Genomic DNA, 134,581 nt, shown 5'->3' with positions numbered 1-134,581 from the left:
AATTGTCCCATAATTAGCTGTGATATAGCATATAATAATATTAAATTATAAACAATAATAGCATTGTTTTTACTAAACAACACTAAATAATGACAAAATTAAGACAAAAATCAAATAATAATTATTATTATAACAATAATTAGGATTAGATTTTGAGGCACTATTAGTAAAAACATTTTTAATATTATCGATAAAATTATTGTCTGAATTTGGACGGAGATTATCACCGCTGATGGACTCTTGGCTCTGTTGACTACTACTCCTACTACTGGCCATCACTGGCCACTGGCGACCACCCGTTTCCATATCATTAACCGGTTGTTCCCTACTATTAGCAGTTTTACGGCTATTATTGGTACGCAAATCATCGCTTAATGTTTTGAATGAATTAGTGATTTTGTCCTTAAAAAAGTTTTTTTTTTGTTAATTCAACTGTTAAAACACTATATATATATATATATATTTATAATAATAATAAAATACATACAAAACTAGCATTAATATAACCAAACTGTTGATCCATAAGCTGTAATTGGCGACGATTGTCCTCCAGTGTCCTATTGTTGGCCAACAGCTGCCGTTCCCTATCTTTGATAATACTTTCGGCTCGAATCAGATCCAGTTTCAAATCGTTTAGCCTATTGTTTAGCGACCAGACATGTTCTTCGACAATAGCCTTACCGGCCAACTGTCCCTCCAAACTGTCCCTTTCGCGCACTAGGTGCACATAACTGACCGTAATAGCAACTGCATAGACAAGTAGACTAATGAAGCCGACTGTCACTACCAGTCGGTGCATTGTTAGCGATGACTGCCACGGCTGCTTAGGTCGGGTAGTTGTCCGGTAGGTTGTGTGCGAAAGGTAGTCATCATCATCTTCGACGGCGGCTGACTGTTTCAATGGGTTGTTGACGCTGTCATCCGTTGACAGATCAGCTAATGATAGATCAGTTCTGGGATTTTTAGTTGTCTTATATTTTTCAGATGCCATTACTGTTTGGTTAGACATACATATCATATGTTTAAAAAAGTTTGTTATAAAAACAAACAAAACTGTAACTGTATATAAAAATACTAAATATGGCTATTGATTGACTAAATTATTGTTTTAAAGCGCATGTTTGTGTGAATATGTTTGTGTGTAATACACTGTATATAATATATATATATATATATATATATTTAAGAAATTACAATTTAATTTTAAAAACTTTAAAAATTATTTCAACAACAAAAGATTTAACTGAAATATTTAAAATAAAATTTTAAAAAACATTTTAATCTAATAATTTTGATAATATTGATATACTGTATATAAAATTGTTTATAAAATAATTATTATATTTGAAACAAATTATTAATTTAAAAAAAAACTCAAATAATTAAAATAATATTTTTTAAAAATCTGAGAAAAAAATAATTAATTTATCAAATTATTAGTTATAACTAGCTATAGTTATAGTTATTAATAATTAGTAGATTATAGTATTTTTATTATAATTATTACTAATTAGATCCCAGTTTTCTCTTTAATCCATTGTCTATACGGAGCAACACTGATAACTATATTGGGTTGTTCGCCGCCGTCGCCGACCGTACCGCAGATCAGATCACTGGATAGTATACCGATTAATAACTGGGATTTAATTGGTTTTTTTGTTGGTTTAGATTCAAAGTTATATTGATATATCAAACTAAGGCTTTGTTTTTGTTGTTTTGGTTGTATTTGATTATCAATTATTGATACGACAACTGGTGAACCCTCATCGCCCTAATTGTTAATATATGATATAATATTTTACATAATATATGATAATTACATAATATATGATAATTACATAATATATGATAATTACATAATATATGATAATTACATAATATATGATAATTACATAATATATGATAATTACATAATATATGATAATTACATAATATATGATAATTACATAATATATGATAATTACATAATATATATACATAATATTGTATATATATAATGTATTATATAATTTACAAAAAATTAATTAATTCTCATTTTTATTTTCTCTCTCTCTCTCTCTCTCTCTCTCTCACTCACGCCCTCACTCACTCACTCACTCACTCACTCACTCACTCACTGACACCTTTATACCAACTCTTGGCACTTACCTTACAGGTTGACTGTTTTTTGTTGTCTATCAAACAAAGATGACTGCTGTCTGTGTTGTTGTTGGTGGTGGTGATGGTAGTAGTAATACCGTTAACCATTGTAGTCATCCTAGACTTACACTGTTGCCAATCAACTGTCTGTACGTATTGTGAATAACCCATTGCTAGTATTGTTTCAGATTTAGATTCAGAACCGGCTATAAGAGCCTCTATTCCATTGGCTATAACTGATTGGTTGTTGTTATCGGCCAATTCAACTATCTGTAAGTTATTATTTTTGTCCGTAATATATGGTTGGACCCGAACCAGTGCTATATTATTTAATTTAGTGACTGGCGAGTACTGGTCGTGTATAATGATTTGGTCGACACCGTATAATAACCGTTTCATTAATAACATATTTTGGATTATCGACGTTAACAAATAAACTAGAAATCGGACGACTGTTTTGGTGTTGGTGATAGGGTTGGTGTTTGTGTTGGTGTTTAGGGTTGGTGTTAGGGTTGGATAGTGTGATGGTGTGTGTGATATGGAAGAAATAGAGGAAATAATCATTAATTAAAAAGAGTAAAATAAATTTAAATATATATATATTACTTATATACACAACTGGCTGCTGTTAATATCCAATACGGACTGATTATAGCGCCGCCACAATAGTGTTCAATAAATTCATTGATCAACGACACGGGAAAACCGGTAAAATAAACCGAATAATCGGGTAAACCGAGTATCGGACGATTTACAGTATTATTATTTGGATTATTATCATTTTTAGTAGTAGTAGAAGTAGTAATATTACTATTACTACTACTAATAGCACTTATATTGGTTTTCTCGTTAATCCATTGTAGATATGGCTGAATACTGGTAACGACATCGGGTCGGCCCACGAGACCGCAGGACAAGTCGACCGATACAATACCGACTAATAGTTTATTATTATTATTATTATATCGTTTAATCGGTTGAATTTGATTATCTATTGTTACTGGACTACCTTCATCACCCTATTGTTGTTATTATTTAATAATATTATTTTAGATAAATATTTCAAATAAATAAATAAAACAAAATTATAAATTAAAATTTCTCTCTCTCTCTCTCTCTCTCTCTCTCTCTCTCTCTCTCTATAGTATAAATAGAAATTGTAATATAAAATATATATATAAATATATAAATATATATCATGTCTACTATACTATTTATTTTTTAATACTAACATTACAGACACCCTTTCCTTTAGAGGCAACCAAACAAACTTTATTTTCATTAATAATCGGTGTTTTTGTTGTCGCATTCGTGTTGGTATTGTTGTCCGTTGTTGTTGTTGTTGTCGCCGACAATGATATCATAGCCGTGCACTGTTGCAAACCGACTGTCCGGGTATTCAGTGTTCTCGCTCTGGGATTAAAATAGCTATCCGTTTGGGGCACTGGTTTCAAACTGTGTACATAGGCTAACGACCAGTTGGCAACTGGTTTATCTGACAATCCTATTATATCGTTCAATATGTGGTCACGAATATAGCCGTCAACCCTAACCAATGCTATATTGTTTTCGTGAGTTTCGGCCGAGTATTGCGGATGTATAACAATTTGGTCGACCGTTTCGTTGATCATTTTTTTCCATTATAATAATCATTTCTCATACCTATAATAAAGCTATAAACTGGACGACTATGGAAATTGATTGAACGATAGAGTGGTTTAACGGGGCGGGGGATGGTAGTGGTGGTGGGGGTAAAATAAAATAAAAACAAAATGAATTATATTATGAATATGAATATATTAATGAATAATGATTTTATTTGTTAGTTGATTTAAATATATAGATATAAATAACTTATATATGCATGGGGATGGGTAAACAAAAATACCATTAACCCTTACAACCAACAGTTTTGCAATTAAACTTTTTCCCGAAAATTTTTTTAAACCAAAAATTGTTTCTTAAAATTAAGGAAAATATGATGAAATCTAAATTTTGTTTTTAGAATTTTAACTTCAAGTTTAAACTAGTAATTGTAGCTAATTATATTATATTTTAATTTTAATAAAAATTTAATATTTTTTATATCTATTAATGAAAATTATTTTAGAAATAACCATAATTTTTTGTTGTTGGAAATATTAAGTTAATTTAATGGGGGAATTTACAAAACCATTTTTTAACCCATTTATTTTTGGTTTTTTTTTTGATGAAAATGTTTTAAAATTCAATAATACTCAATACTGCACACCAGGATTTTTAAGAATTTTATGATAAATTTTTTTCATATAATTACGTATATAACACAATAACACACAATATATATATAAATATTATAAAATTACTATAATACTTACTTATATACACAACTGGCTGCTGTTAGTATCCAATGGGGACTGATTATAGAACCGCCACATAAATGTTGGCCATCAGTTTTGGTCATCAATGATATGGAAAAACCTAAATTATGTTTTTCAAATATACGGCTACCTATTATAGATCCCCTAGTAGTAGTTGGATCAGCTGCAGTAGTAGTAGTAGTAGGGATAGGGGTAGAAGTAGTCGGATTAGTATTAGTAATAGTAGTATCATCGCAGAGATCAGCGCTAGTTTTGGTTAGCAAAATATTTACTGATAATAATACTAATAAAACAATTTGGACTAATTGGCCAAAAATTAACATTATTATTGTTTTTATTGTTTTATGATTTGTGATCAATTTTACTATATTAAAGCTATGATAATTAATTAATATATGTTTTTTTTGTATTAAAATATATTTTCCTAAACTAAAATACACGTATACTATATAAAATTATATATCAATATATATATATATATATAATTTTATATTAATATGTTTTAAATAATAGTATCTAATTTCACATGTATTCATGTAATTACGTATATTATAAGAAGTGTTTGCAATTAAAAGTAAAAATCTACAAAATAATAGGGAAATTTCTAGAAAGTTTCTATATAAGTAATTTCTGTCAATGGGATCCATATATTAAGATTGTTGTTTACAGTAAATTGGTTTTACTGTATATATAAAAAAAATATTTTATTGTATTTGATTTTATTGTACAATCTTTGAAAAATTATTTCAACAAAAAAATATTTAACTGAAATATTTAAAAAAAAATTCAAGAAAAAACAAAATTTTGATATATATATATATTTGTTTATAAAATAATTATTATATTTCAAAACAAATTATTATTTAAAAAATAAAACTCAAATAATTAAAATAATATTTTTTTTTAAATCTGAGAAAAAATAATTAATTAATAAAATTATTATATTATAGTATTTTTATTATTATAATTATTACTAATTAGATCCCAGTTTTCTCTTTAATCCATTGTCTATACGGAGCAACACTGGTAACTATATTGGGTTGTCCGCCGCCGCCATCGACCGTACCGCAGGTCAGATCACTTGATAGTATACCGATTAATAACTGGGATTTTTTTCTTTGATTTTCATTTCCTAATAATGACATCAAACCAGAGCCTATACGTTGTTGTTTTGGTTGTATTTGATTATCAATTATTGATACGACAACTGGTGAACCCTCATCGCCCTATATTATTAATATATGATATAATATTTTTTACGATATATTATAATAATATATATAACAGTATTGCTAAAGGTTTTCAGGGATTTCAGGGGGTGGGGGTATAGGGTGGGTGAATATTTTTACTGCATTTTTACATTGTAGGAGGCCTCCTAATTTTTTGTCTCTAGGCCCTGGGGGGGGGTAAAATCCAAAATTCTCGATCTATGTGGGTGGGGGTAAGAGGTCTTACTTTACCATAGCCACCCCCTTTAGCAATTCTATTATAAAATATAATGACATGTAATTGTCTATATATACAGCTATATTAATATACTACTAGATTTACATATACATTTACAATTGAATGTTAAGTTTATATTTTTGATGTTACTTTTTTAATTAATATATATCCTTGAATTTGTGTTTAACTTCATTTGCATAATAATTATTCAATTATTTTTCCTTATATGGTATAACCACTAAATAGCTATAATATTGATGAGTAATTTTTGAATATTATTTGATGTAAAAATATTATCTTATAATAATATGTTTTTTAGTTTTAAGCCATTCTGGCTTTTGTACTCAAACCTAACAGTTTATTAAAACATGTAATTAATGTATTACTAATAAATTCAATAAAGACATTCAATATAAAAACTGATTGATAATATTTTGAAAAGTAAGTGTAAATATATAATAGTTGGGGAGTACGGGCGGTCGAGTGCCGAACAGCACTGACCGTGGGTGTGGCCTGAACGGCCAGAATCGGTAAATGAAAGCGGGCCACATTTTATGTGGTGGCAGCGGTGCTGGTCAAAAAAGCCGCACGCGCTTTATTAAAATTAATTGGTAGTGATTGTCGGACCTAGCGAGGGAAAGGTAGGTGCCGATATAGTCACAGGTAACTGGGAACCGCCGTTAAAAAGGGTCGGTTTGAACCAACCGGGTTCCTGGTCGGTCTGGCCAATAGGCCGTTTCGATAATTTTTTTTCCGCTGGATTGCGGGCCTGAAAACCAAAAAGTTTTCAGTAATTTTTTTTATTAATATTGAATTCAAGAGATTAACGTAAGTGTTTATTTTCTCAGAAATGGGATCGAAAAGTCCCGAAGAGACAACATTAACAACATCTCAAGAGATGGATGCGCTGATATCCGAAGAGATTCAACTAATACTACCCGAAGAGTATAACCAATTGTTTGAAGAGTTAATTAGCGAAAAAATCGCTGAAGAAATATCCATAGAAAATGGCACATCAAGTAGTGACCTTGGAGAGTGCGACATAACTATACCTATTGAGACTATAACTATAGAAGTGCAATCCGACACAATTGCCGATAACAATATTACAGACGGTATAACAATACATGATCGCTTAAATTATGATGCGATAGTATTACCAGAAAAAACTACGGAAGACATTGATCGCAACAAACGATTAAAAGCATATAAAGATAAAGACGACGAAAATGACAGCAATAATAAAAAAAAACAAAAGACTTCACGCAAATCGAAAACCTACGTACAGGAGGTGACCGTCAGACCAAAAATTTGTGCAAAACTGAATTCGGTAGTTGTCAAACAAAAGTCGACTAACGATAATTCCGTTAACAACAAACCCGTTAACAACAGACCCGTTAACAGCAAAACCGTTAACAACAACAAGTCCATTAACAACAATAAATTCGTTGTCAACACTAACAAAAATGTCAACCACAACAATGAAGTTGTTAAGCCCAACATATTTTCAAAGCGTGAACCTGCTGATGGTTTTTTTAAATTGCCGCCGTTCGGACAAAGGAGATTTGATATAAAAAAAGTATCTCATGATATGTATCCTAAATTTTCGTTAAACCCGAGACGGTATACACTGACAGGTAACAACACTGTCACCGCATTTGTAACATCAACCGATTGTTTTTATGTGGGTTATAGTAATGGTCGCATTAGTAAATATCATTACTTCTCTGGTGTGGAGTTGACACCATGGTTTAATAATATTGTCAATGAAAAGGTTATTGATATTAAGCCAAAGACACCTAAAGATTACGTTTTTGTTATAACAAATAACTATATCACGCAATATTCAGAGGAAACGGGAGATCGTAGTTACAAACAATACTGTCGTATACCAATTGTAACAGCTATCACTGAAAGTTTCTATAAATTGGTATTTCTTCGAAATGGCAAAGTATATCAACTAAAATTACAAAATAAAAAATTCTGTGGTGGATTTCAGGTCGCTGACCTAATGTTACCTGTACATGGTGTGACCTTATTGGATCACAATGACCTATCAAGCTTTGTGCCATGTATTGTACAGTTTGAAAATAAAATTGGGGTGATTGTTTTCGAATATATTCACCGAAATTTTATTCGTATTAGTCGTCGATTTTGGATCAAAAATGATGCCATATTAGGCGGACGATTATCACTTGCAATGAGTGAAAATTATCTCTTCGTTGCTGACACTTACATAACGACAGCCGATAAAATATCCAATGTGGTGGCCGTGTATCATAACGAAGGACTTAAGCATAGTATCGGAAGAACGTTCAGTATATTGGGCAAACAAGTGATTCGATTGCAGATAAGCGACAATAAACTTGTCGTTATGTCGGAGCCGATACAGATAGAGATTTACAATACAAACACACAAATACTCGAATATCTTGTCCCGGCTTATTACCCTTTTATAAATTTTGTTGTTATGAATAACAAGGCTATTCACTTTACACAATCTGGTGTTGGTCAGATTATTGACCTCAATAATCACAGGCTAAATAAAGACGCTCGGTTTATAAGAGTTAAAGATGAACTACGGGTGGCAAAAATTAAACCAAGTGAATTGATAAACACCAGAGGTAATCAATCAATTTTTTATAACCCGTCGAATCTTATGTTAAAGAGATTTCGTGAGGTTTACGGTGTTGAGATATATGTCAACAAACCACGAATGTCTAGTAGTGGATCATTCGTTAGTTCACTTTACATACCTGATTTAGGTATTAAGTTTACAGCAAATGGTGTATCAATAAATAAAACTAATCTAAACATGTGCTATAAATTGCATAAGAGTTATTGTGACAAATTGTTAACTGTAGATCAAGTCAAAATTGTCAGATAAATAAAATTGCAATAAAACTAATATCGTGTTGTTTATTAACAGAAAATAAAACATTGGACAAACCATATATTTATAAAGATTTATTTGGAGTTTTTGAAATTTGTATAAAATGCAAACAAAACGGCTACAATTTTAAACATCATCCATATAATTGCTATCGGTGCTATATGTGTGGTAATGACGGGCATACAGAAAAAAGTTGTAAAGGTAAAATAAAACAACATCAAGGAACGGCCAGTGGTCGAAAGCCATCAATTATCAACAAGGATTTACTAACGAAATACAAATACTTGTCACTCGATTTGGAAAAATTAAAAGGACAAAACAATCAATTAATCGCAGGTTATTTAGCCATAATAGCATTTGATAAGAAGCTCAATGGTAATAGTGATAATGATCAGTTGGTATACGCGGCTAAGATACAATATAAGCGGAATGAAATCAAAAGCTATCTTAATCGTTGGTCAGGTTTACAGCCGACACTGCACGGCGAAAAAGCTGTACCATTTAAAGAAGTCAAACAAACACTTAAGGAAATTATTGTTGGAAAAATTATTGTCGGTATTGATATACTCAATGATTTCAAGTGTTTGGAATTGGACAACAGTATATCACATAACATGATAGTGGATTTAAAAGACATCTTTATTGACAATAGAGGTCAACCAATAGGACTTATGTATTTGAGTTACGCCATATTAAACAAAAAAATACATGACGTTGCGGACATTCAAACTCATAATCCAATCACAGACGCGCGATTGTGCGCAAAGATTTATTGTAAGCATTTACGTAATAAAATACCAAATATTAATGGCTATCAATGGATTAGGGAAAAGTTTAATAAAGACTTTCCAAATTTTAAACGAATAAGAAATTAAATTTTAATTTTGTTTAAGAATTTTTATTAATTGTTTACAATTTAAATAAAATTGAATATGTGGAAATTTAAACTTGTGTATTATTTGTTATTCTCAACTATTTTTGTTGAAACTAAAAGTTATCGTGTATCGAAAAGAAGTATCTTATTTGGTAAATATGAAGACGGTAAAGGACAGGTGTTCACTGAACAGTCAATAAATAATGTTACTACTACAATATTGGAAAAAGAAGTGAAAAGTTCTGAAGAGATCATTGACAACAAAAATACAACGGCAGATATTTACAACGAAACATTAACTTCTAATCTAAACAATACTAACGATGAGGAAATATTGACTACATTATCAAATAATATCAATAATAAGACAATTTTGGAAGAAAAGAGACAAAAAGAAACTTCAATAAAAATTGACGAAAATGAAATTAAAAGTTTGCCTGATAGATTTAAAGAAGTAAAATTTAAATATAATTGGAAAGATATGCCTAAAAGAAACAGAACTGGTCCTGTACCTGAAAGAAAATTCAAATATGGAGGTGGAAGATGGATGCCAACGCCTGATGAAATGATTGAACCCGAACCTGACTTTGAAGATGAAAATGATATTTCTTTAAAGTTATCTGAGTCTATTGATATGAGTTATAGTCAACCTAAGTCTGCAAGTAAATTCACAAATCCTGAATACTTAATTAATAGCTCGGTAAATGGTATTAATTTTGTCAAAACTGGGCGAGCATATGTGTTTGAAAAGTCATGGGATGCTTATATAAAAATTGAAATACAATCGCCTCCAAAAATTAATTTGGATGGTATTGTTGTAAAATGTATGAATATATTTTCATATGAATCTACACTAAAAACATAATCTAATTTCGTATCGTAAAAATATTGATATCATTAACTTTAAACTTTAATAACTTTTTTATTTTTTAACTTAAATAAACAAATTTGATATCAAATAATAGAGTAATAAATCACAATTAAATTGATATACTAGATGGTCAAAACAATGGTTTAAATAACAAAATATATCAAGGTAAAGTTATAGGTGTTAATAATTTAGGTACAAAAATTATTTTCGTGTTTTTAAAACGCGCGTGATTTCAGACACATTGTTGGGACCAATTGATTCCAATGCATTGTTATTAATTTGAATACACGTAAATAAACAGTAAATGCAGTGATTATCATAAAAATGGTTAAAATACAAGAATTTTCAGATGCAATTCGCCAACAAATGTATGATATGAGAGTCAGCACCGGAAAGTCATACGCAAAAATAGCGGAACTGTTTACAACAACTGATAATACTGTCCGATCAATTGTAAAGAAAGTCGAAAAGTACGGGACAGTTAGAAATCTCGCAAGAAGTGGTCGAAAAAGATGTACCAGTGCTAAACAGGACAGGATATTGAGTCGAATTGTGGCAAAAAATAAGAAGTTGACCACCGATGAGATTAAGGAAGAGTTGGCCGCCAGAAACATTTTGTGTCACAGAAACACTATTAGACACCGGATTCAAGAAATGGGTTATTACAGTGGTATTGCGCGAAGACGTCCAATGATAAGCCTAACAAATCAGAGAAAACGATTAGACTTTGCACGAAAGTACATCCGGATGCCTATGTCATACTGGAGGAAGGTCTTGTGGTCAGATGAGTCAAAATTTGAGATTATTAGTACTAAACGTCGCCAACGAGTGTTTAAAAAGAGAGGCGAAAGCATTAATCCTGATAATATATGTCCAACTGTGAAGCACTCGAAATCAGTTATGGTATGGGGGTGTATGACAGGCCAGGGAGTTGGCCATTTGGTCGAAATTCCATCAACTATGGACCGCTACATTTACGTTAACGATATTTTGACCCCACATTTGCTTCAGAGTGCCAGAGATCTACAAATAAGCGATGATTTTTTATTTCAAGCGGACAACGACCCAAAGCACACATCAAAATTGGCAAAGAAATGGTTGTCTGACAATCAAATTGAGACACTTGAGTGGCCGCCACAGAGCCCTGACCTCAATATTATTGAACATCTATGGGATGAATTGGACAGACGTGTGCCAAAGAGCGAAAGAAAAAGTTTTTCTGCGTTTAAAGAGTCGTTATTTAATGTCTGGAAAAATATACCTGAAGAAGTCACAGAAAAGCTGATCCAAAGTGTTCCAAGAAGATTGCAGGCTGTGATTGATGCCAACGGAGGCAATACTCGATATTAATATTGTTTTTACTAAATTAATAGCTTTATTTTGTTAATAATATTTAAAGTTTTGATTTCACGAAAATACTTTTTGTACATAACTTTTTTTACCATTTCTTACTTCTTATGCTTTTTTATAGATAATATGATAATTAATGCAATTTTATTTATTGACTTATAAACTTTGAAAAGTGTTCTTTCATTTGATATCAAATTTGTTTATTTAAGTTAAAAAATAAAAAAGTTATTAAAGTTCAAAGTTAATGATATCAATATTTTTGCGATACGAAATTAAATTATGTTTGCAGTGTATAACAGAATCGGAAGTTTTGAATAATCCAAGATTTAAAATAATAGAAAAAACCCCACAAAAAAATGTTTATAGAGATACGATAAATCAGAATATAATTGAAATATACAATAGAAATCAACTCAGTTATGTGGATGTAAGCAGATCAAATATAGTCATACAAGAAATCAACCCACAATTATTGTCTAAATATGGAGGCTCCGACGGACATATGTGTAAAGATATATATAAGTATTATGAAAAACTATATGAGGACACGATTAAGATATTGGAGGAATCTAGAAAAGAGTTTATAACTTCACACAAACGTATAAAACGTGAACCATTTACGGTAGCCTTAGTAACAGCAGCTGTCGCAGCTCTGGTTGTTGGCGGATTGTCAGGAGCGGCTGCTGGATATCTTACCACTCGTGGTTTAAGAGATAGAGTTGATAATTTGGAAAAACATATGGGATTTTTACACAATACTATTGAGACATTTGCAAATAAAACGGCACTTTTAGCAAAAAATGTTGCCGATTTTGCCGAAAATGTTAACAAGAAAATGACAATAATTCAGGAGTCAATGAATCAACAAATTGATTCGATGGCCAAATACGTGACACATAAAGCTAAAATTGACCACGTTCATCGAATACTTACCATACAAGCACTGTCTTTACAACAATTAACAACACTAGAACTCGATAGTTTACGTGAATGGGATCTTATATTTGTTGAACTTTCTCACGGAAAATTGCCACGAAAACTGATTAATTTTAACAAAATACAGGAAATACTAAAAGAAATTAAAAGTAATTTGCCGACAAATTACGAGTTGGCAATTAGAAAAACTGATTTTGGATTGTATTATAAGCTACCAATTGCTGGACACGATCTGAGAATAATGGATAATAAATGTTATCTATACATTCATATGCAAATACCAATAAAACCAAGACATTTACAAAATCAATTTACAATAATCAAACCATCGTTTTTGCCCATACCATGTGATACTAATGATTGTAAATTCGTAGCAAATAACGAAAAACAAGCTTTAATAACCTTTGATTTGGGAGAAGTTAGTTGGATGTTTAATGAGGATAGCGGTAAACTTGATTATGAAATCATGCAACAATCTTTGGACTGCCTAAGTTCAGTCGGTCAAAAAACCTGTTATACTTATTTTCCGACCACACTACAAAATCCAACACCGTGTTCTCGCGCCATATTTGATTGGAATGAAACAGCAATAGTCGAAAGCTGTGTTATAAAATACAGACAAGAACAGGAGTACGGAGTAATACCTGTATTACCTTACGTATATGCCATTCATAAACAAATGGTTTCACATTACATTGAGTTATGTCGACACGAGTCACCAAAACAAATAATAACTACTTATTGGTGTGATATTATTCAGTTAAAATCAAATTGTGACATTTTTATTAACAGTACCGGACAAACTCTTTTAGCACCATATTCTGAAGAATTGGAATCAATTCATGAAGTAAGACACGTCTCATACAAGTCTAGTTTGATTCATAAAATTTCAAAAAGATTTACTGAAGATCCATGGGATCAGATATCAGATTATCATATGGAAAATCTGGAATCAGTATTCAATAAGACGGCATTAATAAGTAAAAATGCTGTCCTATCTGATGGACAGTTGACTAAAATAGCTGGTAATGCATTAAAAATTCAAAAAGCAATTCAACAGATCGTTAAAGACATGCAAAACAATTTATATACATTCAAAACAAAGTCAATGTTTTGGTATTATATTGGGATGGTCAGAGAGTTTACCCAAATGATTATAACCTTTATTATGGTTTTTGGGTTTATAACATACACGCGTTATTTCCGATTGTTGGGTGCCGGATTTGCTATATCTATACCACGGTCAGCTAACGCAATGCCAGATATAATAAGCTATGTAAATCCCTTTGGTAATTTAAAGGAAGAGATTATTTCAATATTTACGTCAGCAACAGCTATTATTGAAATTGTATTTTTAGTATTGGTTATTGTGATGTTGTTTCTATTTTTAAAATACGATTTTGGTCGAAAACTTATCTTCAAAGAACATTGGGGTGGACATGGTGATTATTTTAATTATGAGACAATTAATGATAAATTTAGTTTGTTTATCTCACATTCACACAATGTGAACTATTTGGCATATACATTACCTGAACTGATATATCTTAATTTTAAAATTGATATGGATTTAACAAATGTCAGCTCAATAATAATAACAAATGCATTGAATAAATGGATTGTTACAAAAAATAAAGACAAAGATCTCTGTTATCAATTGCAAGCAAAAGTATTCATAATCGGATTAAACGAGAAAGGGTTTCCTTTAAAGAAAGTATATCAAACTATAAAATGTAACCTATCCGAGTTAAAATACAAGACAGAAGGCGTGCCCAAATCATTTAATATGGTCAACTTTGGTGACGCAATTGTTAGTGTCTACAAGCAAACACCAGGTGAAGAAAATCGAAATGTGACGTATATGGCAAACGCAGAAAGGGCACAAAGACAACTGGCAATTCTAAGAGCTCATTCAAGAAATAGGCGTCGAAATAATAGACGTGAAGTACAGTTTGCTGGACTTAATGATTATGAATTGAATACTTTGATTTAAATGTCTATCTTGTATTGAACAGTAAACTTATATGTTAATCTATATTTAATCAATTAATTATATAATTATATGTTAAAGAATATTATTGAATTAATTATATACGTATTTGTTAATCAAAATATTTAATTAAAGTTGTTTTAAATAAAAGTTATTTTAATCATTAAAAATTTTGCAATGGATACGGACGATAAGCCAGAACATTTCCAACAGCCAGAGGAAAGTGTTACATACGATGAGATAACATCAGCGGCCAGTGTGTCAACAAATATAGCACATAATTTAGCAGATAATCGTCGAAGACCATCTGCACCACCGTTGCCAATAGGTGACACACACCATTCTCGGGAAGGGAATAAAATTCCAATACCAAAATTTTCTGAGGATAAAGATTTTACTTTGTGGTCTCAAGAGTATAAGGCAGTGAGTCGAATTCGCAAATGGACGGCAGAAGAGGAGGTGGACAATCTGTACATTGCTTTCGAACAATGTCCAGCTGCGAAGTACTATTATTTGAGATCTATTAAACAAAACTCAGCTCTGAAATTAGACGAAATATTGGAAGCTTTAAAGGAAAAGTTTTATAACTTTTTCATAATGAAATCGCCGACGGCACTCATTCAAGCCAGGAAACAGAAGGACAAAGAATCGGTACAACAGTATTTTTATGAAATACTAGCATTAATTGAATCATATGCTCCGAAAATGGATGTCGAGGAGCAGATGCGAATAATTGTCGAAAACCTAGAGCCGAGACTACAGAATGAGGTTAATCGCAATTTGATTACTCATAAATGTACAGCTGTCGAAGAACTATTCTCCGTTATTAAGGGTAGTGACGACTTTATGTCAAAAGCTCGAAAAGATAGAAACTTTACAGATAACAGACGGCCGAGATATGAACGGGTACAGTACGCAGAAGCTGTCAAGTTTGGCAAAAAAATAGCCCAACCAAACACTAATAAATTCGGACAACAATGCAATAGTGGCCTACAGAATAAAACTGTTCATACGGACAATACAAAGCCCGATATGATTAGCGTTGTCACACAACGTGTTATGAAACAGTTGAAAGGAACAACAATTGGGAACACTTATCAAAATAAAAACAAACCTTTTGATAAAACAAATAAAAATGTCCGATATACTTATGATAAGTATAAGAAACCTTTTCAAGACAGAAAAACTACTGGATGCTTTAACTGCGGAAAAGAGGGTCACTTTAAGAGAGATTGTCCGGACTTGAAAAAAGATTCAAAGAAAAATGAGGGAAACACCTCGAGACAAAATTAAACGAGTGTACTAATTTTGTCGAAGAAGAAATACACTCAATATTAAAGATATATAACGACGACTTACCTTACGAATGTATTAAACTCACTTCTGCTAATAACGTGGATACAAAATTAATTACAGCCCAAATTAAAATTGATAATAATACAATTAATGCTATTATTGATACCGGAAGTACAGTATCTTTAGTTAAAAGCAGTGTACTTAATTTACTCGATATACAATCTGATCGCCAAACTTCAAAAAAAATTAAATTATTGGATAAAAGTACCCATATTTTAGATGAATCCGTTGACTTAAAATTTGAACTCAAAGAACAAACGTTTGAACATACATTTTTAATTTACGAGGGTATGCATGACGATATCTTAATCGGACATGACTTTCTTAAAACAAATAATGTAAATATTGACTTAGAGATTGATGTCATTAATTTACCACCTCCACGTTATCGATCAGGCGGATTTGGGGTCTATACATTCAAAAATGTTTTAATTAAAAAGAAATCAATAAAAAAATTAAAAGTCGTTTCAAACTACAACAAAATAAATACTAATAATTTTGTTTATTTTGTGCCAAATAAACACTTTATTGAAACAACAAATTTAAGTATTAATTCAACAATTGTTGAGTTGAACAAAACAATTACAAAAATAATTGTTTATAATAACAAATCCTATGGATATAAGATATCTGAAAACACTTTAATTGGGAAATTCTACGAAATACCCGAAAGTGAATTAAAGATAGACAAAGTTAATGTAGTCTGTGATGACAACAACGAGTCTATTGACCTATCAATAATTAAATATGAATCTGATGATAATAAACAAAGTTTTCAAAAGCTACTTAACAAATATAAACATTTGTTTGGGACTACAATTGGCAACATTAAGGGAGCAAAAGATATTGAATTAACTATTAATACTGGTAATGCTCAGCCAATAAAACAGAGGGCATATCCTACAAGTAAATCAGAGAAAGATGAAATTAAAAATCAAATAGATGAGATGTTAAAAAATGATCTCATAGAAGTTTCATATTCTCCATGGAGTAGCCCAGTTGTCTTGGTAACAAAACCGAACGGTAGTTACAGATTTTGTGTAAACTACAAAAGATTAAACGATGTTACTGTCAAAGATAATCACCCATTACCACGGATTACAGAAACTCAACAATTATTGAGTGGATGTGAATATTTTTCAAAGATAGATTTATTGTCAGGCTATTGGCAGATAAAAGTTGCCAAAGAAGACAGACCGAAGACTGCATTTATTACTGCATACGGTCTATATCAGTACAAAGTCATGCCATTTGGCTTAACCAATGCGCCAGCATGCTTTCAACGATACTTACAATATGTCCTTTCGGATTTGTTGTGGAATTCATGTGTTTGTTATATTGACGACATATTAATTTTCTCCAAGACATTTGATGAACATATCACTAGATTAGAGTTAGTATTCAAAAGATTGAATAATTTTGATCTTAGAATGAATGCTGAGAAATGTATATTTTTATCTAAAGAGATCGAATATTTGGGAAATATTATCTCTAAGGATGGCATAAAAGCAAGTGCTAAACACTTGCAAGCACTAAAAAATTATCCAATTCCAGAAAACCAGAAGAATGTAAGAGCTTTTTTGGGACTAACTGGATTTTACAGACAGTTTATTAAAAGCTATGCTGATATTGCAAAGCCTTTAAGTGATTTATTAAAAAAATGTAATAAATTTAATTGGACAATGGAATGCACAAAAGCATTTGAAATATTAAGAGATAGATTACTATCTGAACCGATAGTCGGATTGTATGATCCGGAAGCGCAAAATATACTGTATACAGACGCATCAGACTACGCTATGGGTGCTGTTTACGCTCAGATTCAAAACGGCAAAGAAAAAAATATTGCCTATATTTCTAAGTTATTTAATAATGCAGAAGTTAACTATAGTATCTCAGAGAAAGAACTAAGAGCTATAGTTTGGGCATTACAGAAATTAAGAGAATTTCTATTTGGTTCTCATGTGACTATAAGGACTGACCATTGTTGTCTTATATGGTATAACCACTAAATAGCTATAATATTGATGAGTAATTTTTGAATATTATTTGATGTAAAAATATTATCTTATAATAATATGTTTTTTAGTTTTAAGCCATTCTGGCTTTTGTACTCAAACCTAACAGTTTATTAAAACATGTAATTAATGTATTACTAATAAATTCAATAAAGACATTCAATATAAAAACTGATTGATAATATTTTGAAAAGTAAGTGTAAATATATAATAGTTGGGGAGTACGGGCGGTCGAGTGCCGAACAGCACTGACCGTGGGTGTGGCCTGAACGGCCAGAATCGGTAAATGAAAGCGGGCCACATTTTAATATATACAATATATTTTTAAATTTAAAAAAATTAATTAATTTTTTTTATTCTCTGTCTCTCTTTCTCTCTCACCCACTCATTCAATAACACTTGTTTTTTTACCCACTCTTGACCTGGACTTACCATTGACACACCAATAACACACTGGATATGTAATAATTCATTTACAAAAAAAATTAATTAATTCTCATTTTTATTCTCTCTTTCTTTCTCTCTCTCTTTCTCTCTCACCCACTCATTCAATAACACTTGTTTTTTTTTACCCACTCTTGACCTGGACTTACCTTACAGGTTGACTGATCATTGTTGGCTACCAAACAAAGATGACTGCTATCGGTGTTGTTGTTGTTAGTGATGGTAATAGTAATATCGTTAGCCATTGTAGTCATCCTAGACGTTAGACACTGTTGCCAATCAACTGTATGTACGTATTGTGAATAAGCCGTAAATATACGACTAAATCTGGATTTCGATGCACAACCAGCTATGATAGCCTCTATCCCATTGGCTATAATTGATTGGTTGTTTTTGTTGTCGATGTCGACCAATTCAACTATCTGTAAGTAATCATCGTTACCAAGATATGGTTGGACCCGAACCAGTGCTATATTATGCTGTTTAGTCACTGGCGAGTACTGATCGTTGATAATGATTTGGTCGACACCATAGTAGCTAACATTTTGTATAAAACTTTGTCTACCGACACCAACAAAAATACCAGATAAGTGATGACTGTTTTGATGTTGTTGTTGTTAGTAGTAGTAGTAGTAGTAGTAGTAGTAGTAGTAGTAGTAATAGTAGGGTTGGGTAGTAATGATGATGATTAAGATAATAATAGAGAAAATAGTTATTATTTTAAAAAACTTATATAATCGGTTTCAGAAATGTTTGATACGGTTTTTTGGTAATAACTTTTTTTTTAAAGTTATACTTTTATAGGAGAAAATTTTTTGTACAATATATACGGCTGTCCTTACATCCCGGAGCTGCATAATATATATAAAAAATGTACTAATTTTATGACATATTAAAGGTAATAATATTATTTATATAACTTTATAACAGTATAACCTAATAAGTTATTGCCAAAAAAAACCAAATGTCAACCATTTTTTTAAAAACGGATTAGGCGTCGTTCACATATTACGTTCGCACTTTTTAAGAAAACTAGACCCCCTCCCTCACCTATGTTCGCAATTGTTCGCATATAGTCATTTAAAAAAATTACGTTCGCTTAACCCTAACCGCTACCCCCCCCTCCCACCACAAGATATATCTAAATGCGAACGTTCTTAAAGTCTCTACCCCTCCCCTCCCCCTCGTTAGCAAAAGTTCGCTTTGGCTAACCCCCCCCCCCTCACGTGCGAACGTAATATGTGAACCACGTCTTATATATATATATATATATATAGATTATATTACTTATATACACAACTGGCTGCTGTTAATATCCAATACGGACTGATTATAGCACCGCCACAATAGTGTTCATTAAATTCATTGATCAACGACGCGCTATAACTGATTAAACGATTTGAAAAATCGGAAAAACCGAGTATCGGACGTGGATTTACAGGATTAGGATTATTATCAGTTGTAGTAGTAGTAGTAGTAGTAGTAGTAGTAATACTTATACTACTACTAACAGCAGTTATATTGGTTTTCTCGTTAATCCATTGTAGATATGGCCGAATACTGGTAACGACATCGGGTCGGCCGCCGCCGAGACCGCAGGACAAGTCAGCCGATACTATACCAACTAATACTTTTTTATAACTATTGATTTCCTTAATCGGTTGATTAAGATTATCTACTGTTACTGGACTACCTTCATCGCCCTATTATTTTTAGATATATATAAAAAAATAAATTAATTAATTATAAAATATAAAACAACTATACTATACTATACTATATCTCAAAACTAACATAACAGACACCCTTTCCTTTAGAGGCTATCAAACAAATTTTATTATCATTAATGATCGGTATTTTTGTTGTTGCATTTGTGCTGTTGTTGTTGTTGGTATTGTTGGCCATTGTTGTTGTCGCCGACAATATCATAGCCGTGCACTGTTGCAAACTGATTGTACGGGTATTCAATGTGTTTTCTCTGTGGTCAAAGTTTTTATCGTCCGTATCGGGTTTCAAACTGTTTATATAGGCTAACGTCCAGTTGGCCAATGGTTTGTCCGTCAATCCTATTATATCGTTCCATAAGTCGTCACGGATATAGCCGTCAACCCTAACCAATGCTATATTGTTTTCGTTAGTTTCGGCCGAGTATTCGGGATGTACGACAATTTGGTCGACTGTTTCGGTGCTATATATTTTACCTTGATAATAATCATTTATCATACCTATGCTAAAACTAGAAACTAGACGACTGTTTTTTTGTATTTGTATTGTAAAAATGGGGGGGGGGTAGTAGTGGAAAAAGTTTGATGAGAGGGAGGGGGCAAAATAAAAATAAATAAAATAAAATATATCAATCAGTAAATATAATATAATATTATCGTTTCATTGTATTAATTTTTATTTTTAAAAATTAACTTTATAATAATTTAAAATAATTTTAACTAATATAATTGTTTTATAAATGTTTTTATAATTTATAAATAAGTATAATTATTAATAAGGGTACAAAAATAAGAAAAAGCATTATTTACATATAAAATATCTAATAATAATATAAATGTTTTAAAATTATTTTTAAAATGTATATAATTATTATATATTTTTATAATTTTTGCAAAAAAAATAATATTAATAGGTTACTTAATGGGCATACTTAAAGTAACTTAAAAAATTTTTTAATATCTATATTACAAATATTATTATGATTATTATTACTTACTTATGTACACAACTGGCTGCTGTTAGTATCCAATGGGGACTGATTATAGCACCGCCACAAAAATGTTGGCCATCAGGTTTGGTCATCAATGTTATGGAAAAACCTAAAACAGGTTTATCATATCCATTGCTACCTATTATAGGCCGTCTATTAGTAAAAGTAAATTTAGCAGTAGTTGTATCAATAATTAATAAAACTAAAATAATTAGCACAAATTGGTCAGTAATAAACATAATTTTAGTGATTTTTTGTTTGTTAATTTAATTTAATTATTTTACTATAATCTTATATTATGTTTAAGATTATGATTTACTAAATGTTATGTATTTTTTTTTGTTGAAAATTCAGATTTTTTTTTATTCCGTATGTTTTTTTTAAATAGTTATTGAATTACTTATAGAAATTATTGAATGTATATTATAATTATTACAGTAACCAATGTATTAACTTATTAGTTTATTAATTTTTTTATGTTATAATTTTATTGATATATTTAAAAAAAAACTTTTTTTATTAGGTAAAATATAAATGTATAATTAATTAATTGGTTAATTTGTCAATAATATAGACTATACATCAGCAAATAATTATTTAATAAAAAATACTGTATAGTCAAATAAATTTTTCATTTACATTATTAATTTATAAAGTTTTATTTGATTATTAACTGTTAATTTATAATATACTTAAATAATATACAGTAAAATGTATATATATTGTAAAATATTGTAGTAAAATAATATATAAAATAAAAGTATAGCTAAATTAGATAATTTTTTTTATTTTATAAAATTAAGATTTTTAAATATACTATTGTCTGTTTATTTATCTATTATTTTTTTCAACAAATATAATAATTTTATTAAATCTTATTAAAACATAATTGTTAAATGTTTTGTTTGTGTAATTTATTTATTAAAACATTAAAAAAAAGTATACTAATTTACAATACTATTATATTATTTATTATTATTTTTTAAAAATTAACAAGCAAAAAAAAACTCAAATAAATATATCAAAAAAGTATAAAATTTGTAAATAAAAAAAATAATTAAACAAATTCGTGATTATTTATATTCCTGTATTATCTTTAATCCATTGTCTATACGGGTAAACACTGGTAACAACATCGGGTCCAGCGGACCGATCGCCGCACGACATACCGCTAGATTGGACACCCATTAATACATCATAGGGTTGTCTCCTGCGGAACGTTACTCTCATATTTTTTTCGTCTATTAGAAAAATAATTCGTAATAATTGTTGGCTTATTGTTAAGTACTGGTTGTGAGTGGTTTATTGAAGATAGTCAGGTGCTTTCAAATACAAAATATAATAATATTATGGCTATTACTATCTACATTGTAAATGCATTAATAAAAATTACTTAAAATAGCTTAATACTACCAAAACCCACCCTTCCACCCCCACCCCTACCTACACACCTATTACTTTTTTTATTTCGACCACCACCACCACCACCACCACCCACCCTCATCCCCGGATATTATGCAAACCATATCAAACAATTAATACATCAATTAATATAATATATACCTCCAATCCAATTTTCCATTGGGTTTAGTTTGTTTTTAGTTGTAGTTGCTGTAGTTGGTGGCGGTTTATCTATTACTGTCATTATAACTGGTCCACCCTCATCACCCTATTATGCATATATTTTTAATAAGTAAAAAACATATATTTTTTAATAAGTAAAAAACATATATTTTTTAATAATTTAAAAAAACAATTATATATATATATATATATATATATATATATCTCTATCGGCACTTACATTACAGGCACCCTTTCCCTTGTCGGCCATCACACAAACATTATTACTATCAATGATTGTTGTTAAGCTGTTTGTGTGGATATTATTTGCTATAATTAAATTACATTGCTGATAGTCTAGCAAACGTACGTCCAATGTATGTAGAAACCACCAAATCATAGATTTATTAGATCCCCAATCGGCCCCTATCTTGACCTGAGTTCCGTTTCCGTGCGGTAATTGATTGTCGTCGTCATCAGCCAAACGTATTGTCTGAACTAAATCACCGAAAGTTATGTTTGGTTGAACCCTAACCAGTGCTATATTGTTTTGTTTAGTTTCAGGCAAGTATTGTTGGTGTATAACAATTTTGTCGACAGCATAGTAGCTATCATTTAATTTGTAATCATTTCTACCGACACCAACAGCAATGGTATCAATCGGACGACTAGGTTGTTGTTGTGGTAATAGTGGTGGGTTAGGAGCCATGAATGTGTTAGTTAGTAAAGTAAATTAAAATACAATATAACTATGAAAAAGTATAATAATTTTTTGTTTGTTTGTATAATTACTTATGTAGACAACTGGCCGCTGTTAGTATCCAATTCGGACCAATGATACTACCGCTACAAAAATGTTCATTAAGTTTGTCATTGGTTGTCATCAACGATACCGGATAACCCAAACCAAATCGGGTTTGTTTCCAATAACCAAATATTTTATGTGTGTCCTGTTTATTAGCCAATACACTATTCAATGTATTATTATGACTATTACTAACACTAGTTATATTGGTTTTCTGATTAATCCATTGTAGATATGGCTGAATACTTGTCATAACATTAGGTCGATCCGAACCACACGATAGGTTATCCGATAGTATACCGATTAATAGTTTTTCAAAATTTCTACTATATTTATCACAATTACCCGATTGTTGTTGTTGTTGGTGTTGTTGTTGTTGTGGTTGTCGTTTGGGTATATCTATTATAACTGATCCACCCACATCATCCTATTTTTATAACATATACTGTATATTTAATTATATTATACATACATTATTTTAAAAATAAATCAAAAAAAATTTATTAAACAAAAAATTATCTCTCTTTCTATGTCTATATATATATATATATATATATTGATCTTAACTTTATGACACTTACATGACAACCGATTTCCTTATTGTAGGACAACAAACAAACATTACTACTGTCTATGGTTATTGTTGTGTTGTTGTTGTTGGTGGTAGTGGTGGTGGTGGTGCTTATGGTGTCCATAGTATTATTTGTTAGCATAGACTGGCACTGTTGCCAACCAAGTGTCCGGACGTCATGTATATGAATACCTCTATTTTGAAAATAAGTCATTTCGGCAATAGTCGAATCGTCAATAACTGGTTGATCGGCCAATTGAACTATACGTACACCTGTATAGTCCATTATATATGGTTGTACCCGAACCAGTGCTATGTTATGTTGTTTAGTCTCAGGTGAGTACTGGTCGTTGATAATGATTTGGTCGATACCGTAATAGCTTTTATTATAGACAAAATCTAGATAACCAATTACAACACGAATGCTAGATAAGGATCGACTGTTTTGTTTTTGTTGTTGTTGTTGTTGTGGATAGGATTAGATTAATGTGTAGATAAAGTAGTGATTAATTCATAAATTGAAATTATTATAATAATTCAAAAAAATCAAAAATAAATATTGTTAATAATATTCTATATCCAAATTAATTTTTAATATATATATATTTCATAAAAAAAACTAGACTATATACTATAAATATTATTTTAAAAATTATATACTGTATATAGCTATTATATTATAATAAAAAAAAGTTATTTAGTTGTATATATATATATATATATATATATATATATATTATGCCGGACCCTATATATATATATATATATATATATATTATAATTTATATATATATATTATAATTTATATATATATATATATATTATAATTTATATATATATATATATATTATAATTTATATATATATATTATAATTTATATATATATATTATAATTTATATACATGTATATATATACTTATTTATTAAACAGTAAATCGGGTTTATATTGTATTATATATATATATATATATATATATATAACTTACTTATGTAGACAACTGGCTGCTGTTAATATCCAATTGGGACCAATTATAGTACCGCAACAAAAATGTTGATAAAATTTATCTCTCAGTGATGCCTGATATCCGTTAAAATAGCGGTTTTCTAGTTTTGTTGTACAAATTACCGGACGATTTTCATTATAATTATTATGTCTAATAGCAGCAGTAATAATATTGGTTTGTTTGATTAGCAAACTATTTAGCAATGATACTAATAAAACAATTTGAACTAATTTGTCAAAAATATACATAATTGTTATTTGTTGGTCAATATAATGTAGAAATATTTTTTTTTAAATATAAATATTTATTGAAAACATTAGATAAGTTTAATTACACATTATAATTGACAAACGCAATGTTGTTTTTAATTATTTATATATATATACTATATATTAGTAAAGACTATTATTAGATATTATTAGTAATATTTTTAACAATTTTATTTCATAATAATAATAATAATACTAAATCAGTTTGCACTAATTGACCAAAAAAACTAAACATTATTGTTTGGTTGATATTGAATATAATAATAATTATTATTTTGATGCTCTCATACATTTATTGCATATCTATTTTTTTATAGTAAATGTTAAATATTTTACAAATTCAAAAATATATAAATAAATATAATTTTTTATTCCGTATGTTTTTTTAAGTAAATTATCCGTCTATGTAACCGATATATAAAGTTATTAATAGCTTTTTAATTTTTTTAATATAATAACTTTTGTTTTGAATGTATGTATAATTAAAATTTTATATTAATAATAGTATATAATGTTTTTAAAAAAAATTATAACTGAATTATAAATATTTAAAAAAAATTGTGTAAAAATTTTAAATATAGATAATATATTGATTTATAAATTTGTCAACAAACATAATTTAATTATTTATTTTTCTAGAGTTTGCTATTCAAAAAAAAAATACTATTAATTTTTTATTTATTGATATTATACTAGTATTTAACTAAATGGTTTGCAATTTTTTTTTATTTGATCCATTATTTACACTAACAATTTATTAATCTTATTATATTAAAACTTTATTGTAAAATATTTGTTTCTAATTTTTTTTTGTTAAACAAGAAATATATTCATTTACAAATTTATTTTAAAAAAATGTCAATTAAACTATTTTTGAAAATAAAAATTTAAACAAGGAAATTATTTTATAATATAATTTTAAAACACATTTTTAAAAAATAAAAAACAAAAAAAATAAACTATTTTTTTTGTTTGTAAAAAACGAACATTTATTGCATAAAATTCGTGATTATTTATTATATTCCTGTATTATCTTTAATCCATTGTCTAAACGGGACAATAGTGGTAACAACATCGGGTCGACCGGACTGACCGCCGCACGACATACCGTTAGATAGGACACCCATTAATACCTCATAGGGTCGTCTACTAGGGAACTGTCGTTCCATGTTTCTTTCGGCTATCAAATAATTTTAAAAAAATATATATGTAATAATAATTTTTGTGGACTTATTAAGTGCATTGATTGAATGGGGGGGGGGCTTACCATACAACCACTTTGGTCGTCAAATTCAAAATATAAGATAATATTAGGGTTATTACTACACATAGCAAACCATACCCACCCCTACTCCTACCCTACCTACAAATTATTGTTATTTTTTATTTTAACCACCCAACTCACCCACCATAACCCACCCTATCAAGTATACACAATCAATACATTATTATAAATGCCATTATTATTATACCTTCAATCCAACGTTGAATTGGATTTAGTTTTTTTGTTGGTCTTGTAGTAGTTGTTGTAGTTGTCGGTGATAATGGATTATCTATTACAGTCATAATAACTGGTCCACCCTCATCACCCTATTATGAATATATATATATATATATATAGTAAACATATATTTTAAATAATTAATTAAATAAATAAATATATATATATATTAACTCTATATACACATACATTACAGACACCATTTCCATTGTCGGCCACCAAACAAACATTATTACTGTCGATGATTGTTGTTGTTGTTTTTGTCATCCTAGACATACACTGTTGCCAATCAAGCTTATGTACATCTAGTGTATGTACAAACCACCAAATCACAGATTTAGATCCCAAACCGGCCGCCATCCTGACCTGAGTTCCGTTATGGCCGTGCGGTAATTGATTGTCATCAGCCAATCGTATTGTCTGAACTAAATCACCGAAAGTTATGTTTGGTTGGACCCGAACCAGTGCTATATTGTTTTGTTTAGTCACTGGCGAGTACTGGTCGTGTATAACAATTTTGTCGACAGCATAGTATGTATTATTTAATTGGTAATCATTTTTACCGACACCAACATAAATACTAGAAACCGGTCGACTAGGTAGTTGTGGTGGTGGTTAGGGATAGGACATGGATAGGTGTAGTAATTATTAAGTAAAGTAAAATAAATTAAAAATATAAATATAAATTTATAAACTATGAAATATATAATAATTTTTTTGGTTGTTATATATACTATATAGTGTTATATATAGTATAATTACTTATGTAGACAACTGGCAGCCGTTAGTATCCAATTCTGACCAATGATACTACCGCTACATAAATGTTGTTTCAATTGATTGTCTATCAACGATGCCGGATAACCCAAACCAAACTGTGAATTTTTCCAATAACCAAATATTTTATGTGTGTCCTGTTTATTAGCCAATACACTATTCAATGTATTATTATTACTATTACTAACAGCAGTTATATTGGTTTTCTGATTAATCCATTGTAGATATGGCTGAATACTTGTCATAACATTGGGTCGACCCGAACCACAGGACAGTTCATCGGATAGTATACCGATTAATAGTCTTTCACTATTTTTTCTATATTTATCACAATTACTCGGTTGTTGGTGTTGTTGTTTTGGTTGTGGTTGTCGCTGTGGTATATCTAGTATCACTGATGCACCCTCATCGCCCTATTATCATAAATATATAAGATTTTATATTTTTAGATTAATTGCACATATTTTGTAAATAACAAATAAAAACTATTAAATAAAATCTCTCTCTCTCTCTCTCTCTCTCTCTCTCTCTCTCTCTCTCTTCTATATACATCAGGGTTGCTAAAGGTTATCGATTTCAGGGGGGGGGGAGGGTATAGGGGGAGGTAAAATGACAAAATTTTCGAAAAAGCTTGGGGTATAGGGGGGGGGTGAACATTTTTAAACGACAATTTTTGCCAAATTTGAGTAAATTCCCATTAAATTCCCTCTAAATTCCCACTAAATTTCCACTAAATTCCCACTAAATTCCCACTAAATTACCACTAAATTTTCCACTAAATTTCCACTAAATTCCCACTAAATTCCCACTAAATTCCCAATAAATTCCCTATAAATTCCCTATATAAATTATATATATATTACTATCTATTATATATTTATCTATAAATTGCTCTTAACTTTATGACACTTACATGACAACCGATTTTATTATAGTAGCTCAACAAACAAACATATCTATTGTCTATTATTTTTGTGTTATTGTTATTGTTGTTGTTGGTGGTGCTTGTGGTAATTGCTGTAGTATTATTTGCTATCATAGACTGGCACTGTTGCCAACCAAGTGTTCGGACATCAAGTATAGATTTACCAGTTTTTCGCCAATAAGTCATTTCGGCAATAGTCGAGTCATCAATAACCGGTTGATCGGCCAATTGAACTATACGTACCCATGAATTGTCCACTATATATGGTTGTACCCGAACCAGTGCTATATTATTTTGTTTAGTCACTGGCGAGTACTGGTCGTTGATAATGATTTGGTCGACACTGTAATAGCTTTTATTATATACCAAATCTTGAGTACCGACGCCAACATAAATGCTAGATAAGGGACGACTGTTGTTGTTGTTGTTGTGGGATTAGGATTATGTAGGTGTGGGTAATTAAAAATTATTACAATAATTAAATATATTAAAAATATTGGTTCAATATAAAATTAAATATTATAAAAATTAGTCTAAAAATCTAAAAAAAACAGTATTATATAGTTTATACATTATTATTATTATTACTACTACTACTAACTTATGTACACAACTGGCAGCCGTTAGTATCCAATTCTGACCAATGATAGTACCGCCGCATAAATGTTGATTCAATTGATTTTTCAGCGATGCCTGAAACCCATTATAATTGCGAAAATCTATATTTAATGTACAAATTACCGGTCGATGTTCACTATTATTAGATTTATTATTATTATTATCATTACTAACAGCAGCAGTAATATTGGTTTTGATTAGCGAAATATTTTGTATTAATAATAACAATACTATTAATAAAACTATTTGCATTAATTGGCCAAAATTAAACATAATTGGTGTTATTGTTGTTGTCTAATAATGATATTATTTAGGGATTATTTTTTAAAAAATTAAAATTTAAGAAAAATATTTTATTAAAATCTCACTGGATAAGTTTTTACTATTATACATTGACAAACACAATGATTATAATTAAACCAAGGTTACATTATATATTTATTGTATATTTACTAGTAAAGACTATTATAAGTTATATCTAAAATAGCAATTAATATATTAAAATATAAATTATATATAAAAGTTATTTCCTGGAAGTAATGAAAACAATTAATTTTATATATATCTATAAACAATAAAATAAATAAATATAATGCAAATGATATTAAATATATTAAATTTTTTATTAAACATTTCAATAATATAAAGTTTATTAATAATTATTAGTAGTATTCAATAAGTTATTGAATCTATATTTTTCTACGAATTGTTAAATATTTTACACAATTTAATAAATTTTCATAGATTTTTAGCATTTATATGTTTATAGTTAATAATTTAATGTAAAGTAAATAAGTTATATAAAAAGCAAAATATTAATTAATTAAAAAAATATCAATTCAAATTTGCCAATTCAATAATTATTAATTAAAGTTGAATTTAAAGTACAACAATTGATGAAATATGTACATTTAAATCAATTGGGTTTTTAAATTTTTTTTTTTAATAAAAATTTGTTTTAAAAATTATAAACATTATAATATATTGTAAACCATAAACAAGTCATAAAAACAAGTCCAGCACTCCATTACACACAAAAAATTATAGAAATACATTGTACAATAAATTGCATTAAATGAATGCAATAACCATACGATTATAAACAAAAAACTATTTGTAAGCTTTAAAACAAAAAATTAAGTAGTCATCAAAAATTTAAGTTTTAATTAATAATATGTAAGCATTTATTGCATTTTTAACAAAAATTTATAAAAATAAGTTATTATTAAAATTATCGAAAATTACCATTAAAAATAGCTTGAATATGATTTTCAATACTTAAATTTTTTAGCAATATTTTCAAATGAGAAAAATTTAGTAAATTTTTAAACAATTCATAATATATAAATACATACTAAATAGAAAAACAAACCAATAGACAATAGGATTATAAAATTTTTATTTTGATTGCTTTGAATAGATTAATGCAAAATATAATATTTAATTAAAATAAATATATTTAAAAGTCAATACAAATATAGATTACAAATACAAAATAATTATATATAACTAACAATTTAAGACATAATTAATAATATAAATTAGACATTTCTAAAATAAAAAAATCAAATTATAACAGGAAATTAGCAAAAAAATTTATTTTATAAAATAATTTTCAGATACAATATTTAAATAATATAATAATAATATAATTTAGTAAAAATTAAAAAGAAAGAAAAAACTAAATTAATTATAAGAAAATTTTAAAGAAAAAATTAAACAATTATTAGAAAAAAAATTTTGAATTAGTATATTCCTGTATTATCTTTAATCCATTGTCTAAACGGGACAACACTGGTAACAACATCGGGTCTGTCATCGTGACCGCAATACATACCGGAGGAAATAACACCTATTAATGTATCATATGGTGTAGGATACCATCTCTCATGTCTCGTGTGTCTTTCGGCTATATAATAAAGTAGTAGTAGTAGTAGTAGTAGTAGTAGTAGTAGAAAGTAGTAGTAGTAGTAGTAGTAGTAGTAGTACACACACATACACACACATACACACACATACACACACATACACACACATACACACACATACACACACATACACACACACACACACACACACACATACACACACATACACACACATACACACACATACACACACATACACACACATACACACACATACACACACATACACACACATACACACACATACACACACATACACACACATTGAATTATTTAAATAGACAATACAAATCAAACATACGTCCAAACCAAAATTCTGTTGTTGTCGGTATTGTTGTAGTAGTAGATGGTGTTGTTGTTGTTGGGGGTGGTTTATCTTCAACAACCATTATAACTGGTCCACCCTCATCACCCTATTCATCATATTTTATAAGTAAAAAAGTATAAATTTTTTTATATAATTGAAAACAATTATTTTGTCAATTATCTATCTATCGACACATACATTACAGGCGCCCTTTCCTTTGTCAGCCACCACACAAACATTGTTACTGTCAACGATTGGTTTAGTATTGGTACTCCCGTATGTCATCCTAGACACACACTGTTGCCAATCAAGCTTATGTACATCTAGTGTATGTAGAAACCACCAAACAGAATCAGTACCCCAACCGGCACCGATCTTGGCCTTAGTTCCGTTATGGCTGATATGCGGTACTTGATTTTCATCAGCCAATCGAATTGGTTGAACCAAATCACCGAAAGTAATGTTTGGTTGGATCCGAACCAGTGCTATATTGTTTTGTTTAGTCTCAGGCGAGTACTGGTCGTGTATAACAATTTTGTCGACAGCAAAGTAGGTATGATTTAATTGGTAATCATTTTTACCGACACCAACAAAAACATTAGAAATTTGATTGCTGTTTGTTTGTTATTATAAAAATACAAAATAAAATTAATAACTAATCATAACTAGTAATAAATAAATAAAGTTTCTGTAAATAATATAACACAATACCCGTGTATCCCATGTAGACAACTGGCGGCTGTTAGTATCCAATTCGGACCAATGATACTACCGCTACACAAATGTCGCTTAGATTGGTTGTCTATTAACGATGCCGGATAACCCAAACCGGGTATGTTTCATATAACCGAATATTTCAAGAGTTTTCACTTTATTAGCGAATACATTATTTAATGTATTATTACATCTATAACTATCAGCAGTTATATTGGTTTTCTGATTAATCCATTGTAGATATGGTCCAATATTTGTCATAATAGTTGGCCGATTGGAACCACACAACAGATTATCGGTTAGTATACCGATTAATAGTTTATCAACTTTTCCGCCATTATTATTACAATTGCCCAGTTGTTGTTGATTTTGTTGTTTTGGTATATCTATAGTCACTGGTCCACCAACATCACCCTATTTTACATTTTTTTGTATTAAATTTTTTTAAAAATAAAAATTTTACTCTTTCTTTCTTTCTTTCTCTCTCTCTCTCTCTCTCTCTCTCTCTCTCTCTCTCTCTCTCTCGCTCTTTATATATATATATATATATATATATATAATAGAAAATATAAATATATATATTATTTTTAGACCCTTACATTACAAGCTATTTCCTTATAGTAGTTAACCAAACATAGATTGTTACTATCGATGACTAGTGTTGTGTTGTTATCGTTGTTGATATTGTAGGTAATATTGTTAGTCATTATAGACTTACATTGTTGCCAACCAAGTGTACGGACATCACTTGTTCGGCTCGATTTATATAACCAATAGTTCATTTCGGCAATAGTCCCGTCGTCAATAGCTGGTTGATCAGTCAATTTAGCTATACTTACCCGTGAGCTGTCTATAATATATGGTTGGACCCGAACCAGTCCAATATTGTTTTGTTTAGTCACTGGCGAGTACTGGTCGTGTATAATGATTTGGTCGACAGCATAGTAGCTATGATTATATATTAGATCATCATAACCGACACCAACATAAATGCTTGATAAGGGACGACTGTTTTGTTGTTGTTGTATATATTGTTGTTGAAATTGAATAAGTATTTAGATGAGATGTTAGATTAATTGATTTAATTGTAAGTAATTTTTTTAAAAAAAGATATAAAAGATTAATCTCTATTAATATTACAATAAATTCTGTACTTAATTACTCTACACTTACTTATGTAGACAACTGGCGGCCGTTAGTATCCAATTCGTACCAATGATGGATCCGCCGCACAAACGTTCATTGAATTCATTTCTAATCGATGCCTCAAAACTAGTGTTGGCAAAAAAGAGAAATTTACAAAATAATAGAGAAATTTCTAGAAAGTTTCTAAAAGAAATTTCTATCTAAGGGATCCCCATGTTAATTTTGTTTTCTGGATATATCTTATTATGTAACAATACATTGGTTTTACAAGTAATAATTAATTATTAGTATTAATATTTTTATTATTAATTAAAGTAAAAATTAATTTATTTAATTATCTTAAATTCTTATATATATAATAAAATGATTATTAAAATTTTAGAAAACTGATTATTATTAAATAATTATAATTATTTTACATATAGGTATCGCATTTTGTATAGTAGTGTATAGTGTAATGTTATATGAATAGTAGTATTGTCTCATTATTTATATATTATTTCAATAGCTATAGATATGGGGATCCCATAGTATAACAATAAAGTTAAATTTCTATAGAAATTTATTCCTGAGAAATTTTCTAGAAACTTTCTATTTGCCCATCTCTACTCAAAACCTCTTTTATATCGATATTCAAATTTTGTTGAACATATTACCGGCCGATTGTCGGTATTATTATTATTATTATTATTATTGTCACTACCAGTGCTAGAGTTGATTAGCAAAATATTTACTGATAATACTACTAAAACAATTTGGACTAATTGGCCAAAAATTAACATTATTCTAGTTTGATGTTATTATTGTATGAATAAGTTAACTATAAGATTAATTGCTATTATAGTATAGATATATATAACTTTACAATAATTTTATTTTTTTATTCAATATGTTTTTCACTGAATTCAATTATTACGTCAATAAACTAAATATTTTTGTAATATTATGTAAATTATATAAATAGATTTTATTTAAAATTATTTATAGAAACTGCTTCAATAGATATTTTTTAATCTAAATAAATCTAAAGTCTAAATAAATAATAACTTAATTGAATTAAATTTTTTTTACTATACTATTACGGGTAGGAAAAAGTTTCGAGACAAAATTGCATAAAAGTTGAAACTAATTTAATTAATTAATATCAATGTCTTGATTTATAAAATATTCGCCGTCTTTATCTATGATCTTCTGCCATCTCATCGGTAACTCATTCATCCCTTTGCTGAAGAAGGCTTCGTCTTTATGAGCCAAATAATCATTGATGGCAGTTTTGACCCCCTCTTTGTTATTGAAACGTTTACCATCTAAGAAATGCTGCAAAGATCGGAACAATTAGTAATCGGACGGTGCGATATCTGGGCTATACGGTGGGTGTGCCATGACTTCCCAATCTAGGGTTACCAACTTTTGGCGGGTCATTTTTGAAAAATGACTACCCGTTTGGCTTTTTTTGCCGGTGAAAACTCATGAGGCACCCAAACTCGAGCCAAATATCTCGTTCCAATCTTTACCAAATGATTCCAAACAGTCTTTTGGTCCACCTCGAGTATCATACCAATCTCCGTGGTACTTAATCTGGGGTCTTCATCTATCAGGGATCTGATATAATCGTCATCAACCTTTGATGGCGCACCCGATCTTTCTTTGTCTCCCAGACAATAGTCTTTATTGTCAAATCGCTGAAACCACTCGTATACTCTCTTCTAGAGAAAGCATTTGGATACACTTCATTAATTTTCTTGAATGTCTCTGATGCACTTGATCCACGACGATATTTGTTAAGCATGACATTACGGATATGTGGATCTCTTGATGATATTCTATCTACCTCTTTTACTTTTGAAGACATCACCAAAACAACTGATCACAAATGAAAACTAAAGTATTGACTACTGATTTGATTATATAAAATTATGACAACAATAACAGAGACCATACAGTAATGACATAAACTTAGGTTTCTTTGTTTGTCTCGAAACTTATTCCTAACAGTAATACAAAAGATACTACTATATTATAGTTAAATAATAATATTTTAAACAATATATTAATAAAAAATCAATATTAAAACTACATTATAATTAAAATCTTAACAGTTTGAGTAAACATATGTTATTTTTTTTGTACGTCAATTTTATTTTTATTTTTTTACAAAATAAGATTGTAATTTTATAATATTTTTTTGAAAAATAAATATAAAATAAATTTTGTTTGTGTTGGTAGTAATGGTCGATGCTCACGATTATTAGATTTATTATTATTATTATTACTATCAGTAATATTGGTTTTGATTAGCAAAATATTTTGTAATAATAATAACAATACTATTAATAAAACTATTTGCACTAATTGGCCAAAATTAAATATAATTTGTATTATTGTTTGTCTAATAATGATATTATTTAGGGATTATTTAAAAAGATTAAAATTTATTATTAAAAAATATTTTATTAAAATCTCACTGGATAAGTCTAACTAAATTGATAAACAAGGTGACATTATATATATATTTATATAGTTGTTAGTAAAGACTATTATAAGTTATATCTAAAATAGCAATTAATATAATAAAATATAAATTATATATAAAGTTATTTCCTGGAAGTAATAAAAACAATTAATATTATAAATATCTATAAACAATAAAATAAATAAATATAATGCAAATGATATTAAATAAATTAAATTTTTATGAAACATTTTAATAATATAGAGTTTATTAATAATTAATATTTTAATGCTAAAGTTATTGAATATATTCTTCTAGTAATTGTTAATTATATAAACAATAAAATAATTAATATAAATAATACTATAGCTATCTAACTGATAGTCTATCTAACATTAACTAATTTTGACTAATTATTTACAATTTAATTAATAATTTTTTATTCATCTTAGTTAAACATATTATTATTATTGTGCAAAAATTTATTTAATAAATTAACATAATTTCAATTAGACATCTAAAATAAAAAAATCAAATTATAACAGGAAATTAGTAAAATTTTTATTTTATAAAATAATTTTCAAATATAATATTTAAATAAAAATAATTATTATATAATTTAGTAAAAATTAACAAAAACTCAATTAAGAAATTTTAGAAAAAATCAAACAATTATTACAACAAATTTTTTTGATTATTTATATTCCTGTATTATCTTTAATCCATTGTCTAAACGGGACAACACTGGTAACAACATCGGGTTGGTTATCAAAACCGCATGACATACCGGAGGACATAACACCCATTAATGTCTCATATGGTTGGGGAAACCAGGGTAGTCTCATGTTCTGTTCACCTGTAAAATTAAAGTAGTAGTAGTAGTAGTAGTAGTAGTAGTAGTAGTAGTAGTAGTAGTAGTAATAGTAGTAATAGTAGTAATAGTAGTAATAGTAGTAATAGTAGTAATAGTAATTGTACTTTAAATCATTTAAATATAATTTGTGATATATAATATTATTATTTTGTAAATATTAAAATATTTTTAAATATTACATACACTTACATACACAGTATTACACACACACACACACACACACACACACACACACACAYACATACAGTACATACATACACACATATTATTTCTAACCTAACTAATTAACTACTGTATATTAAATTTATTAGATATCAATATATTAATAAATATTTTTTTAATAGACAATACTAATCAAACATACCTTCAATCCAAAGTTGTGCAAAGGATTTTTGTTGTGGTGTTGTTGACGATATTGTTGTAGTAGTAGATGGTGTTGTTGTAGTTGGTGGTGGTTTATCTTTTACAACCATTATAACTGGTCCACCCACATCATCCTATTCATCATATTTTATAAATAAATATATATATATATATATATTTCAAGTAATTAAAAAATATTATTTTCTATTTATCTATTAATCTATCGACACATACATCACAGGCACCCTTTCCTTTGTCGGCCACTACACAAACATTGTTACTGTCAACGATTGGTTTAGTAGTGCTAAGACCGTATGTCATCCTAGACACACACTGTTGCCAATCAAGCTTATGTACATCTAGTGTATGTAGAAACCACCAAACAGAATCAGTACCCCAACCGGCACCGATCTTGGCCTTAGTTCCGTTATGGCCGTGCGGTAATTGATTGTCATCGGCCAATCGTATTGGTCGAACCAAATCACCGAAAGTAATGTTTGATTGGATCCGAACCAGTGCTATATTGTTTTGTTTAGTGTTAGGCAAGTACTTGTCGTGTATAACAATTTTGTCGACAGCAAAGTAGGTATGATTTAATTGGTAATCATTTTTACCGACACCAACAAAAACATTAGAAATTTGATTGCTGTTTGTTTGATAATTATTAAAATACAAAAATAAATCAACAAATTAATCAAAAACTATAAAATCTATGTTTCTGTAAATATTCACACTATACCCGTATACCCAACGTAGACAACTGGCGGCCGTTAGTATCCAATTGGGACCAATAATACTACCGCTACAAAAATGTCGTTTAGTATTGTTGATTATCAACGATGCCGGATAACCCAAACCAAATCCGTTATGTTGCCAATAATTTTTAGGTCTATCCTTTTTATTAGCCAATACACTATTCAATGTATTAGTATTATTACTATAGTTAAAAGCAGTTATATTGGTTTTCTGATTAATCCATTGTAGATATGGCTGAATATTTGTCATAATAGTTGGCCGATTGGAACCACACAACAGATTATCGGTTAGTATACCGATTAATAGTCTAACACTTTTTTCGTAAGCACTACCACAATAGTCTAATTGTTGTTGTTTTGGTATATCAATTGTCACTGATCCACCAACATCACCCTATTATCATATTTTATAGTTAATAAATTAATAGTTAAAAAAAATACAACAATTTTTTTCTCTCTCTCTCTACATATATATAATTAAATCTAAATAATTTTAAGACCCTTACATTACATGTTATTTCCTTATGATAGTTAGCCAAACATAGATTGTTACTATCGATGACTGGTGTTGTGTTGTTGTCGTTGTTGATATTGTAGGTAATATTGTTAGTCATTATAGACTTACATTGTTGCCAACCAACTGTACGGACATTACTTGTTCCTCTCGATTTATATAACCAATAGGTCATTTCGGCTTCCGTCCCGTCCTCAATAACTGGTTGATCGGCCAATCTAGCTATACGTACGTCTGAATTGTCCTGAATATATGGTTGTACCCGAACCAGTGCTATATTGTTTTGTTTAGTCACTGGCGAGTACTGGTCGTGTATAATGATTTGGTCGACAGCATAGTAGCTATGATTATATATGAAATCTTCATCACCGACACCAACATAAATGCTTGATAAGGGACGACTGTTTTGTTGTTGTTGTTGAGATTGAATAAGTATGATATGAAATGATAGGAAGATATGGATATTGAGTTAATTCAATTAAATATATATATATATAAATCTATTCAATTATTCTGTACTTAATTACTCTACACTTACTTATGTAGACAACTGGCAGCCGTTAGTATCCAATTCGTACCAATGATGGATCCGCCGCACAAACGTTCATTGAATTCATTTCTAATCGATGCCCCAAATCCACCCCTATATTTAAATTTTGTCGAACAAATTACCGGCCGATTGTCGGTATTATTATTGTTATTACTACTACTACTACTAATAGCAGTTATATTGGTTTTTTCGTTTATCCATTGAAGAAACGGTAGAATACTGGTAACGACTTTGGGTTGTCCGCCGCCACCGCCGTCGAGTCGGCCGCACGACAGGTCAGCCGATAATATACCTATTAATTTGGTTTTTCTACTTGGATAACTATTATTATTATTATTATTTATATTATTATCGGAATCATATTGTTTATCTACTGTCACTGCACCGCCTACATCATCATTATATTCTGCCTATTATTTTTGATAAAAAATAAAACAAAACAAAAAAAAATAAATTAAGACAAAAAGTAAGTCTCTCTCTCTCTCTCTCTCTCTTTCTCTACTCTTTACTCCTATTATACTATACTATACTATGGATACAAACACGACAGACACCCTCTCCTTTGGCGGTCAGCAGACAAATATTATTACTATTAATAATCGGTATTTTTGTTTTTGTTTTTGTGTTGTTGTTGTTGTTGGTGGTGGTGGTGGTGTTGTAGGTCGACACTATACTAGTACAATGTTTCCAATCGATAGTCCGGGCGTTTATAGTTAGCATAAAATAAAATTTTTTCGTTTCCCAATCGTGTAGATAGGCCAGTGACCAGTTGGCAACCGGTTGGTCACCTAATGATAGTATTTCGCTCAAAGAGTTGTCGACAATATAGTCCTTTAGGCGAACCAATGCTATATTGTTTTCGTTAGTTTCGGGTGAATAGTGATCGTATATAACCGTATGATTGATGGCATAGTGTTTAACAAAAACTTTAATACTTGAAACGTTACGACTGTTTGTTTGTTTGTTTATTTTTTTTTTGTTAAATTAATGATGACGAGGAATGGGTTAAATTTAGAAAAATATGGTGGTCATGGTTTTTTTTGGGGGGGGGGGTGGTAAATAAAATAAAATTTATTAGAAAAAACAAAGATACATAAAAAAAATAAAATGAAAGCTTAGAAAAGTATTTTTAAGCAAATTAATAAACGTTAATAATTTTTTTTAATAGATTTTTTTATATTAAAAAAATCATTACTAACATTACTTAATTACTATAAGTTATAGTAATTAAGTAATGTTAGTAATGATTTTTTTTTTAATCTATAACTAAAAAATAGTCTATAACTTACTTATATACACAACTGGCTGCTGTTAGTATCCAATACGGGCTGATTATAGTACCGCTGCACAAGTGTTCGTCACTACCATTGATTATGGTCCTCAATGATACTGTAAAACCGGTACCTCTGTTGGGCTGGTATTTTGTACCTAACATAGGCTCAGTTGTTGTAGCAAGTTTAGGTTTAGTAGTGGTAGGAGTAGTACTACTAGGTGTCGGTGTTGTATTTGTACCAACAGTATCATCGCAGAGATCAGTGGTAGACTTGATTAGCAAAATATTTACTGATATTAATACTAATAAAACAATTTGGACTAATTGTCCAAATATTAACATTATTATTGATTGGTGTTATTATTGTATGGCTACTAACTATAGATTATGCTATTATAGTAACTACAGTATAACTATATGATAGCTATTAACAGTTTTTTTTATAGTAAATGATAAATTTTTTTACAAACATATATCTTATATATATATACAAAGATATATATATCTTTACAATTATTTTTTTTATTCAATATGGTTTTCACTGAATCTAATATCATTTACACATAATTAGTGCGTCAATAAACTAAATAAATTATATAAATAGTTTATATTTAACATTATTTATATAAATTGCTTCAAAAAATATATATATTTAATCCAATATAAAAGTGTAAATTAATAATTACTTAATTGAATGTAATTTTTTTGCTATACTACAAAAGATACTAATATATTAAAGTAAAATAATAATATTTTAAACAATATATTAATAAAAAAATACTTTTAAAAAAAGATTTTTACAATTAATTTGATAAATTTAAAAACAATATTAAAATGCATTATAATTAAAATCTTAACGGTTTGAGTAAACATATGCAATATGTTATTTTTTGTACGTCAATTTTATTTTATATTAAATTTGTAATTTTTTATTATTTTTAAAAAAATATATATAACAGATTGATAATAAATTTTTAAGAGAAAATTCAAACAATTATTACAACAAAAATTTGTGATTATTTATTAGATTCCTGTATTATCTTTAATCCATTGTCTAAACGGGACAACACTGGTAACAACATCGGGTTGGTTATCAAAACCGCATGACATACCGGAGGACATAACACCCATTAATGTCTCATATGGAAAGGGAAACCAGGGTAGTCTCATGTTCTGTTCACCTGAAAATTAAAGTAGTAGTAGTAGTAGTAATTGTATGTTAAATCAGTTAAATATTAATTTATAAGTCGCGCACATAAACACAAACACACAAACAGACAAACACACAAACATACACACAAACATACACATAAACATACACACAAACAAACACACAAACATACACACAAACATACACACAAACATACACACAAACATACACACAAACATACACACAAACATACACACAAACATACACACAAACATACACACAAACATACACACAAACATACACACAAACATACACACAAACATACACACAAACATACACACAAACATACACACAAACATACACACAAACATACACACAAACATACACACAAACATACACACAAACATACACACAAACATACACACAAACATACACACAAACATACACACAAACATACATACAAACATACACACAAACATACACACAAACATACACACAAACATACACACAAACATACATACAAACATACACACAAACATACACACAAACATACATACAAACATACACACAAACATACACACAAACGTTCATTAAATTCATTTCTAATCGATTCCCCAAACCCTCTCCTATTTTTTAATTTTGTTGAACAAATTACCGGCCGATTGTCGGTATTATTATTATTATTACTACTACTACTACTACTAATAGCAGTTATATTGGTTTTTTCGTTTATCCATTGAAGAAACGGTACAATACTGGTAACGACTTTGGGTTGTCGGCCGCCGTCGAGTTGACCGCATGACAGGTCAGCCGATAGGATACCTATTAATCTGGTTTTTCTAATTTGATTATTATTATTATTTTTACCATCAGATTCATATTGTTTATCTACTGACACTGCACCGCCTACATCACCATCATATCCTTTCTATTATTATTGTTTAAAAAATCAAATTTAAAAAAATCAAATTAATAAAATAAAAACAAAAGAGAAACTCTCTCTCTCTCTCTCTCTCTCTCTCTCTCTCTCTCTCTCTCTCTCTCTCTCTCTCTCTCTCTCTCTCTCTCTCTCTCTCTCTCTCTCTACTCTACTCTACTCTACTTTACACTAACACGACAGACACCCTGTCCTTTGGCGGTCAGCAGACAAATATTATTACTATTAAGAATCGGTGTTTTTGTTATAGCTTTTGTGTTATTGTTGGTTGTATTGGTGTTGTTGTTGTTGTTGTTGTCCGACACTATTATAGTCGTACAATGTTTCCAATCGATAGTCCGGGCTTTTATAGTTTTCATCCAATTAACTCTAAATAATTTTGGATCCCAATCGTGTAGATAGGCCAGTGACCAGTTGGCAACCGGTTGGTCAGCTAATGATAGTATTTCGATTAAAGGGTTGTCGACAATATAGTCCTTTAGGCGAACCAATGCTATATTGTTTTCGTTAGTTTCGGGTGAATAGTGATCGTATATAACCGTATGATTGATGGCATAGTGTTTAACAAAAACTTTAATACTTGAAACGTTACGACTGTTTGTTTGTTTGTTTGTTTTTTTTTTTGTTAAATTAATGATGACGAGGAATCATATTACAATATAATACGCGCGCGTGAATCGACTCGGGTGAGCGGCTCTTGAGTCCGTCCGGGCTGTCCAACCAATCATTAACGTAGAGCAACTCGCGGGACGACCGCCGATGACCAGTTGGTTTTCGGACACCTTTTGGTCCGAAATTGAGCCCTTCAGGGCTCGGGCGCTACCCTACCGCTAGCACGCGTACGGTTGTAGTTGTTGATTAAGTTGACACAATTTAAAGTGAATTAACTATTTATAAGTTTTATTCAAGTGGTTATCTAAAACTAGTCTAATAATACATTAGTGAATATATGTGTAGAGTCTGAGACTCAACTAAAAACTAACACAAAATACTGAGAGAGTCCCAGTACTCTCAGAGTCAGACTCTTATATCTCTGATCTGTGAGTGTCAGTCCCTGAGTTGGGAACAGTAGGCTTTTATATAGGCTGGTAGGGTATACAGTATATACTATATGTGGGCTGTACTTAATAGCCAATAACATGCAACAATATAAGTAAAATATTCATTATACTGTACCCCACCACACCTTAATAAAAGCCCCCCGTTTAACAAAAGATAAAATTATATAAGATTAAATATTAACAATAAATTTCCGCTTTTAATTAATAGGGGAAACCCGAGATCCGGGAGAAAACCTATTGACAACAATAGCTGAAGCGGTCTCAGATTGCAATAATGTATAATTGGTATAAAAACTTCTATTGTCCCAAATTTGGGACACTAACTTAGTTAAATTAAAACCTATTCTAATTTTCGGACAAATTATATATTAATGCAAACACTTGTTTATACAATACAAGTGCTATTGTTGTCCCATAAAAATATATAGTTACATAAAATTTAAAATTAATTATAATATAAAATTATTGTTTAAATAATTATTCGTATTAAAATATTAAAAGGTTTTAAAATAATTAAAATATGAAATATATTATATATAATTTAATTAAATTGTATTTAAGTATACTAAGTATATTTCAGTTTATCGTTAATGTACATAACATTGACATTAAATCCAATAAAATGTTGATCATTGGTTTATCTCTTGAGACGCGTAGTATTGACAGTATAGTTGAATTAACAGATCCAATTGTTGATACCGATGATAACTATTTAAAGTGTCGTCGATTAGGTCAATGTTATCAATACCGGCAGTAGTTACTGTGCTTCTTAAAGTGATATTGTGTTGTTGCAATTGATACTATGATACCACCAATATTGTATTGTAGTACCAAAATATGTCAATGATAATACATTTTGTTGTTGTTATGATTGAGTTAGATGTTTTAAATAAACTTTTTTACAATTAAAATTATTATTACATTTTTGTGATTAAATAATTTTTATAATAATAAAGGATTATAATATTTTATAAAACAATTGTTCAGTAAAAAACAATATTTAATATAAATGTTAAAGTAAAAATATATTAAAAAGTATATAATTATTAATATTATAGAATAGATTTGTCTCAATTTAATTTTAGATAACATTATATAATAATATTTAAGACAATTTTCTATACTTTAAATAAATATTTATTATATATAGTTATAAAATAATTATGAATATTTGAGACATTAGTCTTAAATACTGATAGTTATGTCTCGATTTACTGTCTAAAATTTCAGACAAAAGTATATATAAATATTTAAGATAAAAAACATTTTTTAATTAAACTAAATTAGATAAAATTAATTATTATTTTATAACCTTATTTTTAAATTATTCAAATAATTTTCAAACATTAGTTCAAAAATATTAAATTATAATATTTTTTCCTTCGGATTGAAGAAAATGTCCAAAAAATAGTAAAAAATAATTATTTATATTAAATTACATTACATTTATAATTATTGCATCTTTTTCTTATGTATTTGTATGTAGTGTGTACATAATTTAAATATACTTAATAAAGATAAAATAATGGTTATATTAGATATTTAATTTAATTTTTGTTTTTTATATTATTTATTCTTATTTTTTTCAATTTTTTTTACTATTTTTGTTTACACTTAATTTATACACTTTTTGTTTTACTGTAATTAATTTCTTTAATTCAATAAATTTAATTTATTTATTTATACTATTTTTTTATTAATTTTATTTTAAATGTATCCTAATAATTATTATCAATTCAAAACGAAAAAAGGATCACTAAATTCAGTGTAAATCATTTTGGCCATTAATGAGGACATAAATTTAATAATCATACTTAATTATTTTGAATCAATAAATTATTTAACCCATTATAAACATTTATTTTATATTTAATTGTTCAAAAATCAAGTCTCAATTTTATACAAATTTTCTCATTCCTTAAATTAATTTCTTAATTTAAGTCTATCATATTTAACTTTTTATTTCAAACCTCAAATTATATTTGAGTCTAATTTAATCTTCAATTATTTCATTCCTTAAATTATTTTCTAATTTAAGTCTAATTTTAAACATTTTATGCGCAACTGTTTATATTTCATAAATTATATGTAAGTAATAGGTACCTTATTAATTTACATACTAAACACTAATTGAGACCGACCATTTTTTCAGGCCATTAAAATTTATTTTAAACAAAAACTTAAATATTTACTTCTAGGGCTTAATTTCATACAATAGGTACTTTAATGTAAATCTACAATTATTTAAAATATTTTTATAAATTTATTTCATACTTAATTAATCAATTATCAAATCAAAATATTTTTTATAAATTAAATACATTGAATAATTTTAAGCTTTATATCGAACTTACACTATAAATTTTACTTAAATAACTAATTAATATGTCATAAAATGTACTTGTTTTTGAACATTTTATTAATTTTAGTTTATTGGTCTGTATTTTCAACCAATACAATAATTTCAGACAATTCATTATTTTCAGACACACAATTTTCAGACACTATTTTCACACTATTTTCAAACACATTATTTTCAACCACTATTTTCAGACACGCTATTTTATGACATTATTTTTAAACACTATTTTCAGACACTATTTATAGACATTATTTTCAAACACTATTTTCAGACACACTATTTTCATACATACTATTTTCAGACACACTATTTTCATAAATACTATTTTCAGACACTATATTCACACACTATTTTCAGACACTATTTTCAGACACACTATTTTCATACATACTATTTTCAGACACACTATTTTCATATATACTATTTTCAGACACACTATTTTCATTAACTAAAAATGAAGAATAGATATCGGCATATGTAGAGTCCTATTAATTTAGCTGATCTGCTGATGCAGATCCAGGTGACTGAAGAATAGCTCTTGTAGCTGATTTTATCGTAGTGCTTTAGTGCGTAGATTTTATCGTTTGTGATAGCACGAGCGGGCAAGATGACCAGGTTTGTGACAAAATTCACAAACAGGTCTACCTTCAACAGTTTGTCTATATTGATATCTGTAACTATCATAATTACGGTATTTATTCATAAACTGTTCAAACATTGAACATAATTTAGAAATATCATTTTGGGACTCAGTGCTATTAATTTGGGACTCATTTTGTTTTTGCTCAGTTTGAAATTTATTTAGAGACTGTTCATTATGCTCAACGCTATTTATAAATAGGTAATTATGAGATTGTCTTATCTGAGATAAGAATTCGGACTCTTCTATTGACTTAAGTTTACTTAATAAATCAATACAATCTTTGGGCTCAAATATAGCTACTTTTTCTAACATTCCAGATCTTAGCCCTCGCATAATATGTGTCAGCTTTTCTTGTTCATCCATAAGGGGATTATGTTTCTCACATAATCTAATTATATCATAATAATAGTTAAGGACTGACTCATTGAGCTTCTGGTATCTGGTAATTAATTTTAATTGCTGAAATGATCTGTAATTTTTTTGTCTAAAAGCGTTTGTGAGACCCTCATAAATGTCATCTAATGACAATTTATTTTCAAACGTGGCATCTGTTTTAAGTTTAACAAAATTCCTATACCACATCTCAGCAATGCCTTCTAAGTGTACAGGGAGTCTCAACTTTTTCATTTCATTGCTCCAGTTATTACATCTCGCAATATAACTGTAATGATCAATCCAATCATCTATATCACCACTCCCATCAAAATTTTGAGGGGTTACTGAGCCGACTGTGATTATAAACTTAAATTCATGTTTGCCTTTACTTTCAAACATCTGGTTATTGTTAGTAAGTGTATTAGAGCTGTTAGTTACACTATCACAAGTAATATTTGAAACAATTTTTGGGTTATTTTGAGTGTTACTTCCATGCAATGAGTTATTTGGGACATTATTAGGACAATTATTTAGAGCATTAGTTTGGGAATTTGCTTGCAAAATTGGATAAGCAGTTATATTAGTTGAAGTGTCATTTGAAATATTTTGGCTGTTATTTATTACTTGTTCTAGTGATATTGCATTAGTATTAGTAAGCGTTAGGTCATCAACAAATGTTAAATTTATTGCATTAGTATTATCTGCGTTATTTTCAGTTTCAGTGTCGTTTAAAACACTTATGTCTGTATTAGTTAAGTTATGCGCATTTGAAGTATTTCGGGATCTGTTTTTACGCTTAAGCATTTTTTTATTGCTTTTGAGGTGATTTTGTTGAGCAATAGATTTGAAAAGTAATATATAGTTATTATTGCTCTTTGTGAGTCAAGAAATGTTTTTATTGCGTTTCACATGCATTATCTAACTCAACGCAACCATATGTAAGATTAACTGTTAGGGACTGAAATTTGTAATCCCTACTCAAGTACTGTTCAGTATTATAGTATAGCATAATTTTTTTAAATAAGATTCATGAAAATAATTTGAATTATTTAATTAAAATAAAGCAGTTTTAAAATATTTTTATATAATTCAATTATAGAAAATTAATATAATTTTTTAATTTCTATTTTTAAGACTCAAATTATGCATTAAAATTTGATAGTTTTAGTAATAGTAATAATAACATTAAATAATAGCATTCATAGATTAAATTAAGTATAGTTATCGCAACAAATAATACAAGAAAATATAGCACTAAAATATCAATTTAATAAAATTAAAACGATAAAATATTGATTATAATTTTGGGACATACCTTATATAAACTTATCAGATAAGTACTTTTGAAATCGTTACCTTTGCGACCTCCACCATATACAATATAATACGCGCGCGTGAATCGACTCGGGTGAGCGGCTCTTGAGTCCGTCCGGGCTGTCCAACCAATCATTAACGTAGAGCAACTCGCGGGACGACCGCCGATGACCAGTTGGTTTTCGGACACCTTTTGGTCCGAAATTGAGCCCTTCAGGGCTCGGGCGCTACCCTACCGCTAGCACGCGTACGGTTGTAGTTGTTGATTAAGTTGACACAATTTAAAGTGAATTAACTATTTATAAGTTTTATTCAAGTGGTTATCTAAAACTAGTCTAATAATACATTAGTGAATATATGTGTAGAGTCTGAGACTCAACTAAAAACTAACACAAAATACTGAGAGAGTCCCAGTACTCTCAGAGTCAGACTCTTATATCTCTGATCTGTGAGTGTCAGTCCCTGAGTTGGGAACAGTAGGCTTTTATATAGGCTGGTAGGGTATACAGTATATACTATATGTGGGCTGTACTTAATAGCCAATAACATGCAACAATATAAGTAAAATATTCATTATACTGTAATATTGTTTATCTACTGTCACTGCACCGCCTACATCATCATTATATTCTGCCTATAATTATTGATAAAAAATAAAACAAAACAAAAAAAATAAATTAAGACAAAAAGTAAGTCTATCTCTCTCTCTCTCTCTCTCTCTCTCTCTCTCTCTCTCTCTCTCTCTCTCTCTCTCTCTCTTCTCTACTCTTTACTCCTATTATACTATACTATACTATGGATACAAACACGACAGACACCCTCTCCTTTGGCGGTCAGCAGACAAATATTATTACTATTAATAATCGGTATTTTTGTTATTGCTTTTGTTTTGTTGTTGTTGGTGGTGGTGGTGGTGGTGTTGTAGGTCGACACTATACTACTACAATGTTTCCAATCGATAGTCCGGGCGTTTATAGTTAGCATAAAATAAAATTTTTTCGTTTCCCAATCGTGTAGATAGGCCAGTGACCAGTTGGCAACCGGTTGGTCACCTAATGATAGTATTTCGCTCAAAGAGTTGTCGACAATATAGTCTTTTAGGCGAACCAATGCTATATTGTTTTCGTTAGTTTCGGGTAAGTAGTGATCGTATATAACCGTATGGTTGACGGCATACTCTTTATAAAATACTCTAATATTTGAAACGGTACGACTGTTTTGTGGATTTTTTTAGTTATATATATATTTTTAAATATGATGGTGTTTTTTTTGGGTGCGTGAGTGGTTTAAATAAAATAAGATTAATTCAAAACATATATAAACAAACTTTAGAAAAAAAATTAAATATATTTATGTATTATAAATTTTTTTTTTATAATTATTAAGAAAACAAATAAAATGAAAGCTTAGCAAAAAGTATTTTAAGTAAATAAATAAACATTAATAATTGTTTTTTTTAATAAAATATTAGTAATAACTTTACATAATTACTATAATACTTACTTATATACACAACTGGCTGCTGTTAGTACCCAATGGGGACTTATTATAGTACCGCTGCACAAGTGTCTGTTACTACCATTGATGTTGGTCCTCAATGATACAGTAAAACTGCTATCTTCATTGGTATGGTATTTTGTAACCAACATAGGCTCTGTAGTTGTAGTAGGGGTAGTACTACTAGGTGTCGGTGTTGTATTAATAATAGTAGTATCATCGCAGAGATCAGTACTAGTTTTGATTAGCAAAATATTTACTGATAATACTATTAAAACAATTTGGACTAATTGGCCAAAAATTAACATTATTATTGTTTCCTGTTATTATTGTATGGATAAGTTAACTATAAATTATGCTATTATAATAACTATCACTATATGATAGTTATTAAATGTTTTTTTAAACTAAACGATAAATTTTTTACAAACATATATTGATATATAACTTCACAATAATTTTATTGTTTTATTCAATATGGTTTTCACTGAATCTAATATCAGTTTACACATAATTAGTGCGTCAATAAACTAAATAAATTATATAAATAGTTTTTATTTGACATTATTTTTAAAAACTGCTTCAATATATATATATATTTTTTTAATACTATATAAAGGTGTATATAAATAATTACATAATTGAATGTTATTATTTTTTGTTATACTAGAAAAGATACAAATATATTATAGTTAAATAATAATATTTTAAACAATATATTAATAAAATAAAATACTTAGATTTATACAACTAATTTGATAAATTTAAAATAAATATTAAAAATGTATTATAATTAAAATTTTAACGGTTTGAGTAAATGCAATATGTTATTATTTGTACGTCAATTTTATTTTATTTTTTTAAACAGATTGATACACTAAAATTTTTATTAAAAAATCTACAAAATACTACATAAAATCTTGAAAATTTTAATTTCAATTTAACATTTAAAAAAATGATTTTGAAAAATAATATAATTATTAAATAATTTAGTAAAAATTACAGATGGGCAACTAGAAAATTTTTAATAAATTTTCATGAGAAAGTTTCTAGAAAATTTCTAAAGGAATAAATTTCTATAGAAATTTAAATTTATTGTTATATTATGGGATTCCCATATTTATAGCTATATTTAAATACTATATTAATAATAACATATAATACTATTCATTTAACATTATAGTATACTGTATATTGTAGTAACACTACTATACAATATGGGAAAACTATATATAAAATAATTAAATAAATAATCAGTTTTGAAAAAAATTTAATAATAAATTTTATTCTATATATAAGATTTTAATGTAATACTAAAATTTAATTATTATTTTTAAATGTATTGTTAAAAGATAACAAATATCGAGAGAAAAACAAAATTTAAGAAATTTCTTTTTTGAAACTTTCTAGAAATTTCTTTACTATTTTAGAAATTTCTCTTTAATGCCAATACTAGTAAAAATTAACAAACAAACAAACAAACAAATCAATTAATTATAATAAATTTTCTCAAAAACAATTTTTTTTTAATTATTATATTCCTGTATTATCTTTAATCCATTGTCTATACGGGACAATACTGGTAACAACATCGGGTCGATCGGACTGACCGCACGACATACCGCTGGATAGGACACCTACTAATGCCTCAAATGGTATTGGATCCCAGCTGTCGATGTCTATGTAGTGTCTTTCGCCTGTAATATATAGTAGAGTAGTTATAGTAGAGATTGAATTTTGTTTTATGTATTCATGATCTACTTATTCAAATAATTAAATGCTTCATAAAATATTAGCATAGTCAAAATTTTGAAAAGAGGGAGGAGGGTAAGTTAGGAGTGGGGTTGGGTAGGCGTATCAGGTATGGTGGTGAAACAAGTGTTAGATTATTATTATATATTCAACCATCCACACCCTAACCTAACACAAAACTAACTACTTAAATATATCAGTATATATTCAGTGTATATCTATTATACTGGTATATAAAATTATATAATTAATATGTATTGATTTTGTACAACAAATTAGACCAAAACTATTATGCAAACAACAACAGTCTATTATATATCCTAATTTCAATCATTACACACACACACACACACACACACACACACACACACACACACACACACACACACACACACTCACACAAACACACACTACTTCAACTAAACATTATTTCTTAAATATATTTGATATCAATATATATATATATATATATATATTTATATATTTTATGTTAAATAGACAATACTACTCAACAATACCTTCATGTTGTGGTAAGGTTTGTTGTTGTTGTGTTGTTGACGGTATTGTTGCACTACTACTACTAGTAGTAGTAGTAGTAGTAATAGTAGTAGTAGTAGTTGATGTTGTTGTTGTAGGTGTTGGTGGTTTATCTTCAACAACCATTATAACTGGTCCACCCTCATCACCCTAATCATCATATTTTACAAGTAAATATATATATGAATATTTTAACGCTAGAAACATACATTACAGGCACCCTTTCCCTTGTCGGCCACCACACAAATATTATTACTGTCAACGATTGTTATTGTTGGTGATGATGATGTATTGGTAGTAATGGTATTATTTGCTAGTATAGACTTACACTGTTGCCAATCAAGTGTCCGTACGTCCAGTGTATGCAAATACCACCAAACAGATTTCGGGCCCCAACCGGCACCGATCTTGGCCATAGTTCCGTTATGGCTGATATGCGGTACTTGATTTTCATCAGTCAATCGCATTGTCCGAACCAAATTACCGATAGTCATGTTTGGTTGGAGCCGAACCAGTGCTATATTATTTTGTTTAGTCTCAGGCGAATACTTGTCGTGTATAACAATTTTGTCGACAGCATAGTAGCTATCATTGAATTTGTAATCATTTCTACCGACACCAACAACAATGTCCGAAACAGTACGACTAGGTTTGTAGTAGTAGTAGTAGTAGTAGTTGTTGTTGTTGTTGTGGTGATAGTTATATAAGAGTAAAGTAAAATGATATACAAATTATAAATATATATATATATATAAAAAAAATATATAGTTTATAATTTTGTTGTTGTTGTTGTTATAATTACTTATGTAGACAACTGGCAGCCGTTAGTATCCAATTCGTACCAATGATACTACCGCTACAAAAATGTTCATTAAGTTTGCTGATTGTCATCAAAGATGCCGGAAAACCTAAACCAAACTTTTTTATTTTCCAATAACCTTCATGTCTGTCCTCATAATTAGCTAATAGACTATTCCATGTATTATTATGACTATTATTACTAACAGCAGTTATATTGGTTTTCTGATTAATCCATTGTAGATATGGTCCAATACTTGTCATAATAGTTGGCCGATTGGAACCACACAACAGATTATCGGATAGTATACCGATTAATAGTCCATCATTTTTTCCGTGACAATTACCCAATTGTTGTTGTTGTTGTTGTTGTTGTGGTATATCTAATATCACAGGTCCACCAACATCACCCTAAAAGTTGTATTTTACATTATTTTGAAATAAATTATTTTTAAAAATTCAATTTGTTTTCTCACTATATATACATGGGAGTAGTCTGAGGGAGGTAATATCCCAAAATCTCGATCTTAGGGGGGGTATTTTGGCCTTACGCCCCCTAACCCCTACCCACCCCTTACTTAACCCTGATATATATATAATAAAATATAAATTATTTTTTTAAGAGTCACTTACATTACAAGCTATTTCCTTATAGTAGTTAACCAAACATAGATTGTTACTATCGATGACTGGTATTGTGTTGTTATCGTTGTTGATATTGTAGGTAATATTGTTAGTCATTATAGACTTACATTGTTGCCAACCAACTGTACGGACATTACTTGTTCCGCTCGTTATATTTGACCAATAGGTCATTGAAGCAATAGTCGTGTCATAAATAACTAATTTATCTGCCAATCCAACTATACTTACCCGTGAATTATCACTTATGTAGGGCTGGACCCGAACCAGTGCTATATTGTTTTGTTTAGTCACTGGCGAGTACTGGTCGTGTATAATGATTTGGTCGACACCATAATAGCTATGATTATGTATGAAATCTTCATCACCGACACCAACATAAATGTTAGATAAGGAACGACTGTTTTTATTGTTGTTGTAGATATTGTGGTTTGGATTGTGAATAAGTATGATATGAGATGTTAGGGTTTATTTGATTAAATTGTATTAAAAACAAAATATAATATCTATTGAATAAAATCTGAACTTAAATACTATACACTTACTTATGTAGACAACTGGCGGCCGTTAGTATCCAATTCGTACCAATTATGGATCCGCCGCACAATCGTTCATTGAATTCATTTCTAATCGATGCCGAATACCCGCTCCTATCTTCAAATTTTGTTGAACAAATTACCGGCCGATTGTCGGTATTATTATTATTATTATTACTACTACTAATAGCAGTAATATTGGTTTTTTCGTTTATCCATTGAAGAAACGGTGCAATACTAGTAACAACTTTGGGTTGTCGGCCGACACCGCCGTCGAGTTGACCGCACGACAGGTCAGCCGATAGTATACCTATTAATCTGGTTTTTCTACTTCGATAATTATTATTATTATCATCGGGGTTTTCTACTGACACTGCACCGCCTACATCACCAACATATCCTTTCTATTAGTATTGTTTAAAAAATAAAACCAAAAAAAACAAATAAATAAAATAAAAGCAAAAAAAAAGTTTTCTCTCTCTCTTTCTTTCTTTTTCTTTCTCTCTAATTTTTACTCTATATTATACAGTTTATGCCACTAAACTAAAGTTTAAATTTTTAGTTTAAACATTATGTAATGTTTTAGCCAAGCTACTTTATATAACTTATCTAATATATTAGGTAAATGTATACTAAGTTACCTTGCTTAGCGTTAAGTGTTAACTGTATTACACTATATTACTCAAATTTAAACTTTTAATTAGCATTATCTGTAACTATACTATACACTGGAGGACACATACATGACAGACACCCTCTCCTTTGGCGGTCAGCAGACAAATATTATTACTATTAAGAATCGGTGTTTTTGTTGTTGTATTTGTATTGGTGTTGTTGTCCGACACTATAATAGTCGTACAATGTTTCCAATCGATAGTCCGGGAGTTTATGTTTGTTACAAATCGATAATTTTTCGGTTCCCAATCGTGTAGATAGGCTACTGACCAGTTGGCAACCGGTTGGTCACCTAATGATAGTATTTTGTTTTCAGTGTTGTCAACAATATAGTCCTTTAGGCGAACCAATGCTATATTGTTTTCATTAGTTTCGGGTGAATAGTGATCGTATATAACGGTATGATTGACGGCATAGTGTTTATAATCAGGTTTAATACTTGAAACGGTACGACTGTTTTGTTGTTTTTTATTGTTTGATTCAAATAAAATAAAGATTAATTAGAAATCAAATCAAACATTAATATATTATCAAATTATTAGGGATGGGGTGGAAATGTCTTTATATAAAAATAATTAAATTAAAACAATTTTATATAATTATTAAGATATCAAATGAAATAATAGATTGAAAAAAGTAATAATAATACCAATAATAATCGTTTGGTGTTTTTTGGTTTAAACAAAATATAACTTAAACTAAATTACTACAGTATTACTTACTTATATACACAACTGGCTGCTGTTAGTATCCAATGGGGACTTATTATAGTACCGCTGCATAAGTGTCTGTCTCTACCAGTGATGTTAGTCCTCAATGATACTGTAAAACCGACACCTCTATTGCCTCCAGCTTTTACAGGCAATTTAGGCTCTATAGTTTCAGGGGTAGTTGATTTTGAAAGGGTAGTAGTGGTAGGGTTAGTACTACTACTAGGTGTCGGTGTTGTATTTGTACCAACAGTATCATCGCAGAGATCAGTGGTAGACTTGATTAGCAAAATATTTACTGATATTAATACTAATAAAACAATTTGGACTAATTGGCCAAAAATTAACATAATTGTTTTGGTGTGTTATTATTGTATGGATAAGTTAACTATAAGATTATACTATTACAGTAACTGTTTTACTGTATGATAGTTATTGAATGTTTTTTTTAATATTAATGATAAATTTTTTACAAACATATATAGATATCTATAACTTTACAATAATTTTATTTTTTTAAACATATGTTATGCACAGAAGCTGATATTTACACATATTTAGTGCGTCAATAAAATATAATTAAATTATATAAATTTATTTAAATTAATAGAAAATATTTAACAGTATTTACAAAAAAAAACTGCTTTACAATATATTTGTTTAATCCAATATAAAAATGTAAATAAATAATTAGTTAATTGATAGTTCTTATACTATATAATCTACTAATATATTTTAGTTAAATAATAATATTATTAACAATATATTTGATAAATGTCTTAAACCTATTAGAAATGTATTAATCACTTATTTAAATAATAAATTTGAGTAAACATTTTTCAATATGTTATTATATTTTTTGTACGTCAATATTATTTTAGTTTTTTACTAAAAAAAAATTGAAATTTAAAACTAGTTAACGGATTGTTAAAGTAAAATTTTAATTAAACATTTTAAAAAAATCAAATACTATGAAAAAAAATTTAGAAGAAAATTTTCATTTTACAAAATAGATTGAAATATAATTATTATTATTTTTGATTTAAAATAATTGTTAAAATAATTAATAAATAAAAATAAATTATTAAAATCGTTTTATTTTTAAATCTTATTATTATTAATATATTGATAATCAGGGTTGAGAAAGGGGTAAGGCCATCTTACTCCCCTCCTCCTGAGATCGAGAATTTTAGAAATCATAAAATATTTTTTTTTATTAAAGATTATTAATATTTTTATGTCAATATCTAATTTTTACTGTTTTTCCTTTGATTTTGATTTGTCTATTTGAAAATGCCTTTTCATCTAAAGGCACTAACTATAACCAGCTGAGATTGCTTCATAAGCATTTCCATACGAACTCCTTAACATAAAAAAGAAAAAAAAATCAAAGAAAAAATTTAAAAAATACAAAAAAAAATGTAGCAGAGCCTGGATTCGAACCACTGACCTATGTGGGACAGACAGACCGACCGAAAGACTTATAGAATTCAGGAGTTCGTAAAAATACACATAATTGTAATAAACGCATTACCTCTAAACATATTTGATTGGTAACAGTGTAAGTCTATTATAGTCTATAATAGACATACACTGTTACCAATCAAATATGTTTACATTGAGTGTATTGTAGAAACCATCAAATAGTTTTAGATCCCCCAATACAACAACAAAAAAAAAACATTAAATAAAACATTAGAATAATTATTTAATTAAAACCAAAATTAAATATTAATAATAGGTTGGAATAAAAACTAATATAAATAAATATTTAGTTAATTACTACAACACTTACTTATATTTATACACAACTGGCTGCTGTTAGTATCCAATGGGGACTTATTATAGTACCGCTGCATAAGTGTCGGGTCATTACCATTGATATTTAATAAATTAATGGTGAAATTGGGCAAGAAGTTGGTTTAGATAACAAATGGTGGGTGGGTTTTTTTGGGAAGGGGGGGGGTTAAATAAAAAATCAATAATATATAAACAAATTATAGAAAAAATGCATTTTTTTAATAAAAAAAACTATTTTATAACTATTACTAGAAAAAATGTAATAAAATATTAGAATAATTGTTTAATTAAATATTATTAATAATTTTTTATAGTGTTTTATTTCTCGTTGCAACAAATAATATAAATAAATTTTTAGTTAATGAGCAAAAAATTAATTTCATTAAATAATTTTATAAATATAATATTTTTAAAAAAATTATTATATTATTTAGCAAAAATTAATAAACAATCAAAAATAACAAATTAATTAATTATAATAATTCGCAATTGTTTGCATGAAATCATTTTTATAAAAAAATTGTCCCTAACCGCTAACCCCCCCTCCCCCATCCAACCAGCACAACTAAGAAATATATAAACTCTACCCTTCCATTCCCCCATATAAAACAATTAAGTACTTTTAATAAAAATTTTTAGTTAATTTAAAGTTTTTTATTATTATTAATAAATTATTATGCATTAAATTTTCTAATAAAATATTAGTTCAAAATATAATTTATTAAATTAAACATATAGTCGTTTATAAATTAATAAAACAAATTAAATTAGTAATAATATTATTAAATTATTAATTAATAAATTCATTAGATTCCTGTTTTTTCTTTAATCCATTCGCGATAAGTGATAACATTGGTAACAATATCGGGTCGACCGGACTGACCACAGGACAGATCGCTAGATAGGACACCCATTATTACCCTAATTTCTTGATGTCTGTCGATAGTTCTGTTTCTTTTGTTTATATATTTTGAATATTCAATTACTTTCCTAATAACAGGTCCGCCCTCATCGTCCTATTTTACACATAAACATATGGTATTAAAAAAAATTAAAAAGTTATCAAATGAAAATCTCTCTCTCTCTCTCTTTCTCTCACTCTCTCTCTCTCTCTCTTTCAACACTAGACACATACATGACAGGCTCCCTTTCCTTTGTCGGCCACCACACAAGCATTACTACTGTCGATGATTGTTGTTGTGTTAGTGTTGGTAGTAATGGTATTGTTTTCTATCCTAGACTTACATTGTTGCCAATCAAATATCTTTACATCGAGTGTTTGTAGAAACCACCAAATAGTTTTTGATCCCCAACCGCCTATATGGGCCGGTTGTCTATCATGGATAACCTTTTGGTTTTTATCGGCCAATCGTATTATACCAACCTAATCCCTAACCAGTGCTATATTGTTTTGTTTAGTCAGTGGCGAGTACTGGTCGTGTATAATGGTTTGGACTACAGTATACAATGTATTATTTAATTGGTAATCATTTCTACCGACACCAACAAAAATACTAGAAACAGTACGACTGTTATAATAGGGAGTAAAAGTAAAAGGAAAATAAAAACATTTAAATATAAACTAATCAAATAATAATCAAATTTTTTTTTTGTATAAAAATTATGATATTATTATAATACTTTTGTAGACAACTGGCAGCCGTTAGTATCCAATTCGTACCAATGATAGTACCGCTACATAAATGTCGCTTAGATTGGTTGTCCATCAGCGAAGCCATATAACCCAAACCAAACCGGGTGTTTCTAGATTTTGAATGAGAGAATCCTGGATCTATATCTATCGGATCTTCAATAATCAGATTTACCGGTTGAATATCATTATTATTAGTCGTATTATCACTACTACTAACAGCAGTTATATTGGTTTTCTGTTTAATCCATTGTAGATATGGGTTAATACTGATCATAACTTCGGGTCGACCAGACTTGCAGGACAGGTCATCGGTTAGGATACCTATTAATAGTTTTCTATCTATAGGACAGCTTTTCTGATTATAATATTGTTTTTGTCTATCTATTGTTACTGGATTACCATCATCATCCTATTATGAAATATTTACACATTTTTTCAAATATCTATCTCTAACTTAATGATACTTACTTTACAACCAAAATACTTCAGCAAACAAACATTACTACTGTCTATGTTTGTTGTTGTGTTGTTTGTGGTGATGGTATTGTTTGTCATTAGAGACTTACATTGTTGCCAACCAAGTGTACGGACATCACTTGTTCCGCTCCATATATTTGACGAATAAGTAATTTCGGCTAAAGTCGAGTCGTCAATAACTGGTTGATCGGCCAATTGAACTATATTTACCCGTGAATTATCACTTATGTAGGGCTCGACCCGAACCAGTGCTATATTGTTTTGTTTAGTCACTGGCGAGTACTGGTCGTGTATAATGATTTGGTCGACACCGTAGTAGCTATGATTATGTATGAAATCTTCWTCACCGATACCAACATAAATGCTTGATAAGGGACGACTGTTTTGTTGTTGTTGTTGTTGTTTATTAGATATTGTTGTTGGTATTGTAAATAAGTATAATATGAGATGTTAGGGTTTATTTGATTAAATTGAATTAAAAACATAATTTAATATCTATTCAATAAAGTAATTACTATACACTTACTTATGTAGACAACTGGCGGCCGTTAGTATCCAATTCGTACCAATGATAGATCCGCCGCACAAACGTTCATTAAATTCATTTCTAATCGATGCCCCAAATCCTCCAAAATTACTCCTATATTGTAATTCTGTTGAACAAATTACCGGCCTATTGTCGGTATTATTATTATTATTACTACTAATAGCAGTTATTTTGGTTTTTTCGTTTATCCATTGAAGAAACGGTACAATACTGGTAACGACTTTGGGTTGTCGGCCGACACCGCCGTCGAGTTGACCGCATGACAGGTCAGCCGATAGTATACCTATTAATCTGGTTATTCTATTTTCATCACTATTTTCTGATTTATTTGGTGTCTCTACTGTCACTGCACCGCCTACATCACCCACATGTCCTTTCTATTATTATTGTTTCAAAAAATAAAACCAAAAAAAACAAATAAATGAAATAAAAACAGAAAAAGTCTCTCTCTCTCTCTCTCTCTCTCTCTCTCTTTCTAATTTTTACTCTATAATATAGAGTCTATATTATACAGTTTATGCGACTTAAAAGTTTAAATATTATGTATGGTTTTAGCCAAGGTACTTTATATAACTTTCCTAATATATTAGGTTACTATATACTAAGTTACCTTGCTTAGCGTTAAGTGTTAACTGTATTACACGATAGATTACTCAAATTAAAACTTTTAATTGGCATTATCTGTACCTATACTATACAGTGGAGGACACATACATGACAGACACCCTCTCCTTTGGCGGTCAGCAGACAAATATTATTACTATTAAGAATCGGTGTTTTTGTTGTTGTATTTGTATTGGTGTTGTTGTCCGACACTATTATAGTCGTACAATGTTTCCAATCGATAGTCCGGGAGTTTATGTTTGTCACATGTCGATAATCTTTCGGTTCCCAATCGTGTAGATAGGCTACTGACCAGTTGGCAACCGGTTGGTCACCTAATGATAGTTCATAGTTTACAGTTATGTGTTCAATATATTCCTTTAGGCGAACCAATGCTATATTGTTTTCGTTAGTTTCGGGTGAATAGTGATCGTATATAACGGTATGGTTGACAGCATAGTGTCCTAATAAAACTTTAGTACTTGTAACGGTACGACTGTTTTGTTGTCAGATTAATTAGAAATCAAATCAAACATTAATATATTATCAAATTATTGGGTGTGAGGTGGGGTTGGGTCGGGTTGGGTGGAAATGTCTTTATATAAAAATAATTAGATTAAAACAATTTTATATAATTATTAAGATATCAAATGAAATAATAATAAAAGTAATAATAATTATATTCTTTGAAAAAAAGTAATAATAATTATACCATTAATAATCGTTTGGTGTTTTTTGGTTTTAAAAAATATATAACTTAAACTAAATTACTACAGTATTACTAACTTATATACACAACTGGCTGCTGTTAGTATCCAATACGGACTGATTATAGTACCGCTGCATAAGTGTCTGTCTTTACCAGTGATGTTAGTCCTTAATGATACTGTAAAACCGACACCTCTAGGTACTCCAGCTTTTACAGGCAATTTAGGCTCTATAGTTTCAGGGGTAGTTGATTTTGAAAGGGTAGTAGTGGTGGGGTTAGTAATACTAGGTGTCGGTGTTGTATTTGTACCAATAGTATCATCACAGAGATCAGTGGTAGACTTGATTAGCAAAATATTTACTGATATTAATACTAATAAAACAATTTGGACTAATTGGCCAAAAATTAACATAATTGTTTGGTATGTTATTATTGTATGGATAAGTTAACTATAAGATTATACTATTACAGTAATTATTTTACTGTATGATACTTATTGAATGTTTTTTTTAAAGTAAATGATAAATTTTTTACAAACACATATAGATATCTATAACTTTACAATAATTTTATTTTTTTAAACATATGTTATGCACAGATAACATATTATTTACACATAATTAGTGCGTCAATTAAATATCATTAAATTATATAAAAATATTTTATTAATAGATTTTAATACATTATTTTAAAAAACTGCTTCAATATATTTTTAAATCCAATATAAAAGTGTAAATAAATAATTAGTTAATTGGATGTTATTATACTACATAATCTATTAATATATTATAGTTAAATAATAATATTATTATCAATATATTAATAAAAAATACTTAGATTTATACAATTTATTTGATAAATTTATGATCGATATTAAAAATGCATTTTAGTAAACATATGTTATTATTTGTACGTCAATTTTATTTTTTACTAAATTAATTAATAATTTAATTCAATATTGTTTTCATAGAATCTAATATCTAATTAAAAATAGTTATTACGACAATAAACTAAATAAAAATTAAATAAAAATTTTATTAATGGATTTTATTTAGCATTATTTAGAAAAACGAAAAATATTTTAAACAATATATTAATACAAAAAAAGTTTAATACAAAATAAGAATTATACAATTAATTTGATAAATTTATGATCAGTTTTTCAAAAAATCAATTATAATTAATGTCTTAAAACTATTAGAAATGTATTAATCACTTATTTAAGTAATAAATTTGAGTAAATATTTTTTACAATATGTTATTATATTTTTTGTACGTCAATTTTATTTTAGTTTTTTACAAAAAAAATGAAATTTAAAACTAGTTTTTATTGGAACAGATTGTTATAGTAAAATTTTAATTAAAAAATTTTTTAACAAAAAAAATCAAATAATAAGAAAAAAAATTATAAGAAAATTTTCATTTTACAAAATAAATAGAAATATAATAATTATTATTTTTAATTTAAAAAATTGTTAAAATTATTAATAAACAAAATCAAATATTAAAATCGTTTCATTTTTAATTACACGATTACACCCATAATGCTTTGTAGATAACATTTTCAGAATTAAAATAAATAAGTTATTTGAAACTAGTTTTTTAAAATTATAATTTTATAATGTATTTCAATTAATAATGTGTTTATAATGTCTTCCATAGTTATAATAATTTAATATTTAATAATATATAACAAATTACAATAAGTAATATTTTTGCTGTTATTCGACTTTAAAGTCAAAAAATAATTAATTAACATTATTTTTTAGTAAGATATATGATTTCTATGTATTTTTTTATGTCGATAACATATCAAAGATCAAAATTTTCATCAAATCGAATAGTTGTAAATATAATGAGCTTATAAGTCGAAAATTGAATTGAATAAAAAAACATCAAAAAATATATAAACAAATTATAGAAAAAATGCATTTTTTAATATAAAAAACTATTTATAGAAAAAATGTAGTAAAATAAAAGATTGTTTAATTAAAACTAAATTAAATATTATTAATAATTTTTTATAATGTTTATTTTTTCGTTGAAAACAAATAATATAAATAAATTTTTAGTTAATTACTACAACACTTACTTATATACACAACTGGCTGCTGTTAGTATCCAATGGGGACTTATTATAGCATCGCTGCATAAGTGTCGGTCACTACCATTGATATTTGTCATCAATGTTACAGTAAATCCGATACCTCTAGTCGACTGTTTTTTTTTGTTGTCCCAATATAGGCTCTCTAGCTTTAGTAGTGTTGGTAGGTTTAGTAAGGGGTAGTACTAGTTGTAGTTATTGTATTAGTAACAGTAGTATCATCGCAGAGATCAGTACTAGATTTCATTAGCAAAATATTTACTGATATTAATACTAATAAAACAATTTGAACTAATTGGCCAAAAAATTAACATTATTATAGTTTGATGTTATTATTGTATGGATAAGTTAACTATAAGATTATGCTATTACACTGACTGTATGATAGCTATTGATGTAAAAATGTAGTAAATGTTAAATTTTTACAACATATATATTTTAGATATATATATAGCTTTACAAAAATAATTTTTATTTTTTTAATTCAATATGTATTTCATAGAATCTAATATCTAATTACAAAAAAATATTACGTCAATAAACTAGATGAAATTATGTAATAAATTTTATAAAATGTTAATTTAGCATTATTTTTTAAAAAAAACTGCTTCAATATATTATTCAATTCAATATAAAGTTTAAATAAATAAATAATTAATTAATTTAATGTTTGTTTTTTTGGTAATACTACAAAAGATACTAATATATTATAGTTAAATAAAAATATTATTAAAAATATATTTATAAAAAAACTTAGATATATACAAGTAATTTGATAAATTTATGATCAGTATTAAAAAATTTAATTATAATTAATAATGTAAACGGTTTACGTTATTATAATAACTTATTTCTAAAAAAAAATCAAAATTCAAGTAGAGCAAAAAATTAAAAAAATTTTATTTCATTAAATAATTTTATAAATATAATATTTTAAAAAAAATTATTATATTATATTTAGCAAAAATTAATAAACAAACAAAAATAACAATTTAATTAATTATAATAAATTTTTTTAACACAAAAAATTGTACAAAAAATTATTCAATAAAATTTTTATTAATTATTTCTTATATTCCTGTATTATCTTTAATCCATTGTCTATACGGGACAATACTGGTAACTAAAAGCGGACTAAAAAAATTTAAAACTAGATTTTATTGGAACAGATTGTTAGTCTAAAATTTTAATTAAATAATTTTCTATTTAAAAATCAAATACTAGTAAAAAATTTAGAAAAAAAATTCATTTTACAAAATAGATTTATTTATTTTTTGTATAAAAAATTGTTAAAATTATTAATAAACAAAATCAAATATTTTATTTTATTTTTTTAAAATTCTTGTTATTATTAATATACATTAACATACAATAATATATTTCTGTATTATCTTTAATCCATTGACTATACGGGACAATAATGGTAACAACATCGGGTCCAGCGGACTGACCGCTTAATAGGACAACCGTTAATACCTCATAGGGTGACCGATATCTACCTAAATCTGAAGTGGATATAATGTTTATTTTTTTGCCTAAATATTTTATTTGGGATAATAATAATAATAATAATAATTGTATGATTGACCATATTGAATTCAAATATAATAATAATTATACATTTTAGTATTTTCAATAACATTCAATAACCTCATCATCACATATACATTCTATCCTATACAACTAAATCACACCCTCACCTACGACCCATTAAGTTAACCATCAAATATATACATATAATAATAATAATAAATGCATTTGCAGATACAACTATTGATATATACAGGTATATATATATATATATATATATTTCATATAAGTTACATGAGATACATAAGCAAAATCTAAACAATCAGTTGTATAAAAGCCCAAAGTTGTTGTATAGTTTTGTTGTTGTTGTGTTGTTAATGATATTGTAATGGTTGTTAAATTAGTTGTTGTTGTTGTAATTGCTGTAGTTGGTGGTGGTTTATCTATTACTGTCATTATAGCTTTGTAAGAAATCTAGACTCCCTCCCTCCCCTATGTTCGCAATTGTTAGCATGAAATCATTTTTATAAAGAAATTGTCCCTAACCGCTAACCCACCCCCCTCCAACCAGCACAACTAAGAAATATCTAAACGCTAATGCTATTAAGGTCTCTACCCTCCATTCCCCCATATAAAACAATTAAGTAATATTAATAAAATTTTTAAGTTTTTTATTATTATTAATTTATTATGCTTAAAATTTTCTTATAAAATATTAGTTCAAAATATAATTTATTAAATTAAACATATAGTCGTTTATAAATTAATAAAACAAAAATCAAATTATGAATAATATTATTAATTAATAAATTCATTAGATTCCTGTTTTTTCTTTAATCCATTCGCGATAAGTGATAACATTGGTAACAATATCGGGTCGACCGGACTGACCACAGGACAGATCGCTAGATAGGACACCCATTATTACCCTAATTTCTTGATGTCTGTCGATAGTTCTGTTTCTTTTGTTTATATATTTTGAATATTCAATTACTTTCCTAATAATAGGTCCGCCCTCATCGTCCTATTTTACACATAAACATATGGTTTTTCAAAAAAAAATTAAAAAGTTATCAAAAGAAAATCTCTCTCTCTCTCTCTCTCTCTCTCTCCCTCAACAATAGACACATACATGACAGGCTCCCTTTCCTTTGTCGGCCACCACACAAACATTACTACTATCGATGATTGTTGTTGAGTTGGTAGTAATGGTATTGTTTGCTATAATAGACATACACTGTTGCCAATCAAATATCTTTACATCGAGTGTTTGTAGAAACCACCAAATAGTTTTCGATCCCCAACCGCCTATATGGGCCGGTTGTCTATCATGGATAACCTTTTGATTTTTATCGGCCAATCGTATTATACCAACCAAATCACAGTTACGTATATAAGGCTCAACCCTAACCAGTGCTATATTGTTTTGTTTAGTCAGTGGCGAGTACTGGTCGTGTAAAATGGTTTGGACTACAGTATACAATGTATTATTTAATTGGTAATCATTTTTACCGACACCAACATAAATACTAGAAACAGTACGACTGTTATAATAGGGAGTGAAAGTAAAAGTAAATTAAAAACATTTAAATATAAACTAATCAAATAATAATCAATTTTTTGTATAAAAAATATATTATTATAATACTTTTGTAGACAACTGGCAGCCGTTAGTATCCAATTCGTACCAATGATAGTACCGCTACAAAAATGTCGCTTAGATTGGTTGTCCATCAGCGAAGCCGTATAACGCAAACCAAACCGGGTGTTTCTAGATTTTGAATGAGAGAATCCCGGATCTATATTTATCGGATCTTCAATAATCAGATTTACCGGTTGAATATCATTATTAGTAGTCGTATTATCACTACTACTACTAACAGCACTTATATTGGTTTTCTGTTTAATCCATTGTAGATATGGGTTAATACTGATCATAACTTCGGGTCGACCAGACTTGCAGTACAGGTCATCGGTTAGAACACCTATTAATAGTTTTCTATCTATAGGACAGCTTTTCCGATTATAATATTGTTTTTGTCTATCTATTGTTACTGGATTACCAGCATCATCCTATTATGAAATATTTACACATTTTTTCAAATATCTATCTCTAACTTAATGATACTTACTTTACAACCAAAATACTTCACTAAACAAACATTACTACTATCTATGTTTGTTGTTGTGTTGTTTGTGGTGATGGTATTGTTTGCCATTAGAGACTTACATTGTTGCCAACCAAGTGTACGGACATCACTTGTTCCGCTCCATATATTTGATGAATAAGTAATTTCGGCTAAAGTCGAGTCGTCAATAACTGGTTGATCGGCCAATTGAACTATATTTACCCGTGAATTATCACTTATGTAGGGCTCGACCCGAACCAGTGCTATATTATTTTGTTTAGTCACTGGGGAGTACTGGTCGTGTATAATGATTTGGTCGACACCGTAGTAGCTATGATTATGTACGAAATCTTCATCACCGATACCAACATAAATGCTTGATAAGGGACGACTGTTTTGTTGTTGTTGTTTATTAGATATTGTTGTTGGTATTGTAAATAAGTATAATATGAGAAGTTATTGTTTATTTGATTAAATTGAATTAAAAACATAATTTAATATCTATTCAATAAAGTAATTACTATACACTTACTTATGTAGACAACTGGCGGCCGTTAGTATCCAATTCGTACCAATGATGGATCCGCCGCACAAACGTTCATTAAATTCATTTCTAATCGATGCCCCAAATCCTCCAAAATTACTCCTATATTGTAATTCTGTTGAACAAATTACCGGCCGATTGTCGGTATCATTATTATTATTATTACTACTACTAATAGCAGTTATTTTGGTTTTTTCGTTTATCCATTGAAGAAACGGTACAATACTGGTAACGACTTTGGGTTGTCGGCCGACACCGCCGTCGAGTTGACCGCATGACAGGTCAGCCGATAGTATACCTATTAATCTGGTTATTCTATTTTCATCATTATTTTCTGATTTATTTGGTTTCTCTACTGTCAGTGACAGTCGATAGTCCGGGAGTTTATGTTTGTCACATGTCGATAATCTTTCGGTTCCCAATCGTGTAGATAGGCTACTGACCAGTTGGCAACCGGTTGGTCGCCTAATGATAGTTCATAGTTTACAGTTATGTGTTCAATATATTCCTTTAGGCGAACCAATGCTATATTGTTTTCGTTAGTTTCGGGTGAATAGTGATCGTATATAACGGTATGGTTGACAGCATAGTGTCCTAATAAAACTTTAGTACTTGTAACGGTACGACTGTTTTGTTGTCAGATTAATTAGAAATCAAATCAAACATTAATATATTATCAAATTATTGGGTGTGAGGTGGGGTTGGGTCGGGTTGGGTGGAAATGTCTTTATATAAAAATAATTAGATTAAAACAATTTTATATAATTATTAAGATATCAAATGAAATAATAATAAAAGTAATAATAATTATATTCTTTGAAAAAAAGTAATAATAATTATACCATTAATAATCGTTTGGTGTTTTTTGGTTTTAAAAAAATATATAACTTAAACTAAATTACTACAGTATTACTAACTTATATACACAACTGGCTGCTGTTAGTATCCAATACGGACTGATTATAGTACCGCTGCATAAGTGTCTGTCTTTACCAGTGATGTTAGTCCTTAATGATACTGTAAAACCGACACCTCTAGGTACTCCAGCTTTTACAGGCAATTTAGGCTCTATAGTTTCAGGGGTAGTTGATTTTGAAAGGGTAGTAGTGGTGGGGTTAGTAATACTAGGTGTCGGTGTTGTATTTGTACCAATAGTATCATCACAGAGATCAGTGGTAGACTTGATTAGCAAAATATTTACTGATATTAATACTAATAAAACAATTTGGACTAATTGGCCAAAAATTAACATAATTGTTTGGTATGTTATTATTGTATGGATAAGTTAACTATAAGATTATACTATTACAGTAATTATTTTACTGTATGATACTTATTGAATGTTTTTTTTAAAGTAAATGATAAATTTTTTACAAACACATATAGATATCTATAACTTTACAATAATTTTATTTTTTTAAACATATGTTATGCACAGATAACATATTATTTACACATAATTAGTGCGTCAATTAAATATCATTAAATTATATAAAAATATTTTATTAATAGATTTTAATACATTATTTTAAAAAACTGCTTCAATATATTTTTAAATCCAATATAAAAGTGTAAATAAATAATTAGTTAATTGGATGTTATTATACTACATAATCTATTAATATATTATAGTTAAATAATAATATTATTATCAATATATTAATAAAAAATACTTAGATTTATACAATTTATTTGATAAATTTATGATCGATATTAAAAATGCATTTTAGTAAACATATGTTATTATTTGTACGTCAATTTTATTTTTTACTAAATTAATTAATAATTTAATTCAATATTGTTTTCATAGAATCTAATATCTAATTAAAAATAGTTATTACGACAATAAACTAAATAAAAATTAAATAAAAATTTTATTAATGGATTTTATTTAGCATTATTTAGAAAAACGAAAAATATTTTAAACAATATATTAATACAAAAAAAGTTTAATACAAAATAAGAATTATACAATTAATTTGATAAATTTATGATCAGTTTTTCAAAAAATCAATTATAATTAATGTCTTAAAACTATTAGAAATGTATTAATCACTTATTTAAGTAATAAATTTGAGTAAATATTTTTTACAATATGTTATTATATTTTTTGTACGTCAATTTTATTTTAGTTTTTTACWAAAAAAATKAAATTTWAAACTAGTTTTTATTGGAACAGATTGTTAWWGTAAAATTTTAATTAAAMAATTTTTTAACAAAAAAAATCAAATAATAAGAAAAAAATTATAAGAAAATTWTCATTTTACAAAATAAATAGAAATATAATAATTATTATTTTTAATTTAAAAAATTGTTAAAATTATTAATAAACAAAATCAAATATTAAAATCGTTTCATTTTTAATTACACGATTACACCCATAATGCTTTGTAGATAACATTTTCAGAATTAAAATAAATAAGTTATTTGAAACTAGTTTTTTAAAATTATAATTTTATAATGTATTTCAATTAATAATGTGTTTATAATGTCTTCCATAGTTATAATAATTTAATATTTAATAATATATAACAAATTACAATAAGTAATATTTTTGCTGTTATTCGACTTTAAAGTCAAAAAATAATTAATTAACATTATTTTTTAGTAAGATATATGATTTCTATGTATTTTTTTATGTCGATAACATATCAAAGATCAAAATTTTCATCAAATCGAATAGTTGTAAATATAATGAGCTTATAAGTCGAAAATTGAATTGAATAAAAAAACATCAAAAAATATATAAACAAATTATAGAAAAAATGCATTTTTTAATATAAAAAACTATTTATAGAAAAAATGTAGTAAAATAAAAGATTGTTTAATTAAAACTAAATTAAATATTATTAATAATTTTTTATAATGTTTATTTTTTCGTTGAAAACAAATAATATAAATAAATTTTTAGTTAATTACTACAACACTTACTTATATACACAACTGGCTGCTGTTAGTATCCAATGGGGACTTATTATAGCATCGCTGCATAAGTGTCGGTCACTACCATTGATATTTGTCATCAATGTTACAGTAAATCCGATACCTCTAGTCGACTGTTTTTTTTTGTTGTCCCAATATAGGCTCTCTAGCTTTAGTAGTGTTGGTAGGTTTAGTAAGGGGTAGTACTAGTTGTAGTTATTGTATTAGTAACAGTAGTATCATCGCAGAGATCAGTACTAGATTTCATTAGCAAAATATTTACTGATATTAATACTAATAAAACAATTTGAACTAATTGGCCAAAAAATTAACATTATTATAGTTTGATGTTATTATTGTATGGATAAGTTAACTATAAGATTATGCTATTACACTGACTGTATGATAGCTATTGATGTAAAAATGTAGTAAATGTTAAATTTTTACAACATATATATTTTAGATATATATATAGCTTTACAAAAATAATTTTTATTTTTTTAATTCAATATGTATTTCATAGAATCTAATATCTAATTACAAAAAAATATTACGTCAATAAACTAGATGAAATTATGTAATAAATTTTATAAAATGTTAATTTAGCATTATTTTTTAAAAAAAACTGCTTCAATATATTATTCAATTCAATATAAAGTTTAAATAAATAAATAATTAATTAATTTAATGTTTGTTTTTTTGGTAATACTACAAAAGATACTAATATATTATAGTTAAATAAAAATATTATTAAAAATATATTTATAAAAAAACTTAGATATATACAAGTAATTTGATAAATTTATGATCAGTATTAAAAAATTTAATTATAATTAATAATGTAAACGGTTTACGTTATTATAATAACTTATTTCTAAAAAAAAATCAAAATTCAAGTAGAGCAAAAAATTAAAAAAATTTTATTTCATTAAATAATTTTATAAATATAATATTTTAAAAAAAATTATTATATAATTTAGCAAAAATTAATAAACAAACAAAAATAACAATTTAATTAATTATAATAAATTTTTTTAACACAAAAAATTGTACAAAAAATTATTCAATAAAATTTTTATTAATTATTTCTTATATTCCTGTATTATCTTTAATCCATTGTCTATACGGGACAATACTGGTAACTAAAAGCGGACTAAAAAAAATTTAAAACTAGATTTTATTGGAACAGATTGTTAGTCTAAAATTTTAATTAAATAATTTTCTATTTAAAAATCAAATACTAGTAAAAAATTTAGAAAAAAAAATTCATTTTACAAAATAGATTTATTTATTTTTTGTATAAAAAATTGTTAAAATTATTAATAAACAAAATCAAATATTTTATTTTATTTTTTTAAAATTCTTGTTATTATTAATATACATTAACATACAATAATATATTTCTGTATTATCTTTAATCCATTGACTATACGGGACAATAATGGTAACAACATCGGGTCCAGCGGACTGACCGCTTAATAGGACAACCGTTAATACCTCATAGGGTGACCGATATCTACCTAAATCTGAAGTGGATATAATGTTTATTTTTTTGCCTAAATATTTTATTTGGGATAATAATAATAATAATAATAATTGTATGATTGACCATATTGAATTCAAATATAATAATAATTATACATTTTAGTATTTTCAATAACATTCAATAACCTCATCATCACATATACATTCTATCCTATACAACTAAATCACACCCTCACCTACGACCCATTAAGTTAACCATCAAATATATACATATAATAATAATAATAAATGCATTTGCAGATACAACTATTGATATATACAGGTATATATATATATATATATATATTTCATATAAGTTACATGAGATACATAAGCAAAATCTAAACAATCAGTTGTATAAAAGCCCAAAGTTGTTGTATAGTTTTGTTGTTGTTGTGTTGTTAATGATATTGTAATGGTTGTTAAATTAGTTGTTGTTGTTGTAATTGCTGTAGTTGGTGGTGGTTTATCTATTACTGTCATTATAGCTTTGTAAGAAATCTAGACTCCCTCCCTCCCCTATGTTCGCAATTGTTAGCATGAAATCATTTTTATAAAGAAATTGTCCCTAACCGCTAACCCACCCCCCTCCAACCAGCACAACTAAGAAATATCTAAACGCTAATGCTATTAAGGTCTCTACCCTCCATTCCCCCATATAAAACAATTAAGTAATATTAATAAAATTTTTAAGTTTTTTATTATTATTAATTTATTATGCTTAAAATTTTCTTATAAAATATTAGTTCAAAATATAATTTATTAAATTAAACATATAGTCGTTTATAAATTAATAAAACAAAAATCAAATTATGAATAATATTATTAATTAATAAATTCATTAGATTCCTGTTTTTTCTTTAATCCATTCGCGATAAGTGATAACATTGGTAACAATATCGGGTCGACCGGACTGACCACAGGACAGATCGCTAGATAGGACACCCATTATTACCCTAATTTCTTGATGTCTGTCGATAGTTCTGTTTCTTTTGTTTATATATTTTGAATATTCAATTACTTTCCTAATAATAGGTCCGCCCTCATCGTCCTATTTTACACATAAACATATGGTTTTTCAAAAAAAAATTAAAAAGTTATCAAAAGAAAATCTCTCTCTATCTCTCTCTCTCTCTCTCCCTCAACAATAGACACATACATGACAGGCTCCCTTTCCTTTGTCGGCCACCACACAAACATTACTACTATCGATGATTGTTGTTGAGTTGGTAGTAATGGTATTGTTTGCTATAATAGACATACACTGTTGCCAATCAAATATCTTTACATCGAGTGTTTGTAGAAACCACCAAATAGTTTTCGATCCCCAACCGCCTATATGGGCCGGTTGTCTATCATGGATAACCTTTTGATTTTTATCGGCCAATCGTATTATACCAACCAAATCACAGTTACGTATATAAGGCTCAACCCTAACCAGTGCTATATTGTTTTGTTTAGTCAGTGGCGAGTACTGGTCGTGTAAAATGGTTTGGACTACAGTATACAATGTATTATTTAATTGGTAATCATTTTTACCGACACCAACATAAATACTAGAAACAGTACGACTGTTATAATAGGGAGTGAAAGTAAAAGTAAATTAAAAACATTTAAATATAAACTAATCAAATAATAATCAATTTTTTGTATAAAAAATATATTATTATAATACTTTTGTAGACAACTGGCAGCCGTTAGTATCCAATTCGTACCAATGATAGTACCGCTACAAAAATGTCGCTTAGATTGGTTGTCCATCAGCGAAGCCGTATAACGCAAACCAAACCGGGTGTTTCTAGATTTTGAATGAGAGAATCCCGGATCTATATTTATCGGATCTTCAATAATCAGATTTACCGGTTGAATATCATTATTAGTAGTCGTATTATCACTACTACTACTAACAGCACTTATATTGGTTTTCTGTTTAATCCATTGTAGATATGGGTTAATACTGATCATAACTTCGGGTCGACCAGACTTGCAGTACAGGTCATCGGTTAGAACACCTATTAATAGTTTTCTATCTATAGGACAGCTTTTCCGATTATAATATTGTTTTTGTCTATCTATTGTTACTGGATTACCAGCATCATCCTATTATGAAATATTTACACATTTTTTCAAATATCTATCTCTAACTTAATGATACTTACTTTACAACCAAAATACTTCACTAAACAAACATTACTACTATCTATGTTTGTTGTTGTGTTGTTTGTGGTGATGGTATTGTTTGCCATTAGAGACTTACATTGTTGCCAACCAAGTGTACGGACATCACTTGTTCCGCTCCATATATTTGATGAATAAGTAATTTCGGCTAAAGTCGAGTCGTCAATAACTGGTTGATCGGCCAATTGAACTATATTTACCCGTGAATTATCACTTATGTAGGGCTCGACCCGAACCAGTGCTATATTATTTTGTTTAGTCACTGGGGAGTACTGGTCGTGTATAATGATTTGGTCGACACCGTAGTAGCTATGATTATGTACGAAATCTTCATCACCGATACCAACATAAATGCTTGATAAGGGACGACTGTTTTGTTGTTGTTGTTTATTAGATATTGTTGTTGGTATTGTAAATAAGTATAATATGAGAAGTTATTGTTTATTTGATTAAATTGAATTAAAAACATAATTTAATATCTATTCAATAAAGTAATTACTATACACTTACTTATGTAGACAACTGGCGGCCGTTAGTATCCAATTCGTACCAATGATGGATCCGCCGCACAAACGTTCATTAAATTCATTTCTAATCGATGCCCCAAATCCTCCAAAATTACTCCTATATTGTAATTCTGTTGAACAAATTACCGGCCGATTGTCGGTATCATTATTATTATTATTACTACTACTAATAGCAGTTATTTTGGTTTTTTCGTTTATCCATTGAAGAAACGGTACAATACTGGTAACGACTTTGGGTTGTCGGCCGACACCGCCGTCGAGTTGACCGCATGACAGGTCAGCCGATAGTATACCTATTAATCTGGTTATTCTATTTTCATCACTATTTTCTGATTTATTTGGTTTCTCTACTGTCACTGCACCGCCTACATCACCCACATGTCCTTTCTATTATTATTGTTTCAAAAAATAAAACCAAAAAAATACAAATAAATGAAATAAAAACAGAAAAAGTCTCTCTCTCTCTCTCTCTCTCTCTCTCTCATTTTTACTCTATAATATAGAGTCTATATTATACAGTTTATGCAACTTAAAAGTTTAAATATTATGTATGGTTTTAGCCAAGGTACTTTATATAACTTTCCTAATATATTAGGTTACTATATACTAAGTTACCTTGCTTAGCATTAAGTGTTAACTGTATTACACGATAGATTACTCAAATTAAAACTTTTAATTGGCATTATCTTTAACTATACTATACAGTGGAGGACACATACATGACAGACACCCTCTCCTTTGGCGGTCAGCAGACAAATATTATTACTATTAAGAATCGGTGTTTTTGTTGTTGTATTTGTATTGGTGTTGTTGTCCGACACTATTATAGTCGTACAATGTTTCCAATCGATAGTCCGGGAGTTTATGTTTGTCACATGTCGATAATCTTTCGGTTCCCAATCGTGTAGATAGGCTACTGACCAGTTGGCAACCGGTTGGTCACCTAATGATAGTTCATAGTTTACAGTTATGTGTTCAATATAGTCCTTTAGGCGAATCAATGCTATATTGTTTTCGTTAGTTTCGGGTGAATAGTGATCGTATATAACGGTATGATTGACAGCATAGTGTCCGTATGAAACTTTAATACTTGAAAGGGAACGACTGTTTTGTTGTCAAATTAATTAGAAATCAAATCAAACATTAATATATTATCAAATTATTGAGTGTGGGGTGGGGTTGGGTCGGGTTGGGTGGAAATTCATTATATAAAAATAATTAGATTAAAACAATTTTATATAATTATTAAGATATCAAATGAAGTAATAATAATTAAATAATTTGAAAAAAGTAATAATAATTATACCATTAATAATCGTTTGGTGTTTTTTGATTTAAAAAAATATAACTTAAACTAAATTACTACAGTATTACTTACTTATATAGACAACTGGCTGCTGTTAGTATCCAATACGGACTGATTATAGTACCGCTGCATAAGTGTCTGTCTTTACCAGTTATGTTAGTCCTCAATGATACTATAAAACCGACACCTCTAGGTCCTCCAGCTTTTACAGGCAATTTATGCTCTATAGTTTCAGGGGTAGTTGATTTTGAAAGGGTAGTAGTGGTAGGGTTAGTACTACTAGGTGTCGGTGTTGTATTTGTACCAACAGTATCATCGCAGAGATCAGTGGTAGACTTGATTAGCAAAATATTTACTGATAATAATAATAAACCAATTTGGACTAATTGGCCAAAAATTAACATAATTGTTATTATTGTATGGATAAGTTAACTATAAGATTATACTATTACAGTAACTGTTTTACTGTATTATAGTTATTGAATGTTTTTTTAAAGTAAATGATAAATTTTTTTACAAACACAGATATATATATATATATATATAACTTTACAATAATTTTATTTTTTAAAACATATGTTATGCACAGAATCTGATATTATTTACACATAATTAGTGCGTCAATAAAATATAATCAAATTATATAAAAATATTTTATTAATAGATTATATTTAACAATATTTAAAAAATTACTAAACTTATAATAATTATTAAAAAAACTATAAGATTATACTATTACAGTAACTGTTTTACTCTATGATATATTTTGATGTTTTATTTCAAGTAAATGATAAATTTTTTACAAACACTGTAAATTAATAATTAGTTAACTGAATGTTTGTTTTTTTATTATACTACATAAGAAACTATTATCAGTGCTATTAGTTTTGATTAGCAAAATATTTGCTGATAATACTAATAAAACAATTTGGACTATAATTGGCCTAAAATTAACAATACCAGTAATTGCTGTTATTATTTATTATTATGTTAAATACAAATCTTTCTATTACAGTAACTATTGTAAGTATAATAGTTATTGAAATGTTTTTTTTCTGAAATAAATGTTAAATTTTTTACAAATATATATATATAATTTATTTGTTATTCAATATGGTTTTCATTAAATCTAATATTATTTACACATAATTATTACGTTCATAAACTAAATGAATTATGTAATCATTATTAGTAAATTTAGTTTTATTTATTAAAAAAAACTGCTTTAATGTGTTTTTTGTATCTCAATTCTAAAATACTTAATTAAATGTTTATTTTTATACTACAGAAGATACTAATATATTGTTAAATAATGTTAAATAATATAAAACTTAAATACAATTAATAGTATTAATAAAGTATAAACAATTAATTTGATTTATGCATTATTATTTTTTTAATAATAAACTTTGTAAATATAAATATACATACAGTTATATATACCGGTATATATAAATTTTATTTTTTAATCAATATGATTTTCATAGAGATTTTAATCATCATTTATGTAATAAATTTTAGTAAATTTAATATATAAAAAAAACTTCAATATGTTTGATTTTATTGAAACTAAATATAAATGTTTAAAATATTTACTTACTTAATTGTATGCTTTTAAAGTATGGCACACAATTATGATAAAAAAATTAACAACAATATTAAGTACAATATATTAATATAAAATTTAAAATATAATTATAATTTTACTATTTGTTTACTATTTTGTTATAATATTATGCTTTTTATAATAATTTATTAATAACAAATTAATTTATATTCTTAGGTATTATTTATATACTTTATAAGTTATAAATTAAATATAAATTATTGGAAAGTTAGAAAAAAATTAACTATTGATTTATTTATTATAATTTATCAAATAATAATAATTATATTAATTTTTAAAAATCTAAAATTTAATACAATAAAAAAAATTTAATTCACCAAAATCGACAAAATTTAGTAGTAGTAGTAGTAGTAGTAATAGTAATAATACTAGTACTAGGGGTAGGGATTGTAATACTACTACTACTAGTAGTAGTAGTAGTATCACCTCATATCAGACTGACCACCCATACAGGTGCCGCCTGTATTATACAGGAATGTATTGTCTGATACAGGTGACAGGAAAGGGGCTAACCTGTATAATGTAATATACAGTTTTAAAATATGTGAAACTAATTAATAAATAAAAGTATAAAATAAATATTGAAGTAAAATTTGTTAATAAAAATTGCTTGTATTTTTGATATAAAGTTTAAATATATAAAAGAAATTTTATAAATTTAAATTTTATAAAAATAAAGTTGTTCATGTTCAAAATAGAAAACTAATTTTCATCTTTTTATGTAATTATAATACCTTAAATTGGTTTTTAAATTGAATTTTTCTTAATTTATATTATAAATTTATATAGTTATTTAAATACAAGATAATATACAGGAATATAATATTTAATATACAGGAAAATACAGGTGAAATTCATATATTTTATTATATTATACAGGTTTACTAATAAATTGGGTGGTCAGTCTAGCTCATATATCAGTGTTAGTTTTGATTAGCAAAATATTTACTGATATTAATACTAATAAAACAATTTGGACTAATTGGCCAAAAATTAACATAATAGTTGTTTGGTGTTATTATTTGTTATTAAGTTAAATACAAATCTTTCTATTACAGTAACTATTGTAAGTATAATAGTTATTAAATGTTTTTTTCAAGTAAATGTTAAATTTTTTACAAACACTTAGATATATATATAATTTATTTTCTTATTCAATATGGTTTTCATTAAATACAATATTATTTACACATATAATTATTATGTTCATAAACTAAATGAATTATGTAATCAGTTTTAGTAAATTTAGTTTTATATATTTAATTGAAAAAACAGTTTTAATATGTTTTTTTTTGTATTTCAATTAAAATCTTTTTTATCTAATATAAACTTGTATATAAATAACTACTTAATTAAATTTTTATTGTTAATATTACAGATGATAGTAATGTATTGTTAAATAATATAAAACTTAAATACAATTAATAGTATTAAAAAAGTCAAAACAATTAAATTAATTTATGCATTATTATATTTTTTATAAATATTAAATATAATTAAGTTATAATTAAGTTAAAAAATTCATTGTTTATAGTCATGTTTCTATAAGTAATATTATACTTAAAATAATTTTTAGTTATTTTTTGAGTTAAATTATATTTCTTCTATATTATATATAATTATTATTTTTTCTGTCAAATCCTTTCAAAATTTTAAGAAATAACTTAATCGGTAAAAAATAATCATTTAATACTATATTTATATTTAATTAATATATAAAATTGATGTACAAAAAACATATTTAAAAAATTTTGTATATCATATTTATTACATAATTGATTTACGTTTACGTAATAATATTTATTTCATGTATAGTCTGTATAACACTAGCATTGATATAGAAAATTAAAAAATATATAAATTTCAATCAGTTTCTTAAATAATGTTAAATAAATACTATTTATAAAATTTATTACTTAATTCATTTAGTTTATTGACGTAATAATTATGTGTAAATAATATTAGATTCTATGAAAACCATATTGAAATTTGATGGGCAAATAAAAAGTTTCTAATAAATTTCACTGAGAAAGTTTCTAGAAAGTTTCTCATGAATAAATTTCTATAGAAATTTAACTTTATTGTGTATACTATGGGATCCTCATATCTAAAGCTATTGTAATAATTTACTATATATTAATGAGACATAATACAATACATATAATATTATACTGTATAGCACTGTAGACTACTAAATAGGATACTTATATATATGAAATAATTATAATTATTTAATAATAATAAATTAATTAATTACTTAAAACTAATTAAAATATTGTTAATAATTTTCAATTATTACATATAAAAACAATGTGTTGTTACAAGATAACAAATATGTAGAGATCAAAATTAATACGGGGATCCCATAGATAGAAATTTCTTTTAGAAACTTTATAGAAATTTCTCTATTATTTTATAAGTTTCTCTTTTTTGCCAACACTATATTGAATACAAAAATAATTTTTTTTGTAAAGTTATATATCTATATGTGTTTGTAATTTTTTTTAAACATTTACTTAAAAAAACATTTAATAACTATAATACAGTAATAGTTACTGTAATAGCAATTAATCTTATAGTTAACTTAGTCATACAATAATAACATACCAAACAATTATGTTAATTTTTGGCCAATTAGTCCAAATTGTTTTATTAGTATTAATATCAGTAAATATTTTGCTAATCAAGTCTACCACTGATCTCTGCGATGATACTGTTGGTACAAATACAACACCGACACCTAGTAGTAGTACTAACCCTACCACTACTACCCTTTCAAAATCAACTACCCCTGAAACTAAAGAGCCTAAATTGCCTGTAAAATCTGGAGGACCTAGAGGCTAATCAAAACTAGTACTGATCTCTGCGATGATACTACTATTACTAATACTAATCCGACTACTTCTACCCCTATCCCTACTAAAACTACTACTACTAGACCTATGTTGGGAACACTATATAATATAACAACTGGTACTTGTTTTCCCGTATCATTGATGACCAACAACACTGATAACAAACATTTTTGCGGCGGATCTATAATAAGTCCCCATTGGATACTAACAGCAGCCAGTTGTGTATATAAGTATGTATTATATAATATAAAATTTAGAGTAATTAATATTTATGTTTTAAAATAATATTATCAAAAAATAATTATTAATATTATTATTTTGTTTCTAAATAATTTTTCTTTTATTTATTACATTTGTTATAATATTTGTTTAAACAAAATAATAATTTATATATATAATTCATATATACCTGTATATACCTGCGTATACCTGTATTTATATATTGTTATATTAAACCCCCTAATATTTATCTTTCTAACCCATTCATTCTCAACAATCAATTAAACCAAACCAACAAAAAAACTAGTCGTACAGTTTCTAGTTTTTACATTAATCTTCTCGGACACCATTATCCGGTCAACCAAACCGTTATACACGATCAATACTCGGCCGCAACTCACGAAAACAATATAGCATTGGTTAGGGTTGACGGATATATTGTGGACAACGAAATGAACGAAATGATAGCAATTGCCGACCAACCGCCTGCTAACTGGTCAACAGCTTATCTACACGGCTGGGGACACGATAGATACAGTTGGGGAATGAAGGAATATAACGCCCGGATAATCGATTTGCAACAGTGCACTGGTATGATGTTGTCGTCAATAACGGCCAACAATAAAAATACAACAACAAATTCATTAATTATTAATAGTAACAAAGTTTGTTTGGTAACCGCTAAGGGAGAGGGTGTCTGTAATGTTAGTTTACAAATATATAATATAGTTTAGTAGAGCGAGAGAGACTGTGTGTGTGTGTGTGTGTGTGAGAGAGAGAGAGAGAGAGAGAGAGAGAGAGAGAGAGAGATAGATGAATGAGTGTTACTTTTTTGTTAATTAATTTGTTTTATTTATTTTCAATTCACTAATAATAATAATAGGATGATGTAGGTGGTGCAGTGACAATAGATAAACAAAATCAAAGTCAAACATTAGAGCATAGTAGAAAAAAATACTAATCGGTATCATATCGGTAGACCTGGCCTGCGGTATCGATGGCCGACCCCAAGTTGTTACCAGTATTTATCCATATCTTCAATGGATTAGCAATAAAACAAATATTCATGCGATTAGCAATAATAATAATAATGTTGACAATCGGCCGGTTATTTGTTCAACAAAATTATCCCGATATCATAGTGGCCATACCGCGGCATTGAAAGATGAATTTAATGACCACTTATGCGGCGGTACTATCATTGGTCCGAATTGGATACTAACGGCCGCCAGTTGTGTATATAAGTAAGTAGTAGTAGTAGTAATATATAATTTAAATAATTTTATTTTATTATTTTTTATGCGATTAACTAACAAATTTAATAATGTTGATTTTTAATAATTAACTACGACACACCCACTTTATATCAACAATAACAACAATATATAATTTTAATATACAATTTTCAATTTAATATTGATCATTAACTACAACAACCATCCTCTCTCCCTCAACAACAAAAAAAACAGTCGTTCCTTATCAAAAGTCTATGTTGGTGTCGGTAAACAAAATTTCCGATATAATAATACATACTATGCTGTCGACCAAATCATTATCAACGACCAGTACTCATCTGAGACTAATCAACATAATATAGCACTGGTTCGGGTCGAGCCCTACATAAGTGACGCTAAACTGGTACGTATAGTTCAATTGGCCGATCAAACAGTTATTGACGACTCGACAACAGCCGAAATGACTACTTGGGAAGGGAAATGGAGTCATACAAATCAAGTTCGGACACTTGGTTGGCAACAGTGTAAGTCTATAATGACTAACAATACCATCACCACAAACAACACAACAACACCAAACATAGATAGTAGTAATGTTTGTTTAGTGGACTACAATAACAATGACGCCTGTAATGTAAGTGATTTTTTTTAAAGAAAACCATTGAAACTAAAAAATTTTGTTAAAATTATTTTTTGTTTTTTTTAAATTAATTCAATATATTTATATATGATAATAGGGTGGTGTTGGTGGACCAGTGACTATAGATAGACCACAACAACTGCGCGGATATTGTGTCGATAGTGAAGGAAAAAATAATGAACGACTACTAATAGGTATCCTATCAACTGGACTGTCCTGCAAGTCTGGTCGACCCGAAGTTATGATGAGTATTAACCCATATCTACAATGGATTAAACAGAAAACCAATATAAGTGCTATTAGTAGTGGTAGTAGTAGTAATGGTAATATAATTAATAAAGACATTCAGCCGGTAAAAAACATAAGTGATAATCAGTTTTGGTTTGATCCCAAAAGTTTTTTCCCATTTGGTTTGGGTTATACGGCATCGTTGATAGACAACCAATTGAAACAACACTTATGTAGCGGTAGTATCATTGGTCAGAATTGGATACTAACGGCTGCCAGTTGTCTACAAAAGTAAATTAAATTTAATATTAAAATTTTAGTTTTATATTTTAATTTATTTTCTCTATAATTATTATTTTTATTCTTAATATCACTCTTACTCTAACAACAACAGTCGTACCGTTTCAAACATTTTTGTTGGTGTCGGTAGAAATGATTACAAATTAAATGATAGCTACTATGCTGTCGACAAAATTGTTATACACGACAAGTACTCGCCTGAGACTAAACAAAACAATATAGCAGTGGTTAGGGTTGAGCCCTATATACGTAACAGTGATTTAGTTGGTATAATACGATTGGCCGATGAAAAGCAATTAGTTATCGATGAGGGATATCCGGCCCAAATAGGCGGTTGGCGATCGAAAACTGTTTGGTGGTTTCTACATACACTCAATGTAAAGATATTTGGTTGGCAACAGTGTAAGTCTATGATAGTAAACAATACCATTACTACCAACACAACAACAACAAAAATCATCGACAGTAGTAATGTTTGTGTGGTGGCCGACAAAGGAAAAGGCGCCTGTCATGTATGTGTCAAGTGTTAAGAGTGAGTGAGAGAGAGAGAGAGAGAGAGAGAGAGAGAGAGAGAGAGAGAGAGAGAGAGAGAGAGAGAGAGAGAGAGAGAGAATATGAGTAGCATTTTCTTTTGGATAACTTTTAAATTTTTTTTAAAACCATATGTTTATGTGTAAAATAGGACGATGAGGGCGGACCTGTTATTATGAAAGTAATTGTGAAACCAAAAGATGAACCCAAAGATAACAGATTGGTTGGCCCATTGATAGGCAGAATATATCCCGAATATAAAGTATTAATGGGTGTCCTATCTAGCGATCTATCCTGTGGTCAGTCCGGTCGACCCGATATTGTTACCAATGTTGCCGCTCATCGCCAATGGATTAGAGAGAAGACTGGAATCTAATTAAACTTTATTTTTTACTGAATAAGTGTTTAAATTATATATTTGAAAAATAATATTTTATTTTAATAAATGGTTATAATTATAATAATAATGAATATAATAATAATTTTAAATTATAATTTATTTATTATGATTTTTGTTGTTGTTGTTATTATATTAAAATAAAAAACTTTTTTTTTAAATCTAAACCGATCTAATCTGTAAATCAATAATTTATAAAATAAACTATAAAATAATAATTTTTTAAACTATTTAACTAGCAAAAATTTTTTATAAAATATCTATATTATATTACTATTGAATTCAATCTATTAATGATTGATACGATAATTATAATTAAATAGCATCGCCACTATCTATCATATCATGTTGCATAGACAACAACAAAAAAGCATTCAATTAATTAATTTATTTATTTATTTACACTTTTATATTGAATTAAAACTATAACATAAACTAACATAAAATAACATTATTAGGGAGGGGGTCTAGATTTCTTAAAAAAAAGTGCGAACGCCTAATTTATTTAATTTAAAATATAACATTGGTAATTTTGTTAAACATATAACTGAACCAGTTTCAATATTAGATTAGAGTTTAGTTTAGTAAAAAATTTAGTTTTATTTATTAAAAAAACAGTTTTAATAAGCTTTTCTTGTACTTCAATTATTTTTTTTAATCTAAAGCTGTAAATAAATAATTATTACTTAATTAAATTTTTATTGTAGATCTAAAATTTAATACAAGAAAATTTTTTAACCTTATTGATATTATATTATATAGTATTACAAATATAAAATTAATTAATTTATATTTATTATATAAATATAAATAAATTAAAATATATATTGTTAAATGTAGTGTTGGGTTGTGTGGAAAAACAATAAATTATTATTTATATTGAACCGATTCATACAACCGTCTGATTCTCCCTATATATATTATAAGAATATATATATATATATATATATATATATATATTAATAAAAAAATTATTAATTATAACATTAAATAAAAAACAAATTTATTAGATTCCAGTCTTCTCTCTAATCCATTGGCGATGAGCGGCAACATTGGTAACAATATCGGGTCGACCGGACTGACCACAGGACAGATCGCTAGATAAGACACCTATTAATGCCTTATATTCGGAATAACGAGATACGTGTATATTGTTTAGTAATCCATAGCGAGGATCTGATTCTTCTTTTGGTTCATGTTTTGGTCTATCACTTACTTTCATAATAACAGGTCCGCCCTCATCGTCCTATTTTACACATAAACATATGGTTTTCAAAAAAATTAAAAAGTTATCAAAAGTGCTACTAATATTCTCTCTCTCAACACTTGACACATACATTACAGGCTCCCTTTCCTTTGTCGGCCACCAAACAAAAATTATTACTGTCGATGATTGTTGTTGTTGTTGTGTTGGTGTTGGTAGTAATGGTATTATTTGTTATCATAGACTTACATTGTTGCCAATCAAGTGTCTGTACACTAAGTGTATGTAGAAACCACCAAATAGTTTTCGATCCCCAACCGCCTATTTCGGCCGGATATCCTTCATCGACAACTAAGTGCTTTTCATCAGCCAATCGTATTATACCAACCAAATCACTATTACGAATATATGGCTCAACCCTAACCACTGCTATATTGTTTTGTTTAGTCTCAGGCGAGTACTTGTCGTGTATAATAATTTTGTCGACAGCATAGTAGGTATCATTTAATTTGTAATCATTTCTACCGACACCAACAAAAATGCTTGAAACGGTACGACTGTTGTTGTTATAGTAAGAGTGATAATAATTATAATAATTGAGGAAATAAATTAAAATATTAATATTAATTTAATTACTTATGTAGACAACTGGCAGCCGTTAGTATCCAATTCTGACCAATGATACTACCGCTACATAAGTGTTGTTTCAATTGGTTGTCTATCAACGATGCCGTATAACCCAAACCAAACGGAAAAAAACTGTTGGGACCCCACGAAATCGGATTATCACTTATGATTTTTACCGGCTGAATGTCTTTATTAGTATTATTATCATTACTACTACTACTACTACTACTACTACTAATAGCACTTATATTGGTTTTCTGTTTAATCCATTGTAGATATGGGTTAATACTGATCATAACATCGGGTCGACCAGACTTGCAGGACAGTCCAGTTGATAGGATACCTATTACTAGTTGTTCTTTACGATCTGCTTTACTATCGGCACAATATCTGGATAGTTGTTGTGGTCTATCTATAGTCACTGGTCCACCTTCATCACCCTATTATCATATATATATTTATATATTAAATTAATTTAAATAACAAAAATAATTTTAACAAAATGTTTCAGATTCAATGGTTTTCTCATTATTTCTTTATTTTTCTTTAAAAAAAACTTTATAACACTTACATTACAGACACCATATTTATTGTATTTCACTAAACAAACATTACTACTATCTATGTTTGTTGTTGTGTTGTTTGTGTTGATGGTATTGTTAGTCAATATAGACTTACACTGTTGCCAACCAAGTGTCCGGACTTGATATGCATAAGGCCATACACTTTCCCAATTATTTATTTGGGCTAAAGTCGAGTCGTCAATAACTGGTTGATCGGCCAATTGAACTATACGTACCATAGTATTGTCACTTATGTAGGGCTCGACCCGAACCAGTGCTATGTTATGTTGTTTAGTCTCAGGCGAGTACTGGTCGTTGATAATGATTTGGTCGACAGCATAGTATGTATTATTATATCGGAAGTTTTGTTTACCGACACCAACATAAACTCTTGATAAGGAACGGCTGTTTTTTTAATTTGATGTTTTTTTTGTTGAGGGAGTGGGTAGGTGTCGTAGTTATTGATCAAAAAATATTAAATTGTATATTACTATTACTATTATTATTATTATTATCACTACTTACTTATAAACACAACTGGCAGCCGTAAGTATCCAATTTGCACCAATTATACTACCGCCGCATAAGTGGTCATTAAATTCATCTTTCAATGCCGCGGGATAGCCCATATGATATCGGGATAAATTTGTTGAACAAATAACCGGCCGATTGTCAACATTATTAGTATTGTTATTATTATTATTGCTAATCGCATGAATATTTGTTTTATTGCTAATCCATTGAAGATATGGATAAATACTGGTAACAACTTGTGGTCGGCCATCGATACCGCAGGCCAGGTCTACCGATATGATACCAATTAATATTTTTTCTCTACTATGCTCTAATTGATTTTGGTTTTTTTTATCAATTGTTACCGCACCACCTACATCATCCTATTATTATTATTGTATTAAAAATTAATAAAACAAATTAATTAAAAAAAAGTAACATTCATATATATATATTATATATTAATATATATAAAAGACAGTACACGACCCTCATTAACGACACCCACATAGGAGTAGATTTGTGTGTATACTGTATAGCACTAGCACTGTGTGTGTGACTGTGAACTACAGTAAGCTATACAATACATCTACAGTACATGTATTAACATAACACACTTAAACACATTATAAGCATTGATATCAATGTGTGAGACATAGCATAACATTTTAGGCAACACTTTCACAGAGAGTCTTAAACAGCGGCGGCGGAGATGATATTAATTACAATTATATGGAATTGAATTACATTGAATTAATAAGTGACCAAGGGCAATGTTGTAGATAAATTTAAAATAAATAAAATTGTAATTGGTCATTTTTTAATTAATTGTATTATATGCTAAATAATTTACAGTCAACTGTTTAAAAAATTTATAAATGAGTCGACTGCATTTATCTGGCAAATCATACAATTAATTAAAAAATAACCAATTTTATTTATTTTAAATTTATCTACAACATTGTCCTTGGTCACTTATTAATTCAACGTATTGTTGACCAGATAATTGTAATTAATAGCATCGCCGCCGACGCTGTTTAAGATTTTCACACACTTTCATAGTTTTCATAACATTTCAAAACTAATATTTCAAATTATTTGTCGCTATTATCTCAATACTATCATTGAATAAAAATATAATATTTATAATAAAAATTATGATTTAATTTAATTAAAACGGGCCGTAATTAGAGGCTTAAAAGTCTTGTATATATATATATATCTTTCTTTCTCTCTCTCTCTCTCTCTCTCTCTCTTTACTAAACTATACTATATTTTGAAAACTAACATTACAGACACCCTCTCCTTTAAGGGTTACCAAACAAACTTTGTTACTATTAATGATCGGTGTATTTGTTGTTGCATTTGTGTTGTTGTTGGTATTGTTGACCGATATCGACGACAACATCATACCAGTGCACTGTTGCAAATCGATTGTCCGGGCGTTATATGGCATCATACTCCAACCGTATTTTCCGTGTCCCCAGCCGTGCAGATTAGCTGGTGACCAGTTAGCTGCTGGTTGGTCGGCAATTGCTATTATTTCGGTATAGCCGTCGTCCGTAATGTATCTGTCAACCCTAACCAATGCTATATTGTTTTCGTGAGTTGCGGCCGAGTATTGGTCGTGTATAACGGTTTGGTTGACCGGATAATGATGTCCGAGAATATTAATATAAAAACTAGAAACTGTACGACTAGTTTTTTTGTTGTTGGTTTGATTGGATTTAATTGATTGTAGAGAGTGATTGGGTTAGAAAAATAAATATATTAAGAGGGGGAGTTAAATATAACAATATATGCAGGTATATACAAATAAACAAATATTATAATAAATATAATAAATAAAAGAAAAATAATTTTTAAAACAAAATAATATTATTAATAATTATTTTTTTTTTGATAATATAATTTTAAAACATAAATATTAATAACTATATATATAGTTACCACTACTATAGTACTTACTTATATACACAACTGGCTGCTGTTAGTATCCAATGGGGACTTATTATAGATCCGCCGCAAAAATGTTTATCAGTGTTGTTGGTCTTCAATGATACGGGAAAACTAATACCAGATGTTATATTATATTTTGTTCCCAACATAGGTCTAGTTGTAGTAGTTTTAGTAGGGATAGGGGTAGAAGTAGTCGGATTAGTATTAGTAATAGTAGTATCATCGCAGAGATCAGTACTAGTTTTGATTAGCAAAATATTTACTGATATTAATACTAATAAAACAATTTGGACTAATTGGCCAAAAATTAACATAATTGTTTGGTATGTTAGTATTGTATGGATAAGTTAACTATATAGGATTAATTGCTATTACAGTAACTATTACTACAGTATATAATAGTTATTAAAAAAATTTCAAGTAAATGATAATTTTTTTTTAGAAACACATATAGTTATATTACTTTACAAAAAAAAATATTTTCTTATTCAATATGTTTTTCACAGAATCTAAATGAATGTTATTTACACATAAGTATTACGTCAATAAACTAAATGAATTAAGTAATAAATTTTATAAATAGTATTTATTTAACATTATTTAAGAAACTGATTGAAATATAAGTGTTATACAGAATATACATGAAATAAATATTATTACGTAAACGTAAATCAATTATGTAATAAATATGATATAATAATTTAATATTATTTAAAAAACTATTTTTTAAATATGTTTTTTTGTACATAAATTTTACTTATTAACGACAAAGTTATATTTTAAAATTTTTAAAAGATTTTAAATCAGAAATAATAATTATTTATAGTATAAGATAAATATAATTTAAATCAAAAACTAACTAAAAATTATTTTTTAGTATAATATTACTTATAGAGACTAATGATTATAAACAATGAATATTTTTCTTACATTATTAATAAATCAGTTATAGTAATAATTTTTGTTGTTTTAAATTTAATATTATGTTTTCAAAAAATAAACTATTTCAATAAGATATGTCAATTTTTTATATACAGTAGTTTTAATTCAATATAAAAGTGTAAATAAAATGATTAATTAATTGAATGCTTTTTGTCTATACAACAGGTGATGATAGATAGTGGCAATGCTATTAAATTATAATTATCGGATCAATCATACATTGTATTCAATAGTAAAGCTATAGATATTATATAAAAATAATTTTAGCAAAAATAAAATGATATTTAAAAAATTATTATTTGGTAGTATACTTTATAAATTTTACAGATTTACAGATTAGACCGGAGGATAAAAATATTTTACTAACAATTAAATCTTCAATTTATTAAATAATGTTAAATAAATACTATTTATAAAATTTATTAAATAATTTATTTAGTTTATTGACGCAATACTTATGTCACATATGTGTAAATAATATCTGATTCTGTGAAAACCATATTGAATAAGAAAATATTTTGTTGTAAAGTTATATATCTATATATGTTTGTAAAAAAATTAACATTTACTTGAAAAAAACATTTAATAACTATCAGAAAGTAATAGTTATTGTAATTAATCTTATAGTTAACTTAGATATACAATAATAACATACCAAACAATTATGTTAATTTTTGGCCAATTAGTCCAAATTGTTTTATTAGTATTAATATCAGTAAATATTTTGCTAATCAAAACTAGTACTGATCTCTGCGATGATACTACTATTACTAATACTAATCCGACTACTTCTACCCCTATCCCTACTACTACTACTACTAGTAGTAGTAGTAGCCCTATATTGGGATTACTATCAAATATAACACGTGGTATTAGTTTTCCCGTATCATTGATGACCAACAACAATGATAAACATTTTTTGCGGCGGATCTATAATAAGTCCCCATTGGATACTAACAGCAGCCAGTTGTGTATATAAGTAAGTACAGTATTATAGTAGTAGTAATTATATATATATAAATTATATATATATATATCAGGGTTAAGCAAGGTTTTGGATTTTGGTGGGGAGGGGTTAACTGGGCTGAAATTTACTAAATTCTCAAAAAATCTTGGTGAAGGGGGTATAGGGTGAAGCATATTCTTTTATTGCATTTCTAATCGGCTATTTTTTCAAAAATCTAAAATCAGGGGGGGGGGCGTCAATAGAAATTTCCCTAAAATCTTTAAAATCTCCAATATCCGAATATTCCCATGTAAACTCTATAAAGTTCCCATAAGTTCCCGTATAAATTGTCAGCAAAATTTCAAAAAAAAAATCAAAATTAATAAAAACTTTAACAAAAAATAAAATAATGTATTTAAGAATAGTTGATAAAAGCATTAATGATACACTATGAGTTATTTTTAGTATTTTATTAACTTTTAACTTTTAAAATAATCAATTATTTAAATAAAATTTTTAAGCGATAATTTTTCCAATTTTGTCAAAAAGTCAGGGGAGGGTAAAATCCTAAAAATCTCGATATTAGGGGGGTATTTTGGTCATACCCCCTCCCTATTTAACCCTGATATATATATAGAGTTATTAATATTCGTTTTTTAAAAATAATATTTATATTAATATTTTATTTCTAACCCATTAACTCCTAACAAACCAACTAAACCCAAAAAAAACCAACAACTAGTCGTACAGTTTCTAGTTTTTACATTAATATTCTCGGAAAAGACTATCCGGTCAACCAAACTATTATACACGACCAATACTCGGCCGCAACTCACGAAAACAATATAGCATTGGTTAGGGTTGACGGATATATTGTGGACAACGAAATGAACGAAATAATAGCAATTACTGATCAAACACCTGCTAACTGGTCACCAGCCTATCTACACGGATGGGGATACTATAGATACAGTTGGGGTATGAAAACATATAACGCCCGTCTAATCGATTTGCAACAGTGCACTGGTATGATGTTGTCGTCAATAACGGCCAACAATACCAACAACAACAACACAAAGTTTGTTTGGTAACCGCTAAGAGAAACGGTGTCTGTAATGTTAGTTTACAAATATATAGTTTAGTAGAGAGAGAGAGAGAGAGAGAGAGAGAGAGAGAGAGAGAGAGAGAGAGATAAATGATTGTTACTTATTTTGTTAATTAATTTGTTTTATTTTTTTATTGTAATAATAATAATAGGATGATGTAGGTGGTGCAGTGACAATAGATAAACAAAATCAAAGTCAATTAGATGATAGTAAAGAAAAAATACTAATCGGTATCATATCGGTAGACTTGGACTGCCGTTTTGATGGCCGACCCAAAGTTGTTACCAGTATTTATCCATATATTCAATGGATTAGCAATAAAACAAATATTCATGCGATTATCAATAATAATAATACAACTAATAATGTTGACAATCGGCCGGTTATTTGTTTAACAAAACTATCCCGATATCATGACGGCTATACCGCGGAATTGAAAGATGAATTTAATGACCACTTATGCCGCGGTACTATCATTGGTCCGAATTGGATACTAACGGCTGCCAGTTGTGTATATAAGTAAGTAATAATAATAATAAATAATTTTAATATACAATTTTCAATTTAATATTTTGATCATTGACTCCTGACACCCACCCTTTCCCTTAAAAAACAGTCGTTCCTTATCAAGAGTTTATGTTGGTGTTGGTAAACAAAATTTCCGATATAACGATACATACTATGCTGTCGACCAAATCATTATCAACGACCAGTACTCGCCTGAGACTAAACAACATAATATAGTACGTGACAGTGATTTTGTGGGTATAATACGACTGTACGATGAAAAGCAATCAGTTATCGATGAAAGATTTTTGGGACATATAGGCGGTTGGGGATCGAAAACTGTTTAGTGGTTTCTACATAAACTCCATGTAAACAAATTTGATTGGCAACAGTGTAAGTCTATGATAGCAAATAACACCATTACTACCAACACAACAACAACAACAAACTACATTCAATGAATACTCTTATTATAATTGCTATAATTATCTAAAAATATATAACAACAACAATAATTATTATTATTATACTATAATAATTTTTGGCCAATTAGTCCAAATTGTTTTATTATAGTATTATTAGTAAATTATTAATAATTAATAATAATTATGTGCATAAGATTAAAAATCTCAATGTAAACCGCATTGATTTAATAATAATTATATATTATATCTACACTATAAGGCGTGGTTCACACATTACGTTCGCACTTTAGGGGAGGGGTGGGGGTAGGCCAAAGCGAACTTCTGTGAACGAGGGGGAGGGAAGGGTAGTGATCTTAAGAACGTTCGCATGTAGATATGTTATTTTTTAAGTAGTGGTTGTAGATATGTGAACGTGATTTTTTTTAATGACTACTAGCTAAAAATTGCAAACATAGAGGAGTGAAAGGGTCAAGATTTATTAAAATGTGCGAACGTAATATGTGAACAGCCCCTAACTGTATGTATAAAATTATTATATTTAATTTTTACAACAAAAATAATAATAATGCATAAATCAAATAAAAATTGTTTCTACTTTCTTAATACTATAGTCTTAATACTAATAATTGTAGTGTGTATTTAGGGGAAACCAGTTGAAAATGCTATAAGCATTGCCATGAACAAACTTTGATGACATAAAATATGTTCGCACTTTATTATGGAATAATAATTTAAAATACGTATTTACCATACATTACCATACATTACCATACATTACCATACACTACCATACATTACCATACATTACCATACATTACTATACATTACCATACATTACCATACATTACCATACATTACCATACATTACCATACATTACCATACATTACCATACATTACCATACATTACCATACATTACCATACATTACCATACATTACCATACATTACCATACATTACCATACATTACCATACATTACCATACATTACCATACATTACCATACATTACCATACATTACCATACATTACCATACATTACCATACATTACCATACATTACCATACATTACCATACATTACCATACATTACCATACATTACCATACATTACCATACATTACCATACATTACCATACATTACCATACATTACCATACATTACCATACATTACCATACATTACCATACATTACCATACATTACCATACATTACCATACATTACCATACATTACCATACATTACCATACATTACCATACATTACCATACATTACCATACATTACCATACATTACCATACATTACCATACATTACCATATAATTAATTATTTATACTAGCCGCCATTTTTTAAAATATAAAAAATAATTTTGATTCATTATCTTATTTTTAATGCTTTATGCAATCCTAACGTTAAATTTTTTTTATTTTTTATACTAGCCGCCATTATTGAAAAAATAAAAATAATAATTTTGATTTATTATATCTTATTTTTGATTCTCTATTCAATTCTAAACGTTAAAAATTTTTACCTAAATTTTTTTTACTTTAGCCCCCATTTTCTCTATGTTCCCGAAGAGATATCAAAATTTTAATGCATATTTTTTCAGCTTGTTTTTAATGCTTTATTCAAATCTATACTTAATAAAAAAAATTCTAAAATTTTTTTTACTTTGGCCGCCATTTTCTTTATGTTCCCGAAGAGATATCAAAATTTTAATGTATGTACCCAATACCTTATTTTTGATGATATAACCGAAACTGAAATCAAAATTTCAAAATTCCCAATTTGAAAGCGACAGACACATACACACACACACATATAGATTTCAATGAACTACTTTTTTTTTAAAAAAAAGTTTGTTCGAAAACAATAAATTATTATTTATATTAATTAATTAAATTTTCAATATTAATTTATTATGCATCAAATTAATAATAATAAAAAAAAGTATAAAATCAAAATACAATTTTGTTTAATTAAATAACATACTGCTATATATATATATTAATAACCAGTTGAGAATGCTAGAAAGCATTTCCACACGAATTCCTAATCATAATTAAAAATTAAATTCAGTATGATAAAATAAAATCAACTATAGTTATGTAGAGTATCAAACGATTTAGTATGACAAAATAAACAACTATAGTCATGTGGGGTATCAAATGATTCAGTATTACAAAATAAACTACTATTTTCCTAAAAAATAAACTTAAAAACGAAAAAAATAAAAAATCAATATTCAAAAAAATTCAAAAAAAAATTCAAAAAAAAATTCAAAATTTTTTTAATTAATTTTTGGACACCATTTTCTTCAATTTCCTAAAAAATAAAACTTAAAAACGAAAAAAATAAAAAATCAATATTTAAAAAAATTCAAAAAAAAATTCAAAATTTTTTAAATTAATTTTTGGACACCATTTTCTTCAATTTCCTAAAAAATAAACTTAAATAAGAAAAAAAACAAAAAAAAAATTCAAAAAAAATTTGTAGCGGATAGTGGATTCGAACCTATGTCCTCGTGGGACAGACAGACCGACAGACCGACAGACCGACAGACCGACAGACCGACTTATAGAATGCATATACGTATTCCTTTCAGGAATTCGTGAAAATAAAAGTTTAAATTATAATATTAATTGTTAAAAGTTTAATTAGATTCCAGTCTTCTCTTTAATCCATTGGCGATGAGCGGCAACATTGGTAACAATATCGGGTCGACCGGACTGACCACAGGACAGATCGCTAGATAGGACACCCATTAATACCTTATATTCTTTATATTTCATTTTTAATCTGTTATCTTCGGGTTGATTTTTTGGTCTCATACTAACTGTCATAATAACAGGTCCGCCCTCATCGTCCTATTTTACACATAAACATATGGTTTTTAATAAAATTAAAAAGTTATCTAAAACAAAATGCTACTCATATTCTCTCTCTCTCTCTCTCTCTCTCTCTTTCTCTCTCTCTTAACATTTGACACATACATTACAGGCGCCCTTTCCTTTGTCGGCCACCAAACAAACATTACTACTGTCGATGATTGTTGTTGTTGTTGTGTTTGTGTTGGTAGTCATGATATTGTTTGCTATAATAGACTTACACTGTTGCCAACCAAATATCTTTACATTGAGTGTATGTAGAAACCACCAAACAGTTTTCGATCCCCAACCGCCTATTTCGGCCGGATATCCCTCATCGATAACTAATTGCTTTTCATCAGCCAATCGTATTATACCAACCAAATCACTGTTACGTATATAGTGCTCAACCCTAACCAGTGCTATATTGTTTTGTTTAGTCTCAGGCGAGTACTTGTCGTGTATAATAATTTTGTCGACAGTATAGTAGCTATAATTTAATTTGTAATCATTTCTACCGACACCAACAAAAATGTTTGAAACGGTACGACTGTTGTTGTTAAAGTAAGAGTGATAATAATTATAGTAATTGAGGAAATAAATTAAAATATAAAACTAAAAATATTAATATTAAGTATAATTACTTTTGTAGACAACTGGCAGCCGTTAGTATCCAATTCTGCCCAATGATACTACCGCTACATAAATGTTGTTTCAATTGGTTGTCTATCAACGATGCCGTATAACCCAAACCAAATGGGAAATGACTAGTTTTGTTTGGATCACTCCAAGACTTATTATCACTTATAATTTTTATCGACATAATGTCTTTATTATTATTATTATTATTATTATTAGTATCATTACTACCACTACTACTACTAACAGCACTTATATTGGTTTTCTGTTTAATCCATTGTAGATATGGGTTAATACTGAGCATAACTTCGGGTCGACCAGATTTGCAGTACAGGTCATCGGTTTGGATACCTATTAGTAGTCGTTCTTTACTTTCTCCTTCACTATCGACACAATATCCGGGCAGTTGTTGTGGTCTATCTATAGTCACTGGTCCTCCTTCATCACCCTATTATATATATATATATAAAATTATATATCAGCCATATGATTTTTTAAGATAATTTATTTACAAATATAGATTATAATATATACAGTAGTAAAATAATTATGAATACATGAAAGTTATCTTAAATGATAATTATAACAAAAATTACTGCATAATATTCCATATAAAATGCCTATCAATTTCCCAAAAAAAAAAAAATTTACTATAAATTCCCAATAAATCACTGAATAAAAGAAAATATTCCCAACTAAATTCCTTAATACTGTGAAAATATTTTATTAAAAACATTAAAGGCTAAAAATTACAGCAATTAAAAGGTATAATAGTATTATATATATTTAGAATTATATTTAAAAAACAACAATAATTTTAACAACAATTTTAGTTTCAATGGTTTTCTAATTATAACTTTATGACACTTACATTACAGGTGCTATACGTAGAATAATCCACTAAACAAACATTACTACTATCTATGTTTGTGTTGTTTGTGGTGATGGTATTGTTAGTCATTATAGACTTACACTGTTGCCAACCAAGTGTCCGCATTTGATATGTATGATCCCAATTATTTTCCCATTTAGTCATCTGGACTTTCGTCCCGTCCTCGATAACTGATTGATCGGCCAATTGAACTATACGTACGTGTGAATGGTCAATTATGTAGTGCTGGACCCGTACCAGTGCTATGTTATGTTGTTTAGTCACTGGCGAGTACTGGTCGTTGATAATGATTTGGTCGACACCGTAATAGCTTTCATTATATACAAAATTTTGTTTACCAACACTAACGTAAAGTCTAGAAACTGGTCGACTGTTTTTTTTTGTTGTTGATTAATGTAGTTTTGTTAGATAAGTGCAAAAATAAATTTTTATAATAATCTATTAGTTTATAAATCGTAGATTTTGTTTGTTGTCTTGAATATAAAGTATATATTATATATTACTACTAGTTTTTTTTTGTTGGTTTGATTTAATTGATTGTAAAGTGTGAATGGGTTAGAAAGATAAATATATGAGTGGTGGGGGGGGGGGGGTTAAATATAACAATATATGTAGGTATATACAGATAAACAAATATTATAACAAATGTAATAAATAAAAGAAAAATAATTTATAAACAAAATAATATTATATATTAATAATTATTTTTGTTGTTGATAATATTATTTTAAAACTTAAATATTAATTACTCTCAAATTTATATTACTATTTACTACTAATATAATACTTACTTATATACACAACTGGCTGCTGTTAGTATCCAATGGGGACTTATTATAGTACCCCCACATAACTGTTTATTAAATTCCGTTTTCAATGCTGCCTGATATCCGGAACTGGACATAAATCGGGGTAAAATAGTTGAACAAATCTCTGGTCGATTAGTATTAGTATTGTTATTATTTTTAGTATTGCCAATCGCATGAATATTTGTTTTATTGTTAATCCATTGAATATATGGATAAATACGGGTAACAACTTGGGGTCGGCCATCGATACCGCAGGCCATGTCTACCGATATTATACCGATCAGTATTTTTTCTTTGAGACCATTTAATCGACCACTTGGACGACTAACTCTTTGGTTTGGTTCATCTATTGTCACTGCACCACCTACATCATCCTATTATTATTTTTATTATTATTAGTGTATTATTAATTAATTAACAAAAAAGTAACATTCATTAATCTCTCACTCACTCACTCACTCACTCACTCACTCACTCACTCACTCACTCACTCACTCACTCACTCACTCACTCACTCACTCACTCACTCACTCACTCACTCACTCACTCACTCACTCACTCACTCACTCACTCACTCACTCACTCACTCACTCACTCACTCACTCACTCACTCACTCACTCACTCACTCTCTCACTTTCTCTACTAAATTATACTATATATTTGTAAACTAACATTACAGACACCCTCTCCCTTAGCGGTTACCAAACAAACTTTGTTACTATTAATGATCGGTGTATTTGTTGTTGCATTTGTGTTGTTGTTGTCGGTATTGTTGGCCGTTATTGACGACAACATCATACCAGTGCACTGTTGCAAATCGATTATCCGGGCGTTATATTCCTTCATCATCAAACCGTATTTATCTTTTCCCCAGCCGTGTAGATAAGCTGGTGACCAGTTAGCAGGTGTTTGATCAGTAATTGCTATTATTTCGTTCATTTTGTTGTCCACAATATATCCGTCAACCCTAACCAATGCTATATTGTTTTCGTGAGTTGCGGCCGAGTATTGGTCGTGTATAACGGTTTGGTTGACCGGATAATGGTTTCCGAAAAGATTAATGATAAAACTAGAAACTGTACGACTAGTTTGTTGGTTTTTGGGTTTAATTGTTTTGTTATGAATTGGTGGGTTAGAAATAAAAATTAAAAGTGTGTTAAATATAATAATATTAAAACAAATTATATAGTATACAGAAGGATTAAGAAATGTTTTGGATTTTAGGGGGGGTGGTCTAGGGTGGGGTCAACTTACAAAATTCTATAAAAAAATTTGGGGGTGGGTTGTATACTTTTATTTCATTTTACAAACAATAACTTTTTCAAAAAAAAAATCCAATATCAATAGTTGATTATGAAGAGAAAATTTCCATAAATTGCCGCATAAATTCCCAGGAAAATAGGTTAAAAAAAATTTAAAAATATAAATAAAATTTAAATTTTTTAAAAAAATTAATTAAAAAAACACTCAATAATTAGATTAATATAAATTTTAAAAAAAACATAATAACACTTACTAAAATAGTTTTATTATTATTTATTATACAATTAAATCTCATTGCTTAACCCTGATTATACAATTAGTTACTATGTATATAAACTTTATATATATACAAAATATAACTAATATACAATAACTTAAAAAAAATAATTATTAGTATTCTAATAAATACTATAACAAATAAAATAAATAAAACCAAAAAAATTTTTTATTAAAATAACAAAATAATAATAAAATAATAAAAATTAATAACTCGTTATATAATTACTACTACTATAATACATACTTATATACACAATTGGCTGCTGTTAGTATCCAATGGGGACTTATTATAGTACCGCTGCAAAAATGTTTGTTATCAGTGCTGTTGGTTATCAATGATACGGGAAATCCATCACCACGTGATATATTGTATAGTGATCCCAATATAGGGCTACTACTAGTAGTAGTAGTAGGGATAGGGGTAGAAGTAGTCGGATTAGTATTAGTAATAGTAGTATCATCGCAGAGATCAGTACTAGACTTGATTAGCAAAATATTTACTGATATTAATACTAATAAAACAATTTGGACTAATTGGCCAAAAATTAACATAATTGTTTGGTATGTTATTATTGTATGTTATTATTGTATGGATTAACTATAGATTACACAATTACAGTAACTATTACTGTATGATAGTTATTCAATGTTTTTTAAGTAAATGTAAATTTTTTTACAAATACATATAGATATATAACTTTACTAAAATAAAATTATTTTTGTATTCAATATGGTTTTCAGAGAATCTAATATTATTTACACATAAGTATTACGTCAATAAACTAAATGAATTAAGTAATAAATTTTATAAATAGTATTTATTTAACATTATTTAAGAAACTGATTGAAATATATATTTTTTAATTTTCCGTATCAATGTAATAAATAAACATAATTGTTATTTATTATACTATTGTTATGATAATTACTGCATAAAAGTGTTATACAGACTATACATGAAATAAATATGATATAATAATTTAATAAGTTTTTAATTTTTTCTAAATATGTTTTATATATTAATTAAATATAAGCAGTTAAGAATGCTAGAAAGCATTTTTAGAAAAAAAAACTTGAATACCATATATAGGTTGAAAACCATTAGTTTGTATTATTATAGCAGCTATATAGTAATATATAAAAATTTAAAACTTGTCAAATATATATAATTTAAATATTGTTATGTAGTGTATCAAATGACTCGGTTTGACAAAATATACTTAACTTTAGTCATGTAGGATATTAAATGTCTTAGTATGCCAAAATATACTTTAGTCTTGTAGGGTATCAAATGACTCAGTATGACAAAATAAACTCAACTTTAGTCATGTAGGGTATCAAATGACTCAGTATGACAAAATAAAAAACTACTCATGTGTTATATCAAATGATTTATTATAACAAAATAAACAACTATAATCATACTTTAGCCGCCATTTTTTGAAAAAATAAAATAATAATTTTCCTCTATTATATCTTATTTCTGATGTTCTATACAATTCTAAACGTTAAAATTTTTACCTAAATTTACTTCTGGCCGCCATTTTGTCTATGTTCCCGAAGAAATAGATCATTTTTGATGCAAATTTTCAATACATAATAAGTAGTCCTCTAACCGAATCTGAAGTCAGAATTTCAAATGCTACAGATGGACAGACAGACAGACAGACAGACAGACAGACTCAAAAAGCCATTATAGATTTCAGTAAACAAAACTTTTCAAGTTTTTTTTGAATATAGTTTTAAATGATAGCTTATGATCTATTATGTTATTTATTAAAATTTTGAAATCTGAAATAATAATAATGTATAGTATAAAATAAATATAATTTAAATCAAAAAAATATTTTTAAGTATAATATTATTTATAGAGATTATAAATAATAAATGGTTTTGTTATACTATATCATCAATAGTAAAGCTAATAATATTATATATTATATTATAACACTTTATTAAAATAAAATATTATTTTTTCAAATTTTCAAAATATTTAATTTAAACAGTTATTCAGTAAAAATAAAGTTTAATTAGATTCCAGTCTTCTCTCTAATCCATTGGCGATGAGCGGCAACATTGGTAACAATATCGGGTCGACCGGACTGACCACAGGACAGATCGCTAGATAGGACACCCATTAATACATTATATTCGGGATATTCTATATCAGGGCCAAAAAAGTTGTCATCTTTGGGTTCATCTTTTGGTTTGTTGCTTACTTTCATAATAACAGGTCCGCCCTCATCGTCCTATTTTACACATAAACATATGGTTTTCAGAAAAAAAAATTAAAAATGTTATCAAAAGAAAATGTTACTCATATCGTCTCTCTTTCTTTCTTTCTTTCTCTCAACACTTGACACATACATGACAGGCACCCTTTCCTTTGTCGGCCACCAAACAAACATTACTACTGTCGATGATTGTTGTTGTGTTGATAGTAATAGTATTGTTAGCTATCATAGACTTACATTGTTGCCAACCAAATATCTGTACATCGAGTGTATGTAGAAACCACCAAATATTTTTCGATCCCCAACCGGCTATTTTGGCCGGATATCCCTCATCGATAACTAATTGCTTTTCATCGGCCAATCGCATTATACCCACAAAATCACTGTTACGTATATAGGGCTCAACCCTAACCAGTGCTATATTGTTTTGTTTAGTAACTGGCGAATACTTGTCGTGTATAACAATTTTGTCGACAGCATAGTAGCTATCATTTAATTTGTAATCATTTCTACCGACACCAACAAAAATGTTTGAAACGGTACGACTGTTGTTGTTAGAGTAAGAGTGATATTAAGAATAAAAAAAATAATAATAGAGGAAATAAATTAAAATATAAAACTAAAATTTTAATATTAAATTTAATTTACTTTTGTAGACAACTGGCAGCCGTTAGTATCCAATTCTGACCAATGATACTACCGCTACATAAGTGTTGTTTCAATTGGTTGTCTATCAACGATGCCGTATAACCCAAACCAAATGGGAAATGACTAGTTTTGTTGGGATCACTCCAAGACTTATTATCACTTATAATTTTTATCGGCTGAATGTCTTTATTATTATTATCATCATTACTACCACTACTACTACTAACAGCACTTATATTGGTTTTCTGTTTAATCCATTGTAGATATGGGTTAATACTGAGCATAACTTCGGGTCGACCAGATTTGCAGTACAGGTCATCGGTTTGGATACCTATTAGTAGTCGTTCTTTACTTTCTCCTTCACTATCGGCACAATATCCGGGCAGTTGTTGTGGTCTATCTATTGTCACTGATCCACCTTCATCACCCTATTATCATATATATATATATATTATAATATTAAATAATTATAATTATATAATATTATAATTAGTTATATATATATATTTATATATCAATTTAATAAAAATTTTAGTTTCAATGGTTTCTAATTATTTATTGTTATTTAAAAAAAAACTTTATAACACTTACATTACATGTGCTATACGTAGAGTAACCCACTAAACAAACATTATTACTATCTATGTTTGTTGTTGTTGTGTTTGTGGTGATGGTATTGTTAGTCATTATAGACTTACACTGTTGCCAACCAAATGTCCGGACTTGATATATACGATCCCAATTATTTTCCCATTTAGTCATCTGGACTTTCGTCCCGTCCTCGATAACTGGTTGATCGACCAATTGAACTATACGTACGTGTGAATTGTCACTTATGTAGGGCTCGACCCTAACCAGTGCTATATTATGTTGTTTAGTCACTGGCGAGTACTGGTCGTTGATAATGATTTGGTCGACACCGTAATAGCTTTCATTATATACAACATTTTGTTTACCAACACTAACGTAAAGTCTATAAACTGGTCGACTGTTTTTTGTTGTTGATTAATGTAGTTTTGTTAAATAAGTGCAAAAATAAATTTTTATATAATCTATTAGTTTATAAATTGTAGATTTTGTTTGTCTGTTTGTTTGAATATATTATTTCTATAACTTATAAATATATATATATTATATTACCACTACTATTATACTTACTTATATACACAACTGGCTGCTGTTAGTATCCAATGGGGACTTATTATAGTACCGCCACATAAATGTTTATTAAATTCCGTTTTCAATGATACCTGATATCCGGAACTAGACTTATATCGGGGTATATTAGTTGAACAAATTTCTGGTCGATTAGTATTAGTATTGTTATTATTATCAGTATTGCCAATCGCATGAATATTTGTTTTATTGTTAATCCATTGAATATATGGATAAATACTGGTAATAACTTGGGGTCGGCCATCGATACCGCAGGTTAGGTCTACCGATATGATACCGATTAATAATTTTTCTTTGATATCATATAATCGACCACTTTGAGGACTTATTATTTGGTTTGGTTTTTCTATGGTTACGGCACCACCTACATCATCCTATTATTATTATTAGTGTATTGAAAAATAAAAAATACAAATTAATTCACCCATTCATCTCTCTCTCTCTCTCTCTCTCTCTCACAACTATACTATACTATATATTTGTAAACTAACATTACAGACACCCTCTCCCTTAGCGGTTACCAAACAAACTTTGTTACTATTAATGATCGGTGTATTTGTTGTTGCATTTGTGTTGTTGGTATTGTTGGCTGTTATTGACGACAACATCATACCAGTGCACTGTTGCAAATCGATTATCCGGGCGTTATATTCCTTCATCATCAAACCGTATTTTTTGTTTTCCCATCCGTGTAGATAAGCTGGTGACCAGTTAGCAGGTGTTTGATCAGTAATTGTTATTATTTCGTTCATTTCGTTGTCCACAATATATCCGTCAACCCTAACCAATGCTATATTGTTTTCGTGAGTCGCGGCCGAGTATTGGTCGTGTATAACGGTTTGGTTGACCGGATAGTGTTTTCCGAGAAGATCAATGGAAAAACTAGAAACTGTACGACTAGTTTGGATTTGGTTTTGGATTTAATTGGTTTGTTATGAATTGGTGGGTTAGAAATAAAAATTAAAAGTGTGTTAAATATAACAATATTAAAACAAATTATATAGTATACAGAAGGGTTAAGAAAGATTTTGGATTTTAGGGGGGGGGGTCTAGGGTGAGTGTAGACTTTTATTGCATTTTTAAACGGCTAATTTTAGAAAAATCAAGTGGTGGGGTTCAAGAGAAAATTTCACTAAATTCCTGAGTATTCCCATGTAAATTACATAAAGTTTCCAAAAATTCCTCATAAAGTCACAAAAAATTGATTAATTTTCTCAAAATATAAATCAGTAGTTGCTTTTGGCTTACTGTCCCCTACCTATTGCTTAACCCTTATTATACAATTAGATACTATGTATATAAACTTTATATATATATACTAAATATAACTAATATACAGTAACTTAATAATAATATAGTAAATTATTAGTAATCTACAACAACATACAACAAATAAAATAAATAAAACCAAAAAAAAATATTAAATAATAATAAAATATAAAAATTAATAACTCTATATATAATTACTACTATTATATTACTTACTTATATACACAACTGGCTGCTGTTAGTATCCAATGGGGACTTATTATAGATCCGCTGCAAAAATGTTTGTAATCAGTGCTGTTGGTTATCAATGATACGGGAAAACCATTACCACGTGTTATATTGGATAGTGATCCCAATATAGGGCTACTACTACTACTACTAGTAGTAGTAGTAGGGATAGGGGTAGAAGTAGTCGGATTAGTATTAGTAATAGTAGTATCATCACAGAGATCAGTACTAGTATTGATTAGCAAAATATTTACTGATATTAATACTAATGAAACAATTTGGACTAATTGGCCAAAAATTAACATAATTGTTTTTGTATTATTAGTGTTATGGCTAAGTTAACTATAAGATTAATTGCTATTACAGTAACTATTACTGTATGATAGTTATTAAATGTTTTTTTTCAAGTAAATGTTTTTAAAAAATTTACAAACACATATAGATATATAACTTTACAAACTAAAATTATTTTTGTAATCAATATTTTTTTCAGAGAATCTAATATTATTTACACATAATTATTACGTCAATAAACTAAATGAATATTATTACGTAAATTAATTATGTAATAAATATGATATAATAACTTAATATTATTTTAAAAAAACAATTTTTTTTAATATAGTATGTATTTTTTACAACACTTTTATAATTAATTAAATATAGTATTAAATAATTACTTATGATCGATAATGTTATTTATTTAAATTTTGAAAGGATTTTAAATCTGAATTAATAATTATGTATAGTATAAGATAAATACAAAAAATGCCAATTAAAAGTTTAATTTTGAGTAATATTATGTAATGCTCTAGCAAGGTACTTTATATAACTTACCTAATAATAGGTAACTGTATACTAAGTTACCTTGCTTAGCGTAAAGTTAACTGTACACTATATAATTCAAATTTAAACTTTTAATTGACATTATCTGTATAATTTAAATAAAAAAATAACTATTAAAAAAAATATTTTTCTGTATAATATTACTTATAGAGAGTAATGATTATAAATAATGAATGTTTTTGTTATACTATATCATCAAAAGTAAAGCTACAGATATTATATTATAACCATTTATTAAAATAAAATATTAATTTTTCAAATTTTGAAAATATTTAATTTAAACACTTATTCAGTTAAAAAAGAGTTTAATTAGATTCCAGTTTTCTCTTTAATCCATTGGCGATGAGCGGCAACATTGGTAACAATATCGGGTCGACCGGACTGACCACAGGACAGATCGCTAGATAGGACACCCATTAATACCTTATATTCGGGATATATTCTGCCTATCAATGGGCCAAACAATCTGTTATCTTTGGGTTCATCTTTTGGTTTCTCAATTACTTTCATAATAACAGGTCCGCCCTCATCGTCCTATTTTACACATAAACATATGGTTTTCAAAAAAATTAAAAAGTTATCAAAAGAAAATGCTACTCTTATTCTCTCTCTCTCTCTCTCTCTCTCTCTCTCTCTCTCTCTCTCTCTCTCTCTCTCTCTCACTCACTCACTCTTAACAGTTGACACTTACATGACAGGCACCCTTTCCTTTGTCGGCCACCACACAAACATTACTACTGTCGATGATTGTTGTTGTGTTTGTGTTGGTAGTAATGGTATTGTTTGCTATCATAGACTTGCACTGTTGCCAACCAAAAATGTTTACATTGAGTGTATGTAGAAACCACCAAATAGTTTTCGATCCCCAACCGCCTATATGGGCCGGATATCCCTCATCGATAACTAATTGCTTTTCATCGGCCATTCGTATTATACCAACTAAATCACTGTTACGAATATAGGGCTCAACCCTAACCAGTGCTATATTGTTTTGTTTAGTCACCGGTGAGTATTTGTCGTTGATAATGATTTTGTCGACAGCATAGTAGCTATCATTTAATTTGTAATCATTTCTACCGACACCAACAAAAATACTTGAAACGGTACGACTGTTGTTGTTGTTATAGTAAGAGAGATATTAAGAATAAAAATAATAATAATAATAGAGGAAATAATTTAAAATATAAAACTAAAAATATTATAATATTAAGTTTAATTACTTTTGTAGACAACTGGCAGCCGTTAGTATCCAATTCTGACCAATGATACTACCGCTACATAAGTGTTGTTTCAATTGGTTGTCTATCAACGATGCCGTATAACCCAAACCAAATGGGAAATGACTAGTTTTGTTGGGATCAAACCAAATCTGAGTATCACTTATGTTTTTTACCGGCTGAATGTCTTTATTATTATTATTATTATTATTATTATTATTATCATTAGTACTACTACTACTACTACTACTACTAACAGCACTTATATTGGTTTTCTGTTTAATCCATTGTAGATATGGGTTAATACTGAGCATAACTTCGGGTCGACCAGACTTGCAGTACAGGTCATCGGTTTGGATACCTATTAGTAGTCGTTCTTTACTTTCTCCTTCACTATCAGCACAATATCCGGGTAGTTGTTGTGGTCTATCTATTGTCACTGATCCTCCTTCAGCACCCTATTATATATATATATATATCAATTTAAATAAAAATCTTAGTTTCAATGGTTTCTTATTATTTATTGTTATTTTTGAAAAAAAAATCATGACACTTACATCACAGGTCCTATACGTATCGTAATTCACTAAACAAACATTACTACTATCTATGTTTGTTGTTGTTATTGTTGTGTTTGTGGTGATGGTATTGTTAGTCATTATAGACTTACACTGTTGCCAACCAAATGTCCGGACTTGATATATACGATCCAAATTATTTTCCCTTTTAGTCATTTCGGCTTTCGTCCCGTCCTCGATAACTGGTTGATCGGCCAATTGAACTATACGTACGTGTGAATAGTCACTTATGTAGGGCTCGACCCGTACCAGTGCTATGTTATGTTGTTTAGTCACTGGCGAGTACTGGTCGTTGATAATGATTTGGTCGACACCGTAATAGCTTTCATTATATACAACATCTTGTTTACCAACACTAACGTAAAGTCTAGAAACTGGACGACTATTTTGTTGTTGATTAGTGTAGTTTTGTTTGATAATACAAAAATTAATTTTTATATAATCTATTAGTTTATAAATTGTAGATTTTTTGTTTGCTATGTTTGAATTGAATATATATGTAATGTATATTATACTATACTATACTATATTATACTTACTTATATACACAACTGGCTGCTGTTAGTATCCAATGGGGACTGATTATAGTACCGCCACATAAATGTTTATTAAATTCAGTTTTCAATGATACCTGATATCCGGAACTGGACCTATATCTGGGTATATTAGTTGAACATATTTCTGGTCGATTAGTATTAGTATTGTTATTATTAGTATTGCTAATCGCATGAATATTTGTTTTATTAGTAATCCATTGAATATATGGATAAATACTGGTAACAACTTGGGGTCGGCCATCGATACCGCAGGCCATGTCCACCGATATGATACCGATTTGTATTTTTTCTGTACTATAATCTAATCGACCACTTGGACGACTTACTCTTTGGTTTGGTACATCTATGGTTACTGCACCACCTACATCATCCTATTATTATTATTGTATTGAAAATAAATAAAACAAATTAATTTATCCATTCATCTCTCTCTCTCTCTCTCTCTCTCAACTATACTATACTATATATTTTGAAAACTAACATTACAAACACCCTCTCCCTTAGCGGTTACCAAACAAACTTTGTTACTATTAATGATCGGTGTATTTGTTGTTGCATTTGTGTTGTTGTTGTCGGTATTGTTGACCGATATCGACGACAACATCATACCAGTGCACTGTTGCAAATCGATTATCCGGGCGTTATATGCTTTCATAATCCTGTCCCAGCCGTGTAGATAAGCTGGTGACCAGTTAGCAGGTGTTTGATCAGCAATTGCTATTATTTCGTTCATTACGTTGTCCACAATATATCCGTCAACCCTAACCAATGCTATATTGTTTTCGTGAGTTGCGGCCGAGTATTGGTCGTGTATAACGGTTTGGTTGACCGGATAGCGCTCTCCGAGAATATTAATGTAAAAACTAGAAACTGTACGACTAGTTGTTGGTTTTGGGTTTAATTGATTTGTTAGGATTTGATGGGTTAGAAAAAGATTTAAAAAATAAAACAATATTAAAACAAATTATATTTTATACAGTTATATACAGTAACTAAATAAATAATTATTATTATACTAATAAATATTATAACAAATTAAATACATAAAACAAAAAATTATTACATAATTTATATTATTTTAAAACATAAATATTAATAACTTTATATATAGTTATTACTACTATAATACTTACTTATATACACAACTGGCTGCTGTTAGTATCCAATGGGGACTTATTATAGATCCGCCGCAAAAACGTTTGTTACCAGTGCTGTTGGTTTTCAATGATACGGGAAAACTAATACCATGTGTTATATTAGATAGTGTTCCCAACATAGGTCTAGTAGTACTAGTTTTAGTAGGGATAGGGGTAGAAGTAGTCGGATTAGTAATAGTAGTATCATCGCAGAGATCAGTACTAGTTTTGATTAGCAAAATATTTACTGATATTAATACTAATAAAACAATTTGGACTAATTGGCCAAAAATTAACATAATTGTTTAGGTATGCTATTATTTTATGGATAAGTTAACTATAAGATTATACTATTACAGTAACTGTATGATAGTTATTGAATGTGTTTTTTAAAGTAAATGTTAAAATTTTTTACAAACACATATAGATATATATATAACTTTACAATAATTATATTTTTTTATATACATATGGTTTGCACAGAATCTAATATTATTTACATATAATTAGTGCGTCAATAAAATATAAATAAATAAATTAATTAATTTTATAAATAATATTTATTTAACATTATTGAAACATTAAGAAACTGATTGAAATGCTAATCTTTATATAAATGCTAGATTTGATTAGAAAAATATTTTATTACTAAATACTAATAAAACAATTAAAACTAATTGGCCAAATATAAACATAATTGTTAATTATTATACTATTGTTATTATAATTACTGAAAAAAATGTTATAGAAACTATACATGAAATAAATATTATTATGTAAACGTACATCAATTATGTAATAAATATGAAATAATTATTTAAAATTTTTTAATAAACAATTTTTTCAATATGTTTTTTATACAACAATTTTATATATTAATTAAATATAAATATAGTATTAAATGATTACTTATGATCGATAATGTTATTTAATAAAATTTTGAAATGATTTGAAATCTGAAATAATAATTATTTATAGTTTAAGATAAAATATAATTTAAATCAAAACATAACTAAAAATTATTTTTAGTAAATTTAAAATTACTTATTTAATTATTATTAATAATTAAATATTACACATAGGGATCATACATCAGTACAATTGAATAATTATGAATGAATGAGTTAAAGTTGAAATAAAATAAAACAATATATTGAATAATAGAATATAAGCCGAAATAAGCCCACAAACTTTATATTAAATTATACTATTAAATAAAAATTACATAAAATATATTTAAATACTCATATAATTTTTATTATCAATTATATATAAAAAAAACTATTTATGATATTATTATTTTTATAAGATAAAGATAGTTGTCTAACAATATTGTTATTATCAACAGTCAAATGCTCCTGATCTATGATAGGGACTAATGAATATTTTTGTTATAATAATATGACTTTAAATGACTATGACTTTAAGTTTCTGAGTTTCTAACATTTTCAATTTGGTATTGTTTAAAAAATAAAAACTCACTTTATAAAGTGTGTCTGTAATTTATTATCTGAAAAATAAAACACACTAAAAAACATTTTGAAATAATAAATAAAAATTAATTTGTATTTAAATTATAAAACACTAAAAATAATTTTATAATCTTAATTATTTAAAAATTATTTATTAAAAAATAAAAAAATAAAAGATATATAGTAGGGATGCTATTAAATTATCGTATGAATCATAAAATGAAGTCAATAATAAAGATACATATATTATATTATAACCATTTATTAAAATAAAATATTATTGTTTCAAATTTTTCAAAATATTTAATTTAAACACTTATTCAGTAAAAAATAAAGTTTAATTAGATTCCAGTTTTCTCTCTAATCCATTGGCGATGAGCGGCAACATTGGTAACAATATCGGGTCGACCGGACTGACCACAGGACAGATCGCTAGATAGGACACCCATTAATACCTTATATTCTGAATATACTATCAAAGGGCCAAAAAATCTGTTATCTTTGGGTTCATCTTTTGGTTTCGTACTTAATGTCATAATAACAGGTCCGCCCTCATCGTCCTATTTTACACATAAACATATGGTTTTTAACAAATTTAAAAAGTTATCCAAAAGAAAATGCTAATCATATTTTCTCTCTCTCTCTCTCTCTCTCTCTCTCTCTCTCTCTCTCAACACTTGACACATACATTACAGGCTCCCTTTCCTTTATCGGCCACCAAACAAACATTACTACTGTCGATGATTGTTGTTGTTGTTGTGTTGGCGTTGGTAGTCATGATATTGTTTGCTATAATAGATTTACACTGTTGCCAACCAAATATCTTTACATTGAGTGTATGTAGAAACCACCAAACAGTTTTCGATCCCCAACCGCCTATTTGGGCCGGATATCCCTCATCGACAACTAATTGCTTTTCATCAGCCAATCGTATTATACCAACCAAATCACTGTTACGAATATAGGGCTCAACCCTAACCAGTGCTATATTGTTTTGTTTAGTCTCAGACGAGTACTTGTCGTGTATAATAATTTTGTCGACAGCATAGTAGCTATCATTGAATTTATAATCATTTCTACCGACACCAACAAAAATGCTTGAAACTGTACGACTGTTGTTGTTATTATTATAGTAAGAGTGATCGTATTAATAATAATAATAATTGAGAAAATAAATTAAAAGATAAAACTAAAAATATTAATATTAAAGTTTAATTACTTTTGTAGACAACTGGCAGCCGTTAGTATCCAATTCGTACCAATGATACTACCGCTACATAAGTGTTGTTTCAATTGGTTGTCTATCAACGATGCCGTATAACCCAAACCAAACGGGAAATGACTAGTTTTGTTGGGATCCCTCCAAGTCGGATCATCACTTATGATTTTTACCGGCTGAATGTCTTTATTATTATTATTATTATTATCGTTACTATTACTACTACTAATAACAGCAGTTATATTGGTTTTCTGTTTAATCCATTGTAGATATGGGTTAATACTCATCATAACTTCGGGTCGACCAGATTTGCAGGACAGTCCAGTTGATAGGATACCTATTAGTAGTCGTTCATTATTTTTTCCTTCACTATCGACACAATATCCGGGCAGTTGTTGTGGTCTATCTATAGTCACTGGTCCACCTTCATCACCCTATTATCATATATATATATATATATTAAATTAATTTAAAAAACAAAAATATTTATAACAAAATTTTTTAGATTCAATAGTTTTGTCATTATTTCTTTATTTTTCTTTAATAACTTTAAAAACTTTATAACACTTACATTACAGACGCCATACTTATCGTATTTCACTAAACAATCATTACTACTATCTATGTTTGTTGTTGTGTTGTTTGTGGTGATGGTGTTGTTAGTCATTATAGACTTACACTTTTGCCAACCAAGTGTACGGACTCGATATGTATGACCCCATTTAGTTTCCCAACTGGTTATTTCGGCTAAAGTCGAGTCGTCAATAACTGGTTGATCGGCCAATTGAACTATACGTACGTGTGAATTGTCACTTATGTAGGGCTCGACCCTAACCAGTGCTATATTATGTTGTTTAGTCACTGGCGAGTACTGGTCGTTGATAATGATTTGGTCGACACCATAGTATGTATCATTATATCGGAAATTTTGTCTACCGACACCAACATAAATTTTTGATAAGGAACGACTGTTTTTTAAATTTGATGTTGTTTTTGTTGAGTGAAAGGGTAGGTGTTGTAGTTAATGATCAAAAAATGAATATTCAATTGAAAATTGTATATTAGTATTATTATTAATATCAATACTTACTTATATACACAACTGGCAGCCGTTAGTATCCAATTTGCCCCAATGATAGTACCGCCGCATAAGTGGTCATTAAATTCATCTTTCAATGCCGCGGTATGGCCACTATGATATCGGGATAATTTTGTTAAACAAATAACCGGCCGATTGTCAACATTATTAGTATTGTTGTTATTATTATTATTATTATTACTAATCGCATGTATATTTGTTTTATTGTTAATCCATTGAATATATGGATAAATACTGGTAACAACTTGGGGTCGACCATCGATACCGCAGGCCATGTCTACCGATATGATACCGATTAGTATTTTTTCTCTACTATGATCTAATTGACCTTGGTTTTGTTTATCTATTGTCACTGCACCACCTACATCATCCTATTATTATTATTGTATTGAAAATAAATAAAACAATTTAATTAACAAAAAATAACAATCATCTCTCTCTCTTTCTTTCTCTCTCTCTACTAAATTATACAATATTTTGAAAACTAACATTACAGACACCCTCTCCTTTAAGGGTTACCAAACAAACTTTGTTACTATTAATGATCGGTGTATTTGTTGTTGCATTTGTGTTGTTGTTGTTGGTATTGTTGACCGATATCGACGACAACATCATACCAGTGCACTGTTGCAAATCGATTGTCCGGGCATTATATGTATTCATACCCCAACTGTATTTTCCGTGTCCCCAACCGTGCAGATAAGCTGGTGACCAGTTAGCAGGCGGTTGGTCGGCAATTGCTATCATTTCGTTAAAGCTGTTGTCCGAAATATATCTGTCAACCCTAACCAATGCTATATTGTTTTCGTGAGCCGCGGCCGAGTATTGGTCGTGTATAACGGTTTGGTTGACCGGATAGCGCTCTCCGAGAATATTAATGTAAAAACTAGAAACTGTACGACTAGTTTTTTTTGTTGGTTTGGTTTAGTTGATTGTAGAGTGTGGTGGTTAGAAAAATAAATATAAGTGGGTTAAATATGACAATATATACAAGTATATACAGGTATATACAAGTTTATCTAGGTATATACCTAGATATTATTTTGTTTAAACAAATATTATAACAAATGTAATAAATAAAACAAAATAATAATATTAATAATTTTTTTTGATAATATTATTTTTTAAACATAAATATTAATTACTCTAAATATTATATTACTATTTACTACTACTATAATAATTTACATACTTATATACACAACTGGCTGCTGTTAGTATCCAATGGGGACTTATTATAGATCCGCCGCAAAAATGTTTATCAGTGTTGTTGGTCTTCAATGATACGGGAAAACTAATACCACGTGTTATATTGTATAGCGATCCCAATATAGGTCTACTACTAGTAGTAGGGATAGGGGTAGAAGTAGTCGGATTACTATTAGTAATAGTAGTATCATCGCAGAGATCAGTACTAGTTTTGATTAGCAAAATATTTACTGATATTAATACTAATAAAACAATTTGGACTAATTGGCCAAAAATTAACATAATTGTTTCGTATGTTATTATTGTATGACTAAGTTAACTATAAGATTAATTGCTAATACAGTAACTATTACTGTATGATAGTTACTAAATGTTCTTTTCAAGTAAATGTTATATTTTTTTACAAACACATACATATATATAACTTTACAAAAAAAAATAATTTTCTTAATCAATATGTTTTTCACAGAATCTAATATTATTTACACATAAGTTATGCGTCACTAAACTAAATGAACTAAAATAATAAATTTTATAAATAGTATACTATATTATAATATATTTATTTAAAATTATTTAAGAAACTGATTTAAATATATATTTTTTAATTCTCTATATTAATGCTAGTTTTGATTAGATAAATATTTAATTACTAAATACTAATAAAACAATTTGCACTAATTTTTGCCAAAATATAAACATAATTGTTATTATTGTTATAATAATTACTGAAAAAAGTGTTATACAGACTTTACATGAAATAAATATTATTACGTAATTATGATATAATAATTTAATATTATTTAGAAAACAATTTTTTTCAATATGTCTTTTTTACATCAATTTTATAAATAATTAAATATAAATATAGTATTAAATGATTACTTATGACTTTAAGTTATATCTTAGAATTTTCAAAGAATTGAAATCAAAAATAATAATCATTTATAGTATAAGATAAATATAATATAAATCAAAAATATCTAAATATTATTTTTGAGTATATTATTTATAAGGGACTGTTCACATATTACGTTCGAACTTTTTAAGAAATCTAGACCTCTTCTCTCCCCTATGTTCGCAATTGTTTGCATATAATCATTCAAAAAAATTTACGTTTTCATGTCGCTAACTGCTACCCCCCCCTCCATCACAAGAAATAAAATATTATCTAATTGCGAACGTTCTTAAAGTCTCTACCCTCCCCTACGCTCTTCGCTTTGGCTTAACCCCCCCCCTCAAGTGATAACGTAATATGTGAACCACGCCTAACGATTTTAAATGTTTTTTCAAGTAAATGTTAAATTTTTTTTTATAAAGATTACAATATATAGAGTTCCCAACATAGGTCTAGTAGTAATAGTAGGGATAGGGGTAGAAGTAGTCGGATTCGTATTAGTAATAGTAGTATCATCGCAGAGATCAGTACTAGTTTTGATTAGCAAAATATTTACTGATATTAATACTAATAAAACAATTTGGACTAATTGGCCCAATATTAACATAATTGTATGGTATTATTATTTTATCTCTAAGTTAACAATAAGATTAATTGCTATTACAGTAACTATTACTGTATTATAGTTATTAATAGTTTTTTTTCAAGTAAATGTTTAAAAAAATTTTACAAACACATATAGATATATAGCTTTACAAAAATATTTTTATTTTTTATTTAATATGGTTTTCACAGAATCTAATATTATTTACACATAAGTATTGCGTCAATAAACTAAATGAATTAAGTAATACATTTTATAAATAGTTTTTTTTTAAATTATTTTTAAAAACTGATGTATTAAATGTTTATTTAAAAAAATAATATTTAGTTTTTTACATACATAAATATTTTAGTAATTTTAATAAATAATATTTTTATTATTCAATTGTCTTTTAATAGACTCTAATTTCATGTACAGATTCTATACATGACTTCAATATTATTACGTAAACGTAAATCAATTATGTAATAAATATGAGTCTAATTTAATATTATGTTTAAAAAAATAACTTTTCAATATGTTATTTTTGTACATCAATTTTATAATTATTTAAACATAAATATAGAATTAAATTATAATTTAATTAAATGTTTAGCCTATATCTTTGACTATAAAAAATTATAATATTTAAAAAAAACTATACTAATATAAAAAGTTAAAATAATCTATAATTAGCTAGATTATAGTAAAAATTAATTTTATAAACTTATAAATTAATTATTAAAAAATAATTCATAAAACCTATCCTTTATAAATTAGTAATACACACACATATATATATATACTATACTGTATATATAATTATGATATTTTAATTTTTAATATCATTAATTTAAATTAATTTACAAACTGTGTCTGTATTTTATTGTCTGAAAAATTAATACAATATAAAAAGAATATTTTGAAATTTTGAAATAATAAATAAAAAATAATTTTATATTCTTAATTATTTAATAATTTAAATAATTATTTAATTAATAAAAAATATTAAAATTATTATTATTTCTGTTATAATTATTTATATTCCAGTTTTTTCTTTAATCCATTGTCTAAACGGTGCAACACTGGTAACAACTTCGGGTCGACCCGAACCACAGGACAGATCGCTGGATAGGATACCGATTAATAGCCGATATTTTTCATTAATATAACCAGATTTTCGGTCATAAAAATATCTTAAGCGTCTGTTTCCCGGTTGTTGTTGTTGTAGTTTCTTTAGATCTTCCTCTTCTTGTTGTTGTAATTGTTGTTTTTGTTGTAGTAGTTGTTTATCAACTAATGTTATAGTTACTGGTCCACCCTCATCACCCTGGTATTATATATATATAATATAAAGTAAATTAAGTATAATAAACTGTTAATTGATAATTTTAAAAACATTTAATTTTCTCTAATAACTCTCTCTCTCTCTCTCTCTCTTTCTCTTTCTCTTTCTCTTTCTCTCTCTTTCTCTGTCTCTTTCTCTGTCTCTCTCTTTCTCTCTCTTTCTCTCTCTTTCTCTCTCTCTCTCTCTCTCTATTTCTCTCTCTCTATTTCTCTCTCTCTCTTTCTATCTCTCTCTCTCTCTCTCTCTCTCTCTCTCTCTCTCTCTCTCTCTCTCTTCTCTCTCTCTTCTCTCTCTCTCTCTCTCTATTTCTCTCTCTCTCTCTCTTTCTCTCTCTTTCTCTCTCTCTCTCTCTCTCTCTCTCTCTCTCTCTCTCTCTCTCTCTCTCTCTCTCTCTCTCTCTCTCTCTCTCTTTCTCATTCATCTAAATTATAGACACTTACATCACAGGCTCCCTTTCCCTTTCCTGACATAAAACAAATATTATTACTGTTGAGGATTGTTGTTGTAGTTGTATGGGTATTGTTGGCCATCATAGCTGTTGCGCACTGTTGCCAGCCGACTGTCCGGGCGTGTAGTGTCGACAAAATCTTGGCACCTATCATATTCCTTTCCGTATCGTTACCATAACCGGCTAAATCAGCCTCCGATTCGCTACCGTCGGCACTAACCAGTTGGTTGCCGTCGCCGCCGGCCAATTGGATTATCCGGACCATTGCATTGTCACGCAAATATGGTTGGACCCGAACCAATGCTATATTATTTTGTTTAGTCACTGGCGAGTACTGGTCGTGTATGACTACTTGATCGACAGCGTAATGGCTATCATTGTATTTGTAATTTACTTTACCGATGCCAACAAATATGCTTGAAACGGGACGACTAGTTGTTATTGTTGTTGTTGGTGGTGGCGGTGGGGGTGGTAGTGGTGGTGGTGGTGATGATGGTAGGGTTGGATAGGATTAGTGATGAAAATTTAAAAATGAAATAAAACATATATTCAACAATATTATTAACTAAGATTATAACTATATTTACTTATGTACACAACTGGCCGCAGTCAGTATCCAATACGGACTGATTATACTACCGCCGCAAAAATGCTGATTAAATTCATTGTTCAACGACACCGTATAGCCTAAACCATGACGAGAATAATTACCCGAACCTAATACCGATCGTTTGTCAATATTAGATGCATTGGTATTATTATCATTATTATCATTAGCAACAACTGAACTAATATTGGTTTTCTGTTTAATCCATTGTATATACGGGTAAATACTGGTAACAACATCGGGTCGGCCGCCGAGACCGCAGGACAAATCGGTCGATACTATACCGACTAATAGATGATCACTATTATTATACTCAATGCCTGTTTGGTATTGTCTATCTATAGTCACTGGTCCACCCTCATCACCCTATTATTATTATTATAGTTTTTAAGCAAATACATATTTTGAAAATAATTAAAATTATGAAAATAAAATTCACAAAAAAATTTAATATAAGTATTAAAAAGTTTAATTCATATCCTCTCTCTCTGTCTCTACTATACTCTACTCTACTATACTCTGAGCACATACCCAACAGGCACCCTTTCCTTTTGCGGCCACAAAACACATTTTGTTACTATTGATGATCGGTGTCAACGGTGTTGTCAGTGGTGTTGCATTTGTGCTGTTATTGTTGTTAGACGTGGCCGTCGACGACATCATATTAGTCGTACACTTTTGCAAATCAATGTTTCGGGCGTCCAGTGTTGACAACATAATGTTATGGGATTTGTTTGTCGGCGACAGTGATCCCCAACCGTGCAAATAGACTGCCGACCAGTTGGCAACCGGTTGATCGGATAATTGAATCCATTGGACACCTGGGTCTTGAAAAATATATGTCTCCAGACCTACCAGTGCTATATTGTTTTCGTGAGTTGCGGGCAAGTATTGGTCGTGTATAACGGTTTGGTTGACCGATACTTTTCTAATGTCAGATATATGTCCTAAATAGTCCTGTCCGAAAACAATGTAGAAACTAGAAACGGGACGACTGTTTGTTTGTTTTAGTTTTGTTGGTTATTTAGGGGTGGATGGGGTGGTGGATGATGTAGGTTAGGACGGGTGGGACGGTTCAGACAGACAGAAAAAATACAATATTAATATCTCTAAATTAATTGTTTATATGAGACAAAAAATTATTTTTATGATTTAATATTATATACAGTATATTATACATTAAATATAATATACATTAAAAATAAATAATTTGTAAGTTATTACTATTACTATTACTACTTACTTATAAACACAACTGGCTGCCGTAATTATCCAATAGGCGCTTAGTATAGAACCGGCGCAAAAATGTTGGCCATCCGATTTGCTGGCCAATGATACGGGAAAACCTAAACCATATTTTTGAAAATATCTTACTGAACCCAATATAGGGAAACTCCAGTTAATATTGCTAACAGTAGTACTACTAATAACAGTGGGAGGAGTAGTCGTAGGGGTCAGGGTAGCAATAGTATTATTTCTATCATTACAATTTATTATTAGCAAAATATTTAGTAACAAAAAACAATTTGAACTAATTGGCCGAAAATAAACATAATTAATTGATAATTGTTAATTATCAATATCTACACTACTTTAGTTATTGACAGTTAGTATAAAAATTTTTTTTTTTTAACTAATGTTAAATATTTTATAGAATCTGATATATATACAGTATATATATATATATATATATATATATATATATATATATATATATATATATATTCCGTATGGTTTTCATTGAATTTAATATATCACTGATATATTATGAAACTAGTATTACGTCTATTATAAATTTTTTATGTTATAATAAACAAGTATTAAATTTAATTATTACCATTACATTATAATCAATATTAAAACACTTTTTATGCTATTAATATATCAATTATGTAATAAAGTTGCGTAAAGTTAATATTATTTTTTAAAAAACAAATTTAATATGTTTGTTAAAAAAATTTTTTTTTGACTCAATATTAATGTGTAATTAAATGCTTTTTTAGTCTATAATATAATTTTTTACTGTAATATACAATAAACATGTTTTCACTGTTAAATATACTATAGATTTAGTAGAGTTTGTATATTTAGTATCTAATGAATAAATATTTGAATAGTTTTTTTACCTAAAGTTTTCACTAAATTTTTTTTAATCCTATCCAAAAGTTATTACATAAAACATGTCGGTCTAAAAAACAATTGAAACCCATTTGTATAAATAATATTATTTAATTGAATTCAAAATAAATTTTAAAAATTATGTTATTTTTCTTAGAAATTCTTTAAAAAAATTAATTTTTATTATTAAATTTTCTAAATTTATATTTTAATAATCTACAGTATTATATAGTATGCATTTTAAACAATTTACTAATATTAAATGTTTATATTATTATATTTAATATATTTACAACAACAAAAATTTTATATTGATAAATAATTAATTAGTAAATATTATTATTATTATTAAAAATCATTATTACCATCATCATGATCATTAAAAATATTGAGCTAGTATAAAATTTGCTTGCACCATTATAAACATGATCATATTTTAATTGTAATCTAGGATAATTATTATTAGTATTATCATTATTATTACTATTACTGTCATCATTATCATCATTATTATCAGTATTTGCATAATGTTTACTATTTTGGTTAGTTGTTTGAATGTCTTGAAATTTTTGATTCAATTTAGCATAACTGGCCAATGAATCGGCCAATTGTTTGCCTACACTGTTCAACTCATTGTGACATTTATCCTTCAAAAAAATATATTATAATTACTATCAATATAACTATCAATATACTTATATATACAGTATTATTATACATACATAACTCATGTTTGTTTCGTGTAATTGTGCCGTCAGTTTGCTAATCTCCCGGTCCTTGTTGGCGACACTTGTTTCGGCTATCTTCAACTCCCTGTCCCTATCATTGACCAATTGTCTGGCATTAGCCAACTCTTCGGTTTTGTCATTCAAGTCTTGCTGTATGAACTGTACCCTACGTTCAGCCGACTGTCGACGCATACCAGTGCTCTCAAGTTGGCCGTCCAGATCGCGATAGTCAGTCAATAGTTGCCAATAACTGATACTTAATATACCTAATGTAACAAACAGTATAAATACTGTTATACGTAATAGTGTGCAACCATTGTTTGAATTTTTTGATGAAACCATAGTTAAATCAAAAACAACAACAAAATTATTGAATAATAATTAAATTTTATTAAATTATTTATATTATATTATTATTAACACTTTATTGATAAATATCTGTTTTTAACTGTTAATAAAAATAAACTGTTATGTTATTTAACATCATTGCCAGCTATCGATATCAAAAATCATATGATTTTTAAATATTTAATATAAATAGTTATTTTTTGTATATATATATATATAAATAAATATAAAAATCTAAATGATAATATTTTGTTTATATAAATTATTTTTTAATTAATAAAATAATTAACAAAAAATACTGTTAGTAACTACCAAACAAATTATTAGTATATAATAAAAAAATGTTATAAATTATTACATAAATAAAACAATATTTGATGATAATTATTTACAATTTGTTTAGTAAACATAATTAACTAAATACAGTAAATAAATTAAAATTTTTAATTATATTTATAATTTTTAAATAATTAAATTAATTTATAATAAACAATAATCTATTTTTTAGTTATTAATATTTTATTATAAAATTAAATGCAGAAAATTATTATATATTATTAATTTTATTATCAAATAAAATTATTAGATATTTAATTAGATATTAGGTATTCAATTATAATAATTTACTTTCTAGTATATTTTATTTAAACAAATGTCATTATTAATATGCAAATTTGAATTTTTATTATTAATTATAATTTATTTGACAAATACCTGTATATTTATTATTTATATTATTTCTAATAAATATTGTTTAAGTAATCTATTAGAAAATAAATTTCTTAACTATTTTAGTTAACTAATACTATTACACTTTACATTATTGTATTTTTTAGTATAAAATATAATTACTAGACTAGACTAATTACTAGTTTAAAATAATTAAATAGTGTTGAATGCTTAATTTTAAATAGTAAATTAAATTGATTTATATTATTTATAATTATGTAAACATTTAGATAAAATATTTAATTTTTTTAACATTTTAAGTGTATTTTGATATAATTAAAAAAAATGTAAAAATATGATATTATTTTTAATTGATTTTTATTACAGAATCTATATTAATATTTACGTTACAAAAATTACAATTTATTAATTAATTGAAAAATATAAAATTACAGTTATTTTAATTAAGTAAATTACTTATTTATTTGTTGCCAATAATTTATTTCAAAGTACTAACATAAAATTCATTTTTAAAAAATCACATTTTATTGTAATAATATTATAGTTATTTTTATAACTAAACATAATTATTATTTATATTACAATAATAATAATAATAAAGTAATTATACTAAATAAAAAAATAAATTAATACCAAAAAAAACTATTTTCTATCTATTAATAGTAGTCATAAATTTTTCTAAAAAAATATTTACAAAACTAATATTAATAATAGCTATTAGATCCCTGTTTTTCCTTTAATCCATGAGCGATAAGCGGCAACACTGGTAAAAACATCAGGGACAATTGTACCACAGTTAAGTAAACCCCATGAGACAATACCTATTTGTTTGCGATTAAACTTTGCAACCAATGGTCCACCGGAGTCACCCTATATATTCAAAAAATATATATTTATTAAATATAAATAATTATAGTTTAATAATAAATAATTTATGAAATTTTATATACAGATAATACCAATTAAAAGTTTAAATTTGACTACTATCCTGCTCAATTAACTTTATGCTAAGCAAGGTAACTTATTATACAGTTACCTTTTATTAGCTAAGTTATATATAGTACCTTGCTAAATCATTACATAAGATTACGCAAATTTAAACTTTTAAGTGGCATAAACTGTATATATGTATAAACTAACTGAGCAGGCTCCATGTCCATTTGGACTGTAGGCGCAAATATTATGACTATTAATATCTTTACTATTATCGGGTGTGTGCAATGGTTTACACGACTTGGCTACCAGTGCCTGGACATCCAGTTTGTGTAACACTAGTGGCAACTGTTTAGCTGATGTTCGGCCCCAACCGGTTAGCCAGGCAGGCGTCCGATCGGACACTGGCCGGTCAGCTAACCGAACCATTTTAATCTGACTACTGAACCAGACGGGTCTGTCCAATCGTATGACTGCAATATCGTTATCATGTGTCCGATGATCGTAATGTTCGTGTAGATAGACCCGACTGATCCCATACCTGATGCCATCAGAAACTAATGATACGGTTCCCACTACTACTTTATTGTCGTGAATGTTACGACTGAATTTGAGTAGTAGGTATGGGTCATACAAATGGTAAGATGATTGATAGTCATAATTGATTAATCAAATATATATAATAAATAATATGAATAATAATAATATATAAATATATAATACTTTCGTAGACAATGTGCGGCCGTTAGTATCCATTGGGAACCGATAATAGATCCGCCACAGTATAGCCGATTGTCACTCTCACGTATCGATACCTGATAGGGAAAATCGGCTATATTTTTAACAGGGGAACCACCTATAATACGACTGTCCAGGTCGATTATAGGACTACTACTAGTATTAGTAGTATTAGTTGTATCAATGATTTTTTTGCTAAAAATTAGTATCATAAACAAAATAACTTGTTGTCTAATTTTAAGCATTTTTTTTGTATCAAATAATATTATACTAGAAAAAAATAATAAATATTTTAATTATAATAATTTATAACTATAATTAAATTATTTATAATATAATTCATTTATTTTAAATATTATTTAATTTCTAATAATTTATTTTTTATATCTAATGATTACGTTTTAAAATGATATAATTTTAATTAAATAGAAAAATTATTATTAAGCATTTTTAAAAATGTTTTATTTATTATATGTATTTTTTAAAAAAAAATTATTAACTCATTTAAAAATTACCTGTAATAATAATAATTAAATTGTATAGCTTTTCAAATTAATTACGATAATTAATTTTTTTTAGATATAATTGTTATTGTATTGCATTTTATTTAATTGTTATTACACATTACAGAATTATATTTTTAATAAAAATAAAACAATTATTATAGTAATATATATATATATAATATTTAATTTATATTAAATGTTAAATACTAAAAAAAACATTCAATATATTAACAAAATAAAAAAATTTTAAACAAAAATATACAATAGATAACTTTTTATGTACTATAATGTTTTAAATAATATTAATAATATTAGAAAATAAATAAAAAACTTAATTAGTAAAAGACACATAAAATATTATTAATAATAAAAATACTAATAAAATGATAATAATAATAATTAGATCCCTGTTTTTCCTTTAATCCATGAGCGATAAGCGGCAACACTGGCAAAAACTTCGGGTACTTTTGTACCGCAGGTACTTAAACCCCAGGAGACTATACCTATTTGTTTGCGATTAAACTGTGCAACCAATGGTCCACCGGAGTCGCCCTATATATATATATATATACAATATATATATTTATTAAATATAGTAATTATAATATTGACTTAGTTTATGAATAGTTTGCTAATAATATTTTAACACACTATATATACAGTATATATATATATATATATATATATATACACTAACTAACCGAACAAGCTCCCTGTCCATTTGGACTGTATGCGCAAATATGTTTGCTATCAATTAAAACCTTGGTCTGCTGTATATGCAATTGTTTGCACGTTTCGGGTACCAGTGCCTGGACTACCAGTTTTTGCAACACTGGCGATACTCGCCGGGAATTAACCGACGATTGGCCCCAACCGGTTAGCCAGGCAGTCGTCTTATCGGGCACCGGCTGATCGGCCAACCGAACCATTTTAATCTTACTACTAAACTGGATGGGTCTGTCCAACCATATGACTGCAATATCGTTAACATGTGTACGTCGATCGTACTGTTCGTGTAGATAGACCCGACTGATCCCATAGTAGACACCATCGGTATCTAATGATTTGGTGCCCATTACTACCCTATTGCCGTAAGTGTTACGACTTTAGGTGTTTAGGTAAGATAGGTGGGTGCGGGCGGGCGGGCAGGGGTTAAAGTAATAAAAATTAAATAAAATTAATATTAATTTTACATATAAAAATATATATATATATATAATACTTGTGTAAACAATGTGCGGCCGTTAGTATCCATTGGCGGCCAATAATAGATCCGCCACAGTATAGTTGATTAGTACTGTCCCTTAATGAAACCTGATAGGGAAAGTCATCTATATTGTTAACAGTGGAACCACCTATAATACGGCTGTCCAGGTCAATTGTAGTAGTAGTAGTAGTATTAGTTGTATCAATTATTTTTATACTAAAAATTAATATCATACACAAAATAACTAGCTGGCTAATTTTAAGCATTGTGTTGTATCAAATAATATAATAATAGAAAAAATAATTAATTAATTAATTATTATAATTTATAAATAAATTATCTAAATAATCTAATTTATTTTTTAGATCAATTAATTGTTAATAAATAATTTTATTTGATTTCATTTTTAAATAAATATATTATATTTATTAAACAGAAAACATTATTATTAAGCATTTTTAAAAAGTTTTGCATTATTTTATGTTTTTTTGTAGATTGAAAATAATATTGTTAGTTAATTTATGTTAACTTTTCAAGTTAATAATGATATTAGCAAAAATTAAAAATTTCAAAATATATGTTTGTTATTGTACTAGGTATTAATTAATTGCTATTATTTAAACAAACAAAAATCCAATTATTATAGTATATTAAAATATTTAATTACATATTAAGTTTAATTTTTATTGAATGTTTAATAATGAAAGATTTATATATTAATTATTTTTTTAATATATAATATTAATACAATCAATATTATTTGTTGTAATGTATCAATAAAAACAACAAAATTAATAAAAATTTCAAGAAAATTAGTAATAATAATACTGTTTTTTAAATATTTCTAAATTATTTATAAAAATTATTTTAAAAACTAAAACAAAAAAAACTATAATAACTTAATTAATTAGTGTTATTGATAATAATTAATTAAAAGTCCAGTTCCAGTAGCATAGATAATTCAAATGTAACTAGAACAATTTAATTTTATAAATTGTCTATTTTAAAAAAATATTAAAAATAGTTAATTTAAAATACAATAAAAACACTATTATATTAAATAAAATTACTAGAAAATAATTTTAAAATATCATACCAGATAATCATGATAAGCAAATATACAAAAATTTTAGATTAAGTTAAATTAATTAAAAAATTTATTACATTTTTAAAAAGAAATAAAATATACATTAGTAATTAGTAAACAATAAATTTTTAAAATATGTATTTAAACTACTACAATTATAAAAATCTAATTAAAATTTTATACACTTGAAACATATCAATATAAATATGAATATATTACTAAAAATAATTTTGAAATTATTTAAATTAATATTATCTATTATTTCTATTCAACAATTTTCAAACATAAAATAACTATTGGTTTATAAACATAAATCTAGTATATAATATGTTGCTAGATAATTTATATTTTATAAAATTAAATTGTAATATATTAATAGTTTATAATTATTTTTAATTTAGTAAAAAAATATTACTTAACTAGTGTATTTTTATTTTATATTATAATTAAATAAATATAAATTTATCTTAATTAAAGTGTTATATTTAAAAAATTAATTTAGTTTTAAAAAAATTATTGAATGATATCTGAACGATATTTTACAAAAATTAATTATTAAATATTATAGTTTAAACAAAAAAATATAATTCATATAATATATGAGTTTTGAATTAAATTGAAAATTATGTAATAATAGTATATATATATATATTTCTATTATATTAAGCAATTTTCAAACTTTTTAAAAATCATCTTCAAATGTTGTAATTACAGTATTATAGTGTAATTAAACAATAGGTTTGTTATTTTAATTTGTGTGGTGTGCAAAAAAAATAATATATTGAAATATGAAATTACAGTAATATTTTTTTTAAAAAACTATAAATACTGAAAATCATTAGATTTTTAATCAATTATTAAATTTAATTATTTAGTAAAAAATTAGTAAAAATAATTATTTTTAATAAAATAAAAATGTTCACCAAATTAATTGTATCACTAATGCTATTAGCTAGCTTATGTATGCTAAATGTATACGCTAGTAGTGCAGCGGTAAGTTATATATATTAATATATATATATTTTAAAAATATATTAATGATATATATAATTATTTAATTTTTCAAAAATATTTTTTAATTTTTAAATATATAAATTTCTTTTTTATTATTATTAACAGGCATTTTCAAATGTCTATTTAAATAGCAATTATGTGGCTAACAATCAGGGCTCTGAAGCACCGCCGACTGAAGGACCTACTGGTGCCCCGACTGAAGGACCTACTGGTGCCCCAACTGAAGGTCCGACTGCTGGTCCAACTGAAGGACCTACTGGTGCCCCAACTGAAGGACCTACTGGTGCCCCAACTGAAGAACCTACTGGTGCCCCAACTGAAGGACCTACTGGTGCCCCAACTGAAGAACCTACTGGCGCCCCAACTGAAGGACCTACTGGTGCCCCAACTGGTGGTCCGACTGAAGGCCCAACTGAAGCCCCAACTGAAGGCCCGACTGAAGGCCCGACTAAAGCCCCGACTGCTGGTCCTACTGCTGCCCCTACTGGAGCTCCGACTGTAGCCCCGACTCAAGGACCAGCACCAACACTTGTATGTATTGTATTTATAAATTAATACACACTCCCACACATACATACATACACTAAAACAATCTATTTTCTAGTTATTAAATATAAATTAAAATTTATATCCTATTATATAATAATTAGGGACAACACATATTGGACGCCTTGAATCAGGCGCGCAATTCAAACTACCAGCTCATCCGATCCAACGGTTTGTTGCCGTTCCAGACTATCGGACAAATCAATCGAATCATACAGACATTCCGTCGGGTGACCGCCAATTTCAATGGCCAACCCTGTCTGACCCGTACACCGGCCAATGCTGGCCGCAATACTCAGGACAACTGTTACGCTGTTATTGCCGACGCCATACTTCGGGCCAACATTGTACCCGGCTATTTGATTACTGTCGGTGAACGGGCCTATATGGCCACCGATTACTGGCTAAATCAGGAACAGTCGATCGAGTTTTTTATGGGACCACTGTTTTTCGGTGTCTATAAAGAGCGCCGGGGTATTTTTGGTTAAAAAAATCAAATGTTGATTTTCATCATGAATTTGTTTTTAATTTATTTATTAAAATTATTATTAATTTTATAAAATAAAATTTTGCGAATTTACTATTTTATTTCTTTGATTTATTTTAAAAATTTATTTTAATTATATTTATTATTCTATAATAATTATGACATTATAAATAATGTATGTAAATCTAAAATGTGTCTAAACTAACATTATATTTAAGTATTAATGTTTTCCTATTATTAAGTAAATTATTTATGATTAACATAGTTGATAATAATTTTTTTATATTCAAAAAAAATTTATTATAAAAACTAATTTAATTTATTTAACAATTAAATGCTAATTGCAAATATTAGAGTAACATTATATATCCATTTAAATATAGATTTCACATTTAAGTCTATTAAACATTGATTTTAATAATTAATTTAATAAATAAAAAAAATTATTTAGATTATTTAAAACACTATTTCTTAAATATTGCTAAATTAATAGTAGAAAAATATTATTAGAAACTAATATAATTTTTTAAAAAATATTATTTTGTAATTTTTTAAGTGTTGTGCAAAAAAAATTAACAAATATATTGATTCAATTAGAAAAACAATGAAATTATTATTTTTAAACAAATAAAAAGTAAAGTATAAATACTAGCAGTCATATAATACAATCATATTATTATCATTAGTTAATAAGTTTAAATTAATTTAAAATTTAAATTATTTACATTAAATTTGTAACTATAAACTAATTTTGTTGTTCAAAAAAATAATAAAATCAAAAATGTTTAATAAAATAATTTTATCACTAGTGCTATTAGCTAGCATATGCCAGCTAAATGTTTATGCTAATAGTGCAGCTGTAAGTTATATATATATATATAATTTATTATATAAAAAATTAAATTTATATTATACTTAAGTTAATTTTTGTTTAATAAAATTTATTATTTTTTGTTTCATTTATATAAATAAATATATATATATTTTTTCAATTATAAGGCATTATTAAATGTCGATTTAAACAGCAATTATGTGGCAAACAATCAGGGCTCTGAAGCACCGCCGACTGAAGGACCTACTGGTGCCCCAACTGGTGTTCCGACAGAAGGACCTACCGGTGGCCCAACTATCGGTCCGACTGAAGGACCTACTGGTGCTCCGACTGGTGAAACACTTGTATGAATAAAAATTTTTATATATAAAAAATACTAAAATATATATACAGTCTATATATTTATACAGTATATAACTTATTTTCATACATTACATTACATATAATACAAAAAATAAAATTTTATATTTAATTATATAATATATATATATAGGAACAACACATATTGGACGCCTTGAGTCAGGCGCGCAATTCAAACTACCAGCTCATCCGAGTTAACGGTTTGCTACCGTTCCAGTCTATCAGACAAATCAATCAAATTGTACAGACATTCCGTCGGGTGACCGCCAATTTCAATGGCCAACCCTGTCTGAGCCGTACACCGGCCAATGCTGGCCGCAATACTCAGGACAACTGTTACGCTGTTATTGCCGACGCCATACTCCAGGCCAACATTGTACCCGGCTATTTGATTGCTGTCGGTGAACGAGGCTATATGGCCACCGATTACTGGCTAAATCGCGAACAGTCTGTCGAGTTTTTTATGGGACCACTGTTTTTCGGTCTCTATAAAGAGCGCCCGACTATTTTTGGTTAATTTTTTTTCAATTTTTGTTGAAAAATAAACATGCTAATTTAAGTTTTTTCTATTAGTTATTTGTTAGATTTTTAATCAATATTTTTTAACGGTGATATTTTATTTTAATTAATTAATTTTGTTGTAAAATAGATTTCTAATTAATAATTATATTTTTATCTTTTTTATATGATTGTTGATTATACTTTAGTTTTTTTGGATAAAGATTTTTTTAATAAAATATTATTATATTATTATATATTAATGTAGATTAGGTAAAATAATTTAATTTATAAATCAGATACAGTATTATGATATATCATTACCTGTATGTTAATTAAAAATTTAATTTATATACTTAAAAAATTAATTTACATTATTATTGTTTTTTATTTATTAGACTGAAATTTAATATTGTTTGGTTAATAATAAAAAAGTATAAATAATTATGTATTAAGTAAAACATAAATTTATATCAAATATATATATAGCATATATAATACTAAATTTTTATAACGGTAATCTCTGGGAGCAATAAAACTTTATCATTACTTATATTAGTTAATACTTCAACTAATATCATATTTTATTGTTATTTATTTCAAATATAATTATCTTTATAAAAAAATGACATTTTCTTTAAGTATTAATACTTATTAAAACAATACATTATAACAATATATATATATTATATTGATATTAAAACAGTTAGGTAACTATGGATGCTATACAATATATATATATAATTTTTTATCAGTTACTAAAGTAAAATAAAATAGTAATAATTTTTATATTAAAACTTAAGTAATGTATAAAAAAAAAATTTTACATGTCATCATACATGTACTGTACTTTAGATATAGCAATTTTTGTTTTATTTGTTTTAGCCAGATAGTTTAATAATAAATCATATTTATTTTTTATTTAATTATTAGTTATTAGACGTATAAATAATATTATTAATACTTAATGATAATAATAATATAACAATAATATGTTAACTAATGTAATCTATGTGGCCATCAATAGTAAACACATTTATCGATTATCCAAACACTAGCTATAATTATTATTACAACTATTTTATTCAACAGTTACGCCAAACAAACTATAAACAGATAGCCATAGTCGTAGGCCTGACTGTCGTCGGTCCACTGTTGATAGCCTATGCTGTTAGCCAGACAATGGGCAACTCCCGGAGCAGATCGCGTAAACAGGACGACAATAATAGAGGAAGTGGTGGCAGTTATTTTCAACGTCGAAAAGGTGTGACCAGTTCGTCGTCGTCGTGGTTTAGGTCGAAACGTCGTAAACAACAACAAAAGAAATTGTTTTTCATAGCACAGGAACTCTATACAAGCGAACAGGTGTTTGTCGATGTCCTCCGACTACTTGATGATGACTTTCGGCAAGCAGTCAGTGACCACTTGCCCGCTGAGTGTCTGCAAGGGATACTCAAACTGTTGCCACAGTTGTTGAAAATTAACGAACAATTGCTTCAGGAGCTCAAAGATCGTATGGATAACTGGCCTAAACATCAACGTATAGCCGGTTAGTACTTTGAATATACAAATAAATTGATAAAAATATTATAATTATTAAAAAAAATTAATTTTAATTATTGTAAAACAATAAAAGTCTCAACATTTTAGATGAACTAAAAAATAAAATTATTTTTTTTATATTAACTAAATATTTAGATTAATACAAAATTTACAGTTTTAGACAACAACAAAATATTTATTAATTAATTTTTGATTAATAAATATTTTTATAATAATTAACATATTAAAGATTTCTATTAATATAATAGTATAGTAAATATATATATATATGGTTTATTTTAAATTAAAAAAAAAATTTAAATTAACCTAGTGATGCAAATAATCAAAAATAAATAGCAATTGCTCAAAACAAAATTAAATTAATTAATTAATTATATAATTATTAAAATAAATTAAAAATAAAAACTAATTAATTCATTCATAGATATATTGGTCAAAGTATTTCCGTTTTTGAAACTATACTCACAATACATCCGCGACTTTGACACCATATCCGCCAATTATGACGACGCTGTGCGCCGGTATCCGGCTTTCGGACAGGCAGTCAAAGATTTTGAAGCCCAACCTAAATGCCAGAACCTACCGGTCAAACATCGGTTGATTAAACCAGTTCAACGACTGCCCCAATACAGGCTACTGGTTCAGGAATATTTGGATCATTTGACACCCGATATGGCCGACTACGAGGACACGTGTGCGGCATTGAAAATCGCGTGTCAAGTGGCCGAACACGCGAACAGTTCGATAAAATCAAACGAAAATCTGGCCAAACTGTTGTCCATACAGAACAGTATTATCGGTGCCTCGGAGATCATCAAACCGGGCCGTGTGTTCATCAAAGAGGGACAGCTGTTGAAGCTGTCGAGGAATGGTATGCAAGAGAGACGATTTGTTTTGGTAAATATGTTTTTTGTTGTTAATTAAAAAAAATAATAATATTAGAATTAAAATTCAGTTACTAAATATAGGACTAGTTGTATATTATAATAAAATTAATGACATTAAGTTAATAAAAAAGGGTTTCAATTTTTTTAGTTAAAGTTTTATAAGACAACAATTTTATATTTTCAATTTAATTTAAGTACTATTGTATTGTTATACTGTATACTAAATAATAATAATAATTATATATTTTATTTAGTAAATAATAACAATACATTTGTAATGTTTGTTATTTTGTTTGATTAATATTTTATAAAACAAATGATTAAATACTGTATAATGATTTACAAATAAAATTTTCTATCTATTAAATATATATATATTAATTAATTAGTAAATGATATTTGTTATTATTATTATTATTAGTTCAACGACTGTCTAACATACCTGACACCTGTACTTAATGGCGTCTATCGGTTGAATCACGAACTACCTCTAACCGGTATGAAAGTCAGACTACCCGAACAACAGGACTATCCCAATGAGTTTTCTGTCATAGCACAGGTCAAGTCATTGACACTAGCGGCCAGGTATGTCAACAACAAACAAACAAACTATTCATTGATTACTACAAATGTATTTAAATTATTATTATTATTACTTATAATTAGTTCACCAGAGGAACGGGATGAATGGGTGGCTGCCGTCAATGCCATCATCAGAGAGGATACCAACAAAATGCTATCGTTTATTACCGACGATATTATGTCCAGCGATAGTTCAGCCAAATCGGTACTAGAATTGGGAACGTATGCACCGGTTTGGGTACCCGACGGCCGGGTAGCCAACTGTCAGCTATGCGGTGCCGAGTTTTCCCAATTGGTACGCAAACAACACTGTCGATGTTGCGGTCGTGTTGTATGCTCCGGGTGTAGCGAAAACAGGGCACCCCTACCCTATATGAAAAATCAAAATGCCCGGGTATGCGATGAATGTTTTCAGATATTAAGGACCCGGATAATCAAACGGCTGGATAGGGAACAAAAATATAACAGTGCTTACAATGTGTTGGACGACAACAACGAACAGGTAGTTGTGATGGCTGAGGATGAGGATGAGGAGGACAGGGGTGATGTGAGGGACAGTAGTCCGAGAAGTAGTAGTTCGACAGGTGACCGTAAATCTGGTATTAATAATAATAAAGGTGTGAATAATAATAATAGTGAAAAGTCAGGCAAAACTATTACTGAGGAACAGGATGTCAGTGGTAATGGTGGTGGTGTAGGTGTCGGTAGCAATGGTGGTAAGGGTTGGTTTACAAGAAGTTTGGAACGATTGAGCAATAAATCTAAAAAAAGTAAAAATCATAAGATAAGGTCTGAAGAGGTGGAGGACAGTCGTCATACTAAACATAACGATACTGTTGTCGTCGGTGACAATCAGACATCCGATTAAATTTTGTTTTTATCTTAAATTTTTGTTGTTGTGTTTCATTCATTAAATTTATTTTTCAAACTAAAAATCAATATACAGTATATATATATATATTTAAACAATAGTTTTATATTAAACAAAATTATCTTAAATTATTAAAGTATTTGATCGTCTTTTTCTCAATTTTAATCTTTAATTTATTTTTGAATTAAAATTGTTATAGAATTAAATGTCTATTATTACAGTTAGTATATTAATTATATAACAATAATACAAATTTTTTAAAATCATTTATTTTTATTTTTATTTAGTAAAACTACTTATATTTTTTAAAAAATTTAAAGCTCTTTCTAATTTAATATATAATATATATAAAAAATATTTATAAATCAATATAAACACAAAAATTTTATTTACAGTTTTGTA

The 134,581-nt window shown here is 27.8% G+C and overlaps 20 protein-coding genes across 25 annotated transcripts; 6 read left to right on the top strand and 14 right to left on the bottom strand.

The window, feature by feature from the left end:
- The first annotated feature begins 6,795 nt into the window (after positions 1–6,795).
- LOC128951515 (uncharacterized) lies at positions 6,796–9,713 on the top strand. Its single transcript, XM_054296762.1, has 2 exons — positions 6,796–8,569; positions 8,875–9,713. The coding sequence occupies exons 1-2, from the start codon at positions 6,796–6,798 to the stop codon at positions 9,711–9,713; spliced, it is 2,613 nt and encodes an 870-aa protein (XP_054152737.1).
- Positions 9,714–10,152: 439 nt separating this feature from the next.
- Positions 10,153–12,284, top strand: LOC128951937 (uncharacterized). Its single transcript, XM_054297245.1, has 2 exons — positions 10,153–10,536; positions 12,223–12,284. The coding sequence occupies exons 1-2, from the start codon at positions 10,194–10,196 to the stop codon at positions 12,249–12,251; spliced, it is 372 nt and encodes a 123-aa protein (XP_054153220.1). The 5' UTR covers positions 10,153–10,193; the 3' UTR covers positions 12,252–12,284.
- Positions 12,285–36,656: 24,372 nt separating this feature from the next.
- LOC128951905 (uncharacterized) lies at positions 36,657–40,757 on the bottom strand. Its single transcript, XM_054297206.1, has 8 exons — positions 40,319–40,757; positions 39,573–39,978; positions 39,018–39,439; positions 38,472–38,880; positions 37,950–38,359; positions 37,445–37,856; positions 37,212–37,344; positions 36,657–36,829 (listed from the first exon to the last, which is right to left on the bottom strand). The coding sequence occupies exons 1-8, from the start codon at positions 40,642–40,644 to the stop codon at positions 36,672–36,674; spliced, it is 2,676 nt and encodes an 891-aa protein (XP_054153181.1). The 5' UTR covers positions 40,645–40,757; the 3' UTR covers positions 36,657–36,671.
- Positions 40,758–42,524: 1,767 nt separating this feature from the next.
- Positions 42,525–55,733, bottom strand: LOC128951904 (uncharacterized). 2 transcript variants are annotated; one of them, XM_054297203.1, is made up of 8 exons: positions 55,304–55,733; positions 54,650–55,034; positions 53,916–54,310; positions 53,362–53,770; positions 52,733–53,139; positions 52,140–52,575; positions 51,912–52,080; positions 51,128–51,338 (listed from the first exon to the last, which is right to left on the bottom strand). In XM_054297203.1, exons 1-8 carry the CDS (start codon positions 55,639–55,641, stop codon positions 51,175–51,177), a joined length of 2,703 nt encoding a protein of 900 aa, XP_054153178.1. In that variant the 5' UTR covers positions 55,642–55,733; the 3' UTR covers positions 51,128–51,174. The 2 variants fall into 2 exon arrangements, with proteins under 2 accessions (XP_054153179.1, XP_054153178.1); XM_054297204.1 differs by lacking the exons at positions 51,128–51,338; positions 51,912–52,080; positions 52,140–52,575 and adding an exon at positions 42,525–42,983.
- On the bottom strand, positions 48,141–50,048 carry LOC128951924 (trypsin-like). The gene is made up of 3 exons (XM_054297231.1): positions 49,648–50,048; positions 48,952–49,357; positions 48,141–48,778 (listed from the first exon to the last, which is right to left on the bottom strand). The coding sequence occupies exons 1-3, from the start codon at positions 49,947–49,949 to the stop codon at positions 48,677–48,679; spliced, it is 810 nt and encodes a 269-aa protein (XP_054153206.1). The 5' UTR covers positions 49,950–50,048; the 3' UTR covers positions 48,141–48,676.
- A 2,169-nt stretch (positions 55,734–57,902) lies between the features above and the next one.
- On the bottom strand, positions 57,903–61,584 carry LOC128951911 (uncharacterized). Of its 2 annotated transcripts, XM_054297212.1 has the most exons (7): positions 61,159–61,584; positions 60,484–60,868; positions 59,749–60,146; positions 59,214–59,601; positions 58,733–59,154; positions 58,227–58,620; positions 57,903–58,107 (listed from the first exon to the last, which is right to left on the bottom strand). In XM_054297212.1, the coding sequence occupies exons 1-6, from the start codon at positions 61,491–61,493 to the stop codon at positions 58,476–58,478; spliced, it is 2,073 nt and encodes a 690-aa protein (XP_054153187.1). In that variant the 5' UTR covers positions 61,494–61,584; the 3' UTR covers positions 57,903–58,107; positions 58,227–58,475. The 2 variants fall into 2 exon arrangements, with proteins under 2 accessions (XP_054153187.1, XP_054153188.1); XM_054297213.1 differs by lacking the exons at positions 57,903–58,107; positions 58,227–58,620 and having other exon boundaries at positions 58,848–58,898; positions 58,963–59,154.
- A 3,888-nt stretch (positions 61,585–65,472) lies between these two features.
- LOC128951921 (trypsin-like) lies at positions 65,473–68,728 on the bottom strand. The gene is made up of 6 exons (XM_054297227.1): positions 68,306–68,728; positions 67,377–68,014; positions 66,848–67,235; positions 66,364–66,788; positions 65,848–66,259; positions 65,473–65,739 (listed from the first exon to the last, which is right to left on the bottom strand). Exons 3-6 carry the CDS (start codon positions 66,932–66,934, stop codon positions 65,530–65,532), a joined length of 1,134 nt encoding a protein of 377 aa, XP_054153202.1. The 5' UTR covers positions 66,935–67,235; positions 67,377–68,014; positions 68,306–68,728; the 3' UTR covers positions 65,473–65,529.
- Positions 68,729–72,618: 3,890 nt separating this feature from the next.
- Positions 72,619–89,166, bottom strand: LOC128951902 (uncharacterized). Of its 3 annotated transcripts, XM_054297200.1 has the most exons (9): positions 88,753–89,166; positions 88,073–88,481; positions 86,797–87,167; positions 86,280–86,676; positions 85,718–86,148; positions 73,994–74,381; positions 73,510–73,934; positions 72,994–73,405; positions 72,619–72,885 (listed from the first exon to the last, which is right to left on the bottom strand). In XM_054297200.1, exons 1-9 carry the CDS (start codon positions 89,055–89,057, stop codon positions 72,676–72,678), a joined length of 3,348 nt encoding a protein of 1,115 aa, XP_054153175.1. In that variant the 5' UTR covers positions 89,058–89,166; the 3' UTR covers positions 72,619–72,675. The 3 variants fall into 3 exon arrangements, with proteins under 3 accessions (XP_054153175.1, XP_054153177.1, XP_054153176.1); XM_054297202.1 differs by lacking the exons at positions 85,718–86,148; positions 86,280–86,676; positions 86,797–87,167; positions 88,073–88,481; positions 88,753–89,166 and adding exons at positions 74,523–74,926; positions 75,259–75,643; positions 75,918–76,353; XM_054297201.1 differs by lacking the exons at positions 72,619–72,885; positions 72,994–73,405; positions 73,510–73,934; positions 73,994–74,381 and adding exons at positions 84,834–85,123; positions 85,215–85,638.
- LOC128951928 (trypsin theta-like) lies at positions 80,057–82,231 on the top strand. 2 transcript variants are annotated; one of them, XM_054297236.1, is made up of 5 exons: positions 80,057–80,325; positions 80,411–80,557; positions 80,854–81,250; positions 81,430–81,790; positions 82,016–82,231. In XM_054297236.1, exons 2-4 carry the CDS (start codon positions 80,415–80,417, stop codon positions 81,505–81,507), a joined length of 618 nt encoding a protein of 205 aa, XP_054153211.1. In that variant the 5' UTR covers positions 80,057–80,325; positions 80,411–80,414; the 3' UTR covers positions 81,508–81,790; positions 82,016–82,231. The 2 variants fall into 2 exon arrangements, with proteins under 2 accessions (XP_054153211.1, XP_054153210.1); XM_054297235.1 differs by having other exon boundaries at positions 80,057–80,557.
- A 6,153-nt stretch (positions 89,167–95,319) lies between the features above and the next one.
- On the bottom strand, positions 95,320–96,352 carry LOC128951513 (trypsin-like). The gene is made up of 3 exons (XM_054296761.1): positions 96,174–96,352; positions 95,656–96,079; positions 95,320–95,529 (listed from the first exon to the last, which is right to left on the bottom strand). Exons 1-3 carry the CDS (start codon positions 96,350–96,352, stop codon positions 95,320–95,322), a joined length of 813 nt encoding a protein of 270 aa, XP_054152736.1.
- A 42-nt stretch (positions 96,353–96,394) lies between these two features.
- LOC128951512 (chymotrypsin-like elastase family member 1) lies at positions 96,395–99,904 on the bottom strand (the record flags this gene model as incomplete). The annotated part of the gene is made up of 5 exons (XM_054296760.1): positions 99,657–99,904; positions 98,543–98,954; positions 97,852–98,243; positions 97,040–97,430; positions 96,395–96,616 (listed from the first exon to the last, which is right to left on the bottom strand). Coding segments are annotated over exons 2-5 (1,272 nt in total), but the record flags the coding sequence as incomplete, so codon positions are not given.
- A 1,538-nt stretch (positions 99,905–101,442) lies between these two features.
- LOC128951511 (uncharacterized) lies at positions 101,443–105,117 on the bottom strand. Its single transcript, XM_054296759.1, has 7 exons — positions 104,956–105,117; positions 103,962–104,367; positions 103,453–103,844; positions 102,886–103,282; positions 102,295–102,722; positions 101,780–102,191; positions 101,443–101,661 (listed from the first exon to the last, which is right to left on the bottom strand). The coding sequence occupies exons 2-7, from the start codon at positions 104,220–104,222 to the stop codon at positions 101,443–101,445; spliced, it is 2,109 nt and encodes a 702-aa protein (XP_054152734.1). The 5' UTR covers positions 104,223–104,367; positions 104,956–105,117.
- A 925-nt stretch (positions 105,118–106,042) lies between these two features.
- Positions 106,043–109,698, bottom strand: LOC128951907 (uncharacterized). Its single transcript, XM_054297208.1, has 7 exons — positions 109,299–109,698; positions 108,647–109,043; positions 108,148–108,536; positions 107,588–107,990; positions 107,034–107,488; positions 106,505–106,922; positions 106,043–106,347 (listed from the first exon to the last, which is right to left on the bottom strand). Exons 1-7 carry the CDS (start codon positions 109,598–109,600, stop codon positions 106,123–106,125), a joined length of 2,589 nt encoding a protein of 862 aa, XP_054153183.1. The 5' UTR covers positions 109,601–109,698; the 3' UTR covers positions 106,043–106,122.
- Positions 109,699–111,019: 1,321 nt separating this feature from the next.
- LOC128951908 (uncharacterized) lies at positions 111,020–114,694 on the bottom strand. The gene is made up of 7 exons (XM_054297209.1): positions 114,284–114,694; positions 113,581–113,992; positions 113,083–113,462; positions 112,564–112,960; positions 111,993–112,426; positions 111,462–111,885; positions 111,020–111,333 (listed from the first exon to the last, which is right to left on the bottom strand). The coding sequence occupies exons 1-7, from the start codon at positions 114,580–114,582 to the stop codon at positions 111,115–111,117; spliced, it is 2,565 nt and encodes an 854-aa protein (XP_054153184.1). The 5' UTR covers positions 114,583–114,694; the 3' UTR covers positions 111,020–111,114.
- A 2,126-nt stretch (positions 114,695–116,820) lies between these two features.
- LOC128951916 (coagulation factor IX-like) lies at positions 116,821–119,787 on the bottom strand. The gene is made up of 5 exons (XM_054297218.1): positions 119,428–119,787; positions 118,716–119,141; positions 118,165–118,550; positions 117,570–118,008; positions 116,821–117,111 (listed from the first exon to the last, which is right to left on the bottom strand). Exons 2-5 carry the CDS (start codon positions 118,899–118,901, stop codon positions 116,821–116,823), a joined length of 1,302 nt encoding a protein of 433 aa, XP_054153193.1. The 5' UTR covers positions 118,902–119,141; positions 119,428–119,787.
- Positions 119,788–120,657: 870 nt separating this feature from the next.
- Positions 120,658–121,400, bottom strand: LOC128951933 (uncharacterized). The gene is made up of 3 exons (XM_054297240.1): positions 121,025–121,400; positions 120,838–120,949; positions 120,658–120,749 (listed from the first exon to the last, which is right to left on the bottom strand). Exons 1-3 carry the CDS (start codon positions 121,370–121,372, stop codon positions 120,739–120,741), a joined length of 471 nt encoding a protein of 156 aa, XP_054153215.1. The 5' UTR covers positions 121,373–121,400; the 3' UTR covers positions 120,658–120,738.
- Positions 121,401–122,785: 1,385 nt separating this feature from the next.
- On the bottom strand, positions 122,786–125,723 carry LOC128951510 (serine protease 52-like). Its single transcript, XM_054296758.1, has 6 exons — positions 125,468–125,723; positions 124,947–125,349; positions 124,650–124,797; positions 123,725–123,911; positions 123,209–123,605; positions 122,786–122,938 (listed from the first exon to the last, which is right to left on the bottom strand). The coding sequence occupies exons 1-6, from the start codon at positions 125,716–125,718 to the stop codon at positions 122,786–122,788; spliced, it is 1,539 nt and encodes a 512-aa protein (XP_054152733.1). The 5' UTR covers positions 125,719–125,723.
- Positions 125,724–127,400: 1,677 nt separating this feature from the next.
- On the top strand, positions 127,401–128,674 carry LOC128951923 (alpha-amylase-like). The gene is made up of 3 exons (XM_054297229.1): positions 127,401–127,532; positions 127,659–128,084; positions 128,204–128,674. The coding sequence occupies exons 1-3, from the start codon at positions 127,455–127,457 to the stop codon at positions 128,585–128,587; spliced, it is 888 nt and encodes a 295-aa protein (XP_054153204.1). The 5' UTR covers positions 127,401–127,454; the 3' UTR covers positions 128,588–128,674.
- Positions 128,675–129,367: 693 nt separating this feature from the next.
- LOC128951509 (uncharacterized) lies at positions 129,368–130,324 on the top strand. The gene is made up of 3 exons (XM_054296757.1): positions 129,368–129,445; positions 129,586–129,762; positions 129,912–130,324. The coding sequence occupies exons 1-3, from the start codon at positions 129,368–129,370 to the stop codon at positions 130,293–130,295; spliced, it is 639 nt and encodes a 212-aa protein (XP_054152732.1). The 3' UTR covers positions 130,296–130,324.
- A 925-nt stretch (positions 130,325–131,249) lies between these two features.
- LOC128951914 (FYVE, RhoGEF and PH domain-containing protein 6-like) lies at positions 131,250–134,179 on the top strand. Its single transcript, XM_054297215.1, has 5 exons — positions 131,250–131,302; positions 131,369–131,825; positions 132,264–132,736; positions 133,148–133,311; positions 133,393–134,179. Exons 1-5 carry the CDS (start codon positions 131,288–131,290, stop codon positions 134,174–134,176), a joined length of 1,893 nt encoding a protein of 630 aa, XP_054153190.1. The 5' UTR covers positions 131,250–131,287; the 3' UTR covers positions 134,177–134,179.
- Positions 134,180–134,581: the final 402 nt, after the last annotated feature.

The sequence above is a fragment of the Oppia nitens genome, unplaced genomic scaffold (genome assembly GCF_028296485.1).
Source record: "Oppia nitens isolate AA-2021 unplaced genomic scaffold, nextdenovo-longstitch-racon4-pilon3 scaffold1_pilon_pilon_pilon, whole genome shotgun sequence".
Taxonomy (NCBI): Eukaryota; Metazoa; Arthropoda; class Arachnida; order Sarcoptiformes; family Oppiidae; genus Oppia; species Oppia nitens.
The sequence above is the reverse complement of the archived record's forward strand: the minus strand, read 5'-3'. Positions and strand labels throughout refer to the sequence as shown.

What these genes read in the sequence shown, in the direction of transcription:
- LOC128951902 (XM_054297200.1), bottom strand. Translation starts at nt 89,057, where the DNA reads ATGTTAATTTTTGGCCAATTAGTCCAAATTGTTTTATTAGTATTAATA. An exon ending in GCTGCCAGTTGTGTTTATAA is followed by an intron (nt 86,677 to 86,796) that starts GTAAGTAGTGAT and finishes TTAAAAAAACAG; the next exon opens with CCGTTCCTTATCAAGAGTTT. An exon ending in TGAAGTATTTTGGTTGTAAA is followed by an intron (nt 73,935 to 73,993) that starts GTAAGTATCATT and finishes ATTTCATAATAG; the next exon opens with GATGATGCTGGTAATCCAGT.
- LOC128951509 (XM_054296757.1), top strand. Translation starts at nt 129,368, where the DNA reads ATGTTTAATAAAATAATTTTATCACTAGTGCTATTAGCTAGCATATGC. An exon ending in TTTATGCTAATAGTGCAGCT is followed by an intron (nt 129,446 to 129,585) that starts GTAAGTTATATA and finishes TTCAATTATAAG; the next exon opens with GCATTATTAAATGTCGATTT. An exon ending in CTCCGACTGGTGAAACACTT is followed by an intron (nt 129,763 to 129,911) that starts GTATGAATAAAA and finishes ATATATATATAG; the next exon opens with GAACAACACATATTGGACGC.
- LOC128951515 (XM_054296762.1), top strand. Translation starts at nt 6,796, where the DNA reads ATGGGATCGAAAAGTCCCGAAGAGACAACATTAACAACATCTCAAGAG. An exon ending in TGAATTGATAAACACCAGAG is followed by an intron (nt 8,570 to 8,874) that starts GTAATCAATCAA and finishes GTTTATTAACAG; the next exon opens with AAAATAAAACATTGGACAAA.
- LOC128951511 (XM_054296759.1), bottom strand. Translation starts at nt 104,222, where the DNA reads ATGAACGAAATAATAACAATTACTGATCAAACACCTGCTAACTGGTCA. An exon ending in AGGGAGAGGGTGTCTGTAAT is followed by an intron (nt 103,845 to 103,961) that starts GTTAGTTTACAA and finishes TAATAATAATAG; the next exon opens with GATGATGTAGGTGGTGCCGT. An exon ending in GCAGCCAGTTGTGTATATAA is followed by an intron (nt 103,283 to 103,452) that starts GTAAGTATAATA and finishes AACAAAAAACAG; the next exon opens with TCGACCAGTTTATAGACTTT.
- LOC128951928 (XM_054297236.1), top strand. Translation starts at nt 80,415, where the DNA reads ATGTTGGGAACACTATATAATATAACAACTGGTACTTGTTTTCCCGTA. An exon ending in GCAGCCAGTTGTGTATATAA is followed by an intron (nt 80,558 to 80,853) that starts GTATGTATTATA and finishes CAAAAAAACTAG; the next exon opens with TCGTACAGTTTCTAGTTTTT. An exon ending in AGGGAGAGGGTGTCTGTAAT is followed by an intron (nt 81,251 to 81,429) that starts GTTAGTTTACAA and finishes TAATAATAATAG; the next exon opens with GATGATGTAGGTGGTGCAGT.
- LOC128951907 (XM_054297208.1), bottom strand. Translation starts at nt 109,600, where the DNA reads ATGTTAATTTTTGGCCAATTAGTCCAAATTGTTTTATTAGTATTAATA. An exon ending in AGGGAGAGGGTGTTTGTAAT is followed by an intron (nt 108,537 to 108,646) that starts GTTAGTTTTCAA and finishes TAATAATAATAG; the next exon opens with GATGATGTAGGTGGTGCAGT. An exon ending in AAGGAAAGGGTGCCTGTCAT is followed by an intron (nt 106,348 to 106,504) that starts GTAAGTGTCAAC and finishes TGTGTAAAATAG; the next exon opens with GACGATGAGGGCGGACCTGT.
- LOC128951924 (XM_054297231.1), bottom strand. Translation starts at nt 49,949, where the DNA reads ATGTTAATTTTTGGCCAATTAGTCCAAATTGTTTTAATAGTATTATCA. An exon ending in GCAGCCAGTTGTGTATATAA is followed by an intron (nt 49,358 to 49,647) that starts GTAAGTATTATA and finishes TCCACAAAACAG; the next exon opens with TCGTACCGTTTCAAATATTA. An exon ending in AAGGAGAGGGTGTCTGTCGT is followed by an intron (nt 48,779 to 48,951) that starts GTTTGTATCCAT and finishes CAATAATTATAG; the next exon opens with GCAGAATATAATGATGATGT.
- LOC128951914 (XM_054297215.1), top strand. An exon ending in AAGAGAGACGATTTGTTTTG is followed by an intron (nt 132,737 to 133,147) that starts GTAAATATGTTT and finishes TATTATTATTAG; the next exon opens with TTCAACGACTGTCTAACATA. An exon ending in TCATTGACACTAGCGGCCAG is followed by an intron (nt 133,312 to 133,392) that starts GTATGTCAACAA and finishes ACTTATAATTAG; the next exon opens with TTCACCAGAGGAACGGGATG.
- LOC128951510 (XM_054296758.1), bottom strand. Translation starts at nt 125,718, where the DNA reads ATGCTTAAAATTAGCCAGCTAGTTATTTTGTGTATGATATTAATTTTT. An exon ending in GCCGCACATTGTTTACACAA is followed by an intron (nt 125,350 to 125,467) that starts GTATTATATATA and finishes AAACACCTAAAG; the next exon opens with TCGTAACACTTACGGCAATA. An exon ending in GATTAAAGGAAAAACAGGGA is followed by an intron (nt 123,912 to 124,649) that starts TCTAATTATTAT and finishes TTGATACAACTA; the next exon opens with ATACTACTAATACTAGTAGT.
- LOC128951904 (XM_054297203.1), bottom strand. Translation starts at nt 55,641, where the DNA reads ATGTTAATTTTTGGCCAATTAGTCCAAATTGTTTTATTAGTATTAATA. An exon ending in GCTGCCAGTTGTCTACATAA is followed by an intron (nt 52,576 to 52,732) that starts GTAATTATAACA and finishes CTACAAACCTAG; the next exon opens with TCGTACTGTTTCGGACATTG. An exon ending in AGGGAAAGGGTGCCTGTAAT is followed by an intron (nt 52,081 to 52,139) that starts GTATGTTTCTAG and finishes TATGATGATTAG; the next exon opens with GGTGATGAGGGTGGACCAGT.
- LOC128951513 (XM_054296761.1), bottom strand. Translation starts at nt 96,352, where the DNA reads ATGTCGATAAAAATTATAAGTGATAATAAGTCTTGGAGTGATCCAAAC. An exon ending in GCTGCCAGTTGTCTACAAAA is followed by an intron (nt 96,080 to 96,173) that starts GTAATTATACTT and finishes TAACAACAACAG; the next exon opens with TCGTACCGTTTCAAACATTT. An exon ending in AAGGAAAGGGCGCCTGTAAT is followed by an intron (nt 95,530 to 95,655) that starts GTATGTGTCAAA and finishes TGTGTAAAATAG; the next exon opens with GACGATGAGGGCGGACCTGT.
- LOC128951937 (XM_054297245.1), top strand. Translation starts at nt 10,194, where the DNA reads ATGCCTAAAAGAAACAGAACTGGTCCTGTACCTGAAAGAAAATTCAAA. An exon ending in GGATGGTATTGTTGTAAAAT is followed by an intron (nt 10,537 to 12,222) that starts GTATGAATATAT and finishes TTATGTTTGCAG; the next exon opens with TGTATAACAGAATCGGAAGT.
- LOC128951933 (XM_054297240.1), bottom strand. Translation starts at nt 121,372, where the DNA reads ATGGTTTCATCAAAAAATTCAAACAATGGTTGCACACTATTACGTATA. An exon ending in ACGAAACAAACATGAGTTAT is followed by an intron (nt 120,950 to 121,024) that starts GTATGTATAATA and finishes ATTTTTTTGAAG; the next exon opens with GATAAATGTCACAATGAGTT.
- LOC128951916 (XM_054297218.1), bottom strand. Translation starts at nt 118,901, where the DNA reads ATGTTGTCAACACTGGACGCCCGAAACATTGATTTGCAAAAGTGTACG. An exon ending in GCGGCCAGTTGTGTACATAA is followed by an intron (nt 118,009 to 118,164) that starts GTAAATATAGTT and finishes AATAACAACTAG; the next exon opens with TCGTCCCGTTTCAAGCATAT. An exon ending in AGGGAAAGGGAGCCTGTGAT is followed by an intron (nt 117,112 to 117,569) that starts GTAAGTGTCTAT and finishes ATATAATACCAG; the next exon opens with GGTGATGAGGGTGGACCAGT.
- LOC128951908 (XM_054297209.1), bottom strand. Translation starts at nt 114,582, where the DNA reads ATGTTAATTTTTGGCCAATTAGTCCAAATTGTTTTATTAGTATTAATA. An exon ending in GCTGCCAGTTGTGTATATAA is followed by an intron (nt 112,961 to 113,082) that starts GTAAGTATTGAT and finishes TTTAAAAAACAG; the next exon opens with TCGTTCCTTATCAAAAATTT. An exon ending in AAGGAAAGGGAGCCTGTAAT is followed by an intron (nt 111,334 to 111,461) that starts GTATGTGTCAAG and finishes TGTGTAAAATAG; the next exon opens with GACGATGAGGGCGGACCTGT.
- LOC128951905 (XM_054297206.1), bottom strand. Translation starts at nt 40,644, where the DNA reads ATGTTAATATTTGGACAATTAGTCCAAATTGTTTTATTAGTATTAATA. An exon ending in GCAGCCAGTTGTGTATATAA is followed by an intron (nt 39,979 to 40,318) that starts GTAAGTTATAGA and finishes ACAAACAAACAG; the next exon opens with TCGTAACGTTTCAAGTATTA. An exon ending in TGTCTACGTTGGGTATACGG is followed by an intron (nt 37,857 to 37,949) that starts GTATAGTGTGAA and finishes TCAAACAAACAG; the next exon opens with CAATCAAATTTCTAATGTTT.
- LOC128951921 (XM_054297227.1), bottom strand. Translation starts at nt 66,934, where the DNA reads ATGGCAAACAATACCATCACCACAAACAACACAACAACAAACATAGAT. An exon ending in TGAAGTATTTTGGTTGTAAA is followed by an intron (nt 66,789 to 66,847) that starts GTAAGTATCATT and finishes ATTTCATAATAG; the next exon opens with GATGATGCTGGTAATCCAGT. An exon ending in GCTGCCAGTTGTCTACAAAA is followed by an intron (nt 66,260 to 66,363) that starts GTATTATAATAA and finishes CTATTATAACAG; the next exon opens with TCGTACTGTTTCTAGTATTT.
- LOC128951923 (XM_054297229.1), top strand. Translation starts at nt 127,455, where the DNA reads ATGTTCACCAAATTAATTGTATCACTAATGCTATTAGCTAGCTTATGT. An exon ending in TATACGCTAGTAGTGCAGCG is followed by an intron (nt 127,533 to 127,658) that starts GTAAGTTATATA and finishes TATTATTAACAG; the next exon opens with GCATTTTCAAATGTCTATTT. An exon ending in AAGGACCAGCACCAACACTT is followed by an intron (nt 128,085 to 128,203) that starts GTATGTATTGTA and finishes TATAATAATTAG; the next exon opens with GGACAACACATATTGGACGC.